Source organism: Rattus norvegicus, chromosome 4, assembly GCF_036323735.1.
Source record: "Rattus norvegicus strain BN/NHsdMcwi chromosome 4, GRCr8, whole genome shotgun sequence".
NCBI lineage: Eukaryota > Metazoa > Chordata > Mammalia > Rodentia > Muridae > Rattus > Rattus norvegicus.
The window spans coordinates 167,993,018-168,137,196 of record NC_086022.1 but is presented as its reverse complement, the minus strand read 5'-3'; the positions used below and the strand labels follow the sequence as shown (position 1 = coordinate 168,137,196).

At 37.3% G+C, this 144,179-nt stretch overlaps 5 protein-coding genes and 1 pseudogene across 12 annotated transcripts; 5 read left to right on the top strand and 1 right to left on the bottom strand.

The window, feature by feature from the left end:
• The first annotated feature begins 27,387 nt into the window (after positions 1-27,387).
• On the top strand, positions 27,388-104,610 carry Tas2r103 (taste receptor, type 2, member 103). 8 transcript variants are annotated; one of them, XM_063285335.1, is made up of 6 exons: positions 27,388-32,644; positions 44,479-44,625; positions 44,742-44,863; positions 72,555-72,591; positions 73,855-73,891; positions 79,936-82,704. In XM_063285335.1, the coding sequence occupies exon 6, from the start codon at positions 81,013-81,015 to the stop codon at positions 81,949-81,951; it is 939 nt and encodes a 312-aa protein (XP_063141405.1). In that variant the 5' UTR covers positions 27,388-32,644; positions 44,479-44,625; positions 44,742-44,863; positions 72,555-72,591; positions 73,855-73,891; positions 79,936-81,012; the 3' UTR covers positions 81,952-82,704.
• On the bottom strand, positions 60,906-64,097 carry Smim10l1 (small integral membrane protein 10 like 1). The gene is given in 3 exon segments (XM_017593058.3): positions 60,906-60,983; positions 60,985-60,999; positions 63,201-64,097. Coding segments are annotated over 3 exon segments (270 nt in total). The 5' UTR covers positions 63,393-64,097; the 3' UTR covers positions 60,906-60,920.
• Positions 67,889-74,022, top strand: LOC134486854 (large ribosomal subunit protein uL1-like; annotated as a pseudogene).
• Positions 81,013-81,951, top strand: Tas2r140 (taste receptor, type 2, member 140). The gene is given in 1 exon segment (NM_001085397.1): positions 81,013-81,951. A coding segment is annotated over 1 exon segment (939 nt).
• A 23,258-nt stretch (positions 104,611-127,868) lies between the features above and the next one.
• On the top strand, positions 127,869-128,870 carry Tas2r123 (taste receptor, type 2, member 123). The gene is given in 1 exon segment (NM_173336.1): positions 127,869-128,870. A coding segment is annotated over 1 exon segment (1,002 nt).
• Positions 128,871-137,830: 8,960 nt separating this feature from the next.
• On the top strand, positions 137,831-138,805 carry Tas2r116 (taste receptor, type 2, member 116). The gene has a single exon (NM_001166679.1). It carries the CDS (start codon positions 137,831-137,833, stop codon positions 138,803-138,805), a length of 975 nt encoding a protein of 324 aa, NP_001160151.1.
• Positions 138,806-144,179: the final 5,374 nt, after the last annotated feature.

Genomic DNA, 144,179 nt, shown 5'->3' with positions numbered 1-144,179 from the left:
TGTTTCTGTGTGTCGTCTCATTATTTTTGTCTTAAGAATGAGTAGATGATATTTTCTCTATGAATATAAATAAGTATCTCCCACCCTTGATCCTGAAGACATGATTGAATTTAGTTACCCACATGTAGGAGACAGGAAGCTTCCATAACAGCAGAAGAAATTTGTCTGCTTCTCCTCCAAAATCACCACTGTGAGATAAGGAAGATAACAAAAGTATTTTAATACTGACCCCTCTAATTGTGAAAGAGTTCATGATTTCATTCTTTCTTGGTTTTAACATAAGTAATTATAAAGCTTTGTTGGCAAGTTGTGGAAAGGAAAACTATTAACATCAGGAGGTTTGCCAAGTGGGCTTTAGGGAACTACATAAATCCTCTGCCACTGCATAGGATTTTAGTCAGGGTTTCCATCTATAAAATGGCATATTCTTAAATGCTAAAATTCAGAATAGTGAAAGAAGATAATAATAATAATGTCCAACAGATTCACTAAATGCCTAGAGACAATTTGTCTTCTTCAGTTTAATCAAAGCCAATTACCTTGAAACTAAAAGGCAAAGAGAAAATATGAAAAGCCAATTATTTCCACAACCTGAGAACAAAGCTCTATAATTACTTATGTAATTGTAATGTGATCCATTAGAGGCCAAACCCATCTTGTTCGCCAGATATAGGGACAGACTTGTATCAAGATTACAGATAAAAAAACCTTGTTATTGTTGGTATGTGTAATTAGAAAGACAAGAACACGGATAAGTGGAAGAGGGAGTTAGCAGTTGGCACAGGATCTGAGAGAAAAAAATTGTGTGATAAGTTCAAAGAAAGAAAACAGGAGGAAAATATTTTATCAATGTGCTTGCATTTTCCTGGCCCTTTCTCTACAGATCCTGTGGAACAAAGCCAGAGTACAGACAAGAGTACTTTCCTGCTGAATAAAAAACAGTCAGAATCACTTCCAGGAGATAATCAATTGCCTTCTGACACTGCCAGGAATGCACAGGAAAATCAACAGAAGGTAGAACAATAAATGATTCAAGGGCAACATTCCTTTCCTCCTGGAAACTCTAGAGCAATACAACCAGGAAGACAGCAGCAGGACTACTCTCAGCAAGGACCTAATCTTTATAGAGAAAATAGAGGGCAGCTATTACATTGTCCTGATTATTGAATAGGAAAATTAGAACTCTAATGAACCCAGTAGTTATTCAGGATTGGGTGGAATTGTTTAAGTAAGATGATTTTGAGGCTAATAATTGCCAATCATTTATATGCCAATTATAGGTATGTGTTAAATTAAACAACTATGAAGATCTTGCCACTATATATGTCAAATTACAATGTGAAAATTAGTTAATCCTAAATAAGTGGACATGACATTATCCTCAGAGCCATTACAAATCTTTGAATTCAGATAGTACAGGGTGATGTATTTCTGATGGTATAAGAAAATCTTGAACAAGTTCTCCAGGGTACATATGCCTCTGAGGAACACAGCTCCACAGCTCCCTTTTCTCAATGACTACCCTTTGAACTAATTTGCCTTATAGAATTACAGAGGCACACTCCCATTTATTCCATGTCTTCTGTTTTTATACTGACTGACCTTTCATCTCAAGTGTGTACAATCTACCCAATCACACGAGGATGCTCAGATCCACTTTGTTAGGTTTAATCTATTTTTGTATTGCAATGCTAAATTCTGTACTGAGGGACTGACTAGACCTATAAGTGAATTCTCATGTTCATAAGATTTTGTTGTGAGAAACTTTTCCTTGATTTAAAATGATTGGTTAAATAAAATTGGCTACAATCAATTACTGCAGGAATTAGATATAGGTGGGTTTTGAGTTACCTGGGATGGAGAAGAGAGAGGATAGAGAGAAAGACCAGGAGGAAAATGAGGAGAGGTGAATGGAGGAGGAGGTTACCATGGGTTAGGTGAATCATGAAATAATGGCCATGTACATTTGTTAATTTTGTTAAGAGCAGCCCAGATAAAACATGACAAATTAATTAAAGGAATTGTAGGCAGGAAAATAGACATCAGAGCATGGAAAACAGATATCCACTTAGCTCTTGTACTGTTTAAGTCTTATTGTAAATATAAAGCTTGTTTGTATCCTTTGTCTAGGAATTGAATGATCAATGGTTGTGTAGAGGCTCTGATTTGGAATTAAAAATTTGTACAACAAAGTGGTACCCAACATGGGGGTCCCTGACGAGCTTACAAATAAATGAGACAAAACCATATTTACACAATATTTTCCCACGAATCCATCCCTACAAAGATATTAGATGGAAAATTCCAACACAAAGAGGGACAGTACAGCTTAGAAAAAGAAAGTAAACCTCTTTCACTTTTTCTTTTCCTAAATTTCTTTTTATTGGGTATTTCATTTATTTACATTTCAAATATTTTCCCCTTCCCAGTTTCCTATCCACAAGCCTCCTATTGCCTCCTCCTACTCCATGCCTCTATGAGGGTGCTTCCCCCAACTGCCCACCCACTCCTATCTCAGCAGCATGGCATTCACCTCTCCTGGGTCATAAGCCTCCACAGGACCAAGGGGCCCCCTCCCAGCATTATCAGATAAGGCAACCCTCTGCTACATATCGAGCTGGAGCCATGGGTACCACCTGAATACTATTTGTTTGGTGGTTTAGTCCCTAGGAGCTTTGAGGGATCTGGTTGCTTGATACTGTTTTTCTTCCTATGAGGTTGAAAAACCCCTCTTCTCCTTCAGTCCTTTCTCTACCTCCTCTATTGGGGACCACTTTCTCGGTTCAGTGGTTGGCTGCAAGCATCTACCACTGTATTTTTCAGGCTCTGGCAAAGTGTGAGTGAACACATATACTGTTCTATAGACAGTAAGCAATTCTTGGCATAAGCAATAGTGTCTGGATTTGGTGTCAGCTGATGGGATGGATCCCAAAGTGGGGCAGTGTCTGGGTGGTCTTTCATTCACTTTCTATTCCACTCTTGTTCTTGCATTTCCTTTTGACAGGAGGAATTCTGGTTTAATATTTTTGAGGTGAGTGTGGGTCACCATCCCTCAGCTGGAGCTGTGACTATCCACTAGATATAGTCTCTACATGATATATGTTATATACAATTATTCAGTATTCTATATCCTATTATATCCTAAATCCTAGATATAAAATACCTATATCGAATATATAAAAAAACTCAAGTCTTTAGAATCCAGTGAATCAAATATCCCTATTAAAATGGGATACAGAGCTAAACAAAGAATTCTCAACTGAGGAAAATCAAATGGCTGAGAAGTACCTAAAGAAATATTCAACATATTTAGTCATCAGTACATGCAAATCAAAAGAACACTGTGATTCCACTTCACACCAGTCCGAATGGCTAAGATAAAAACCTCAGGTGACAACAGATGCTGGGGAGGATGTGGAGAATGAGGAATACTTCCATTGTTGGTGGGATTGCAAGCTCGTAAACCACCCTGGAAATCAGTCTGGAGGTTCCTCTGAATTGGACATAGTACTACCTGAGGACCCAGCTATACCATTTCTGGATATATAACCAAAAGATGCTCCAACATATAACACGGACCCATTCTCCAATATGTTCATAGCAACCTTATTTGTAATAGAAGGTGGAAACAATCCAGATGTCCTTCAACAGAGGAATAGATACAGAAAATGTGATACATTTACACAATGGAGTACTACTCAGCTATTAAAAACAATAACTTCATGAAATTTTAGGCCAATAGGTGGAACTTGAAAACATCATCCTGAATGACATAACACAGTTACAAAAGAATACACATGGAATGTACTCACTGATAAGTGGATATTAGCCAGAAAGCTCAGAGTACCACCAATACAATTCACAGAGCATGTGAAGATCAAGAAGAAGGAAGACCAATGGTTGGAGACTCAGTATTTCTAAGAAAGGAGAAAAAGTACAAACAGAAGGTAGAGGGTAGAAGGGACTTGGAAGGAAGAGGGGAGGGGTTATATAAAAGTGGGGTGGGATCAGTTATGAGAGGATAATGGGATGATAGACAGAGGGTCATACATTTGAAGAGGTGTGTAGCAATGTTGGATGTGGAAGTGGGGGTAGCCACCAGAAAGTCTCAGACATTAGGAAGGTAAGAGGACCAAGGGAATGACATTAGCTAAAATACATAATATAATAGGAGAAACTGTAGAGACCATATCCACAGGTTACCCAAGGCCCTTCTGTTTGAGGGATGGGATTACCCACTCATCTCCAAATTTTTAACCTTGTATTGCTCCTGTCCAAAGAAAATAAGGAAACAAAGTGTGGAGCAAAGTTTGCTGACAGGAACCTGATATAGCTGTCTCCTGAGAGGTTCTGTAACAGCCTTACAAATAGAGAAGTAGAGGTTTGCAGCCAACCATTGCACTGAGCATTGGGAGAAGTTAGGGAATGGACTGAAGGAGCTGAAGGGGTTTGCAATCCCATAGAACAACAATAACAACCAACCAGATTCCCCAAAGCTCCTAGAAAATAAACCACCAAATAAAGAGTACACGAGGAGGGACCCAAGTCTCCAGCTGGATATGTAGCAAAGGATTACCTTATCTGGCATCAATGGGAGGAGAGGCCCTTGGTCCTCTGAAGGCTTGATGCCCCAGTGTAGAGAAATGCAAGGTGATGAGGAATTCCTCTCTTAGCAGGGAAAGAAAAAAATTATACTAAGTGAAAAATTCTACTCTTCTTGTTCTTCTTTTTATCCTCAGTACTTATAAATCTTTCAGAATACATGATCATATGTTAAGAGTTTATCTCATGTTCACACAAAAAATCAAACTATAAATTGAAATAGAAGTTTACACCAGAGAATGTTTACATATGTATTCATCAGGAGTAATGAACTGGCTAAACATCCAGCACTTGTCTCACATCCACAGGTTTCCTGAAGGTTTAAAACCATAACTAAATAATATAGTGACATTTTGTGAAAATAAACCTGGTCATTATTTTACCTTTGGTCCTAACACTTATAATAAATCATTAGCTCCATGGGTTGATTCTTGATCTTAGTGCATAAGCCATTAGTGTTCTGTTCAGGAAAAATTTCCCAGGGTCCATGTGTTCAAGGTCCTTTCCAACTTTCCTTTTCTATTAGTTTGACTGTATCTGGTTTCGTGTGGAGATCCTTGATCCACTTGGACTTGAGTTTTGTTTAGGGCAATAAGAGTGGATCAATTTGCATTCTTTACTTGCTGACTTCCAGTTGAACCAGCACTGTTGGAGAAAATGCTATCTTTTCCCCAGTAGATGGTATTAAATAATTTGTCAAAGATCAAGTGATCATAGGTGTGTGGGTCCATTTATGTGTCTTCATTCCTATTCCATTTACCTATCTCCTTGTCTCTGTACCAATGCCATCCAGTTTTTTAATCACTATTGCTCTGTAGAACAGCTTGAGGTCAGGGATGGTGATTTCCCCCAGAAGTTCTTTCACTGGTGAGCAGAGTTTTTGCTATTATGGGTTTTTTGCTATTCCAAATGAATGTGCAAATTGTTATTTTCTAACTCTATGAAGAATTGAGCTGGAATTTTGATGGGGATTGCATTGAATCTATAGATTTCTTTTGGAAAAATGGACATTTTTACTATATTAGTCCTACCCATTCATGAGCATGGGGGATCTTTTTATCTTCTGAGATCTTCAATTTCTTTCTTCAGAGACTTGAAGTTCTTTCATATAGATCTTTCACTTGCTTGGTTACAGTCACACCGAGCTATTTTATGTTATTTGTGACTATTTTAAAGGGTGTCATTTCCCTAAGTTCTTTCTTGGCCTGTTTATGCTTTGAGTAAAGGAAGCTTACTGATTTGGTTGCATTAATCTTTTAGCAAGCCACTTTGCTGAAGTTGTTTAGTAGTTCTCTGGTGGAATTTTTGGGGTTACTTAAGTATAACTAGCATATCATCTGCTAGTAATATTTTGACTTCTTCCTTTCCAATTCATATCCCTTTGACCTCCTTTTGTTGTCTGATTTCTCTAGCTAGGACTTCAAGTACTATATTGAATAGGTAAGCAGAGAGTGGGGAGCCTTGTCTAATCCCCGATTTTAGAGGGATTGCTTCAAGTTTCTCTTCCTTTAGTTTGATGTTGGCTATTGGTTTGCTGTATATAGCTTTTTACTATGTTTAGGTATGGGCCTTGAATTCCTGGTCTTTCCAAAACTTTTAACATGAAGAGGTATTGAATTTTGTCAAATGCTTTCTCAGCATCTAAGGAGATGATCCTATGTTTTTTTCTTTGAGTTTGTTTACATTGTGGATTAGGTTAATGGGTTTCCATATATGAAGCCATCTTTGCATCCCTGGGATGAAGCCTACTTGATCAGGATGGATGATTGTTTTGATGTGTTCTTGAACTCAGTTTTGCAAGAATTTTATTATTTTTTAATCGATATTCATAAGGAAATTGGTTTGAAACTTTCTTTGTTGTGTCCTTGATTGCTTTAGCTATAAGCGTAATTATGGTTTCATAGAAAGAATTGGATAGTGTCTCTTCTGCTTCTATGTCATGGAGTATTTTGGAGAGTATTGGTATGAAGGTCTGATAGAAGAATTATGCACTAAATCCACCTGGTCCCGGGCTGCTTTTGGTTGGGAGACTTTTAATGACTGCTTTTATTTCTTTAGGAGTTATGGGACTGTTTAGATGTTTTATCTGATCCTAACTTAACTTAGTAAGCTTCTGTAAGGCAAAGGGCACTACCATTAGAACAAAACAGAAACCAACACATTGTAAAAAATTCTTTACCAATCCTATGTCTGATAGAGGGCTAATATCCAATATATTTAAAGAACTCAAGAATGTAGACTCCTTTAGGTTCTTTTCAGCCATTCAATATTCCTCAGCTGAGAATTCTTTGTTTATCTCAGTGCCCCATTTTTAATAGAGTTATTTGGCTCTCTGGAGTCTACCTTTGTGACTTCTTTGTATATTTTGAATATTAGTCCTCTATCAGATGCAGGATTGATAAAGATCTTTTCCCAATCCGTTGGTTGCCAATTTGTCCTAACGACAGTGTCCTTTCCCTGACAGAAGCTTTGTGGTTTTATTCCATTTGTTGATTCTTGATCTTAGAGCATAAGCCATTGGTGTTTTCTTCAGGAAAATTTCTCCAGTGCCCATGTGATTGAGACTCTTCCCCATTTTTTTTCTATTAGTTTGAGTGTATCTGGTTTGATGTGGAGGTCCTTGATCCACTTGGACTTAAGTTTTGTACAGGGCCATAAGAAAGGGTCAATTTGCATTCATCTATATGCTGACCTCCAGTTGAACCAGCACCATTTGCTGAAAATTCTATCTTTTTTCCATTGGATGGTTTTGGCTCCTTTGTCAAATATCAAGTGACCATAGGTGTATGGCATCATTTCTGGGTCTTCAATTCTATTCCACTAATCTACTTGACTGTTTCTGTTCCAACACAATACAGATATTTACCACTATGGTTCTCTAATACTTCTTGAGGTAAGGGATGGTGATTCTTCCAGAAGTTCTTCTGTTATTGCATATAGTTTTTGCTATCCTGGTTTTGTTGTTGTTATTCCAAATAAATTTGCAAATTGCTCTTTCTAACTCTATGAAGAATTGAGTTGGAATTATGATGGGGATTGCATTGAATCTTTAGATTGTTTTTGGCAAAATTGCCATTTTTATTATATTAATCCTGTCAATCCATGAGCATGAGAGGTCTTTCCATCTTCTGAGATCTTCTTAAATTTCTTTCTTCAGAGACTTGAAGTTCTTATCATACAGATCTTTCACTTGTTGGTTAGAATCACACAGAGGTATTTCTTATTATTTAGAATTATTGTGAAAGGTGTCATTTTGCTAATTTCCTTCTCAGCCTGTTTATCCTTTGAATAGAGGAAGGCTACTGATTTGCTTGAGTTAATTTTATACCCAGCCAATTTGTTAAAATTTTTTATCAGCTGTAGGAGTTCCCTGCCGGAACTTTTGGGGTCACTTAAATATACTATCATATCATCTGCAAGTAGTGATATTTTGACTTCTTTGCTTCCAATTTGTATTCCTTTGTTCTCCTTTTGCTGTCTGATTGCTCTGGCTAGGACTTCGAGAACTATATTGAATAAGTAGGGAGAGAGTGGGCAGCCTTGTCTAGTCCCTGATTTTAGTGGGATTGCTTCAAGTTTCTCTCCATTTAGTTTAATATTAGCTACTGGTTTGCTGTATATGGCTTTTCCTATGTTTAGGTATGGGCCTTGATTTCCTGATCTTTCTAGAACTTTTACCATGAAGGGGTGCAGAATTTTGTCAAATGCTTTCTCTGCATCTAATGAAATGTCCATATGATTTTTTTCTTTGAGTTTGTTTATACAGTGGATTATGTTGATTGTATTCTGTATATTGAACCATCCCTGCATCCCTGGGATGAAGCCTACTTCATCATGGTGGATGACCATTTTGATGTGTTCTTTGCCAGGAGTCAAGCCTGTTTACACCATCTCTGACTCAGGAATATTTCAGGGATGTCAAGCCCACTTACACCCTCTGGGTCACCTAGACAGTTGTTCATTCTTATCACCTTTTCAGCTTATGTCTCCAGTTGTCTGTTCTTATCAGTCTATACATACATTTTACGGTTTAGGGGTATAGGGAGGGTGGTGGCAGTGATGATCGGTCCTGGGTCTTGGGTGACCTTTCCACCTCCTTGTCTTTATAAGCCGCTGTTTTTAATTAAAGTTTGAGAGCTTGATCAGAACATAGACTTGCTGTCCTTCTTTGCACCTCCTGTTGACCATTCTTTTGCTGCTCTCAGGTCTCCCCTGAAACCCTGCAGGCAGGGGCAGTTCTTGGATTTGGTTTGCAGGAATTTGACGGAGTGTTTTTGCATTGATATTTATGAGGGAAATGGGCCTGATGTTCTTTTCTTTGTTAAGTCTTTATGTGGTTTAGGAATAAATGTAATTTGTGGTTTCACAGAAGGAATTTGGTGGTGCTCCATCTCTTTCTAATTTGTGGAATAGTTTGGACAGTACTGGTATGAGGTTTTCTATGAAGGTCTGATAGAATTCTGCACTTAACCCATCTGGTCCTGAGCTGGTTTTGGTTGGGAGAATTTTAATAACTGCTTATAATTATTTAGGAATTATCGGGTTGTTTAGCTGTTTTATCTGATCCTGATTTAACTTTGGTACCTGGTATTTGTCTAGAAGATTGTCCATTTCCTCCAGATTTTCCAGTTTTGTTGAATATAGGTTTTTGTAGTAGGATCTGATGGCTTTCTGAATTTCCTCAGAATCTGTTGTTATGTCTCCCCTTTCCTTTCTGAGTTTGTTAATTCGGCTACACTTTCTGTTCCCTCTGTTTAGTCTGTCTAAGGGTTTATCTATCTTGTTGATTTTTTTTTCCAGGAACCAGCTCCTGGTTTTGTTTATTCTTTGTATAGTCCTTTTTGATTCTACTTGGTTAATTTTAGCCTGGAGTTTGATTATTTCCTGCCTTTTAGTCCTTTTGAGTGTATTTTCTTCTTTTTGTTCTAGAGCTTTTAGGTGTGCTGTCAAGGTGCTAATGAATGCTCTCTCCTGTTTCTTTTTGGAGACACTCAGAGTTTCCTCTTAGCACTGTCTTCATTCTATCCCATAAGTTGGAGTATGTTGTACCTTCATTTTCATTAAATTCTAAAAAGTCTTTAATCCCTTTCTTTATTTCTTCCTTGACCAAGTTATCACTGAGTAAAATATTGTTCAACTTCCATGTATACATGAGCTTTCTGTCATTTTTGTTGTTATTGAAGACCAGTCTTATTCCGTGATGATTCAATAGAATGCATGGTATTATTTCAATCTTCTTGTACCTGTTGAGGAATGTTGAAGAAAGTACCATGAGGTGCAGAGAAGAAGGTGTATTCTTTTCTTTTAGGATGAAATGTTCCATAAATATTTGTTAAGTCCATTTGGTTCATAAATTCTGTTACTTTCTCTATGTCTTTGTTTAATATCTGTATTCATGATATGTCCATTGGAGAGAGTGGGGTGTTAAAATCTCCTACTATTATTGTGTGAGGTGCAATGTGTGCTTTGAGATTTAAAAAGATTTCTTTTATGAATATAGGTGCCCTTGTATCAACATTCTTAGTCATCAGGGAAATGCAAATCCAAACAACCTTGAGATTCTACCTCACACCACTCAGAATGGCTAAGATCAAAAACTCAGGTGACAACAGATGCTGGCGAGGATGTGGAGAAAGAGGGATACTCTTCCATTGTTGGTGGAATAGCAAACTGTTACAACCCCTCCAGAAATCAGTCTGGAGGTTCCTCAGAAAATTGGACATTGTACTACCTGAGGACCCAGCTATACCTCTCCTGGGCATATACCCAAAAGATGCTCCAACCTACGACAAAGACACCTGATCCATTATGTTTATAGCAGTTTAATTTATACTAGCTAGAAGCTGGAAAGAACCCATATGCCCTTCAACAGAGGAATGGATACAGAAAATGTGGTACATCTATATAATGGAGTACTATTCAGCTATCAAAAATGACTTCATGAAATTCATAGGCAACTGGATGGAAGTACAAAATATCATCCTGAATGAGGTAACCCAATCACAGAAAAATACACATGGTATGCATCCACTGATAAGTGAATGTTAGCCCAAAATTCCAAATTACCCAAGCTACAATCCACGGACCTCATGAAGCTCAAGAAGAAATATGACCAAAGTGTAGATGCTTTACTTCTTCTTAAAGGGGGAAATAAAAATAATCATAGGAGGGGATATGGAGGCAAAGTTTGGAGCAGAGACTGAAGGAATGGCCATTCAGAGCCTGCCCCACCTGTGGACCATCTATATACAGCCTCCAAAACTAGATAAGATTGATGAAACTAAGAAGTGCATGCTGACAGGAACTGGATATAGATGTCTCCTGAGAGACACAGCCAGTGCATGTCAAATACAGAGGCCAATGCTAGCAGCTAATCTTTGAACTGAGAATGAGACCCCATTGGAGGAACTAGAGAACATATTGAAAGAGCTGAAGGGATTTGCAATCCAATAAGAACAATGCCAACCAACCAGAGCTCCCAGGGACTAAACCACTACCCAAAGACTATACATGGATTGACCCATGGCTCCAGCTGCATATGTAGCAGAAGATGGCCTTCTTTGGCACCAAAGGAAGGAAAAATCCTTTGGTTCTTCCTAGGTTGGACCCCCAGTGTAGGGAAATGTTGGGTAGGAATGGAAGGTCGCTGGAGAAAGAAACACCTTTATAGAAAGGAAGTGGGAGGGCATAAATGTTTTATGGACAGGAAACCAGGAAAAGGAATAACATTTGAAATGTAAATAAAACATATATCCAATAACATTAAAAATAAAAACCTAGAATATTCATGCATTTTCACAACTCTGATTGACTGTTTTATTAATTCTTTGAAACTGACATGTTAACTGTTTTGGAGAATGAACTCATGTCTAAGTGGGGGATAACAATACAAGAAAGAAAAAAAGAGAAGTTATACTCCACAGAATCAAATAACCCTATGAAAAATTGGTCCAAGGCTAAACAAAGAATTCTCAACTGAGGAATATTGAATGTCTGAAAAGCATCAAAGAAATGTTCAACATCCTTAGTCATCAGGGAAATGCAAATCAAAACAACCCTGAGATTCTACCTCACACCAGTCAGAATGCCTATGATAAAAACCTCAAGTGACAACAGATGCTGTGGAGGCTGTAGAGAAAGAGGAACACTCTTCCATTGTTGGTGTGATGGTAAGCTGGTACAACCACTCTGGAAATCTGTCTGGGGGTTCCTCTGAAAATTGGACAGAGTTCTACACAAAGACCCAGCCATACCAATCCTGGGCATATACCCAAAAGATACACCAATATATAACAAGGAAAAATGCACCACTATGTTCATAGCAACCTCACTTATAATAGCCAGAAGCTGGAAAGAACCCAGATTTCCTTTGACAGAGGAATGCATACAGAAAATATGGTATACTTCCACAATGGAGTACTACTTAGCTATTAAAAACAATGCCTTCATGAAATTCTTAGGCAAATGGATGGACCTCAAAAATATCATCTTGAGTGAGGTAATCCAATCACAAAAACACACACGGTGTGTATTCATTGATAAGTCAATATTAGCCCAAAAGCTTGGATTATAAAAGATACAATCCACAGACATGTAGCTCATGATGAAAGCCAACCAAAGTGAGGATGCTTCAGTCCTTATTAGAATGGGGAACAAAAATATTTAAAGGAAGAAATAAAGAGACAAAGTGTGGAGCAGAGACTGAAGGAAAGGTCATCCAGTTTCTTCCGCACCTGGTGATCCAGCCCATAGAAATACAGCCACCAAACACAAACAATATTGCTGATTCCAGAAAGTGCACATTGATAGGAGCCTTGTATGGCTGTCTCCTAAGAGAATGTGCCAGAGTATGACAAATACAGAGGTGGTTGCTCACAGCCAACCATTGAACTGAAAACAGAGACCCTAATTGAGGAGTTGGAATGAGGATTGGGGGAACTGAAGGGGTTTAAAACCCCATAAGAACAACAATAGTGACCAATAAGAGCTCCTGGGCACTAGAACACCATCCGAAGAGTGCACATGGACAGATCCATCCCTCCAGCTGCATATGTGGCAGAAGATGGGCCTTGTTAGGCATTGATCAGAGAAGTGGTATTAGGTCTTGTGAATGCTTGATACTCTAGTGTAGGGTTCTTAGCAATTTAAAAAGACATACACATCAATCTTAAATTTATATAAAAAGAAAGGGGAATATGAGTGTATTCAGAAGGAATGTTTATAATTTCTATAATATAATTTCAAACTGAAGTGTAATGCTTTACTTTTGCCAAACACCATGTTGCCATAGGAAAGGTATATTCTGCTAGTCAATGTGGGGTCACAGACTTGTTTTTGGGGCCACATTGCTTTGATTTTATCCAACAGAGAAGAAAAGCTGTGCTCATGAGGAGTAACATATGGTAGAGTTTCATGGTACTCTGAGCAGTTAGCCTGTTTTCCTGGACTGTGAGTGTCATGCTGGTATGAACAACTAGCTCTGTATAATCCCTAAAAATGTGTGAATTATTGGGAGAACTGGGACTGCTTGGCTAGCCATAAACATGGCACATGACTCAAGCCATAAAAATTCAGCAAAGATATGGTAATTTGGAATATACTTATATAGTATATAGAAAAGAATTCCAATGAAAGTGAATATAGAGAAGGATATTAGTTTGATTTATATGGAGTGAAGAGGCATATGGGTATGATTATCTACAGAGATATTGGTCTCCAAATAAGGGAAAATAAATATTTATATAAATGCTTTTAAGGATGCACAGATGAATGAATAAATCCAGGCCTTTGATATCAGTGCTTAGGACAGAAAAGCAAGTACAATTTGGTTTCATGTGAGTTTGTGGCCAACTTAATCTACAAACAAATTCAGGTGATCCCAGGTTTTACAACAGCCCCTATCTCAATAAATAAAAACAGTAGTTTTAATTCTTCTAATTATCTAAAGAAAGGTGGTTAGAAGTTCAGTGGTAATAATGGTATTACAAATTGTCTATGAGCTGGTGAAATTACAACAAACATAAACAGAAAAGAGGTTGCTAAATTGAATCAATCTATACGTTTGATGACTTCAGGTTGCTGAACCAAGGACATGCTATTTTGAGAGAGAGACTTTATATTTGTGATAATAAGAAAGAAAAACTGCCTTTGGACTTCTTCCAAAGAACTAAGGATCCAACTTGATAAAGTCATTCTGTATATATAGGCTGCAAACAGAAAGAAAACATCAAAAAGACCAAACAGGTTAATTAACATGATTTGCTGATCAGTCTACATGGGAATAGCTCAGAAACTGGCTGAGACATAAACATATTTTTAGCCAGAACTTCAGCTATACATAGCCAATGACTCTTGTTGGCTACAAAATCTTCAAAATTCATCATATCATGTTTTCATATGGCATGAATGAAGACTTACATTACAATCTAGTTTTTTAATCAAACTAACTGTAAACAAAAACAGGTTTTTTTTTTTGCCTTTTCAAACAAGGAGCAAAAATTTATTCTTTATTCTAACTTCATTGTATCTTTCTGGCAAAACAACTAAAACTATCTCCTTAAACCTTCTTCCTAAAATTATTTGAGTAAAATCAGGAATTCTACAAAGATATTAATTTATTAAACAGAATTAATTCATGAAAGTTCATCTTCATGTTGATCAGCAGGAAATTTGCCCATTAGTGTAGGCAATCTCCAAAGGTGTTATAACTCCAGGCTGTAGGTACTGAGATTCTCTCAGTGTGCAGTCACACTAAGCCAAATAAAGGAGGAATATGGCAATGATAAACTTGAGAGAGCACATTGGTGACAGGAAGAGTAATTCTGGGAGGAAGTCTGAGGCAATGCCTCTCCAGACTGCTCCTATTCTAGCTGAGCAAGACAGGAGGGCTTTGCCAGTAAGCTCACTTGGTACTGCAGTTCTTCCTGCTTGGTGTCCGCCAAGAAACAGAGGAAGGGATCCCTTTTGCTAATAACAATTTAAGTAACCTCTAAGAAGATTGGTGTGTTTCTTCATCAAGGGCACATAATATGTGTTCAATTCCTTCACCTGTTTGGTTGTGCTTTCCTGTAATTCCTTAAGGGAGTTTTGTGCTTCCTCTTTAAGGGCTTCTACTTGTTTACATGTGTTGTCCTGTATTTCTTTAAGGGAGATATTTATGTCCTTCTTAAAGTCCTCTATTATCATCATAAAATGTGATTTTAATATCTTGCTTTTCCGTGTGTGTGGATATCCAGTATTTGCTTTGGTGGGAGAACTGGGCTTGGGTGATGCCAAGTAATCTTGGTTTCTATTGCTTTGGTTCCTGCATGTGCCTCTTGCCATCAGGTTGTCTCTGGTGTTAGTTTGTCTTGCTGTCTCTGACAGTGGCTTGACCCTCCTTTAGGCCTGTGTCAGCACTCCTGTAGACCTGCTTTTTCTTTTTTTTCAGCTGCACCTGGGAACAATGACCCACTTCTGTTTGTCTAACCTGAAGCCTCCAGGCAGGTTTCTTGACACACAAGAGTGGTTCTTACCTCTGTTCTCAGGTGTGTAGGCACTCCTGTTGACTGATTTTCAGCTCTTGATACTGGCAGAAACCCAAATAGTCCTGCAGCTGACGGCTCCTAGGTCCCTGTGATCAGAGGGCACAGATGGCACTAGGCAATTTCGTCTTGGTTCAGGAATATGGGCAGAAAGTAGTTGTCTCAGAATTCTCAGGGTTGTCTGCATTTCTGAGGGTCCAGCTCTCTCCCCCACAGGATTTGGGTGCACTGACCTGTGGGACTGGTTCAGTTCAGTTCCAGGTGCAGGCAGAAACCAGCAGGTTCCTGCATTCCTCTATCCAGAGGCCATTATGCAGGATCCTTTTGGGCCAGGAATATGAGCAGAAATGGGCAGAAATGGCAGTCTCAGCTGAAGTCTCAGCTGCACTTGTCTGCACTTTTGGGAGTCCAGCTCTCTCCCCCACTGGATTGGGGTATAGGGAGCTATGAGACTGGTTCAGTTCAGTTTCTGGGCACAGGCCAAAACCAGGAGGTTCCTGCTGCTGACTGCTCCCTTATTCCTATATACAGAGGCCACCATGCAGGTTCCTCTTGGGACATTTTTGTATTTCATGATAGATGTCTTCACTCTTTGTTGACAGTGGAGAAATCTGAAAAGGACTAGAGCTTAGTGACATTTTGCAGACTCACAGCGACACCAAGGGAAAATGGACTCTGATGATTTCCCACAAAACACAAGGACCTCTTCCCCTCTTCTTCCCTCAGGCTTCTCTCTATCTCTAGATTCCTTCCCAAAATAGCATTTTGAACTAAGTGCTCTTATTCTGTCTCCTGAAATTCTCAGGATCATGGGTAGAAAGAAGAAAGCATAATTATCCTCATAATCAGGACAGAATTGTCATTTGCATAAAATGTCTCTTTAGAGTACAACTATGTTTATGCCAAACAAAACGCCACCATCCTGTCCTTAAAGGGCCAAATCATAATTAAACAACACAACAGCTAAAACTGTGTCCCAGTAATAATCTCTGCATGCTTTAAGGAGGGTACAGAGCTAACCCTTAAAGGCAGAGCCTAGGACCCAATCATTCACAGTGAAACAACACACACACACACAGATACACACACACACACACACACACACACACACACACGTATGTATGTATATAAGGTGTCCTTTTCACCTACCTGTATCCAAGTATCCAAGCCATACACATATCTGGTAGCCCAGCACTAATATAAATGCCTCTGTATCTTTACTAAGATATGAAATAGGAGGAATTTAAAGTAACTAATTTGCATCTTCCAGGGTAAAGAGAAGCAAGAATAAAATAAGTAAAACAGAGTCCATCATCATTTAAAGAGAAAAGAGCAGTTCATAAGGTCATGATATGATGTCAAACTGTAGAGATTTGGTTTAGAAAACTAAAAGAAAGTTTGGAGAGAAGGCTTAGTGCTTAAAAACACTTGCTACTCTTATAGAAAATCTGGGATGGGAGGTGGGACAGGGACCCAAAAAGAAAAAAAAGAGAACCAGGGATCAATGGTCATTTCCCCAGAGGTAGCTAAGTCTGTAACTTCAGTTGCAGGGCATCTTGTGTACTCTCTGGTATCTTGCATACCACCAGTCATGCATGCAGTATACATCCATGCCTACATACATACATACACAATACATACATGCAAATAAACCATATAGAAGACAAATACAATTAAAAATTGTAAGACCGAGTAAAAAGATTTGTCCAAAACAAATGAAAATAAAGGCCATTAAGCAAACAAAGGAATATAATTTAAGAACAGAGAATATTAAACACAACAAATTTCATAAAGTGAGAATGAATCTGATTACATAAGAAAATTGTCATACAAGAAATCAGTATGAGAGGAAAGTGTAGAACATGTTTCCAAAGTACAAGAACTATATAGAATAGTTCCAACAAAGACTGTATGAGAGCAAGCTCATCTAGTACTTAATTTTGGTCAGTAATTATGGTAAAAATGGTGAAAAACTGTTTCCTAGGAGAATTGAGGTCTATAGACAATCCAAGGGAACAAACAGATATAGTGGAATCATAACCAAGCATTAAAGACATGTAACACAGTAAATCATTCAAGGAAACTTATATTCATGTTGCTCCACACTGGAAATTCCACAGTGATTTCATTTGTTACTTCCATGGTAATAACATTAATAATATTAATAAGAACAAAGGATTTTAGGCCATCTAATTAAAGTCTCCATGGAATATCTATTTAAAGAGTGGGTAGCTGGTATTCTCTAGGAGGACTATTGATAGTTTTATTCCTTAGAAGCATTAGCAGAACCTATGGAATGTTATGAGGGCTAGTTCATAGGCCGAAGGTTCCCAGGCTTGCTTCAAACTTGTTTCCTCCAAGGCCTATTTCCAAATTATGTAGTGTCATTTAACAAGGTCCTACATTCAAGTTGTACATAATGACTAATGACAATGACAGTAGCTGATATTGTTTTGGAGGTTTTATTTTCTCAAAATTCTGAGGGAAGTTTCGCATACCTGTTGCTGTGACTTTTCATTAGATAGTATGTGCGTCTGGTGGGGAGTACTAGAAATCAAGTGGAATAGTTCATGTAAAGCATACTTGTACTTGTGTATTTTAATTGTATTAAGTAAAATATCCATTTGTCTATCACTTTTTAAAACATATTTACCATTATTTATCATTCTTTCCTGTACCTATGTATTGCATTCTTTTCTGTTTATGTTTGCTATTTTTTTTCTTATTTTCCTGATAGTAACTTTAAGCTACCATTTTCCTCTCTAGAGCTCATTCTTCTCTACCACATGGTGGATCCTCTCATCTTTCTCTGTTACAAAGGTTATTCCAAGTTACATATTCAAATGTAAAGACTCAAAGCTGTGATCCATAGACAAAATAGTTCATGTAGAATGTGCTTTTCTAGGTCTGGGTTACTTCATTCAACATAAATTCTTCTAGGCCCATTCATTTACTTGCTAAAACTCTGAAAAATCATCAACACGTTCTTCAAAGTAGCAAGATACCAACTTATGACAGAATCAATTGCTTTTCCATACACTAATAAAAATATTACTTTTTTCAGATTTAGACTTTTAGTAGCTGCCAGGTCACAGTGGACTGTTTTGAAGATGGAAATATTTATTTTGAGTGAGGGTTACAAGTGAATACAAGTGTTCAAAGTCACAGTATGAAACATTCCAAAGCTGTGCATTTTATCATTTCATCTCACCTAACCAATATCTTGATATTTATTTCTTTTCCTTTTTTTTATTAATCATTCCATTTGTTTGCATCTCAAATGATATTCCACTTCCTGGTTACCCCTCCCAAAGTTCCCCATAACACAACCTTCATCTCCTCCCTCTTCTTTGCCTCAATGAGGGTGCTCCCCTATCCCCCACCCTCTTTCACCCCATCTCTGCAGCATTCACCTACTCTGGGATGTAAAACCTCCATAGGATCAAGGGCCCCTTATCCCGATGCTGTCAGACAAGGCCATCCTCTGCAATCTGGAGGCAGAGGTACCTCCATGTATACTACTTGGTCGGTGTTTGGTGGTCTAGTCAGTGGGGGCAGAGGGTGAACCAGTCAGGTGATGTTCTTCTGATGGGGTTGCCATACCCCCTCAGCTCCTACAGTCCTTCCACCAGCTCCTGCTCCAGAATCCCTGTTAGTTGGCTCCAAGCATCGACATCTGTATTGGTCAGTTGTTGGGTGATTACTCCCAAGGAGCAATCAGGTCAGGTAGTTTTAGTGCACAATTCTATCAGATCTTCATAGAAGGTCTCACACCAATACTCTTCAAACTACTTCACAAAATAGAGTACTACCCAATTCTTTCTAATAAGGCACAGGTACATTGATACCTAAGGCACAAAAAGATCCAACAATGAAAGAGAACTTCAGAACAATTTGCCTTATTAATATTGATGCAAAAATACTAAATAAAATTCTTGCAAACCAAATCCAAGAACACATCAAAACAATCATTTACCATGATCAAGAAGGCTTCATCGCAGGAATGCAGGGATGGTTCAATATATGGAAATCCATCATTGTCATCCTCTATAAACACAAACTCAAAGAAATAAAAAAAAAACACATGATCATTTCATTTGATGCTGGAATGCCTTTGACAAAATGGAATATACTTTCATGTTAAATGTATTGGAAAGATCAGGAAAACAAGATCTGAACATAAATATAATAAAAGCAATATTTAGAAAGGTAATAGCCAATATCAAACTAAATGGAGAAACACAAGGCAATCCCATTAAAATCAGGGACAAGTCAAGGCTGCCCACTCTCTCACTAGCTATTCAATCTAGTTCTTGAAGTTCCAGCCAGAGCAGTCAGACAACAAAAGATCAAAATGATACAATTTGAGAAGAAGGAAGTCAAGATATCACTATTTGCAGATGACATGATAGTATACATAAGCAACCACAAAAATTCTACCAGATAACTCCTACATGTGATAAACAACTTCAGCAATGTGGCTAGATATAATATGAACTCTAACAAATCAGTAGCTTTCCTCTACTCAAAGGATAAATGGCCTGAGAAAGAAATTAGGGCAACAACACCCTTTTCAATAGTCACTAATAATATAAAATATCTTGAGGTGACTCTTACCAAGCAAGTAAAAGATCTATATGATGAAAACTTCAAGTCTCTGAAGAAAGAAATTGAAGACCTCAGAAGATGGAAGGAACTTTCATGGATTGACAGGATTTATATAATAGAAATGGCCATTTTGTCAAAAGCAATCTACATATTCAATGCAATCCCCATCAAAATTCCAACTCAATTTTTCATAGAATTAGAAAAAACAATTTGCAAATTCATTTGGAATAAAACAATCCCATAGTAGTGAAAAATATTCTCAACAATAAAAGAACTTCTGAGGGAATCACCATCCCTGACCACAAGCGGTACTATAGAGCAATGGTGATAAAAACTGCATGGTATTGGTACAGAGACAGGCAGATTATATCATATAATAAAATATCTATAGTAACAAAATTTCACCCTAAAGTAAGAGCATATACCTTCTTATCAGTACCTCATGGTACTTTTCCAAAAATTAACCAGATAATCAGACACAAAACAAAACTTAACAGATACAGTAAGATAGAAATAACCCCATGCATCATATCAGTTCACTATAGACTAAGACTAGACTTCAATAACATCAAAATAACAGAAAATCCTCATACCCATGGAAAATGAACAGCTCTTTACTCTTGATATCTTAGTCAGGGAAGAAATAAAGAAAAAATTAAAGACTTTCTGGAATTTAATGAAAATGATGAGACATCATACCCAAACTTATGGGACACCATGAAAGTGGTGCTAAAAGAAAAATTCATAGTACTTAAATGCCCCCATAAAGAGATGTAATATAATACCAACCAAAGTACCTATGAGATTCTTCTAAGAAAGAGTAGAAAAACCTAAAACTAATTTGGGGACTTAAAACAGCCTGGCTATTCAAAGCAATTCTGAGAAAAAATAACAATGTTTTATGACATCACATTTTCAGTCATGTCACATAGCTATTTACATATTATTCATATAAAAATTGGGTTTTTGTGATTATATTCATGCATAGATATTACTGTACTTTTCTCACAAGCATTTCTGACAATTCTAAGCATTTTGGAGAAAATAGTAGAAAGACCAAATATCCCTTTAAATTAAACTATAATCTTAGCAGTTGGGATGAGTTGGAATAAAGGAAAAAGTCCAAGGTAAAACTTGGATACAGAGTGTGTCTAAGGAAAACCTACAATATATAAAACCTTTTATCAGTAAAGAAAGGAATCAATCAAGAAACTAAAAATCAAGCGCTTGCCTAGCAAGCGCAAGGCCAGGGGGTTCAGTCCCCAGCTCCGAAAAAAAAAAAAAGAAAAAAAAAAAGAAACTAAAAATCAAAATAAACAGAAAGTCATGAGTTAATAAAAATTAATAAAGAGGGCACTATATCATGTTCCATTGAAAATCATGGGTTTAATGAATGATACCACAACATGGTAAGTGGGCATTAAATTTTATCTCTATCTGTAGAGCTATTGGAAAATTTTAACTTCTACTAGGGGAATTATTAGTTTTCTCTAATGTTTCAACTCCTGGAATCTTTTTGAAGATTACATATATGGAAACATTTAGGCAGCACAAATCTGGCTTGATCACTCACACACACACACACACACACACACACACACACACACACACACACACATGTATGCACACAAACACACACGCACACACATACACAGAGACACACACAGAGAGATAGAGAGACAGAAACAAAGAGAGAGTTATTCAAGTATCAGTAATGGATGGCTGGTATTAGAAAGCATGAAGGGAAATAATGACAGAGGTATTTATGAGAAAAGTACAGTAATATGTATGTATGACTATATCACAAGAAAAGCCTACTCTTTTGTATGAATAAAATAGTCCTACATAAAATGCTTAAGAAAAGAGAATAAAATTATATTACATTCATTACAATGGTTGGTAAGTTTAAAAAATTTAACTCTACACCAGTGTACATGCAGGTGCATTCAGTGAAATTCAAAGAAATAACATATAAAATTTAGAAAATAGTACCAGTTGGATGCATAGTAAGGAAGTTGGAGGAAGGAACTGAGGATAATTTGATCAAATTTTATTATACACAGGTATAGAATTCTTGAAAAATATAATGAACATTCTATAAATAAATAATTTTATTAACTATTCTAAAATTAAAGCATAAAACAGTATTTATGATGTTGAATGTCAAGTTGATACGTGTTCATTCTTCATCCCCATGTACTTCCCTAATACGTTTGCCTGTCAACACTTTTATAATCTGACTTATCTGTTTCCATTGAGATCAGAGGTGATATTTTTTCTTTCATGATACATTACACCTTTTACTCAGTCTTTGTTGATACTGGAGGTAATCAGGAAATGGATCTGAACTGAATGACATTTTGCAGAAGCTACCACTATGTTGCAAGACATGTAGTCAAAGTGAAGACTGGCTTCCTCCCAGGTCTTCTGCTTCCAGAAGAACACATTATGATACTTCCAGCCTCCTTCTTTGTTACATTGTTTCTCTCTAGCTTTCCCCTTGAAGCTATCAAAACTATCCATTCAAAACTATTCTTAGGTCATTATTTCTCTCCATTTACTCTCTGGAGAAATGAGACATTTCCCTTCCATCAAATAGGAGAGACTACCGGAATAAGCACCTTCTCTATCTCCCTTCAAGTCCTTAAGTGGAGGGAGAACTATAAAGTTATACTTGGAGTAGATAGGCCAAGTCCTAATATCTTTGCTTCAGAATACACACTCATTATAGCATATGGAAACAAAAGGTGTTTAGAATGTAGTTATAGATCATACTGGTTTAAGATAGTTGAAGTAGGTTTTTTATAGAGACTTTTGATTTTTTTCTTCCTTAAACATTCTCAGAATCTTTGGGATGCTGTGGGAGCTAACTTTCAGGCATGAGTTTTTCATAGCAATTCCAGCTTAATTTTTTCAAATCCTATGCCTCAAGTATGTAATGCCATTGTAATAATGTCTTACACTGCAGTTCTTTATCAGAAACAAAGCCAATACCAATAGGTGATACAGTTTTTGGTGTCTCTTTTTTTTTTTCAGAGCTGGGGACCGAACCCAGGGCCTTGCGGTTGCTAGGCAAGCGCTCTACCACTGAGCTAAATCCCCAACCCTTGGTGTCTCTTATAACACCAACTTTAAGGGATGTTGTCCATAACTGGCAATATGTGACTTTTTGTTGTTGTTGTTGTTGTTTTGTTTTAAGTGTCTATATCTCATAGAGAAAGTGATATACTATATTTAATGTATACTTGTAGCAATTTTGACAATACACATTTTGGTATTCTGTACATGTCTTAAAGAAGTGAATAGTGTATATTTCTTTATTGTTTTACAAACATAGTTAGTGCTATTTATCCTTTCTTTCCTCTGCCTATTATGGCACTCCTTACCAGTTAATTTCTTCTCATTTTATTTCAATTTTTCATAGCACCTTTATTATATCATTACCTTTCCTAGATATTCTTTTTCTCCAACACACAGTTAGTATCTGTTACTTTCCTGGTTACTTTTGTTTCTCAAGACTTTGTATTCAAATCTAAAGATTCATAGATATGATACACATACAAAGAGTACATGTAACAATTGCCTCTGTGGATCTCAGTTACATCATTTAGTTTAATACTTTCTAGGTCCATTAGTTTATCCGCTAATAATTTGAGAAATTATCTACAATTTCATCATGGTGGCAGAAACAACTGCAACTTGGGAAAAAATCAGTACCCTTTCTACATAAAAATAAAGACTACATTGAAAAAGTAAATATAGGAACAATCTCAGTTACAGCAGCCTCAAAATCTATCTCTGAGGAAACATCACTATAGATATGAAAACTTTCTACAAACCTGTAAAGGGAATAACACTTGAAATGTATATAAGAAATACTCAAGTTAATTAAAAAAAGAAAATATCGGATCACTTGAGATAAAATATTTCAGAAGGCAATATAAGGAACTATCTCATCTGATCATGCTTTGGTATAATTAAATTTATACAAATGCCTCCTGTTCTCACAAGATTTAGAGATTCAATATAAGCCTAACTAAAATACCCATGAGCTCCTCCAGAATATTGTCTAAAATCATCAGTTTCATATAGAGTCACAAAACACTCTAAATCATCAAAACTATTCAAAGAGGAAAAATACTGCTGAGGAGATTATAAAATTAAATATGAAGCAATATTACAGTTATAGTATTATATTTTATAGTATTAGCATGAATCAAAATACTGATTAATGGAACAGGGGGCCCAAAATAAATGTACATAACTAGAGTTCATTTAATAATTGATTAAGATTCCAAAAATATAGAATGAAAGGAAGACAGCACCTTCACAAATGGTCCTGAAAAGTGTGAATGTGCACATGTAAAGGAATGATGTTACCTGAAAATTCACCACACTGCACAGAATACCAAATCCAAGTGGTTCAAAGATCTTAATGAGAAATCTGAAGTTATGAAACTAATAGAAGAAAAAAATATGCAGTACAGATTAAGATACATAGTCAAGGACTTTCTGAATAACATGTCATTCACACAGAATTTAAAGCTGATAACTGACCTAAAAATGATCACATAAAACTAAAAATCTGTACAGCAAATGAAATAGATCAAGAAAAGTAAAGCTCACAGGGTGGGAGAGAAGCATTGATAGCTATACTTCTGATAATAGATTAATGTATAGAATAAGTAGAGAACTCAAAATAGAAGCAACAAAGGGGACAAATGTCTCAAATGAAAACTGGAAAAGGATGTTTAGAGAATGTTGAAAATAAAAATGTCTAACAAATATTGAGGTAAGTATTCAAAATTGTTAGAGGTTAGAAAATTTCAAATTAAAAGTTCTTGGAGATTTCATGTTACTGCAGTCAGAAAGGGAAAGATGAAGAAAAGAGCTCACAACACATGCTGCAGAAGATGCACTTTTGGTAGGCATAGAAGTTAGAGCAATCTGTATGGAAATAGGGGTAGATAATTCTGAAAAACTAAAGGGAAATTTACCATATGACCCAGCTATCACAGTCCTTAGCATATGACCAAAAGACTCAACAGCCCACTCTTTAGATACTTGCTCATGTTCACTATCATTCTAGTCACAATAGCGAGAATAGGAAGCAACCTACATCCTACATCTACTGAGTAGATGGAAAATATGGTACATACAGACAATGTAATACTACTTGGTTGTAAAGAGATAATTTACCTTCTATAACATTGCTAACTTCCATGTTGTTCCGTGTACATAAAGCATGTAGAGGATAGAGTGTAACAATCTCTTCACTCCACCTCGTCGGGCTACAGTCCCATAGAGAAATACTGAAGCATGGTCATCCTACTGACATTTGGTGATGCCATTTTTGTCTCCCTTTTATAAAGGGAATAGTTATTCCTGTCTATGCACACAGTTGTGAGAAACTGCAGAGCCTCTGTCAAGATGCTGGTAGTTCTACTTACAGCTACCTTGCTGACTTTAGCTTAGGGCAGAGCACAGATGCACATACAAAGAAATACATGGTAAGGTCTGGAGAGATTCATGAAAAAAGTGGAGAAAGGACAGAAATTTTTGAGAAGAAAGACAGGTCCATGGAATTTCCGTCATAAGGGCTACAATTGTTATGTTCTTAGAACACTTAATATTTTGAAATAGAATAAAAAATACTAGAACAGAGGAATAGATGGGCCGTTTTTTGTTTAAAATATGCTTTTAACCCTGTAAGGAAACAAAGTAAATAGGAATGATTTGTGAGCACATTCCCATAGTCAGAACAAAATTTGGAACACAGTATTGCTGCATAGTGGGTGCAAGAAACATAATACAGACAAACACAGATGGATTAATTCAAAGGCATTGAAATACAGAATAATTTTAGAGCTCTAGACATTGACTTACAAGTATCAGTGCCAAATCTATATATTTTACTCAGCCCACATTCAGAATGTCAAGCTGAACATGTAAGATGTTTACTCTGACTTTGTCTCTTGAGTGTACAAAGGATTAAAGAAGAAAAGAAAGAGTGGAACATAATCTCAGGTTGATTTATGAAGTATTATTTTGAAAAATGTAGCATGATCACAAATGGGGAGTACTTTGATTGAAATTATGCAAGGAAAATAAAACAGATGTTTATGTTTTGAGCTGAGAGGTAAGCGCACAGGGAAATCCCACATACACTTGCATCTCAGTACTTTTAGAAAAGCAACTTAGACACTAGCTGTTGAGTTCAGTCATGCATAGAAATTTTACTCTTAATAAAATAGTTTTGTAGGAGCTCTGTGAGCTCTGAATGACCATTATCTGAACTTTCTCTTTATCCTATGCTTTATTTCAGGATGTCAATAATGGTAAGCCTTCTGCTGTCAAAGCAGGTAAAGCCCAATCTATTACCCTCGCTTGTTCTATAATTGTCCATGTTATAGTATGTTGTTGCAACATTATTTTTGTCATTAGAATGAATAAATATTACTTTCTGTATGAAGATAAATAAATCTTTCCCAACCTTGATGCTGAGAACATGATTGAGTTTATCCAACTAAATAAAGAAGAACAAGCTTCCATAATAGCAAATTTGTCTATTCTCTTCCAAAATCGCCACTTGGAGATGAAGAAGGACAATATGCTTTAATACTGACTCCTCTGTTTGTGAGAGAGTTCATAGTTTCATTCATCCTTGGTGTTCCAGTATATAATTATAGAGCTTTGTTAGGAAGATGGGGAAATACTTGGATTTTCCAGTTTTCTCTTTGCCTGTCTAGTTACAAAGTAATTGTCTTTGATTTAAAAAATGATGAATTGTCCCTAAAAATTTAGTTAATTTGTTGGACACCATTATTGTTATTCTCTTTCAGTATTTAAGTATGTTAATATAAAGTATTAAATGGGTAACATATATTTCATTCTAGAGATTCAAAACCCTGACTAAAACCCCCTATGCACCTATGAACCCTATGTTCATTTAGTGCCAGAACTCCAGGTAACAACACTCCTGATGAGAATATCATCTTTCTTTCTATTATTTCTCTTCTGTTTTTGGATATATCTTGCATAAATTAGAGGGCAAACCATATTTGTCTGACAAATGAAGGGGCATAGTGTGCCAGGATTACAAATAAAAAAACCTCTGTTTTCTTGGAATATATAATTGGAAAGACAATTGTGAGGATTTATTAAAGAGGGAGTTAGCACATGGCAGACAGTGCCTGAGAGGAAGGACCGTGTGATCAATTTAGGGAAAGAAAATAAGAGGAAAGTCTATCAATGTGCTCATATCTTCTTCCCCTTTCTATGCAGATCATGTGGAACACGGTCAGAGCTCAGATAGTGAGTCTTCTCCTGACATGAATGAACAAAATGATACACAGCCTACATCACCACCAGAAGCTAATCATGAGCCTTCTGACACTGCTCTGAATATACAAAGAAATGAACAAAAAGAAGAAGTAAAAAGGGTTCAAAGGCAACATTCCTTTCCTCCTGAAAACTCTGGAGCAGCCCAACAAGGAAGCCAGCAGCAGCACTCTTCTCAGGAAAGAGTTGATTTTTATAGAGACAACAAAGGGCAAATAGTACATTATCCTTTCTTTGGATTAGGAAAATTAGGAATTCTATGAATCTTGTACTCTGTATTTATTCAGGACTGTGTTGAATTATTTAGGTAAGCTGATTTTAAATCTAAGCATCCCAACTATTTATATGTCAATGGCTTTTGAGTCAAATGCAATAAATATAAAGATCTTCCCTCTGCCTTGGTCAGACCATAGAGTAAAAATTAGTAAACAGGCAGCATATTGACATAATATTATCCTCAGCTCTATTTCAAACCTTTGAATCCAGATGGTAACGGATGATATAACTTTGATGTTATAAGACAACCTTGAACAACATCTCCAAGGTACTGGGCCACTGAGGAATATAGTACCACAGATCCTTTTTAAAAAGCCAATGGTTAGCCTTTAGATTGAATTTGTCTGCAGAAGTATCCTCCCTTTGGTGTGATGTCTACTCTGTTCTCTCACTGACCTCTTATATCAAGTGTGTACAAGCTGCCAAACTCCCACTAAGAACACTCAGATCCACTTGATCTTAGCCAAAAGGCCGAGAAGCGATGAACACTCAGATCCATTGTCTCTAAGTGAAACCTTAGAGACACCTCCAACTGTTGAAGGTATTGTTTCTTGTTATGCTATAATGTTAAATTCTGTACCCAAGAATCTAAACCTATGAATTTTTCTTATGCTTATATGCTTTTGTTGTGAAACCTGTTTCTTGATTTAAAATGATTGGTTAAATAAAATTGGCTACAGCCAATTAGAGGGATTAGAGGCTGGTGGGATTTTAGTCGTATTGGGACAAAGAGAGAGGGTAGAGGGAGACAAGGAGAAGAAAGTGAGTAGAAGAGGAAGCCACCAGAGGTTAGGTCTGTCATGAAATATGGCCAAGTGGGTTGACTAATTGGAGTGAAGTACAGCCCAGATAAAACAGGGCAATTTAATTATTGAGATTATTGCTTGGTAAATAGACATTATAGCATGGAGGATAGATATTTGCCCAGCTCTTGTGTTGTTTGATGCTTATCGTAAACATAAAGTGTGTGTGTGTGTGTGTGTGTGTGTGTGTGTGTGTGTGTGTGTTTTATCTGGGGACGGAATGATCAATGGTGGGGGTAGAAATCCCAATCAATAATCCTCCTGCCATCAAACTTCCATAAGAGTTTTTGACACCTATCCAATGTTGGGCTGTGATTTCTGCATCTGTTTCATTAAGAAGTATGGTACATCCTGTGAGAGGACAATTATTTACAGTGTCAGAGATTGGTGCTTGCCAATGGGATCAGCCTCAAGTTAGCCCAGATATTGGTTGGACATTCCTTCAGCACTCTGACCCAGAATCTGACTTGACCCTATGTGAAGCAAATATTCATATAGCAGAACTTAGCTCTCAACTATCCTGTGTTTCCATTTTATTTTTGGACAGCATTTTGTCTGCAGATAAACTTAGGGAATTTCTTGACAAGTGGCTTACTTGCTACAGTTGAAACAACTCTACATGGAGATTATCAATACTCATTATCATCTTTGAAGTAGAATAGAGGTACTGTCAGGGACAGACATGTCTCTTAGTTAAAAGACCTTTTAATATTGAAATAACTGGAAGTGCCATATTCTGTGAATCGCTGACTCTTTTAAAGACCATATGTCTCTTCACAGCATCTCAGAACAAGCAAAGACTATCTACAGCTACTTATTATCTATATAACCTAGAGTGCGTATTTTCTGATGATACAGACTAGTATCTAACATAATTATGAGTTTGATTGATTGTTATTTACATTGCTTAATTATCCTAATCAGATTATATTATCTGTTATTAGAAGAACTTATAGACTAGTATCTAATATGATTATGAGCTTGATTAACTGTTACATGCATTGTTTAATTATCCTACACAGATTGTAATGGCAGGTCTTAAAAGGACTGAGATTAAACCTTGTATTTTTAAATAAGTTGCATAGTCATGATGCCTATCTAAATGTAACAAAATTAATTTTAAATTTTTCATCAATGTGTGAAAATTTATACTGATTAAACCATAAACCTGTAATTCTGTATCAAGGTAACAAAATATAACTTCAATTTTGCATCAAAATATAAAGACTTCTCACAATGTAAAAATGTGGCCATGAACTCAATAAGTTACTCCTATTTCTCTAATCTTTTATACTATTACTCTAAACCACTTTTTTTTCTTTTAAACCTCTTTTCTTTGCCTGAGAAAGAGAGACGGTATAGAAGAGGAACAGAAAAATAGAAATCCCAGAGTCTAAGCTTCATATTAGGTTACTTCTCTGTTCAAGACCATAGTATTTGTAAATTATCCCTTAAGATGACATCATGTCTATAATTTATAAAAACAAATAAAACTGTTTATCAAAATTTAAGGGATTGGAAAAATGTTCTACTTTTAGTTGCTTACTGCTGAAAACAAAATTGGCCCTTAAATAAAACGTTACAAAAGAAGGGACTTACTAAAGCTTGTTGATCGTAAGTTCAAAGCAATGTTTCATTCCATCAACTCATTATAAACTCAAAGCAACAGTTTCACATGGTCTTGCTTCTTCATAGTGCACACCTGTGGCTTCACCCTTGGCCCTGTCCTAGAATTCATCATTTCTCTTGATCACAAATCTGTTCAAAGTCTATTTTTCTTCTCAGTGCAACTTATGAAAACTCACTGTATTTGTTATTATGCATCCTTAACTTACTATTCTATGAGGAGGGAGAACATTCTTGATCCCAACTTCATTACATCTTTCTTACAAAATGACTAAAATAATCTCCTTAAAATTTCTATCTGAAATCATATGAGTAAAATCAGGAATTCTACAAATTCATTAATTTCTCTAAATAGAATTAATTCATGAAAGTTCATCTTCATGTTGATTTTCAGGAAATTTGCCTAATAGGGTAGGTCATAATCCCAGGATTCATCACACCAGGCTATAGAAAGTGAGGTTCTCCCAGTGTGCAATCACACCAAGCCAAATAAAAGGGGGAGTATGGGAATGATAAACACGAGAAAGCACATTGGTAACAAAAAGTAATTCTGGGATGAGGTCTCAGAGTCAATGCCTAACCAGAGTACACCTATTGTAGCTGAGCAAGACAGGAGGGCTTCTCCAATGACCTCACTTGCAGACTGCCGATCTTCATGACTGGCATCTGCCAAGAAAAAGAGGAAGGGATTTATTTTGCCAATGATAATTGCAGTCAGCTCTAAGGAGAGTGGTGTGTTTAATGCTGATATATACTCATCAAGCGATCATGACATTAGACCATAATTATGATTGAAAGGTTACAGCACTGATAATAATCACTTCTCAAAGAAAAGAGGACACCTGTTCCCCAGTCTTATGTATTTTGGAGGATGGACCTGCTAATGTCATCAAATTAAACTGTGGAACATTGACTATCCTGGGCTTCCCCTGAAAACTAGAACCAAATTTTCACTAAACATCTTGTTTGTACCTATGGCCTCCACTGTAGTTAAGAACTTTTCTTCTTTCTTTCTCTTTTTCACCTGTGATCCATTGTGACAACTTAAAGAGAAGTTTTGCTTTACTGTGATGACTTAGGACTTTCCTCTCACGGTTTCATGTGCCAGAGGCCTTACCTCAAACTCTGTGCTAAGTATATGAAGTGAGAAAAATTCTGTGAGGTGTGTTCTCGGCTATCATTGTTGCTCTACTTGTTGTGAAGAGAAGTTATTGGCCCCTGTTTGCAGAATAGAGTAATTCATTACACTCCATTGCTCCCACTTCTTATGTGCACAGCTGAGAACAAAGTCATTGATTTGGGGAATGATAAGCAGTCAGTTCTGAGAATTATTCTGTTCAGAAGAGTGCTTTTTTCCCCTTAACTGAATTAGGCATGAGGTGGGAAGGAGGGCAAGCAAAGGATAATAGAGGAAGAGAGGGAGAATAACAGAGAATGAGATGAAAAAATATAACAGGTTTAATAGTATATGCCTTTTATCCAAATTATCAGCACAATAGTATCTTGATCTATATGTAGGGGGTTCCTGAAATGGAATGGAAATTTGTTAGAGGTACTAAATTCCTGGGTCCCCATGCTAATTTGCAAAATTGGGAGAAAATGCCCACTTGTTCTGATGACTACAAATTATGGGACATGTTAATCGAGCTCTGGGAATGATGACAAATTATCTCTACTCCTGTAATGCTGCTATGTATTGAATTAGCATTGTCATATGAATCTACCCAGAATCAAGTTTCACAGTGAAATCTTAACCCTTTAATTATTTGCACAGATACTTTTCAATTTGTGCTTAAATTATTTCATGCAAGGGCTTAATTTTCTGGCTGCTTTGTAAAGACACCCTTTCCTAGCTGCACCCAATTATAGTGAGACAACCCTATTATTTTTATATAAAAATTGTAATTGTATATTTTATCTATTTACATTTAAAATGTTATCCCCTTTCCCTCCTCTCCCATGGCCCCTTCTCCCTTACCCTTCTACTATAAAGATGCTCTCACTCCCACCCACTCACTACGACCTCAACACCCTGACATTCCCCTACACTGGAGAAACCAGCCTTCACAGGACCAAGGACTTCTCCTCCTATTGATGCCAGATAATGCTGTATGATAATACATATGCAGCTGGAGCTATGGAACCCCACGTGTGTATTCATTGGTTGGTGGTTTCATTCCTGAGAGCTCTGGAGCATCTGGTTAGTTGATATGTTGTTATTCCTACAGGGTTGCAAAACCTTTCAGCTCCTTCTGTCCTTTCTCTAACTCCTCCATTGGGGTCCCCATTTTCAGCCAGATGGTTAGCTGCAACCATCCTATCATCTGTATCAGTAAGGCTCTTGCAGAGCTTCTCAGGAGACATCCATATCAGGTTCTAGTCAGCAAGCATTTCTAGGCATCAGCAATAGTGACTGGGTGTGGTGACTGAATATGGGATGGATCCCCAGATGGAGAAGTCTCTGAATGGCCTTTCCTTCAGTCCCTGCTCCACTGTTTTGCCTGTATTTCCTCCCATGAATATTTTGCTTCCCCCTCTAAGAAGGACTGAGGCATCCACATTTTTGTCTTCCTTCTTCTTAAACTTCATATGGTCTTTGATATGTGAGGGGAGCAGGTGTAGCGGCAATCCCAAGATGGCCCCCGGGACTGCTGCCCAGTCTTACGAATAGCACCTGAAAGTAAGCCACGCCCCATCGTGAGAGCTGCGCAGGCGCACTATGACGATAGATCAGACCATGTGACGTGGACCTATGGACGGATGTTATGCAGACTGGATGGCTGAGGCTATACCCCCTCTGTTGGTAGTTACTGCTGTGGATTATCCTGTTCATTCCTCTCTGAAATTTTGGAGAGGATGGTACCTGTATGTTGCCTGGCATGAAATTTCCTTTGAACCAAATAGTTGTGGTGAAATGTGTCTCTGGGAATTGGGAGCTGACATTAAAATCGTTATAGGCTATGGGTCTAAGGGAATACACGGGAGGAGGAGAGTAGAGTAGGGTTTCAACAAGGCTATGATTAATTGTTCTTCATGGAATGGAGGAAGACAGTGAAGTGAGTTCTCCAAAGGGCATCTGCTAGAGCAAGGAGTATGGGATTGGAGGTTGGACCTAGAGAAGAGAAAGAAAAGGAATGATCTATAGACAGCCAGCTTGCCTTCTTGGCATAAGTGGTCTGTGGATTGTTGGGGAATACTTGAAGGAGTTGTAGGTTAGTATAAAGAAGCAATGGGGAAAAGGGTAAGAGGAGGATATCCATGAGATTTCACAAAAATTGTGGGCAGAGGGGAAGGCTACAGAATGTATTGTATTACAGCGCTGTGGGTGAGACTGGGTTGTTGTACTTGGAAGGGAAGAGGGAGAGATATAGATATTTGGTTGGCTCACGTTTCTCTGGCCCTGATCAACTGATGTGTTCTCAATCTTGATAAAAGGTTTTGTGTCTAGTTTTATTATAACTTGTTATGCTATGCTAGTTTGATATCCCTAGTAAGTCTGCTCTTTTTGGAAGAGAAACAGAGGGGTAGAACTCAAATATGGAGAAATCTCTCTCTTTCCCTTTCTCTCCCTCTCTCTCCCTCTCCCTTTCTACCTCCCTCCCTCTCCCTGTCCCTCCCTCTCTCTCACTGTACACTCCCCCTCTGCCCACCCCTCTCTCTGTCTCTCTCCATCTCTCTCCCTCTTCTTCTTCCCCTCCCTCTTCCTCTCCCTCTCCTTCACCCTACCCTCTTCCTCTGCCCACCCCTCTCTCTGTTACTCTCACTGTCTCTATCTGTCTCCGTCTGTCTCTGTCTTTGTCTCTGTTTCTCTCTGTTTCTCTCTCTCTCTCTCTCTCTCTCTCTCTCTCTGTGTGTGTGTGTGTGTGTGTGTGTGTGTGTGTGTGTGCGTGTGTGTGTGTTTGTATAGAAAATGGGAGAAGAAAAGAGGAAATTTGGTCAGGAAGTAATATATGAGAGAAAATAAATAATACTAATAGTAATATTTCAGTTGTTAATCCCTTTCCCCACTCAACCATCCGCCCCTTCCTACTCACTACCCAGACATTCCCCTACACGGGGTTGGGGGATCCAGCCTGGGCAGGACCAAGGGCTTCCCCTCCCTCTGATGCCTAACAAGGCCATCCTCTGCTATATATGCAGCTGGAGTCGTGGACCTGTCCGTGTGTACTCTTTGGATGGTGGATTAGTTCCTGGGAGCTCTGGTTGGTTGTTATTGTTGTCCTTATGGAGTTGCAAGTCCCTTCAGCTCCTTCAATACTTTCTCTTTCTCTGCGTCCTCCAATGGAAACTCCTTCTCGGCTCAATGGTTGACTGCAAGCATTTGCCTCTGTATTTGTCATGCTCTGGCAAAGTCTCTCAGGAGACATCCATATCAGGCTCCTGTCAGCAGGCACTTCTTAGCATCAGCAATATTGCCTGGGTTTGGTGGCTGTATGTATATGGGCTGGATCCCCAGGTGAGGCAGCTCTGAATGGTCAATCCTTCAGTTTCTGCTCCAAACTTTGTCCATGTATCTCTTCCTAAGAATATTTTTGTTCTACCTTCTAAGAAGGACTGAAGCATCTGCACTTTAGTCATCCTTCTTCTTGAGCTACATTTGGTCTGTAGATTGTATCATGGGTTATCAGAGCTTTGGGGCTAATATCCACTTATCAGTGAGTGTATGCCATATGTCTTTTTTTTGTGATTGTGCTACCTCACACAGGATGATATATTCTAGTTCCAACCATTTGCCTATTAATTTCATGAAGTCATTGTTTTTAATAGATGTACCATATTTTCTATATCCATTCCTCTGTTGAAATACATCTTGGTTCTTTGCAGTTTCTGGCTATTATAAATAAGGCTTCTATGAACATAGTGGAGAATGTGTCCTTGTTATATGTTGGAGCATCTTTTGGGTATATGAGCATGAGTGGTATAGCTAGGTCCTCAGGTAGTATTATGTCCAGTTTTCTGAGGAACCTTCAGACTGATTTCCAGAGTGGTTGTACCACCTTGCAATCCTACCAACAATGGAGGAGTCTTCCCCTTTCTCCACATCCTCACTGGCATCTATGGTATGCGTTTTTTATCTTAGCCATTCTGACTAGTGTGAGGTGGAATCTCAGGGCTGTTTCGATCTGCATTTCCCTGATGCCTATGGATGTTGAATATTTTTTAGGTACTTCTCAGAAATTCGATATTCCACAGCTGAAAATTCTTTGTTTACATCTATACCCCATGTTTTAGGAGGGTTATTAGATTCTCTGGAGACTAACTTCTTGAGTTCTTTGTATATATTATATATTAACCCTCTATTGGATGTAGGTTTGCTAAAAGTCTTTTCTCAATTTGTCAGTTGCCATTTTGTATTAATGACAGTGTCCTTTGGCTTACAGAAGCTTTGCAATTTAATGAGGTTCCATTTGTAGAGCACAAGCGATTTGTGTTTTGTTCAGGAAATTTTCCCCAGTGCTCATGTGTTCAAGGCTCTTCCCCATTTTTTCTTCATTAATTTGAGTATATCTGTTTTATGATACAAGGATCAGTCCTTGTTTCCACTTAGACTTGAGCTTTGTACAGGCTGATAAGAATAGATTTACTTGTATTCTTCTACATGCTTCCCTCCAGATGAACCAGCACCATTTTTTGAAAATGCTATCTTTTTACCACTGGATAGTTTTAGCTCCTTTGTCAAAGATAAAGTGACCATAGGTGTGTGGTTTCATTTCTAGGTCTTTAATTCTATTCCATTGATCTACCTGCCAGTCTCTGTACCAATACCATACAGTTTTTATCACTATTGCTCTGTAATATATCTTTATGTCAGGGACGGTGATTTCTCACAGAAGTCCTTTTATTGTTGAGGATAGTTTTCCCTATCCTCCCTTTTTTGTAATCCAAATGAATTTACAAATTGCTCTTTCTAATTCTCTGAAGAATTGAGTTAGAATTTTGATCGAGATTGCATTCAATCTGTCAGTTGCTTTTGTCAACATGTCCTTTTGACAATATGCCAATTCATTAGCATGGTAGATATTTCCATTTTCTGAGATCTTCTACAATTTCTTTCTTCAGAGACTGAAGTTCTTGTCATACAGATCTTTCACTTGTTTGCTCAGAGACCCACCAAGTTATTTTATATTATTTTTAACTATTATGAAGGGTAAAGATTCCCTAATTTCTTTCTCATCCTGTTGGTCCTTTGAGTAGAGGAAGGCTACTGATTTGTCTGAGTTAATTTTAAATCCAGCCACTTTGCTGAAGTTGGTTATCAGGCTTAATATATCTCTAGTGGATTATTTGAGTCACTTAAATATACCATGATATCATCTACAAATAGTAGTAATTTGACTTCTTCCTTTCAAATTTTCATTCCTTTGACCTCCTTTTGTTTTCTGATTGCTCTGGCTAGGACTTCGAGTACTATGTTGAATAAGTAGGGAGAGTGGGCAGCCTTGTCTAGTCCCAGATTTTAGTGGGATTGCTTCAAGTTTCCCTCCATTTAGTTTGATGTTGGTTATTTGTTTGCTGTATATTCCTTTTACTGTGTTTAGGTATGGGCTTGAATTCCTGATCTTTGCAAGACTTTTAACATGAAAGGGCATTGAATTTTGTCAAATTGATCTGAGGTTTTTTCTTTGTTGGGTCTTTGTGTAGTTTATGTTTAAGTGTCATTATGATTTCATAAAAGAAATTGGGTAGTGTTCCTTCTGTTTCTATTTTATGGAGTAGTTTGGACTGTATTGGTATTAGATATTCTATGAAGATCTGATAGAATTCTGCACTAAACCCCTCTGGTCCTGAGCTTTTTTTGGTTGGGAGACTTTTTATATGTGCTTCTATTATTTTAGGAGTTTTGGACTGTTTAGATTGTTTATCTTGTCCTGATTTAACTTTGGTACCTGGTATCTGTCTAGAAAATTGCCCATTTCATCCAAATTTTCCAGTTTTGTTGAACATAGGCTTTTGATGATTTTTTTAATTTTCCCAGATTTGCCTCTTATGTCTCCCTTTTCATTTCTTATTTTGTTCATTTGGATATACTTTCTGTGCCCTCTGGTTAGTCTGGCTAAGGGTTTATTTATCTTGTTGATTTTCTCAAAAAAAAAAAAAAACTCCTGGTTTTGTTGATTCTTTGTATAGTTCTTGTTTCTATTTGGTTGATTTCAGCCCTGAATTTGATTATTTCCTTCTGTCTACTCTTCTTGGGTATATTTGCTTCTTTTTGTTCTAGAGATTTTAGGTGTGCTGTCAAGCTGCTAGTATATGCTGTCTCCCATTTTGTTTTGGAGGCACTCAGAGCTGTGAGTTGTCCTCTTAGCAGTGCTTTCAATGTGTCCCATAAGTTTGGGTATATTTGCCTTCATTTTCATTAAATTATAAAATGTCTTTAATTTCTTTCTTTATTTCTTCCTTGACGAAGTTATCATTGAGTAGAGCATTGTCCAACTTCCATGTGCATGTGGCCTTTCATTTATTTTTTGGTTATTAAATACCAGTCTTAGTCCATGGTGATCTGTTAGAATGCATGGGATTATTTCAATCTTCTTGTATCTGTTTAGGCCTGTTTTATGACTGATTATATAGTCAATTTTGGGGAGAGTACTATGATGTGCTGAGAAGGTACATTCTTTTTTTAAGGATGAAATGTTTTAAGGATATCTCTTAAATTGATTTGGTTCATACTTTCTGTTAGTTTCACTGTGTCTTTGTTTAGTTTCTGTTTCCATCTGTCTATTGATGAGAGTGGGGTCTTGAATTTCCTTCTAATACTATGTGTCACATAGTCTGTGAGCTTTAGTAAAGTTTCTTTTATGAATGTGGGAGCCTTTGCATTTGGAGAATATATGTCTGGAATTGAGAGTTCATCTTGGTAGTTTTTTCTGTGGTATGTACGAAATGTCCTTCCTTAACTTTTTTGATAACTTTTGGTTGAAAGTTGATATTATTCTGTATTAGAATGGCTACTACAGCTGGTTTGATGCTGAGAAAGAATTTGACAAAATTCAGCAGCCCTTCATTTTAAAAATCTTAGAAATATCAGTAATTCAAGCCCGTATTTACACATAGTAAAAGCAATATACAGCAAACCAGTAGCTAACATCAAACTAAATGGAGAGAAACGTGAAGCAATCCAACTAAAATTAGGTACTAAACAAAGTTGCCCACTCTCTCCCTACCTACTCAATATAGTACTTGAAGTCCAAGCTGGAACAATTAGACAACAAAAGGAGGTCAAAAATACAAATTGGAAAGAATGAAGTCAAAATATCCCTATTTGCAGATGATATGATAGTCTAGTTAAATGAAAATTCCACCAGCAAGCTCCTACAGCTGATAAACAACTTCAGCAAGCTGACTGGATATAAAATTAACTTAAACAAGTAAGTAGCCTTCCTCTACTCAAAGGATAAGCAGACTAAGAAAGAAATTAAGGAAATGTCATCCTTCACAATAGCCACAAATAATGTAAAATACCTTGGTGAAATATAGTATGGAAAACACTTCAAGTATCTTAAGAAAGAAATTGAAGAAGATCTCAGAAAATGGAAAGACCTTCCATGCTCATGGATTAGCAGCATTATTATAGGAAAAATGGCCATCTTGCTGAAAGCAATCAATCTACAGATTCCATGCAATGCCCATCAATATTCCAACTCAATTTTTCAGAGTTCAAAAAAGCAATTTGCAAATTTATTTGGAAAAGCATAAAGCCCAGGATAGAGAAGCCTATTGGCAACAATAAAAGAAGCTATGTGGGAATTCTTATCACCATATACAAAACTTAATCCGAATGGAACAAGGACCTCAACATCAGACTGTAATGGCTTATTCTCTAAGATAAAGAATAGACAAATGGGGCCTCATAAAATTGCAAAGCTTCTGTAAGGCAAAGGACACTATTGTTAGGACAAAACGGCAATCATCAGATTGGGAAAAGATCTTAACCAATGTTACATCTGATAGAAGGCTAATATCCAATATATACAAAGAACTCAAGAAGTTAGACTCCACAGAGTCAATCAACCCTATGAAAAAATGGGGTTCAGAATTAAACAATTAATTCTCAGCTGAGGAATATTGAATGGCTGAGAAGTACTAAAGAAATCTTCAACATCCTTAGTCATCAGGGAAATGCAAATCCAAACAACCCTGAGATTGTTCCAGAACATTCAGAATGGCTAAGATAAAAAATTCAGGTGATAACAGATGTTGGCAAGGATGTGGAGAAAGAGGAATGCTCCTCCATTCTTGGTGGGATTACAAACTGGTACAACCACTCTGGAAATCAGTTTGCAGATTCCTCATAAAATCGTATATACTACTACCTGAGGATCCAGCTATACCACTTCTGGGCATACACCCAAATGATGTTCCAACATTTAACAAGAACACATGCTCCACTATGCTCACAGCATCCTGATTTATAGTAGCCAGAAGCTAGAAACAACCTAAATGCCCTTCAACAGAGGAATGGATACAGAAAAGATGGTACAGCTATACAATGTAGTACCACTCAACTATTAAAAACAATGACTTCATGAAATTCATAGGCAAATGCATGGAACTAGAAAAGTCATCCTGAGTGAGGTAACATAACAAAAACACACACATGGTATGCACTCATTGATAAGTGGATATTAGCTCAAAAGCTCAAATTATCCAAGATGCAATCCACAGACCACATGAAGCTCATGAAGAAGGAAGACAAAAACATGAATGCTTCAGTCGTTCTTAAATTGGGGAATAAAAATATTCATAGCATGCGATGTGGAGACAAAGTTTGGAGCAGAACTGAAGGAATGGTTATTCAGAGTCACCCCACTGGGGATCCAGCCGATATATATGCAGACACGAAAACTAGACAATATTGATGAAGCCAACAATTCCCTGCTGACAGGAGCCTGACTCCTGAGAGGCTCAACCAGAACATGACAAATACAGAGGCAAATGGTAGCAGCAAACCATTGTACTGAGAGCAGGGTCCCAATTGGAAGAAATAGAGAAAGGTTTTAAAGGGTTGAAGGGGCTTGCAATCCCATAAGAACAACAATACTAACCAACCAGAGCTCACAGTGACTAAACCACTACCCAAAATGTATGCATGGACAGAAAAATGGCTCCAGCTTAATATGGCTTTGTTGGGTACCAATAGGAGGAGAAGCCTTTGGTCCTGCTAAGGCTGGACACCCCAGTAGAGGGGAATGTTAGGGCTGGAGTGGTTGCAGAGAAGGAACACCTTCATAGAAGAGGGGGGAGGGGGAGGGTAGAGGGGACTTATGGACAGGAAACCAGGAAGGGGAATAACATTTGAAGTGTAAGTAAAAAATATCTAATAAAAATTAATGAAAAAGTAAGAAAGATACTGAGAGATAAAAGAAAAAAATGTAAAGCTGTTTGGTAGAAAACCAACTTTAACTTATCCTGTTCATGTAGAACAAGTGCCACCAGACAGTAACCACTCTCAGAAAGAATTGAGATGGTGTGTCCAATAGAAAGGCTAGATTATAAAATTATAAGAATGCTACTTTTATAGGAAAAATAATTCCCTTTGTCAAAAAGGTTTGACAAAAACCAAACTGTCAAAAATTTAAATCATGCTAAGCATGGTCATTTAAAGAGGGTTTGTAAACAAGTCCTTCCTTAAATCAATGTTTTTCTTTCTTGAAATAATTAAAAAAGAAGGCCAGCCTTCTGGAATATACAAAAGGCAGAGCAAAGGCTGCCAGTGGACTAATGCATGTAAACTAACAACAATGGACAAACAAGGTAACACTTTGTCAAGAAATGCCCCCTAGAAGCCTTAATATCAAATTCAAATTTGCCATCTCAATTCAAGGTCAGAAAAACTTATCTCCTATACAATTAAACAACTCTACTCTGGATATAACCTTAATAACTCAGATACCAATACCTGGAAGCTTCAATAAATAACTCAGCAGACACAAAAGGCTTGATAGATATAAGAGTAGATGTAAGAAAGAGATGCTAAATAAACAAAAAGGGATAAGAAATCTCCCAGATACAAATGAAAACTATTGCATTGTGGGAGAGAATATGTGTTTATTTCCACAGAAAAAGAACAATTATGGATTCTATCCAAAATAATAAAAATCATGTATGACAGGGGAAAACCCTTTAAAGTTCTCTGCTGCAGAAAGGAATAAATAAAGGAAAAATTAGGCAAAAGAAGTTATATACTGATCTCCATACACAAGAATAGTTTTGAGACTTGTTGAGATATAAAAATGTCTCCAGACCAATACTTCAGGTAAGCAGAGCAAATAAATCTTCTTAGCTATAGAATCCTCAAGACTTTTCATGCCATCATTTCAAATGGCAGAGCTAGAAATTTAAATTACAATTTGATTATACTAAATTATATTTAGCTAAATAAGTAACATAAAAATAACTTATATAAAAGACAGATAACTTTCCTACTCAGAGAACAAAAATTCATCTATTGCTAAAATGTGAACATTGCGTATTCCATGCATACGTTAATGAAGAAATGTGTATTAACTCTAAAAGCTTATATGTTGACAGAAAATAAAATATCAACAACAAAAACAAAAGCATCCCTGACAAGATCCTCTCTTAGTGATGTTGAAATGCTAAGACACATATTATTCCAGCACCATGCCTGATCCTACCTCTGACTGCCTTAATTACTGTTTCGTTAGAACTTGTTTCTAGGATATCTTCAAAGACAGTTATTGACCACACTTATGCAGTATATCTAGTCTTTCATACTGATCCAGTCAGCACTTTACTTAAGCCTGAACTTTCTTAGTAGGCAGAGACTGAACAATAACTGCTACAGGTATCCCAATTTTCTAGCCCTCAAAATCAACAGAAAGCAACTAACTATAAGTAAACTCTGCCCCTTTCTGAAGTGATAGGATGATGAGGTGTTTGTCATCATTTGGGGGGGGGTGGAAAAAGAATGTAGTGGGCTTGGATCAGGGAGGAAACAAAATTATAGAAGCTAGAATCAGAAATTTCTCCCTTTTCCTTCCCAATATTCTTTCTCTGCTATCTAGTAATAGGGAGAAAATGGAGAGAAGAGATGAAAAGAAAATCGGTGGTGGATAAAGCAATAATAGGAAAAAGAACATTATTGGATCTGCTCTTAGAACAGAGTATTAACAAGGCAAAAAATATTACATTGGTATAGATCTTTATATATTGATGTGAAATCAAGGTTATATTTGGTTAAAATGTACTAATTATCAACTCTGTTTAAGGCATTATACCTACATAATTCTTAAAAAGCAACGTTAAATTCTAGTCCATTTGAAATCTGCTATTATAAACGTTTTAGGAGAAGAAATGCAAGTTAATAGTCAAACTCGTGTTCATGTTAGTTAGATATTAGTCTAGTTTACTACAGAAATACTTTTTTTAAAAAAATGAATATTAAAGAGATTGCTAGTTTTCAAAGCTCTCAGAGATAAGCAGAATAAAGTATATAAAATGTTTTATTATTAAAAGAACTTTTTTGTCATGGTGACAAGTCTGCTCTTGGCAGTACCCTTATTCCACTTCAAGGAAGACGATGAGCATCAGAGAACTTCCTCGTGGCGTTTGTTTCATATAAGGTGAAATAGCCACTGGACAAGAAAAGGCCCTTACTGTAATGGCAGATAATGCTATCCAACTGGACAAACAAGATGCAGGGCAGCCAATTGCTGAGCTTTGCAGCAGCAGAGTAGGCAATGTTAGTTCGGTAAAATTATGGGCAGGCACTGGCAACTGAATCTTCTTTCTTGAGTATTTAAATTTTTCACTTAAAACTAACTGAACAGCCAGACAGAAAACCTAGAAATACTTCAGAATATTGTCCATGAACTTACATATTTAAATTTCCCTTAATCTAAAGAACAATTTTCAAGTGCTGGGATTCAGAAAACTAGTGTTCCAAACTGTACACAAATCAATTGGGGCAACATTAAGGTTACATCTGAGGTCCTTTTGGCAGTACACAGTTGCCTTGATCACATACAAACATACACGCACAGTCACACCCCCACACTCACATACCCCTACACACACACACACACACACACACACACACACACACACACACACACAGAGAGAGAGAGAGAGAGAGAGAGAGAGAGAGAGAGAGAGAGAGAGAGAGAATTGTGTAATGCAAACATAGGAAAGGGATGGTTGGTATTAGAAAAAATAGAAGAAAGTAGTTCCAGGGGTGCTTATGAGAAATAATAGTAATATGTATGCATGAAGGTATCACAAGAATATATTTGGTATGAATAAATACTAATAAGTAAAGAGCATAATGAAGGAGAATAAAATTTTGTTGTATTCAGGAATAGAAATGGGACATCACCAATCTAAGCTAAATTATCTAGCTTTACAGCAGTGCGCATGCAGGGGGACCCAGTGATTTTCAAAGAAAGAACCCTCAAAATTAAGAAAATGTTCTCCAGTTGGGTGGATAGTATGGTAATGGAGGAGGGATAAAAGGTAGACTTAACCAAGCTTTATTATGCACATGTGCGGACTTCTTGAACAATAAAAATAAACACCCTATAAACAAACAATTGCATTAAATGCTATAATATTAAAGAAACAAAATATTTAAGATGTTTAAAACCTCAAACTGATACTTGCCCATTCTTCATCCCCATTTTTCTCCCTAATACCTTTGCTTATCAACTCTTCCGTAATTTGATTTCTGTTTCCATTGAGATCAGAGTTGATATTTTTCTTTCATGATACATAGCATCCTTCACTCATTGTTGACACTAAAGGAAGTCAGAAAACAGATCTGAATTGAATGACATTTAGCAGAAGCTTCCACTGTGTTATAGGACACATAGTCAAGGTCAAGACTGGTTTTCTACAGGACTTCTGCCTCCAGGAGTATGAGACACACAGCCTGATTCATCTTATGTTGTTTTGCTCTACCTTCCCTTTTAAGACAACATTTATGTATTCTATCTGTTTTTAAGTAAAATTAAAATATACGTTTCCTTACTGTTTTTAAGCATAGTGTTATTTACCCTTCATTTTTTCCTCTACCACTGAATGGTCCTTCTTACCAGCTAATATTTTTCTCGTTTTTCTCCATCTTTTCTCATAATCTCTATTTCACCATGGTCTTCTCGAGAGCTTCTATCCCTTCACCAAATGCTTGGTTCTTTTTACTTCCACTTTTTACTCCATGTTCTATACCAAAATCTAAAGATTCACAGTCGTGATCCACAGACAAAAGAGAACACAGAACATTTGGCTTTGTGTGTGTGGATAATTTCACTCATAATAACGTTTTCCAGGTCCGTTTATTTACCTACTAAATCTTTGACAAGGGAGCTACAGAGAGGATTCAAAAGGAAGAAGTAAAAATGGGAAACAGACATTGAAGAATGTTTTCGAAATTCTTAGAAGTTAGAGAATTTCTTATTAAAAGTCTTTTGAGATTTCATGTTATACCAGTCAGATTTGTGAGGATAAAGAAAAGAGCTGATGATATATTCTGCACGAGATGTTGAAAAGGTGAACCCCCATTCAGTTTTGGTGGGAGTAAAAGTAGGACAATTAGCACGGAAATAATGGTGTTAATTCTGAAAATCTGAACTAAATTTACCACAGGACCCTGCTTCACCACTTATTGGCATATTCAAAAGGACTCAAAATCCCACTCTTCTGATACTTGCTCATGCACACTGTCATTCTATTCATAATAGGTAGGAAGAGGAAACAACATACATTTCCTACATCTGCTGAGTGGATTGAGATTGTGGTACATATAAAAAGTGTAATAATACCTGGCTGTGAAGAGAAAGTTGTCCTTCAATACCATCGCTGCATTAGATGTTGCTCTTCTAGATAAGGTAAGTTGACAATCTCCCACCCTCCACCCTGCTGGGCTACAGTCCCAAAGAGAAATAATGGAGCAAGTTCACCTAATTGATTCTCAGAGACACCATTGTTTGTCTTCCTTTTATAGAGTATGGGCATGCATGTGTCAGCACACTATTGGGAGAAAGTCCAGAGCCTACATTAAGATGCTTGTGGTCCTGTTCACAGCAGCCTCGCTAGCCCTGAGCTCCGCTCAGAGCACAGATGAAGGTACCAAGAAATAGAGGATGGGATCTGGAGATATTCAAGGAAAAGAGATGAAAAAAGGAGGGGGAAAAGGAGAGGGAAGGGAGAGGTAAAAAGGAAGGGACAAGTGATAGACATGGGTGAGAGGAAAGACAAATCCATAGAGTTTCTGTCATAAAGGTTGGAATAGTTATGTCTTTACCATGTAACATGAATTTTTTTCCATAATATTCTATCTGAAATCCATGAAATACTCGAAGAGAGGAACAAGATGGCCTGTTTTGTTTTTAGGAAAATTATCTTTACACTGTAATGAAACATGGCAAAAAGGACAGATTTGAGAATATTTTCTCATAATCAACGCAAATAAAGCAATTGGGAGCAGCCAGCTTTACTACATAGTGGGTACCAGAACCATCATGCAGAACAACACGTCCGAATTAATTTAAAGCACAGAAATGTAGAATAAATTTAATGCTCTAGACACTGACATACAATTATCAGACCAGCTCTCTATATTTTACTCAGTCTCCATATATAATGTTCAGCAGATCATGTAATATTTTAAGATATGTACTCTTGGATTTTTCTGTTGACTGTATTAAAGATTAGCGAAGAAATAATTCATTGGACATATTCTCCATCTGAATTAAGTAGCATAATTTTGAAAAGTGCAATGTACATACAAACAGGGAACAGTTTGATAGTAGTTATTCTGGAAGAATAAAAATTAACTTCACATTTTGTTCCAAAAGGCAAGAACACAGGGAAATCACATACGCCCTTGCATACCTGTATTTTTCCAGAAGCATCTCAGACAATATCTGTTTTTGAGTTTTGTTGTGCTTAGAATCTGAAAGTCACTTTTTTGTAGGATTTCTGTAAGCTCTGAAAAATTGTGCTCTTAAGTTTCTCTTTAGCCTAACCTTTATTTCTAGAGGTCAACAATGCTTATCAGACTGTTGCATAAATGATAAATGTGTTATTTGAAACTTAGTTCTATTGATTCGAATCTGAATAAATAATCATTGAATTACATTATTTAATTAATAGGACTCCTTTGGTGTCTCTCTCTTACTTGAAATAAAGCCATTTAAAAGAGAGAAAAAGTCCTATTTTCCTGAAAGCTTTCCTATAGCTAACTTTTTTCTGATGTCATCCTGTGGGATGGATATTTTTCTGTGATGATATCATTCTTTTTAGATTTATTTATTTTCTGTATATGAGTACACTGTCTTCAGATACACCAGAAGAGTACATCATCTCCCATTACAGATGGTTCACAAGCAGCATGTGGTTGCTGGAATTCGAACTTAGGACCTCTGGAAGAACAGTCACTGCTCTTAACTGCTGAGTCATCTCTTCAGGAAGATGATATGATTTTTATTACTTGCATTTTGACAGGGTCTTAGGGAGATCAGGCTGGACTTAATCTCAAGTTCTAAGTGTAAGCAACCTTCAACTTCTTTTATCTATTCACTTTTCTTTTTCTTTAGTTTTTCTCTCATAAAATACATCTAGACCACAGGCTCCACTCTGCATACTTCTCCCAGTTTTCCACAACCCCTGTTCCGCTTTACTCTAGGATCACTGCTTCCTCTTTTCTCTTTTATTCAGAAAAGAACACAGAACACAATGATATCACCCAAACACAGAATAACAAGTTGCAATACGACTAGGAACAAACTCTCATATAAAGGCTGGATGGGGCAATCCAGTTGGAAGAAACAATAGTGTCAGCAAATATTTCCATTATATTATTAGGAGTCCCACAAAACCTAGAAGCTAAACAACCTAAGTCTGTATACAGAAGGCTTAGTGAAGTCCCATGCAGGGTCCGTGATTATTGTGTCTGTCTCTGTGAGCCTCTACGAGCCCTAGTTAGTTGATTCTTTGACCCATTTCCTAGTGGTGTGTTTGAATTTCTTTGCCTCCTTCAATCCTTCCTTTGCATCTTCTTCAGGATTTCCTGAGCCCCAACTAATGTTTGGTTGTGGGTATCTACATCTGTTCCAATCTTTTGCTAGATGAAACTTCTCTGATGGCTATTATGCTAATATGTTGTCTATGAGTACAGCAGAATATTTTTAGGAATGAATTCATTACCTCATTTTCCCCAGTAGCACTTTGATCTATCATAGGTCTGTTGGCTACCTAGAGTCTGGTTCCTGGCCCACCAAACATTGTTAGCCATAGGGTCTCCATATTGGTATCGGTCTTATTTTGTATCAGTAATTGGTTAAGGCCAATCCAACAAGTTCTGTGCTACCCTTAACCCAGTATATATTATAAACAGGGCAAATTTTCGGGTTTAAGTTGATATTCACTGGGGGTTTTGCATTATCACAGAAGATGAACAATCCAAGCCCTGTATTCCTGTTACTGGGAGTCTTTGCTAGGGTCACCTTTGTAGATTCCAGGGGGTTTTCATTGCACTAGGTCTCTACCTAATCCCTTAGAAGTCTCTCAGTTCCAGTCTTTTCTCCCAGGACTATCTCCCTTCATCATTTTTTTCCTCCCTGATACCCCATATTCCCATTCTCACCTGCTCCCAGGAAGCATGCATATTCATTTTATTTTCCCTTCCCAGTTAGATCCATATATCCCCCTTGACCCTCCCTTATTACTTAGCCTCTCTGAGCTCTGTGTCTCTATTTCATCCGGTTCTGGATCTTTGGATACAATTCTACCAAGGATAACAGTACGTTTTTTTTCCCATAAGTTTTTATTTTTTTGTGGGGGGAGAGAGGGTTGATTTTGTGTTCTTACTACTTCTCTGGAATATTCAAAATGCAAAATATTGGGGCATCTTTTGACCTTTTGAAAACAATGCTTTTGTGAAAAGTGACCCAAGCATAACTGTGGACATCAGCAGCAGGTAGGCTTTCTGGAAGCAGCAACAAACAGATTAAGTCCTGGTGGGAAAATTTTTTGAACAGGAATTGAAAGTGCCCATGCAATTAAATTTCACTTTGATTTTTTATTCTGGTTAGAGAAGTGATATCTACACATAAATCAGTGCTAACACAGTACATTTCGATCTTACATCATAAGGGGTCACTTGTCATCATTTCCCAAGTTCCAAATACCAGATATACTACAATTTGGACTCTTCAAACCAAAAATACATACTCCCACAACTACACAAACTAACACAAAGGCCAATGCAATTAGCTCCCCCAACTAGTTTCAGATCTTATCAGTACTAAAGTATATCTCCGTTGGTATCTTATTTTATTTTTGTTTGTTGTTGCTGTTGGTCTTGTTGTTGTCTTTGTTTTTGTGGTTGTTTGAGTAATGGTCTCACTATATAGTCCTGGTTGAACCATTTTACTTGAATTACCTTTTTGATTGAATGATAATATTTTATTATTTCCAAATAACATTTTGTCCTAGGAAAGATATAACCAAAAAAGGATCCCCCCCCCCCCTAAAAAAAAAAAGTTAGGGTTAGGCAGAATTTTGTTTTTAAATTCCAGAATAGCAAAACCATCCATCTAAGGAATCTGGAGACCACTGGTCAAATGAAATATCTGAAGAAAAATGAAGAATTATCAAGAGAAAATATCCCAAAATAAAGAGTAAATTGTCCAAATGGTGCCACATACCTCAGCCTTGTGTCTGCTGCCCTCTACCGACCTAAGTGGCAAATAAAATTCAATTAAAAAATTAAAGCTGGTTTTATGTTTGGAAAAACACCTCTAAACCCACTCCGAATTATTGAAGTAAAATCCAAATTATCTGTCTCATATCAGGAGAGCCTCCTGTTATGTGATAGGGGAAACAAAAATAAGGGTCTATTCTACTATCACTAATCTCATAGCTCTTTGGTTTTCATTTGATTCTCTAAAATTTTTCTTACGGTATAAAACTTAACTTAAAAAGCAAGAAAAAACCAGACATAAAGAGTAGGAGGAAGTCAAGAGATGGGTAGAGAGAAACAGAAAAAGTAGAAGAGTGAAACATTGAGTTTTAGTGTTTTATTGAGTTGTCATAGAGAGGGAAAAGAACTGTTTTTATTGAGTCAGTGAGGGAAGAAAGTCAGTTGGGTGCCTTCTCTGCCTCTTTGAGGTAGCAGACTTTCACCCTACAATGTAGCTCCCAGGTCATTATTGGTAAAAATCAAACATTTGATGTTTTCAGAATATTAATTTTAGCTCTCCATTGTTGTTGTACGTATCTTCTTTCTAGGTTTATGGTAATGTCTGCCACATAAGACTTTCATTTTCCTATTTGTCCTTGTAGTCCCACACATTTAATTTATCTTATACTTTGTTTTACTTGGGATAATATTCCAATTACAACAAACTGTGTAAATACCATCTGAAGGGACCTGCCAAGGATCAACCTTGGCTTGGAGTAGGGTTCTGAGAAAGGGTTGCTTGGCAGCAACCAAAGAACAACTCAAAGTCAATTGTGGGTATAAGTTGACAGTCTTGTGCAATGTTTGCGACAGCTTTCTGAAGATCTTCAAATAGACATAAAGATCTCTTGCAGGTCAAAGCCCAGTTTTTTATTTACATATGAATTCAGTCATTCATACCATGTCCATTTTGATTATTCCACAAATCAGTATTTTATGAACTTAGCTCCTTGATTCTTAGGAAAAATAGTAAGTACAATTTTTAACAATTAAATGTATATATCTTCTTGTCTTTTTAAAGAACAGACGATAAGCTTGCTGCTGGGATCCTACCCTGAGATTAACATTCCTACCATTGCTATGTTCCAGGCTGAACTTAAACTCGGGAATTTACCTTCCTTTGTATCTTTCTGACAAGCTGGCTTATTAGTGCAGGTTTTTATTTTTAGGTCCCTCAAGTGACTCATGTAATTCATACCGATTCCTTATATTTTGTATAGTTGAGAAGTCCTATTTATATACATTTGAGCTCATGTTTTCAGAGTTCTTTCTCACAGTCTTAATGATTGTCCTGAAGGTCACACATTTACCATTTTTACTGAGAAATATGACTCCTGGACTCATTCTGTTTCAAATTATTAATGCAATTATGATCAAATTACCTTGTTGAAATTCTCAAAGAATTACTAAACATACTATATTATTTTCCCCTAGAAAAAAAAAGAACTGTCAGCCTTCATCCTTCTATGCTAGTATGTTATATAGCTTATTCTTGTGCAGGTGTTATGCAAGCCGCCACAGCTATTGTGAGTCAAGAGCCCAGACGTCCTGTTTTTCAGAAGACAGTCAGGTGCTTCCCAACTTCTGAGATTTACAGTCTTTCTTCTTCAGCTACTGCAATGATTTCAGTTGTGGGGAGAAAGTGATATTAATGGCCCATTTGTGGCTAAGCAGTCAATTTGACTTTTAAATACATTTTCATTCAATTTTACTTGGAATTACAAGAGTTCCCTGAATTAACACTGTACCAGATATGTTACCAGTTGAGTACTATGGTTACCCTACTGTATTTATTGTACCACATGGAGCCCATTCCAGTTGTCTATTTTTATTCCTTATTATTTACTTATATTCTATTATTTCTTTCTAATTATTAACTTTTGTCATCCCCAGTGACTTTAATCCCATTTTCTCTCCTCTGTAAACCTTTAAAAGCATTCACAAATTGGTAAAGGATATTTTGTATTTGACTTTTTTGTATGTGTGATTTAGTTTGCAATAGTATCTTCCAGTGCAATCTACATTGTTACAAGTATACAAATGTACAGCTCAGGATTTCTAAAATCAACTTATGACTTCAATAACTTACCATAATCAATTAGCATGTTTTCATTTCTTCTCTGTTGATGAACATCTCAGTTAATTTCATAGCTTGGGTGTTTTGAATAGTGCTACAGTCAACATATATGAGCAAGTATCACTTTGATAGTCTAATTACATTTACTTTGCAAGGTATTTAACCAAAGGAATGAAGGATTACAGTAGTACTATTTTCAGTTTTCTAATGTATTTTCATAACTGCACTAATAATGAACAATCACCAAAAATGTAAAAGGACCACCATTTTACCACAACTTTGCCATATATCCATAGCCAGTCTAAGAGATATAAGGAGAAATCTCACTGTGGTTCTTGAGTTTCATTTCCCTTATAACTACTGATGTTGCAGTTTATGTACACAATGATCTTTTCTTGGTCAGTTGATTTAGAGATCAAGGTGAAGTAAAATCAACTGTCGACAATAGTCAACCCACACCATAAGTGGCACGGGCCAGGTAACTTATTTGCACTTTCTCCCTTCTGTTTGGTCTTCATTCAGTTCTATAAGGACCCTGGCTATTTGCTAGAAACTGGCATTTCTTCACGGCTTGTCTTCCTCCCTGTGATGCTTCTTGATATTAACTGTTCTCCACTAGGACTCTCAAGCCACTACATATGACTCAGAGCACAAATTCATTGCCAGCTACCTGACTGGGACCTTCTGGTTTCCCTATCTGGCTTTGAGACATGTGATCAATATGTACTTTATAAAGAAACTTGTTTGGTGATTGTTGGCAAAACTAGTGAAGTCACCAGAATATAGTAGACAAGCAAAAGACATGGCATAAAGGCTGTTATCTCCAAGCACCAGACAAACAAAGGAAATCTAGATTCATACACTATTATGATTAGCCCTCCCCTGAATATTGTAAATACTTCTATGGAAAGAAGACACATGACTTGAACTCTAACCACAAAGAAGACAATGTTTACCAACAAATTCCAGATGTCCAAATTTAAGTGATGAAAAACTAACAACAATGACAATCAATGGTAACAAATCAAAGTAACATCTGCTTCAAGATATATAAACCTCATAGTAATGCCACTTGGTGAAAATGACCTGGAATTACTTCTAGAGTAAGATTTTAAATGATATATTAAAAATATGGTAGGAAAAGTAGAAGGAGACAATGAGATAAATAGAATAAGGAAGTCCATCTACCACATAATACAAACTTGAATTTTTGAAGGAAACAGATTTCAATAATGCTAGAAATAAAAAACTCTATAACTCAGTTGAAACTGTGTTATATGTGCATGGGAGAGTTGTCCCTGCTCCTCACTGTTGGGAAAGCTAGTTTGCACCTTGCATGGGTGGCACAGCTCTGATGGTAAGGCATGGGTAAGTCAGCCCTGAGGGTGTGTGAACAGGCGAACTGGACCAGGTCCTCCCCAGATGTAATATGAGGACAATGGGGCCAGAGCCTCATCTTGGAAGCAAAATGAAGCTGATTCTAGAGACATGGGTGCAGGTGAGCCAGTCCTGTGTAAGCATAAGGGATAGCTGGTGGGCTCAGCAGTCAGCTACCATGTGGACTAGAGCTTTGAATTGGCCTACCCCAAAAAGTTCTTTCTTTCAAATATAATTTGAATTCAACTAAGAGTAGTTAATGGATAGAAGTCCAGATTAATTTACATATATATTGTTTACAAAAATGTCAGAAATCCACAAACTGTGACATTTAATGTTATTTATTCTTTTGTTATTGGGTCACATTTGCTCCTAGCAGCTCCCCTTTTGTAGATTCAAAGAAGAAATTGAGCATCTCTATCTCTGGGTAAGGTAATACAAATTGATCCATTCTTATCTCCTTGTAAAAAGCTCAAGTACAAGTGGATCAACAACCTCCACATAAAACTAGATACACTGAATCTCACAGAAGAGAAAATGGGGAAGAGACTCAGATACATGGGTATAGGAGAAATTTTCATGAACAGAACACTAATGACTTATGCTATAAGACCAACAATCAACAAATGGACCTCAAAAAGTTGAAAAGCTTCTGTAAGGCAAAGGACATCGTCAACAGGACAAAATCGCAATCTGCAGATTAGGAAAAGATCTTCACGAATCCTACATCTCATAGAGTGCTAATATCCAATATATACAAATAACTCAAGAAGTTAGACTCCAGAGAATCAAATAATCCAGTTAAAAAATGGGGTACAGAGCTAAATAAAGAATTCTCAGCTGAAGAATATCTCAGCTGAATGGCTAAGAAGTACCTAAAGAAATGCTTAACTTTCTTAATTATCAGGGAAATGAAAATCAAAATATCCTGAGAGTCTACATCATAGGAGTCAGAATGGCTAGGGTCAAAATCTCAGGTGACAACAGATGCTGGCAAGGATGTGGAGAAAGAGGAACACTCACTCCTCCATTGTTGGTGGGATTTCAAGGTGGTACAACCACTCTGGAAATCAATCTGGAGGTTCCTCAGAAAATTGGACATAGTATTACCTGAGGACCCAGCTATACCACTCCTGGGCATATACCCAAAAGATGCTCCAACATATAGCAAGGGCACATGTTTCACTATGTTTATAGAAGCCTTATTTATAATAGCCAGGAGCTGGAAAGAACCCAGATGTCCTTCAACAGAAGAATGGATACAGAAAATGTGGTACATCTTCACAATGGAGTACTACTCAGCTGTTAAAAACAATGACTTTTTGAAATTCATAGGCAAATGGATGGAACTAGAAAATATCATCCTGAGTGAAGTAATCCAATCACAAAAATACAAACCTGGTATGCACTCGCTGATAAGTGGATATTAGCCAAAACACTCAGATTACCCAAGATACAATCCACAGACCACATGAAGCTCAAGAAGGGCAACCAAGTGCAGATGCTTCAGTCCTTAAAAGGGGCACAAAAATATTCCTAGGAGGAGATATGGAGACAAAATTTGGAGCAGATACTGAAGGAATGGCCATTCAGAGCCTGCCCCACCTGGGGATCCAACCCATATACATACAGCCTCCAAACCCAGACAATATTGCTGATGTCTACAAGTGCATGCTGACAGGAGCCTGATATAGCTGTTTCCTGAGAGGCTTTGCCAGAGCATGACAAATATAGAGGTGTGTGCTCACTGCCAAGCATTGAACTGAGAATGGGGCCTCCAGTGGGGGAGTTCCAGAAAGTATTGAAGGAGCTGAAGATGTCTGCAACCCCATATGAACAACAATACCAACCAAACAGAGCTCCCAGGGACTAAAGGAGCATCTAAAGAGTACACATGGACAGACCTATGCATCCAGCTGCATATGTAGTAGACTATGGCCTTGTTGGGCACCAATGGGAGAAGCCCTCAGTCCTGCCAAGGCTGGACACGTCAGTGTGGGGTAATCAGGGTAGGAAGTGGTGGGTAGTTGGAGAGAGGAAACACCCTCATAGAAGAAGGGGGACAGGAGATAGGATAGGGGGTTTTTGGACAGGAAACCAGGTAAGGTGATAACATTTGAAATGTAAATTAAAAAAATAAAAAAAAAATGAAAAGGTGGGCACAGAGCTAAATAGAGAATTCTCAATTGAGTAATCTCAAATGGCTGGGAAGAATCTAAAGAAATGTTTAACATCCTTAGTCATCAGGAAATGTAAATCAAAAGGACCCTGAGATTCCACCTCATACCACTCAGAATGGCTAAGTTCAAAAACTCAGGTGACAGCAAATGCTGGCAAGGATATGGCGAAAGAGGAACATTCTTTCATTGCTGCTGGGATTGCAAGATGCTACAACCACTCTGAAAATCAGTCTGGCTGATCCTCAGAAATCTGACATAGTACCACCTGAGGACCCAGCTATACCACTCCTTGGCATCTACCAAAAAGATTCTTTAACATAAAACAAGGACACATGCTTCACTATGTTCAGAGTAGCCTTATTTATAATACCCAGAAACAACCTATATTTCCTTTAATTTAAGAATGGATACAGAAAATGTGGTACATTTAGCCAATGGGGTACTATACAGCTGTTAAAAGCAATGACTTCATGAAATTTTCAGGCAAATGGATGGAACTACAACATATCATCCTGAGTGATGTAATCCAGTCACAGAAGAACACACATGGTTATGTACTCACTGATGAGTATATATTAGACAAATATAACACAATACAATTCACAGACCGTATGTAGCTCAAGAAGTAGGAAGACCAAAGTGTGGATGCTTCAGTACTATTTAGAATCAGGAACAAAATTATCGTGGGAGGTAGAGGGAAGGAGGGACTATGGAGGAAGAGGGGACAGGGAGGGGCTAAAGAGCAGGATCAGGTATGGGAACAAATAATGGAGGTGTACAGAAGGTCAGAAAATTGAACAGAGTTGTTTAGCAAGGGGGTATGGAGAGCTGGGGGTAGCCACCAGAAAGTCCCAGTCACCAGAAAACAAGAGACTCCCAGGAAACAACAGCGATGACATTACCTGAAATAACCAACAAAGGGGAGAGTGAACCTGTAGAAACCATATCCAGAGGTTAGGAATTGTCCCCTGTTGAGATGGGACCACCCACCCATCTCCAAAATTTTAACCCAGAATTGCTCCTGCCTAAAGAAAATACAGGGACAAAGAGTGAAGCAGAGACTGAAGGAAGGGCCATCTAGAGACTGCCCCATCCGGGGATCCATCCTACATGCAGACACCAAACCCATACACTATTGCTGATGCCAAGAAGTGCTTGAGGACCGGAGCCTGATATAGCTGTCTCTTGAGTAGCTCTGCCAGAACCTAATAGTGATGGGGATGCTTGCAGGTAACCATCAGTTTGAGCATAGGTATTCCAATAGAGGAGTTAGAGAAGGGACTGAAGAAACTGAAGGGGTTTGCAACCCCATAGGAAGAACAACAATATCAACCAACCAGATGCCCCAGGTCTCTCAGAGCCTAAACCACCAACCAGAGAGTACACATGGAGGGACACATGGCTCCAGCTGCATATGTAGCAGAGGATGGCCTTATCTGGTATCAATGGGAGGGGAGGTCTTTGGTTCTGTGAAAGTTCGATGCCCCAGTGTAGGGAATGGAGAGCAGTTAGGTGGGAGAGGGCATGTTGGTAGGGGGGCACCTTTATGGAAGCAGGTGGACGGGGATGGAATAAGGAGTTTCCAAAGGGAAAACTGAGAAAGGGGATAATATTTGAAATGTAAATGAATGAAATTTTTAATAAAAAATTGTACTTCTCAAAAAAAAATAGTAATCTCAGAATAACACTTACGTTGCTGCACCAGGTAACAGGTCCTAAGAGTGAAAGTGTTTGTATTTGTGTACATGTTTCATTGCAATCCTATCACTACAGTTGTTAGCACAAGACACGAATATTAGATAAAGAGGGAAGACACAGAGGGTAAAGTTTATAATAGAGTGGCAAGTTTAATAGAGATGGTGGATGTGTAGATGTATTTATAATAATATAATTTAAGGGTAGATACACTAATTGTATCTTACAAATAAGAGTGGGGGATGTTCACTGTAACATTTTTACTGTGAGAGTGAAACTATAATAAACAGACATTAGATATCACACACAGTATACTAGGCATTCTATTCATTTAGTCTCTGTAGCTGTAAGGTAAAATGACAATCTGCAATGAAATGATGATAAAGACTTGTCGGTTTGGCTCCATGGAGTTATAAGTAAGGTAATGGCAGAGTATTCATATTTTCTGTCCAACAATGTCTGAGCTGTGTCTCTTCTACATATAGATGATGAGACTGAGGCCAAAGAAGGATTTAACAATAATGTAAGACATCTTGATTAGCAATCTGTATAAGACAAAATACGTTATTTCAGGAATTACATTTTAATTATCTTGTCATGGGAAATGTAATGTACAAATTAAACTGCATGCACATTAGCCTTAGATGTTGACCTCGCTTTTATTTTGAAGTTTTAATATTTAGTGTCACTAAAATTCTGTAATTAACTAAGTAAACTTGCGAGCAACTTTTGACTCTAATAAAATGGTTGTTGGGGTAAATGAGTTAACATCTAGCTAAGAGTAATTACACATAAGCAGCAAATTTTAGGGGAGATAATTATAATGAGCAGGGTGTTGTCCTTGACAGTAGAATGGCAAAATACAAGTATAGGAAGCCTAGGCCTTAGGCTAAGATATTGTAATGAATGGTTTCTAATCTGTGTTTTAGTGGCTAGTGACTTCAAGCCCTGAATCTCCACTGTCTCCATCTGCCACCTTCCCGTAGGACTCAGCAGCATCAGACCCTCTCCCAACCCATGCATCCCCAGACCAGATCATGCAACCTAGAATGGTCGACCAAATCTTGTGGAAAGAGAAAAATCATGATTGCTTCTTTTTTTACTACTGACCACTTACCTGCCAAATAATGTTCGATTTGAGAAACTGTATATGATGATTTCTTCTTTCTGTCCAGAGGAAGGTGATTGACAGGAGAAGAACATTCTGAGTCTGTTGATGAAACTATCTAAACTCGGATGCCAAGTTCCAAAGGCACCGGTGTACCCAGGTATGCTTTCTTGAGGACTTCTGTACCCATATATCAGCTAAAAACATGTATCTGTACTGGATTCTAACAATGCTTTACAGATTTGTATCAAGTGGGCCATGTGCTACTGTTTTCGGTGGATTCTCCTAGCAGAACCTCACTATACCCCTTTTACAGTTGTTCATATCATGGCAAAACCCTTCCAAATTCTCTCATTTTAGACAAGAGGTAAGATTCTGTCTATCTGCATCCTTTTGAGAACCCTAAGTTTGATCTTGAAAGAATAAATCATCTGAAATTTTGTTACTTGCATTTGAGAAACATAATCAGGCAACTCTTTTGAGTCCCCCTATACCAAATGCCTTTTGACAGCTTTTCTAGTTACTCTTTGATTTGTTTTTATGTTTGTTACATTGAAGGCATTACATTCTCTGAAACTAAAGAACCCTAATCACTCTCACTCTAACCCGAATTTTACTCGGTGTCGTTGTAGAGCCTGCCTATCTAGGTTAGGCTTGCTCCATTTTAAGCTTATTTTAAGGAAGGGCTGTGATGAAATATTCTGACAGAACACGTTAAAGGAGACACGCTTTATTTTAGATCACAGTCCTAGGCATAGCCCATCATGGCAGGAAAAAAATAAAAGTGTGGCAGGAGTTTGTAGCAGGTGGTGCCATCAGAGCCACACCTGTGAAAAAAAAGCTAACTTTAATTGCTGTTCAACTTTCTCTGTGCACACAGTCACAGTCTAGGGTTCCCTGTCCAGGAAATGGTCCTACCCACAATTAGGAAAGTTCATCACACATCAACTGATATCAACCTAAGCCCCACAGTCATACACAGAGGCTTGACTGCCAGGTGATACCAGATCTGTCAAACAGACCATTAATACCAACCTTCCTACGCATTGAGAATTGTGAAAAACAAAAACTCTGTAGCCCTCTGTTTTCAAAATGAAGGGGATATTGAAAATGAAGAAAAGTATAGAATGAAGCACAAAAAGTGTATTTGTAAATGGCAGTGCTTATGCTGGGTAAATATCCCCCAAACATGGGAGATGAGTTTGACACTTCACATTGCAGTCTTGATCTCTGGCATTACTCCTTGGGTTAGGATTTACCCTCAAACATTAAGATCTCTTATAACAAGAGAGCTCCTAAAGGCCCACTACTTTAATAGAATGTCAAAGAAAAGGTTGCTAAGGTCAGTATCTAAGAGCAAAAACAAGATGGGGTATATTTGTTTACTCATTAACCTCTTGCTATTAATGGGACATGACAGGGTCATGGGTCAGGAGCACCTCTGTTGGCCACCATTGGCCACTGGGGTCTTAAAGATGTGTGCAGAGATCATGAGGAGATAGAAGTAAGACAAACATGAAGGTCAAGGAATCATTTGACTGGAATATCTCCCACACAACACACACACACACACACACACACACACACACACGAACAGGAGTGATTCACAAGGCTATCCAATTTAAATAGAAGAATGAGATGGGTTAGTGAGAAGAGGTGATAAGATCACAGATGCAGTAATTATCTGTTAATCACTCTTTATTTTCCATTTCATATGAGTTAGATCATAGTGGATTTCTACAAGGGCTTTCTCACTACTCTTTGGTGCTACATAGTATGTTTTAGCTTAGCACAACATGAAATCAATGATCTTCTGTTTTCTGATTTTTAAATTTTATTTTTACCTGTATGAGTATTTGCTTGCAAGTGTGTATGTGTGCTATGCCTACTCCTGGTGCCTGTGGAGGCCAAAAGGGGTTATCAGATGCCAGTGGCTCTGGACAGTTGTGAGCTACTATGTCTGCTGAGATTAGAACCTGGGTCCTCTGCAAGAGTAGCAAATGCTCAACAGCTGAGCCATCTCTACAGCCAGGTTTTCTGATTTAACTGTACCTATCATTACATGTTTAGACTATTTTGGATGGCAGCCATAACATAAATATTAATCACCTGCACAAACAATTTATAATACATGCATTATTTTATATACACAATAAAAACTTCCCCATCATATATAGCCCAAGCATTTGATTTTGTGTTTTAAAAGTGTAACAGATAGTTGATATAGAATTATAAATAATATCTGTAGTTATCTGGGCTTTTAAAAATGTAAATATAATTTTGAGTATTTACTCATAGTACATGATAGATGTAATTTTATATGCTTTATAGAAAGTTTCATCTTTAATATAACTATGAACATAAATGTCCTTCCATATCATTAGATATGTTTTCTCACTTAAACATTTTTTTTTATTTCATGATTTGGTCACTTTTAAATCATGCTGACCAATGGTGCCTCTTTTTTTGGTGGCCTTTATACTACCTTTAGAGTATTTCTTTTCTTAAATTTAAAAATTTAAATTTAAATTTTTAATTAGATATTATATTTACATTTCAAATGTTATCCCCTTTCCCCTTTGGAAACCCCTTATTCCATTTTCCCTCCCCCTGCTTCAATGAGTGTAATCCCCCACCCACCCACCCTCTCCAGTCTCCCCGCCCTGGCATTCCCCTATACTGGGGCATCGAGCGTTTCCAAGAAAAATATGGAACACTTCTTCATGAATTCATGTGTCATCCCTGCACAGGGGCCATGCTAACTTCATCAGTAACTTCTAGGGCTCTTGATTTCCATACCATGAAACCTAGGATTATCTAGTCGCTTTCAAATCCTGGGACTAGAAGTAATTCCTTTGCATTCAAGGCTGGCTGGTGCTGTGAGGAAGACATAACGAACTCTTAGAATATTGTATACTCCCCGCATAATAAAAAAGTTTTGGGGACACTCATAGGAAATATATACTGAGATGGGTTCTCATGCAGCTGAAGTTCGGCTGGGTTTATTACAGGTCTGTAATAGAATGCCCAGTGTTATTCCTAGAGCTCTCAGGTTAATTACAGCAGTTAAGATAGAGGTGGATTATATTACAACCATAAAATAAAACAATCTATTTTATAGTGAATTAACTTTTATGATACAGTCTAGATATTAAGGAAAAGAATATCACTGTTATTCTCCACCCCAACTGGACATAGAAGTTTAAGATTTCACCATGGAAGATAAAGAGTATAAAAGACAGGAAGACAGGATGAGGGTGTTATGAAATGCACTATATATATATATATATATATATATATATATATATATATATATACACACACACACACATATATATATATGGCTGTTGCACACCAGAGACAGTTCAACGACTCCATCATGGAATAAGGAGGGGGGCCCTAAGGGGTCCTAGGTCCCTGAGCTGAGGAGCTATAAGCAGATGGCTATTGTCCCTATTTTTAGATGTGGACTGGACTCAGTGGATTAAAAAAAATACAGAATTAAAGTAGGATATCAATAGGAAGATAATGTGGGAGGTATCTATAGGTTCGACACTGAATGTGTCCTCAGGCAGTGTTCATATTATTGTTTAAACACTGTCTTTCAATGTTCTGGAACTTTGCCAAGGATGCTAGACCAGAGAACCCCAGGGACCTGTCTCTGCCTCTCCTTAGCACTGGGGTTGCAATCACGCTACCAAGCCTGGCTAACTAGGCTCTGGGGACCAAACTTGGTTCTTCAGGCTTTTATAGAACAGTCTTTACTGACTGAAGTATGTTTCCAGCTCTTTCTCTTTATGGTCATTCTTTCTGCTCTATTACAGTTGGAATTTTCTCATGCTTTAAAACATCAGGTGTATTTCTTCATTAATAAAGCATTGACTATTTTTTTTTCCTTCAGAGTACTTCTTTAGCCTGTAAATTTTAGTAATGGGGACCTGGGGACTTCAGTGACATTTAAAATGTCACTTGGCAAATATGAAGCCTATTGTGGGCATAGCTCAGTTATCAAAAGACAATGGCAGGGGGATCATGAGTTTTGGGCTAGCCTGGAATACACAGCAAATTCTAGAGGAAACCCTATTGAGAGAGAAAGAGGCGGGGAGGGTGCAAACAAAATACCACAAAAGACAGAAGTGAGACATTCGGTTCAGTCTTTTCCGGAATTAAGTTAATAAGGAGACACTCATTTTTTTTTTCCTTCTAAAATTTTTATTCTTAACCACTGGATTCTTTTGCTTTCGTTTCTTTGGGACAGTGTTTTTATCACATGGCGCAGGCTGTCCTTGAACATGACAGTTCCAATGCAACTTCCAGAGTGGAGTAACATCTGTGTGCTACTATGTCTGGCTCTGATTGGATCCTTCAGCTATCTTTGAGTATCAGGAAATTTTTCTGCAAAGAGCTTGGAAACAAGCAATTTTCAAACAAAGCCAGCAGAGGGGGTTTCAAAACAGCATGCACTGTCTTAAAATGTGCTCGCAGGGACAGAATAACAGATACGATTCCATGTGAAGCCTCTAACAGTATATGTTCATCTTACACGTGTTCGGAAAGAATACAGTTACATGAATCTGTAAGAAAAATCACAAGTGGAAATGAAAATCATTTCCAAGCTATATTAGGCAGAATACTTCCACATTAATATATATTGATATTATCAAACAGTAGCAGCTCATTGTATGATTTATATTTCAATCCCACAATACTTTTGGTCATTTGACCTGTGGTATACTTGCCTGGGGAGCTTTTAAAATCAAAATATTTTAATTAGATCTTAATGGAAGAAAACCATATACATGATTTAAAAGAAATCACCTTAGAGTAGTAACAAAAATCAACAAAGCCTTGCTTTTCCTTTACCTATCCCCATACATTTTCTCTAGAAATAACCACTTTTAGCTCCTAGATGGTTTTGCATTAATTTTCCTAATCATAGTTTATGTTGCTTCTTTATGTATTTGACCTTTATTTATGTTTTTGTAGCGCTGCGTATCATACCTAGAGCCTCATGAAGGGTAGGTCCACAACTTAAGTCTACATGGTAAGTCTACAACTTAATCAAATCTTCAGTCTAGATCTTGATGCACTTTGTGTCATTACACATACATCTTTTTCAGTTTCCATCCTCCCAATGTTACATAACTATTTCCTGTTAAGTGAGAACTTATATTACAGGTACAGTATTATTCACATGAGGTAGGGCAGCATAATGTTTTATTATTTTATTTTTCTTGGGGTTTCTAATTACCTGTTTAACTTTCAAAATAAAATACAATTACTAATTCACCACAGGCTTGTAAAAAATCTCTAGCATACATTCACATACACCAGATATCTGCTCCTTTTCAGACATTGAGAACATTCCATCTCTGGATGTTTACTCTTTAGGTCATGTTGTTACTGCCTCCATTTAGCAGTTAGAATCATGGCTGACCATAACAAGGAAATCTTTTTGTTCACAAATGTACAGCTTTTACCCTCCCAGTCCACAATGGCACCATCAGTCCATTTACTTTCTTGTCCCTCCACTTGTCACGGTTTGTAACATCAGCATTTTACTCTGTAGCTAAAATTAGGTATTCTCTTTAAAGAAGAAAGCCATATGTGGTCCATTTGCATTACTACCAGGGAATACACAATTCCTGTGAGGCGACTGGACTTTCTTTCCTTTGGAAACAATGTCTCTTTGACTGGAACATCTTCACATACTCCCACTATATTTTCAAAATCCTGCTGTCTGTCACATTTGGCATATTTGAGGGCTCTCCTGTAGTCTGACTTTGACCCACAGTTTCAAAATATCCTCTTGTGGGAGGAAGAGATGAATGTTTTTTTTAGATCACATTCTTGATATAACAAACCTCTTACTCAATGTCTAGCTCACAGTCCAGTATTCTCAAAGATTAATTCAGAACGCAAGTTTGATGTAAATCTGTGTTCTTGAAAACCTTAGCCTTCCTTTCTCATAATGCATCCTGTGCCCTTTGTCATATCCTAAGACTTGCCAGGAGTTTACTGAGGTGCAGTTCCTTTGGATACTTCCTTGGACAGCTGCTCTGCTGCTGGAACAATTTTTTGCTCTTAATCGAATCAGCTAGCTTTCCCTCCTCCAACTCCTAGGAAGGGTAGGCTGCGAGCAGACTGCCCGCGAGCGAGCCTGATCTCGCGAGATTGCACGTTCTTCTCGCGCATCTTGAAGATGCCGCGGAGCGGTCTGGGAAGCGGCCATCTTGCGGTCCCGGGTGGCGCGCAACGCAGACAGGGCTCTAAATGTGTACCTGCAAGCGGATGTTGAGGATCACTGAGCCCGCGATGTAGAAGTACGGGAAGTTCATTCGCAGCTGCCAGGCCAGCTCGAAGAAGGCGAGCAGGGTGCGGGAGAGCCCCTTGCAGAAGACACCGTACGGGGTGGCGGCCGCAGGGCCCACAACCCTGAGCGCCAGGGCGGACGGGGCCTCGGCGGGGGTCATGGCGTTGTCAGACCAGGCCGAGGGTCCCCGAAGATCCGCGCAGTCCCGAGCCAGACCGAGCAGTGGCCGGGATGAAGCGGCCACCGCTTTAGCCTTCACCGGCAGCGGCCGCCGCTCCCTCCCTGGTGGCGCTGGGCGGCGTGGGCTCCGCCTCTTCCTGTCAGCTTCCTGGGGAAGGTTGGCTGCAGGCAATTATGTAACTGCTAGGGACAGCAGCACAGAGATCCGCTGTCCCTTTAAAGGGCAGAGCTCAGTGAGCTGATGTAACTTAACCAACATTTAGTACACATTTTGCAAAGATCAAAGGTAGATGAAAATAAGAGTGTCTGCTATTTAATCCCATAACATTTACTGAAACACTGACAAGGTGATCAGTCACCTTACATAAACGTATATAGGCTTAGGGTCTGCATTTGTAACACCGTAAGTGAAAAGTCATCATATTAGGTTAGGGATCCACCTGTATATTAGGACTATGTAGGTTGCAAGTGATAAATTAAGCAAATATACACGATCTTTTTTTTTTCCTTTTATTGGATATCTCTTTATTTACATTTCAAATGTTACTCCGTTTCCCGGTTTCCCTGACATAAGTCCCTATCCCATTGTATAGGATGTGTGTTAGCACATGTATATATGGTTGTGTTTCCAATTAATATAAACCCATAAAAAGTTCAGATTAGGTATGGAATCCAGCTTTTTGCACTAGTGAAAAACCTAAGTTAGACTCGAAAGACCAGAATATTATTTATTTTCATATTCTTAGTATACTATAGAAATACAAGTATTCATTATTCAAACTTTATTTCTGGCATTTATGTAATGCACTTCCATTAACTTTATTTGTTTCACTAATGCCCCAGTTTAGCCTCATTTATGTACTATGGATATGCATTAATTTCTGAGCATAACTTTCAGAATATAGTATACTTCTAAACGTCGTTATTAAAATTTTCCAGATCTGACTTAACTTGCATATATGCGTTATATATCCCAAGCATCCCCGTGCTCTGAGAGTGTCAGCTCAAAAGGACACTCCAATTTCCAAAACATCGAAGGACAGTCTATGCAAAAACGAGCTAACTCCTTGGACTGCAGGAGGATTTCTGGTTAGATAAAAGGCAGGCTCTTTTCAGGAACTTGTGAAGTGTTTTCCTACCTGCCAAAGGGAACATTTATTTCTCTTACCTCTGGCAAAAGAGACTTGTCATTCTCTGTTAATATATGTCTTTGGGCGCTATCTAGTCTATCAAGGTCCTTGCCTCAACGTTTCTTCAGTCCTCACTCAGTTATGCATTTCCAAGACCCGATGCCCATTTCTGCTGGCCCTCCCTCAGTCCAGCTACTCTTTTGTAACCACCATTATTCGCACTATGCCTTCTCTATTCTCTATCCTTGATATTCTTCTCTCTGACAGACAGTCCTGGCTGTATCCAGTCTGCTGCCGTGTGCAATCTACTTTTTCTCTTGTCTTGACACTTCCAGTTCACCCTGGCTATTCCCTTACATCTAAAATAAAAATCTTCCTATACCATGGAGTAGTCCTGTCATCTGTCTATACACAGAGCACTTCTGTTTCTCAGTAAACTACCTATAGGTCTGGTGCAAATAACATGATTTTGTGAGAGCTGGAAAACTTAAAGAGGGGTCTCATTTATGCTTCTTTTCTGCTATTGTATCAATGCTAAACCAGTAGAGAAACTGGTCCCCAAACTAAGGACTAGAGAATAAAGAGTAGTTAAGGATGAATGACCAACTCAGAATGTACATGCTTTTAGTACACAGGTGTAGTTTATTCTGAAATCAGAATCCATGAAGCTATAAACATTGACTTAAGTCAGTCCGAGCCTGGATCTTCCACTTTCTAATGACAGAAGTATTCCCTCATTCACATACTTACATCACCTGACCCATCCCTAGCCTGCCCTGGCTCTTGCCCTTGTTAACTCCATGAAAATAGCTGTCTTTTACTTTTGGAGAGTGGAGAATATAGCAGCCATGCACTAGGTAAGTGGCCACAATGAAGACTTATTCCTGTAGGACATGCTAATGATTCTTTAAAAAGCTCTCAATCCTGCTTAATGCTCAAGAGTGTTTGGAATCTGATATTTTAGAGGGTTGTGGTTTACTTCTGTCCCTTGAACTGAAAAGACTATTTCACATCTCTTAGCAGGTGTTTTTTAAAAATAAAACTAAAAATGTTGAGTCTTTCATTGCCTGGGAGGAAAAATTCAATACCAAATTCGATGCCTTGGGAATTATTTTCCTGAGAGGATACTTAATGAGAAAGTATCAAACAACATTCAGAAGACTGCTTATAGTAGTCCACACACTAACTGACAAACAAACAGTGCAAACGCCCTTACGTGCAGACAGATCATCAGTTACACCACAGCCTCACCACGGAACCGTATGGGGAAATGCAAGACAAAAAGTCAAGAATTCTTAAGACCTGGCACTGCTTAGCAATATCTTGACTTTTAGCACAGCTAATGGGGAGGGGGAAATTAATAAACTCACTGAGAAAAGAAAAATTACAATAGACATCAAAGAAAATGACAACATAAGAGAATATTTTAAATGCCTAAACTCCACTGAGTTAGAAATCTAAAAGAAATTAAAGAATTTCTAGATTTATATAACAAGTTGAATCAAGAAAAAGCCATCAGTATAAATAGGCTAATAATGAACAAGGAGATTGAACCAATAATTTTCTGACTAAAACATGCCCAATCCAGATGGTTTCAGATAAAAATTGAACTGTAAATTGTATCCTGAGTATTCCAAGATATTTTACTAATATCCACTTATCAGTGAGTACATATCATGTGTATTCTTTTGTGATTGGGTTACCTCACTCAACATAATATTTTCTAGTTTCATCCATTTACCTATGAATTTCATGAAGTCATTGCTTTTAATAGCTGAGTAGTATTCCATTGTGTAAATGTACCACATTTTCTGTATCCATTCCTCGAAGGACATCTGGGCTCTTCCCAGCTTCTTGCTGTAATAAATAAGGCTGCTATGGACACAGTGGAGCATGTGTCCTTGTTATATGTTGGAGCATCTTTTGAGTATATGCCCAGGAATGGTAGAGCTGGGTCCTCAGGGAGTACTATGTCCAATTTTCTGAGGAACTGCCAGACTGATTTCCAGAGTTCTTGTACCAGCTTGCAATCCCACCAACAAACTCAGAATGCTCAAGATACAATTTACAGACCACATGAAGCTCAAGAAGAAGAAAGATCAAAGTGTGGATGCTTCAGTACTTTTTAGAAGGGGAACAAAATACAGACGGAAATACAGAGACAAAGTGTGGAGCAGAGACTGAAGAAAAGGCCATCCAGAAACTGCCACACATCGGAACTATCCCACATACAGTCACTACTGCAGATGCCAAGAGGTGCATGTTGACAGGAGCCTGATATAGCTGTCTCCTGAGAGGTTCCACCAGAGCCTGACAAATAGAAGCAGATGCTTGCAGCCAACTATTAGATTGAGAATAGGGTCCCCAATGTAGGAGTTAAAGAAAAGACTGAGGTAATCGAGGGGTTTGCAACCCCAGAGGAAGAACAACAATATCAACCCACCAGACACCCCTCAACTCCCAGGGACGAAACCCCCAACCAAAGAATACACATGGAGGGACCCATGGCTCCAGCAGCATATGTAGCAGAGGATAGGCTCTGTCAATGGGAGGAGAGGCCTTTGGTCCTGTGAAGGCTCAATGTTCCAGTGTAAGGGAATGCCAGGGCAGGAAGGTAGGAGGGAATGGGTGGGTGGATGGTGGAGCACTCTCATGGAGGCAGGTGGTGGGGTGATGGCATGGGGAATTTTCAGAGGGGGAACCAGGAAAGGGGATAACATTCGAAATGTAAATAATGAAAATATCCAATAAAGGAAAAGAAAAATAAAAAAGGAAAAGATGCATTGGAATTAAACTATAACAAAATTGAACTGGATATTCAAAGAGGTATTACAACGAACATCTCTTGAATTGTTTTTAAAAATGAACAAAAAAAGGGTGGGGGAGAAAAAAGAAACAGAAGGAAGAATTTCAAACTTGTATGTAACAAGTCAGTATTGCTCAAATACCAAACCAGATAAAAACATATCAAATAAAATGAATGACCAATAACTGTGATAAACATAGGGGCTAAAATATTTGCAAATGGGATTTGATATGGCAAAAAGATCACCCACCACTACCAAATTGAGTTTATCCTGGAAATGTAGAGATGGCTTATGTTGATAAGTAAGTATAATAAATAATATCAGTGGATATAAAGCCAATCAAAACATCATCCATTACCTGTGGAAAGTCCTTAAACAAAACCCAATATACTTTAATAATCAAGGTTCTGGAGATTAACAGCCTAGAAAAAAAAATCCAAAGGAAGAAAGAACAGGTTCATGCAGTAGTGTGGATACATTCTGTCAAATAGATCAAGAAACTCACCAAGGGTTCTTTTCCGGTTCCCGTAGCCGCAGCCATGAGCAGCAAAGTTTCACGCGACACCCTCTACGAGGCGGTGCGGGAAGTCCTGCACGGGAACTAGCAGCGCCGCAAGTTTCTGGAAACAGTGGAGCTGCAGATTAGCCTGAAGAACCACGACCCTCAGAAGGACAAACGCTTCTCGGGCACCGTCAGGCTTAAGTCCACCCCTCGCCCCAAGTTCTCCGTGTGCGTCCTGGGGGACCAGCAGCACTGTGAGGAAGCCAAGGCCGTGGATATACCCCACATGGACATCGAGGCGCTCAAGAAGCTTAACAAGAACAAGAAGTTGGTCAAAAAGCAGGCCAAGAAGTATGATGCCTTTTGGCCTCCGAGTCTCTGATCAAGCAAATCCCACGTATCCTGGGCCCAGGCCTAAACAAGGCAGGCAAGTTCCCCTTCCTGCTGACACACAGTGAAAACATGGTGGCCAAAGTGGATGAGGTGAAATCCACAATCAAGTTCCAGATGAAGAAGGTGTTGTGTCTGGCTGTTGCCGTCGGCCACGTGAAGATGACTGACGACGAGCTAGTCTACAACATCCAACTGGCTGTCAACTTCTTGGTGTCCTTACTCAAGAAAAACTGGCAGAACGTCTGAGCTCTATATATCAAGAGCACCATGGACAAGCCCCAGCGTCTGTATTGGGATGCTCCAATAAACCTCGGTGCTGCCAAAAAAAAAAAAAAAAAAAAAAAAAAAAAAAAAAAAAAAAAAAGAAACTCAACAAAGAAGACCAGAAATGTATTATAGAAGCTTTGCAGAGTGGCCTACACCTGTGAGTATAATACTTGGAGGATGAGGCAGTAGGATTACCACATATTTGCCTTAGAAATATCTGTTTATTAGAAGGGTATAAAAGTTATATAAGAATATTTTCTCACTTGAATAGAATTATTATTACTTTTTTGTATGTAGGTGGGTGACTAATTCAATTAGCATTATTCTGGTGTGAAATTTAAGTTGACCTTTTTTTTCCATATTATCATTCAGTGTTTCAGGGTAATTTATTGAAAAAAATCTTTGCAATTTAGCAGGTTGTTTTCCTTGAAAGTGTATTATCTGCATAAACTAGTCTATCACTAGAAACATTGCTGTGTTTCTTGTTCCATTTGTACTGTGAACCAGCAGTGTTAAAATCAAAGGAAAAGATTAAATATTTATGCTCTTATTTGGAGGTTATTTAAATAATAATTCTCTTCCCTACAAGTTGTGCAGAGGTAAAGATGGAGCCGAGACCGAGGGAACAGCCAACCAGTGACTGCTCCAGCTTGAGATTTACCCAGACAGCAGAGTCCCACTCTTGACACTATTAGTGATACTCTGTTATATGTTACATCATATAGTATGTAATGATACTATATATAATGATACTATGTTATAATTAGCATAATCATCTCCTTGGAGTCTTTATCCAACAGTGGATGAAAGCAGATGCAGGGCCCCATAACCCAACACCAGGTGGGGCTTGGAGAGTCTTATGGACCAGTGGGGAATAGAGTTAAGCCAGCCAGAGGAGCCAAGTTCACCACAAGAAGACCTACAGCATCAACTAACCTGGGCTCACAGGACTTGCAGAGACTGGACCATCAAACAAAGAGCATGTAGGCACTGACTTAGCCCCACCCTCCACATTTGTAGCAGATGTGCAGCTTTGTCTTCATGTGGGACACCTAACAAATGGAGTGGGGGCTGACCCTGTCTCTGTTCTGTGCCATTGGCTACCCTTCTCCGTACTTAAACTAGGTTAGCCCTCAATGGGAGAGTATGTGCCTAGCCTCTGCTGGAACTAGAAGTCCCAGGGTGGGGTGGTATCCAATAAGGGATCCTCTTCTCTGAGGAAAAGGGGAGGGGGAAATGGTGGGACTTGTAAGGGTGGGACTGGGAGGAGAAGAAGGGATCTGTGATCTGGAAGTAAAGTGGATAAACAAATTATTGGAGAAATTAATTATTTTAAAATTGAATGGACAAAAATAGTAACCTTTTTAAAGCTCTACACATGAGGAATATTTTGCCAAACATCATTAATGGGCTGAAAAGACTGAACAGCATGAAAGATGTTTTGAATCTTCATTATCTACAAGAGACATACATTTGAGATAACATAGTAATAATTCTATCATGAAGCATGCACGTGGCTATATATACTACAGGATTACACACTTTCAAACACAGTTACACATGCTTATTAGCTGTTGAAGGAGCATTGGCTTCCCTGGGTTTCCAAGAAAACACTGTGAAAAAACTACGTATTGAATCGATCATTTTATTAACAGAAAACTAAAGTTGTTTAACACAAATAATGAAGATATTCAAGCAATGTGATTGCAACTGTCAAAGCAGAATATAGCCATATTTTCATGCTAACAAATAAGAATTCATCTTTGACTCAATATCAAATGAGAAGTCCATTGGTCTATAGGAGGAACACAGGAACAAGAATTAATCTGAGCAGTTATGATAGTGTACTCTTTGTAGGAAGAAGGGTTTAGTTCACGTAATAACACACTGTGGTGATGTTTGCTTAAAATTCGACACACAGTTATAAAAAAATCACTATATATCCACAGTTCAGATGCACATATAAAGTTGATATACTACAAGAGGGGGCAGGGAAGATAACTTAGCTGGTAACAGCACCTGCACAGCTATGGGGATCTAAGAATCCACAGAATCCATAAAGAGCAAGCCATGACTATGTGCATCTTCTATACCAGTGCTGGACTGAGGGAATGGGGAGAAGAGAAAGAAGGATCACTGGAGCTTTGATCCAGCTCAGAGAGGAAACTGGACAAAGTGATAGATAAGGACACCACAAATTCTTCTCCAGTGTTTGCTCCATGGGGCATCGGCACCCTTACATGTGAGTGTGCATATGACACACACATACAACCTTACACACAAGTGTTACTAGTTTTGACTTTTATTGGGTGAATTTTATCACTGCTCAGGTGAGTGAGTATGAAAGTGATATAACTGGAAATGTGAAAATGAAGAACGTGACAGCTTTACATGTATGACTGTCCTCCCTGTAGACACTTTATCCTCTGAACTGCATCCCTGCATTGTGCCCTTCAGTTAATCTACCTCCTGTGAAAGAGGCACAGCAAGATGTGGCTGCACATAAATGATGACATCATCAATGATCATCATTGGATCCCACAACCAAAGGCTGCAAACTGTAGCTCCTGTCTCTTTAAATTTGGATGCAGTAAATTATTATTATTATCATTATTATTGTTGTTGTTGTTGTTGTTGTTGTTGTTGCTGCTGCTGCTGCTGCTGCTGCTGCTGCTGCTGCTGCTGCTGTTGTTAAAAATGAAGACTCACCATTTCAATGGTTATTCATGCTTGCCAATCATCTCCAATCCATGAGAAGAATCTCGGGAGGAGGAAATAATGTCATTTCCGTTTGCTGATTATTTGTGGCACCTACAATTGAAAACAAAATAGTTTTCAAAATATTTCTACTGAACTAATGAATGGATAAATAAATGAATGATTGTATTAGGGCTGGCAAAATGACAATAAACAAAACCCAGTATGATAGCTGCATAAAAGCATGAATGTTGTGTTTCACTTTTAATTTTTAGGTTACAAGTTTATAAAGTAGATGGCATTTGCCACAAAATGTCAGTTTTGAAGAAGTATGCAAAGGAGTTCAATAAAATTTCACATATTTTCAACTGTGAATTTCGATACTATCATTTCATCTTATTATTTACTTTATATGCAAAATGCCATTTAGCATTATAAAATCTAGGTAGCAAACAGATTCCTTTCATTACTTATATTTCTTTTTTCTGTTTTTTAATGGCTGTGAGATTAAACCTAGGGTCTCTTACATGACTGACAAGTATTCTTCATCTCAGCTACACCTGAGGCCTACCAGCATCCTTTCTTAATTATAACGTTTGTGCATTTTCTCCCATAACACTTCTAAACACTCTTCAAGTGAGCGTATTGTAAGGTCATAGAAGCCAACAAAGAAAATCTAAAATTCAACAAATATTTTCTCTGCATCATTCAGAGGCATTTACAAAACCAGATCCCATGCTCACAGTGTTTCATTATAGTTAAAATTGGAAGGATAATATTGGCGATACAAAATATTCCCTCAGAAAATAGATATGTGAGGACTCACACAGATCCATGCCCAAAGTAGTCGATGGAAAGTGTCACTCAAAGAGTGACTCCATGTATAAATGCTTGCTTTTTGTGTTGGGGACTGGAACCTTTGCTGTATAGCTCTTTTTGGTCAATTGTCTCTTAGATATGGTTGCTCCTTTTTTGTGACAGAGCACCTTGCATTGATTCTGTAAGAGTTTGGGCTCTTCTTTTACTATAACTGTGCCAGAGACATGCATAGTAATCTTGACACTATTAATAGAGTAGCAGGTTTGTTCTGAGCAAAGCCACTTGGACAACAGAGTGCGGCAGTTACAGCTGCTAAGGTAGAACCTCAAAGGCTTCCTATCTAGAGTGAAAAGTCAAATAGAGAAGTTCAGGGATCCTCCCAGGGTGGTGTTACTCACTCCCATGTATACAAGCTCTGCCGCTTTTCCTTAAGGTCTTACCGCTCTTGTAGTAGCACATGCTCCGTACAGCCCCACCTCCATTGTGTTTTGCATTTTTATTCGCTGACTTCCTCTTTTTTGTTATAGAAAAGGAACCACTCGAAGAGCTCCTTTCTGTGTCCAGGTATGCTCGTTCTTCTGTTCTAGAAATTTCTCCTAAAATGTTTCATATGCTAGCTTAATTTACCTTCCTAGTAATTTCCGCCCCGAAATGTTGGGCATTCATGAAAAATTTCAGGATATTTTTGTCTTATTTTCTTTGCTCAGTGTTGCTCCAAAGGGAAGTGGTAGTTGTTTTTCTTTCACATGCAGTAGCCTGTGACTTTCTCTTCAATCTAAACACTTTGGTTGCCGTTACTGTGATATAGAGTCTTATCAAAGAGCCCAGTTTTCTTCAGTACTGAGCCATGTATAGCAGTGTGGTAAGTATACCAGGTTTCCTAAAGTTTTTGATGATTTTCTGGTTGCTCATTCTGATATATATATATATTTTTACATGTGTGTGTGTTTGCTCCTTTGGCTGTCATCATTTAGCTCTTGAAGAACGCTATGACCTGTTGCTGCAGTCCCTGGCTTGCCTTGGGTGTGTATTGTGTTGTATATATCTTGGTGCCTACAGTAATTTTAAATGGACAGATGTTGACGCAAAGTGGAGGAAAACAAATAGTATTTGCAGCTTGTACTGGTGAAGGAATCTCGTGCATGAACACAGAGAGGAGACCCAGAGAATGAAGAGGATTTGTTTTATGCAGATGAATTTACGTAAGCTTGTTGTCTGCTTTGTAACAATAGGAGTATTTCCAAATTATTTGCATGTATGGAAAAGATAGTCACAGGTCTTTAGAATATTCTAGTACATTACCACTGCATCAATTACACATGAAAGCAATTTTATACCATCTCCTAACAAACTATCATGTTACTAAATCTTAAGTGAAATATTCATTAAGTTTTAAGTAAATGATAAACCTGAGTTTTAGAAGTCAGAAACAAAAATGATTATCATTGAAATAAATACACATTTACGAACTAGTACATGCCTGTGTACATATGCATATACAACATTATAAAAAGTAAATTATCAATCTAGTCATTCTCAGTTATTTGAGGAATAACTAACTATGGATGATTATTAGATAGCTGTGTGTTTCTAGAAAAAGCTTTGGAAAACAAGAATAAGAGCCTGTATCAGCACCCTTTTGAAATATTAAATGAAATTCTTATGTTAGATAACAATTTAGGTACTATTGACTTTTATGTGAGTTATAACCTTATAAATTTGCTTGTCATAAATTAAGTGATTGAGCGTTAATATGTAGATAGTGGAAGCCATGTAAATAAATACATTCATTCTGACGACAGCATATGGCAATTTTGTTTCCCTCAGCATCAATTACAGAAGACTTCAACACATCTTCTGTAAGGTACAGAGCATCTGGATGAAGCTGAGATGGGTTTGTTTGAAAAATCTTATCTTTTGTGAAGAAAACTGTAAACCAGCCCACGAGTGATTCTTTGTGTTTATGTGACACAGCATGTAAGAGTTCATTAAATTAGAATGCTGTGAATTCTTAGGAGTCATCTAGGCATGGTTTAGAAGACTGTCATTAAAATATTTAGCACTGTAGTAGAAATTGGAGCCTCCTCTTGGAGACGATGAGTGGTGTCTTACATTACATATTATTAACTACTCTATGTGTGGAATTCATAGTGGGAAGTTTAGGCAATGCATTCACAGTTCTCGTGAACATCGCGGACTGGGCCAAGAGGAGAAAGATATCTTTTATAGATCAGATCTTCACTGCTCTGGCAATTTCCAGAATTGGTTTCCTCTGCTCAATAATCACAAGTATACTGGTATATGAACTGCACCCAACCTTAATAATGACTAAAAGACTTGTGAGAGAAATTAATATTTCCTGGACAGTGACCAATCATTTCAGCGTCTGGCTTGCAACAAGTCTCAGCATTTTTTATTTTCTCAAAATAGGCACTTTTTCAAACTCTCTTTTTCACCTAAAATGGAGAGTAAAACAAGTGGTTATAGTGACATTGCTGGCATCATTGCTCATCTTCTTTTCAAATTTCTTAATCATAAACAGATGCGCTGATCTCTGGATAGATGGGCATGGAGCTACTGTGTCCTACAGTGCTGTCTTAACCACTGCTCTGCAAATTTCTAGGCTTATTATAGTCATCAACACTATGTTCACGCTTATACCGTTCGCTCTAGCTCTGACAATGTTTCTCCTTCTCATTTTCTCTCTGTGGAGACACCTGAGGAACATGCCGGGCAATGCCGCAGGCTTCAGAGACATCAGCACTGCAGCCCACATAAAGGCCCTGCAAATGACAAAATGCATAGAGTGAGAGAACTTGGAACACTGAGCCCTAAATGTCTCCATGAAATACCCCTGAGGGCGTAGGGAAATCTAGAGGGGAGGAAGAGGAAAGGAGTAAGAGCCAGATCAGTTTGAGGAACAATCAATAAAAAGTCTTTTTAAATCAACAGGATAAACACACATATGAACAGGCACAGGACTGAAGGAGTGTGCAGCAGGTAGGGTCTTACAGCTATAAGAATAAGGGAATTCATGTCCCCGTCCCTTACACTGAAGCGATCTTCAATAGATATCCACTTGCCATTTTGCCATTAAAACCTTAGTTTCCCTCATGAGGGTCTCCTGTGGAAATAAACTACTCATAAGGTTGAGTTTCATGACCAACGGTAGATAGCAAACAAAAAACAAACTCAATGATATTTTTTGAGGCTCTATTTTGCAGTAAAAGGAAAAGAAATAAAAAGACATGCCTATACAGATAAGGAAGCATAGAGAACTTAAAATAAACAGATTTAAAAAACTGCCCATATTATGTGACAATTAAAACACTAAATATACAAAATAAAAGAGTATTTGTAGCTTCTAAGAAAATGTCAGAAGTCGTATATGAAGGAAAAACCATCAAAATAACAGCTGACTACTCAATGGAAGCTTCACACACCAGGAGATCATGGGATTACATGCCCCACATTCCAAAGAAAAACTAATTATGCTAATTCAGATTGTTTTACACAGAGAAGGTATCTACCACAGATGAAGGGGGAAAGGTTTTCCATATTAACAGAATCAGAGAATTTATTTCCACCACACCAGCCCTACAGAGGTTGCCGGATGCCATACATCAGACTGAAGAAAGCAGTCTATCTACATAAAGTCAAGAAGCTGCAGAAAGAAACAAATCTGCAGTTACTGACCACAACATGGGACTGCTAACCCAGGCAGAGCTAATAGCTATCAGGACAGCCCTTCCAAATTAACCACAATAAAGTTATCCACTTATCGAAAAGCACAAGTTAAATGAATGGATTTAGAAACGAAACCCATTGTCTCTGAGTATGTGTATGTTTGTAAGTATGCATGTGGAGACTGCGTTTTTGTGTATGTATGTATAGGGATTGTGTGTTTTTGTGTATGTGGTATGTGCATGTGTTTGTGTATTTGTGTATTTGTATGTATTACTTGTGTACTTAGTATACATATTTGAATGCATGTTTGTGTATTTGTGTGCTTTTTGTATGTGTGTCTGCTTTGTATATATGTGTGTGTGTTCATATGTGTATTATGGATTGTATGTGTTTACATGTGTATATTATTTGTATGTATATGTGTGTGTGCATATATGTGTACTTGAGTATGTGGGTATAGGTTTATGATATATGTTTGTGTGTGCTTGTGTATATATGTGTGTTTGTTTATGCATATGTGTTTTTGTTTTTGTGTATTTTTTATGTTTTTATGTGTTCATATATGTATACATCAGAGTGTATGTGTGTTTTTTGTGCATATGTGTGCAAGTGTATATGCATTTTTGTATATGTATGTGTATGTATATTTGCTTGTATATATATGTGTGCATGTATGTGTGTAAGTGTGCATGTATATATGTAAGTGTGCTGGTTTATGTGAATATGCGTGTATGTTGTGTGTATATATTTGAATATGAAAGTATGTCTCTAAGTGTATATACATGTGAATGTATGTATTTGTATATATGTATGTGTGTGTTTCTGCAGAGAAGTATAAAGTAAGAAATGAGGTTAGATTATGGAAGTTTTATTTAGGTTTTCTACTGCCAAGATGAAACACTAATACCAAAAGAAACTTGTGGAGAAAACAGGTTTTTGCTCAGACTTCACAGAATTGTCTATCACTGAAGAAGGCAGGAGAAGAACTAAAGCAGGACAGTAATCAGGAGGCAGGAGCTGATGCGAAAGCCATGGGGTGATGTTGCTTACCGCATCGATCAGCCTATTTTCTTACAGAACGCAGGACCACTAAGCTGAGTAGTGGTACCATGCACTATGAACTGGGCCCTCCACCATCAATCACCAACTAAGAAAATGTTCCACAGGCTTGCCTATAACCCTATATTATGGGACTATTTTCACAGTAGATGTTCGCTTTTCCACGATGATTCTAGCTTGGCTCGAGTTGACATAAAATTAACCAGCACAATAGATTAGAGCAAGGGAGAAATTGGTAGACTTGGAGGAATTGGAAAGAGGCAGGGTCAATATAGAACCAGTACTCAAGTAGGAAATTCTCAAATGAATGCTTTAAAAATGCAATAGAGAGAAACTTGCACTCAATTAAGTTAGTAAATTTTAAAGACATGAGTTAATTTGCAGGCACATTTGGATCACCGATGTTAAACAATGAGGAAATTAACTACTGAAACAAACTTAAACCAAATAAGGAAGTGTGAAATGCTAACTAACAGGCTTCTGACTGGAAAAGCTCAGACTCAGACGGGTTCACAGCCGAATTATTCAATCCCTTCAATGTTGTACAACCTATATTTTTCAAATTACCAAAACAATAGAAAAAACTGTCAACTCCTTCAACAAATCTAGTACTACTAAAGCCCGGTAAAGACACAGCAACAAAAGAAAACAGGTCAGTATCTCTAATAAACACAAACACAAACATTCTCAAGTATTTACAAACAGGACACACATATATCGAAAAGATCACCTACTCTGCCTAATTTGGCTTCTTCCTAGCAATGTAATAATGATTCTACGTACAAAGATCAATTAATGTAATAAAATACATAAGTTTAGTAAAAAACAAAACACACGATCATCTCAAGGGATGGCAAGAATGCTTGTGGTTAATCCATCATGGCTGCAGCATGAAAATTTTAGAACAAATAAAATAATAAGGAATGTTCATCGATATAATAAGGACAAAATATGAGAAACCAAGCCGGTACTATCAGAAAGAGAAAAACTTGTAAAGACTCTAATATCAGGAATAAGGCAGACTGTTCTCTATCCCCATTCATTTGGAATACTATGTTTGATTCCATACCTATAGATATAAAAAAGAGAAGGAAATCAAAGAGATATAAATAGAAGAATATTAAAGTTGTCTCTACTTTCTGTAATGTTACACTATTCGGATTCAAAATTTCCATCAGAAAAATGTCTAGAAATATTCAATACTTTCACCAAACTGGAAAGATATCAACTCAACATGCATTAGCATTTTTACCAGTAAACCACAGACATGCTGAGAGGAGAACCTTCTACTGCTATTTTTTAAAACCAATGCATTTTAAAGTTTTATTTTAAATACTTATTCTTACACCCATAAATGCAAGTAGCTCTAATTTCATCAGGAGCTTCTTTTTTGGAAAAGGTGGACATGATTTTAGAAATCCAAAGCTGGTCTAAATGCAGAGAAAAGAGGTGGTCTGTGGATTGTTCAAACCACTAAGGCTCTGGGAAATCACAGAAGAGAAGACAGAAAAATTGTAAGAACAAGAACACCTGGGTGTCTGCTTTGAAGTAGTGTCTTTGTCCTATGACAGGAAGCTGCAATCATGAGTACCCATCAATAGCATTGCCTGAACAAGACGGACATAATAATGACAGCAATTAGTTGATATGGCAACATGAACAGATGATTCCATATGTTATCACCCACTAAATGAAAGAGCTGTGGGAGGTAAATGTCTGAGGAGAGAGGAGAATCAGTTTCTTCCAGGAACAAGCTTGTTCAGAGGTTGCTATCTCAAGTGTTCAATCTTAATGCATATGCATACAAGCAAATCTAAATGTAAAAACAAATTATAAGCAGTTATAGTGACATTGCTGTACATGTAGCACTTTATGTACTGAGAACATAGTTCTGTATAGATACACAAGACTGACTCTTCCAGTCTATGTGTCTTATATCTCTGTATGACCTATTTATTCATATCTATCAACTCTCTATCATATATCTATATATTATCAGTAATCAATCATGTGCCATCATCTATTAATGTATTACACATATCTACATAGTTCTGTTGCACTGGAAATCACAGTTATCTTTCTTAAAGATGTTTTGTATAATAAACATTAATTTTACATTAGTGAAAATGATTCTGAATATATTGTCTTAAATTTGTGGTAAATTTTAATGTTGTAATTGAGAATCTAATCTATTGTAAGAAATATATAGACACTGAAGATAGGTAAGTGTTATAACAATAGTGATCTAAAATAAGGGATACATAGGGTGAATTTATGTTTACTAAACTCTTTTCAATTGTGTGTGTTTATGAAGACAATAAAACTTACACCTATTGAATTATGAAGTACAGAGATTTGTAGATGCACAATATAATATTTGTAAATATAAAAATTGCAGGAACATTCATGCTCCTGAGGATCTGTTATTTGTTTTATGAATGAATTATATGGAAACTGTTCTTGGTGTTGCTGTCTTGTTGGACAACTATGTTTCCTATCTCCTGCTGCTCAGGTAGAACTTTCTCTATTTCCTATTCAGAGAGGAAGGTGCAGAGAAGAGTTTTGAAGGAGCTCCCCTGAGGATCTGCCACTCTTCCATTGATATAAACTCTGTCACTTTCCTAAAAGTCAATGCAGTTCCAGCAACAGCACCCACTCCACACCCCTCCAGGGTGTTTTGCATTTGTCTGTCCTCTTTTCTTTGCTGTGTGGAAGGGACCATGCCAGGAGAACTGACTATGTTTCTCTGCAGTGATGGTATGCTTATTTCTAAATTTTCAATGGTTGTGCTGGTTTTCTTTCTCACTATGCCTGTTCCTTAAACATTGAGTAATAATAAGAAATATCTTTTCTTTTTATAGAGAAGTTTTTCAGGAGGCTAAGTTTATAGTCCATCTTTGACACACAACATTCCATGTCTTTCTTAAGAATTTCTATAGATGTCTTCTGTTCTTGTCCTGAGATAGGCTTTCAGCTAGAATGGCTTCACACATGGTAGCCCCCTTGCATTAGCATCTTACTTGCAGAGCAATGTTTACCAGTAGTAGCACAGATATCTATTGATACATGCTTCTCTCCTGTCTTTGTTCTATTTATGCCATTGCTTCTTTGACTCTCCCTTAGCTATGAAATAATGCTCTCATGCAATGTTTCATTTTCCAGCTTGCCCAGGTGTTGAACCATCTCACCTACCTTGATGACTACAGTGATCTTATAAGACAAGACTGTGAAGCCAAATGAAGGGGATTGGATACTATCTGAAACTCCTTCGTGCTGATGGGGGAACAGGCTATTCCACAAAGGGAGACACAAAGAGTGAGGAGAAGTTTTGTGGTGTAGATTAATTTGAATTAACGCACTGTCTGCGCTTAAGCACAAGAGGAAAATTTCTAAATTTGTTTTCATGAATGTATAAAATATACACACTTACAGAAGGTTTGGTACATCAATTATACTGTCAAGCACATTTACACAAGTTTGAAATGGCTATTTCAATGTGAAGTGTGAGTTGGATGGATAGAAATTGATTGTTAATGGGCAGCATGAATTACAGAAATGAGAAATGAAGGAGTTATGTTCTAACTTTATGTTTATACATTAGTATACACCTGTGTGTTCATGTAGAAGAGTACATGTGTGATGTTGAAGAAAGACTATCAGTATCTGCAGTAAGAGGTATTTATTAGGTTAATTTTTTGATAACTTTAGGGAAGAACATTGAAAATAAGATAATGTAACATAACAGAAATTTTACTTATGCATTTAATATCATACTTATTCTATTTGACAGCTTATTGTCTGCTATACCTTTTATAGTTTTAAAACGCAGTTTGCCTGGAAATTAATTAGCTATATTTTAATAAGCAGACATATAAAACTGAAATTAGAATATCTTTGTTTTGATGATACATATGAAAATCTAACGTTTCCCTTAGAATCAGCTACATAGAACTTCTGACTATCGTGTGCAAGGTACTTAGTACATAGTGCGTAGATGCAATTAATCTGGTCTGTCTTGGATAATATATGGGATTTTTTTTGTGTATGTATGTATGTATGTATGTATGTATGTATGTATGTGTATGTGTGTAGAAAAACTATAAACCAAATCATTAGTGTATTTTGATAATTGATATTGTTGATGAAAGTTCATAATAATTATGTTTTGAAATTTAAGAATCACATAGATATAGCCTTTTAGAAGATTACATTAAGATCGTGGAGCATCTCCTGGTGACAATGAAGGTTACTGTGGAGTGTGCATTATTAATCACTTTAATTGTGGAAATCATTATAGGGTGTTTAGGAAATGGATTCATAGCTGTGGTGAACATCATGGACTGGACCAAGAGAAGACGGTTCTCCTTAGTGGATCAGATCCTCACTGCTCTGGCCATCTCCAGACTTGCTTTTGTGTGGTCACTACTCACAGTTTTAGTGATATCTGAGCTTCACTCATCATTGTTGATAACAAGAAAAATGTTGAGGATAATCAATAATTTCTGGACAGTGACCAATCATTTCAGCATCTGGCTTGCTACATGTCTCAGCATCTTTTATTTTCTCAAGATAGCTAACTTTTCAAATTCTATTTTTCTTTCCCTAAGGTGGAGGGTAAAAACTGTGGTTTCATTAACACTGCTGGTATCTCTTCTCCTCTTGCTTGTAAATGTTATCATCATAAACACATGTATTGTTATCTTGGTTGAAGGATACAAAGTAAATATGTCCTACAGTTCTCATTCAAACAACAATCCACAGATTTCCAGGATTCCTTTATTCACCAACACTATGTTCACATTCATACCCTTCACAGTGACTCTGACAATTTTCCTCCTGCTCATCTTCTCCCTGTGGAGGCATTTGAAGAAGATGCAGCATCATGCCAAGAGCCCCAGAGACCCCAGCACCACAGCCCACATTAAGGCTCTGCAAATGGTCGTCACCTTCCTCTTCCTATACACCATTTTCTTTCTGGCACTTGTCATGCAGGCTTGGAAAAATGAGATTCAGTCAAAGACTGTGTTCAACTTGGTTTTTGAGTCGATAGCACTTGCTTTTCCTTCAGGTCACTCCTGTGTACTAATTCTGGGAAACTCTAAGCTCAGACAGGCTTTTCTGACCATAATATGGTGGCTGAGGTCCAGTTTTAATGCTGCAGAACTCTCAAGTCCTTAGACCATTTAGTGTATTGACTTCACTAATTTAAAGTATGACTTCCATTTGCCCTTTCAGTTTATTGTTTAGTTGTAGCTTTGTGAACCTTACAAAATTCTTTGTGAATCAAGTACAATCCAAAATATTAAGGGATAGATGTTGCTGTATGTGGAATGATGTCAACATGTACCATAAAACTAGAAGAAGTTGTGTTATTAATGTAATATAACTTTCTGTGATACAATAGACTTTAATATCATTAATAAATCCTATGAAATTTGTTTATATGTATATACATATATGTATAAAACTTAGGAAGGACAAAAACAATGGCCTATATCAAAATAATTATATTTACAAAGTTTAGAACATGTTGAGAAATGATATTGAATTAGACATCTAATATTCATTTTATTGTTTCAAATATATTATCTATTCAGAAACTTCTAATGAAAAATTTGAGTTTAATGCAATCTTCCTGTCCATTTTACTCATTTTGGAAATTAGGAATTCTTCAAACTTATTTATCATGGGAAAATTTGTTGTACTTTTTCTATGAAGTATTAACATATGTGATCAATCCAATTTAGTTGTTTTGCCCACAAATGCAAAATCATGCTCATGACAGTACCTATATATTTTAATTTTAAATCTACTTTTGAAATTAAAATATAATTATATCATTTCTCCCCTTACCTTTCCTTTCTCTAACACCCTCCATGTCATATATTGCTTTTACATATTACAAAATTACAAACAAAAATTTAAATAAAACTAAGGCTTTCTTAGTTTATTTGGTGTTACTTCTATGTATATTACAAGGTTGACTACTCATTGTTGAATAGTTAATGTGGTAGTCATTCTCTGCTCATGTGTAAGGTTAGATCATCTCTGAGGAAAGCTAATTCTCCCGCTCTCAGATATTGTTAGCTGCCTGTAATTATGTATTTCACCTCAGTAAATTCATTATTTCACCACACTAGACATGGATCAAATCGTTTCTTTATCATTTCCCTGGAATAATTAGTCATTTGTTCACATTTCCCAAGAAAAGTTAAAGAACACTGTATATTATAAAAAATTTGGGGTCATCAGAATCAAAGTCACATTTAGAAAGTATGTCCAGTACAGTAACAAGTATTATCTGGTGGTAATAAATTTGAGTTGCAGAAAAAATTTGAAAAAAAATGTATATGCTAATATAATTGACCACTGCTTTCTGTATTCATAGCCACATACCAAGTTCTGAGAGGTGGTATTCTTCTGCCCAATGATGACATTATATACTGAGGAGTACATAACAGTGGAAAATGAACAAATATGTGTTCACTTAATGTCCTATCTCATTAAGGTAGTTCAAATAGACTTACCAGTGATATGGAAAGGCATACGATATTTGTATTTTGGAATTAATTTCATTCCTTGAATAATATGGCTATACATTCTTACCTTCTGCCAAGGGCAGAGGGATTTATAAACTTCCAATGGTCTGTCAGTCCTCCTCCTCCTCCTCCCTTCCTCCTCCTCCTTTTATTACTTTAAATTTTTACAGTCCAGTCATTACCCGCCTTCTGGTCGGTCCACCCTCCCAGAGTTTCTCATTCTGTTTCTCTTTTCCCCCTTTTCCAAGAGGATGGACTTACCCCACCCCCACATATGTCAGAACTCCCTACTTCATGGGCCCTCAAGTCTCTCAAGGATTAGGCACAGCTATACTCATGAGACCAGACCAGGCAATCCTTTGCTGTATGTGTCCAGGTCCACATACCAGCTAGTGTATGCTGCCTGGTTGGTGGTTCAGTGTCTCAGAAATCTCAGGGGTCCAGGTTAGTTAAGACTGCTGATCTTTCTATGGAGCTGCCCTCCTCCTCAGCTTCTTCCAGCCATTCCCTAATTCAACCACAGGGGTCTCTGACTCCAGTCCATTGGTGGGTATAATTAGCTGCATCTGTGTCAGTCAGCTCCCTGTTGGACCTTTCTGAGTACAGCCATGCTATGCTTCTGTCTGCAAGCACACCATAGCATCAGTAAGTTTCAGCTCTTGGAGCCTCCCCATGAGATGAATCCCAAGTCAGGCCAGTCACTAGACCTCTTTTCCTTCAGTCTCTTTTCCATTTTTGTCTCTGCAGTTCTTTTAGACAGGAACAGTTGACTGTGGGATAGCAACCTCATCCCTCTACTTTATACCCAGTCTTTCGACTGTAGGTGGACTCTATTCTATAGGTTTCCTTTTCCCATTGTCGGACATTTCATCTAAGGTCCCTCCCTTTGAGTCATCAGATTCTCTCACCTCTCAGGTAACTGGCACTGTTATGCCTTTCCCCTCCACCTTTCCTCTCCCACCCAGGTTTCTCCCTCCCTTTGCCTCCCATGATTGTTTCTTTGTCCCTCCAAAAGTGGGATTGAAGCATCCTCACTTTGGCCTTTCTTCAACTTGTTAACCTTGAATTCTGTGGATCTTAGGTCTGTACATTTTAAGCTAATATCCACTTATTAGTGAGTAGAGACCATGCATGCCATTTTGGGTCTGTTACCTCACTCAGGATGATATTTTCTAGTTCCATCCTTTGCCTGCAAATCTCATGAAGTCCTTGTTCTTAATAGCTGGATAGTATTCCACTGTATAAATAAACCACATTTTCTGTATCCATTCTTCCCTTGTGTGACATTTGGGTTGTTTCCAATTTCTGGCTATCACAAACAAGGCTGCATCTTTTGGGTATATGCCCAAGAGTGGGATACCTGGGTCTTCAGGTAGATCTATTTTCAATGTTCAGAGGAACCCCCAGATTGATTTCCAAAGTAGTTATACCACTTTGCAATCCCACCAGCAATGGAGGAGTGTTCCTCTTTCTCCACATCCTCACCAGCATCTGTTGTCACCTGAGTTTTTGATCTTAGCCATTCTGATTGGTGTAAGGTGGAATCTCAGGGTCATTTTGATTTGCATTTACCTGATCGCTAAGGACTTTGAACATTTCTTTAACTGCTTCTCAGCCATTTGAGACTGCTCTGTTGTGAATTCTATGTTTAGCTCTATACCCAAGATTGGCTTTAGCTTCTTGTATTTTATATATAATTTGTATATATAGAATGTGGGTTCAGCAAAGATATTTTTTTCACAATTTGTAGGTTGATGATTTGTCCTACTGACATGACCTTCGCCTAAGAGAAGGATTTCAGTTTCATAAAGTCCCATTAATCGATTCTTGATCTCGGGGTCTGAGCCATTTAGTTCTGTGTAGGAAATATCCCAGTCCCCCTCTCCTGTGCCAGTGAGTTTGAGTCTCTTTCCCACTTTCTCTTCTATTAGATTCAATACATCTGGTTTTATATTGAAGTCCTTGATCTACTTGGACTTGAGCTTTGTACAAGGTGACAAATATGGGTCTATGTTCATTTTTTACATACTGTTTGGCAGTTAGACCATAACCATTTATTGAAGATGCTTCCTTTTTTCCACTGTATATTTTTGATTTCTTTTTCGAAGATCAAATGTCCATAAGTGTGGTTTTATTTCTGGGTCCTTCATTCTATTCCATTGATCAACTTGTCTGTCCCTGTACCAGTACCATGCAGTTTTTATCATTATTGCTTTGTAGCAGAGCTTGAGGTCAATCTAAATCTGTAGATGTGGCTGTCCTTGAACTCATATAGTGCCCATGACATTAATTTTTCTTTTTTTTTAGAGTCAAAGCCTCTTTGACTATTTGCTCATTGTAGGACAAATTGTTGGCTCTTACTACAGTCATAACTCTGACCTTGCCAGATCCGTCTGTGAGTCTGTAGAGCCTATGCATAGCCTTCATACTGCTTTAGTTGGCTGTACTAAAGGAGAGTATTGAATTGAGAATAGGACCCCTGTTGAAGGAATCAGAGAAAGAACTGGAAGAGCTTGAAGGGGCTCGAGACCCCATAGGTACAACAATGCCAAGCAACCAGAGCTTCCAGGGACTAAGCCACTACCTAAAGACTATACATGGACTGACCCTGGACTCTGACCTCATAGGTAGCATTGAATATCCTAGTAAGAGCACCAGTGGAAGGGGAAGCCCTGGGTCCTGCTAAGACTGAACCCCCAGTGAACTAGATTGTTGGGGGGAGGGCGACAAGGGGGGGAGGATGGGGAGGGGAACAACCATAAAGAAGGGGAGGGGGGAGGGAGATGTTTGCCCGGAAACCGGGAAAGGGAATAACACTCGAAATGTATATAAGAAATACTCAAGTTAATAAAAAAAATAAAATAAAGGATACTCTTTCCTGCTCTGAGTCTTTCTACACTGGGCACAACATTTTTTTTTCTTTCTGGAACTTGTTTTTCTTAAAATGTAAACATAAGGGAGAACAGAAGTTATATTTAGTAAATAGTAAGGAGTTACACTGACTGTAATTGGGGATTTTATAGTCTCATTACGGAGAATATAACTAGCCATTTCTATAGATGAAGAAAGTGACTTCAAATCTTTCAAATTGTTATCTATCTACTACTAACTCTCTCTCATATATATATATATATATATATTATACGTATATAATATATATGTATACATCTATTTCTCTCTATATCTATTTAACTGATGTTTCTATCAGCTGTCACCCATCTGTCTATGATCTATTATCTATCTAGTTTTTATAAATACATTCAAAATATATTTTTATCACCCTATCACCCCCTATTAATCTACCTTTCTCTAATTATATTCAACATAACTCTTTAACTCCTTAATTTATGAATTTTATATGAAAGTATAAACTCATATGGGCTTCATATTGTTGAGCATTCCTTTACTGTATTTCTGGCAGTGAGCTTACTGTAGTTACAGGTCCTCTCACAGTTCAGGGCCTCTACAAGTAAAGTGGCCCTTGCTAACAAATACTGTAGTATGGAAAGAAGCACAGCAGTCTAGTTTAATAGAAAAAATTTAATAAAAGAAACACAGTAGCATGTTATTTGTGGTATTCTTGTTCAGGTAGCCAGATTATTAAGGTATAAGAATAGCTTCCCTCTAATTTCTAGGTAATGTGATCTCACAACACCTTTTCTTCTAGTTTTTAAAATCATTTTGCTCCTTCCATGTTTGTCAACAGACAGAGAGTAGATTTCTAGATTAATAACCCACAGTTAAGTTGTCTTGAATAGTGCTTGTTCTTAGCTTTGGATTGGATTGTGTGTGCGTGTGTGTGTTATGTACACACAGTATTTGTATATAATATAGTACAATACATAAATAATTACCAGCATACAATTGTAGAGAACAAGAAATTTCCATAACAATAGAAAACAGGGAAACCTTAGAAATAAAAATCCTCACAGAATACTTCCTCTAAACTCTTGTGCATGTATTCAATGTGCTTGTTTGCTATTGCTTTTCAAGGACAAATAATGTCATCTCCCTAGAATAGAGGCTTATCCATATCTTTAGTCATTTCCCACATTCCCCGTACATTAGATTTTAAATTTTACTAGCTGGAATGTAAACATGATTAATTCAAATTAGACAAGAGTCTCAAAAGGCAAAATTATACAAAACAGTGGAAAAAGAAGAAACCTGTATTTGCATTTGCGTAAAGGAGAATTCAGCTTTATTTTTTTTTATATTGGATATATTTCTTTATTTACATTTCAAATGCTATTCCCTCTCCCGGTTTCCTATTCTTTTTTTTTCATCTTTATTAACTTGGGTATTTCTTGTTTACATTTCGATTGTTATTCCCTTTCCCAGTTTCCGGGCCAACATCCCCCTAATCCCTCTTCCTCCCCTTCTATTCTTAAGCCTCCTCAGTATATTAACCTAGATGAAGTAGAGATAAACATCAGCATAATAACTCAAAGCAAGGCAATTCAGAAGAGAGTCAAGGCAGTAAGAATTCATGGGAATGGGTACTGTCTACTTGTGACACACTTTTCTTCCCATTGGGTTGCCTTATCCAGCCTTAATGTGACATTATATGCCTTGTCTTATTGCACATTGTTATGTTGCATAGGGTTGTTGTTCCTGACATTCTTTTCTAAGGGAAGGTAAATGATTCTTTTTCACCTGAAGAGGTAAAATAAGGCACTTTCCTGTGGATAAGTTTGGGGAATTTGTATTTTTCTTCATCTCTTGTTATTGTGTGTAGTACATATGATCAGGTACATGCCTGTGCTTGTACCAAGTGCAAACATTGGGTGTCTTCTTACATGGGCCTTCACACTATTTTTTATGGGGTTTATTCCCTGAAACTCAAATTCACTGACTTCTTAAGATGGCAGACTGAAAAAATCCAGGAGTTGACTGTCTTTACCTGTGAGAGAAGGGAAATACTGGTGTGCTATTTTACCTGCTCTTAGCATAGGTGTGGAAGATGCATATTCAATCACTTATTCTTTTTTTTTATTAACTTGAGTATTTCTTATATACATTTCGAGTGTTATTCCCTTTCCCAGTTTCCGGGCAAACATCCCTCTCCCCCCTCCCCTTCCTTATGGGTGTTCCCCTCCCAACCCTCCCCCCATTGCCACCCTCCCCCCATAGTCTAGTTCACTGGGGGTTCAGTCTTAGCAGGACCCAGGGCTTCCCCTTCCACTGGTGCTCTTACTAGGATATTCATTGCTACCTATGAGGTTGGAGTCCAGGGTCAGTCCATGTATAGTCTTTAGGTAGTGGCTTAGTCCCTGGAAGCTCTGGTTGCTTGACATTGTTGTACATATGGGGTCTCGAACCCCTTCAAGCTCTTCCAGTTCTTTCTCTTGAAGAGCAAGTATTTGGCCACTGGATTCATTCTCCTATTCTGACTTTGGTGCTTTCTAATCTTTTCATTGTAAAAATGTATAAAACAATAAATGTAAATGAATATAGGGGAAATATGACATGGAAGAGCTAAATGAAGAACACTGTAAACCTGTCAAATATGATCATCGTATCCTGATCTGTTTCTCACCATTAACCTATTCCAAGTGCAAAAACCTCAATAGGATGAGACATCCAAGCAAATGTCTCCTATTCTCAGCACTGTGGCTCACAGAAGTCCTTGCACATTGTAATCTATTCTTGCTGTTCGTCAGATGGTTACTTGTGAAATCATCTCAGGTCAGAGCTGTGATTTTACCAAAGGAAATGTCCCATTTTTGTTATCAGGATATTGATTCTTTCCATTTTAAAGCTGTTTATTGTTCCAAAAAAAGCTGAGATACCCATGTTTGTTTTCTCAATGACTGGCAAAACTCTCACTGAAAATCGAAACTTTTAAGTGAGTTTACAGGCCAATGTCAGGATCATCAAGACACGGCATGCCTCACCCCATGCTGCTCCAGAAAGCACAGGCAGAGTGATGGCTCAGCATGTAAGGAGCACAGGCTTCTTTTCCAGAGGATTCATACTAATCGCTAGCACCCAGATCATGGCTCATAACCATCTCTAACTCCAGTTCCAGGATATCTGAAGACTTTTTCTGACCTATGTGCATATTCCTCGCATACAGTGCACAGGTGTCTATGCAGGCGAAGCACAGCATTTCACAAATGTAAAGGAATAAACTAAGATTGGAATGACTTGAAAATTAAGTCACACTTGTTCAGCCTCTAATATCTTATGTTACCTACCACGTTTCCCCCAAAATTATTTGAATACGAGTGATTTCTAAGCCTCTAATTTTGCACAAGTTTATTTTATTTTTTCAGAAAATATAAAAGTTTTATTGCATTCCTAGAATCTTCAGAACAAGACAAGTAGTCATTTACAGAATATTCATGTAATTCTATGTTAATCCTGAAGATACAAGAAGACCGCTAACCCAAACCATCTATGGCCTAATTAATTAGAGAGCAATTTATTAAAACAAAGTTTGTTTTTAAATCCATGTATACTGGTTCTCTCTACCTAAACGTGGGGTTCAAGAGATCAGCAATAAACTTGGGTAAGATTTTATAGACTAGAAACAGGGTGTTCCAAATGGAGGATTTGGCAGGCAAATGGGGTAGGGTTACAGAAGCAAAGCATAGCCCATCGGTCATAACAACCTCCTGAAACAAAGACATGGTAGCTAGGTAGTCAGAACATGGTAACCACGATAAGGTAGTCAGAACATGGTAACCACGATAAGGTAGTCAGAACATGGTAACCACGATAACCTTTGAAAAAACTGGTAGGGTTGCAATATGCTTATAACAACTTTAAAACAAAGGCGCGGTTACCATTTCCTGGAACAGGCAGTATAGAACCATTGCTGCACAAGTTTATTAACTAAAATATTAAATTGTCAATTGTCAGTCTGTGCACTTGACGCTGTGAGGAGAAATCTCTGGCCTAGCAGAAGCTTTCAAGCAAGGGAGAGGCATCAGCTGCTCTGGTGCAGAGGAGCTTCCAGCTGCAAAAGCTGTGGGATAGTGCTCTCTTCCCTAGGGAGTGTTACTGCCCTTAGAGGACAGATGCTCTCAGGCAATGAAGTAATTTACACACAGCTTTATTTATTCTAACCAGATTTTATATACATTTTTGGGATGGGTTGTGGTCTGACAGCAGATGCTCTCAATTGGCTTCGTCTAACATGCTAGGGATGCCTCATCTGCATGTGGAGGGGTTTGACGGCACTGGCCATATGTGACTGTGACTGACGGTCATGATCCTCTCCATGGGAGACTGTGCTCACATGGTAGGAGAAGCTCCTACCATCTTCTAAAAGGTTCCTGGCAGGGTTTCCAACCCACTCAGCCTTACTGAGTTTCTTGTCACAGTCTACCACCCCACATTAAATGTGTATGAAGGTTTGTGAATAGTAGCACTGTACATTTGAAACAGCAATTAGTATAAAAATAACATACATTTCTCCAAAACAAACGATCCATCATATAAGTTATGGTAGGTATTTCCGAATCGTAAAGTCAAGTATACTTCATCTCCAAAATGTATATTTTCCTCCTCAGGTTTTATAATTGTATTTTATATTTTGTATCAGTGCTAGCTTATCTTAATAAACTATTGCTGACTTTTATTCTAATTTAAATTCTGTGAATTTGTATGTTGAATACAATTAATTTGGATGGCAACAACAATCAGTTCCACTCCAAATAGCTAAGTTGAATGGTTTAGGAAGATTTGATGTTCTCTTGCATTCTCTTTTCATGTTTAATATGAAGGAACAGAGAGTCTCTAATGAAAGTTTGCACATTATAATATTGAATAGTAAAAATCTCTGGCAAAATTAATTTGTTTCATTGCTATTACAAAGATTATTGAAGAATAATATACACTTTCTTAGGTGAAAGTCTTGGACACCATTCAAGTCTGTATGGGTTTGAGGAAGGATGGATCATATTTGGGTCTTCAGTATTTTCTTGTTATTAAATTTCATGTCTAGCTACAAAAGCCATATTTACCTGTTTTTATATTAAAGTAGGTTTTAAAAATTATTTATTTTATTTATTTACATTTCAAATGTTATCTTTCTTTCTGGTTTTCCCTCCACAATCCCCCTATCCCATTCCATCCCCTGCTTAATTGAGGGTGCTCCTTCACCCACCAACTCAGTGCAGCCTCACTGTCCTAATATTTCCTTATGCTGGGGCATCTAGCCTCAATAGAACCAAGAGCCTCCCCTAACACTGATGCCAGATAAGGCAATCCTCTGCTACATATGCAGTTGGAGCCATGGATCCCTCCAGGTATACTGTTTCATTGGTGGTTTAGTCCCTGGGATCTCTGGAGTATCTTGTTGGTTGATATTGTTGTTCTTCCTATGGGGTTGGAAACCCTTTCAGCTCCTTCAGTTCTTCCCCTAACTCTTCCATTGGGGTCCCCATGCTCAGTCTGATGCTTGGCTGTGAGCATCCACATCTTTATTGTTCAGGCTCTGGCAGAGACTCTCAGGGGATGGCTACATCAGAGTCCTGTCAGGTTGGCATCAAGTATAGTGTCTGGGTTTGGTGTCTGAGGATGGAGTAGATCCCTAATTTGAAAACCACCTTTATATTTTTCAGCTTTCTTCAAAACAATCTTTTAAAATTTAAATAGTGACAATTCTTTTTAATCTTCCACTTCTGGATTCCTACTAAATGATACTAAATTGTTTATGATAGCCATTTTCTATACTTAGGAATAAATCTCTTTAAATAATAGCGTGAAATCATTGTGCATGCTTGAAAAACTCATTCTGGAATTTGAAAATCTCTTTGGTAGTTGAAGATAGTTTTTTTAAACACATATCTATAAGGTTCAGGTATGTTTCTTCTATTCTTACTTCAAGATTTTCATTAGGAGGGGATGATGAATGCCCTTTCTGTATCTCCTGATATGATATGATATGATTGATATTTTAAATTTATTTATGTGTTGTACTATATTTATTATTTCTGTATGTTGAACCAACTTTACATTGTAAGGATGAAACCAATTTGGTCATCTCATACAGTTTAGTGAATGTGTTTTTTGGTAATTTTGTTGTTTGTTTATTTGTTTGTTTACATTTTTGAGACAGTGTCTCATGTATTCTAGACTGACCTCTAATATGAACAGAAGCCATGACTGATTTTAACTCCAATCTCTTATCCTCTACTGTCTCCTGAGATGATTTTGAACATGGCTTAGATGGAATTCATTGATAAGTTTGAATATGTGTTCTTTGAACAAATTGGTCTTCAGTATTCTTTTTTGTTGTATGAATTTCTGATTATGGTATTATACTCACCCTGTCTGAAAGGACATTTTAGTGTTCTCTTTCTTCTTTTCTTTTGTGAAGGGTTCAGACAAGCCATTAAAATTTTGCTACAACTCTGCAGTGATTTGATCTGATAAAGGCACTATTTGTGAAAGAGCTGTTATAATTCAATCCAGACTTATGTTTTGTCATAAATGTAGCTAAATAATTTTTAACACCTTGGTTTTATTTTGGTGAGTCATATACTTTTATGATTTGATCTGCTAAACCAATATCAAACAAAAATAGGTAAAGATTCTTTGTGTCATCCTTCACATGCCATGAATGAAGACCTATGATCGATTATTACTAAAATTTACTGATAAAGACTGTTTTTCACTCGTTCAAACAAAGAACAGGATTTCATTCCTAACTACTCTCTACACACTACACAGACTACCGCCATCCCTACAGATACCTTGATGATACTTAAATTCTGTTTTATTTATTGGTTATTTTTTATTTACATTTCAAGTGCTATCCTTCCTTGAGGTTTTCCCTGTAAAGCCCCACTCCATTCCCCCTTTTCCTGCCTCCATTGGGGTGCTTCCCCAACCACCATTCTTCTCCCGCCCCCACCGCCCTATCTTTCCCGTACATTGGGGTGTCGAGCCTTCACAGTATCCAGGGCTTCTCCTCCAATTGATGCCAGACAAGGCCATCCTCTGCTACATATGCAGCTGGAGCCATGGGTGCCTCCATGCGTACTCTTTAGTTGGTGGTGTAGTCCCTGGGAATTCTGGGCGGTCTGGTTGGTTGATTGTTATTCCTCCTATGAGGTTGCAAACCCCTTCAGCTCCTTCAATCCTTCCCATAACTCCTCCATTGGAGTTCCTCTGCTCAGTCCAATGTTTGGTTACAAGACTCCACATCTGGATCTGTAAGACTGACAGAGACTCTCAGGAGACATGCTCATTAGGTTCCTGTCAGCAAGTACTTCCTGGCATCAGCTACTGTCTGGGTTTGGTGGCTGCACATGGGATGGACCCCCAGGTGGGGCAGTCCTTGGATGGCCCCTCTATCAGTCTCTGCTCCACTCCTTGTCCCTGAATTTCCTTTAAACAGGAGCAATTCTGGGGTAAAATTTTGTGAAGGGTTGGTGGCCCCATCCCTCAACGAGGAGCCTTGCCTAAACTCTGGATATGGTCTCTATAGGTTCTCTCTCCACTTTGTTGAGTATTTCATCTAATGTCATCCTTTGGATCCTGGGAGTCTCTTGCTTTTCTGGCCTTCGGGCCTTTCTGGTGACTGCCCGCAGCTCCCCATCCCCCATTGCTACACCACTCTGTTAAATGTCCTGACATTCTGTACATCTTTCCTGTCTCTTTCCACAAATAATCATGCCCCACTTTTTCCTCTCCCCCTCCTCTATTCTTTTCAAAACCCTCCAGCTCTCAACCTTCTGTGATTATTTTGTTTTGCCTTTCAAGTAGGACTGAGGCAACCACCCTTTGGTCTTTCTTTTTCTTAACCTTTGTATGGTCTGTTAGATGTATCATGGGTATTCCAAGCTATTTGACTAATATCCACTTATCAGCGAGTGCATACCATGTGTGTTCTTTTGAGTCTGTTACCTCCCTGAGGATGATATGTTCTAGTTCTATCCATTTGACTGTGAATTTCATGGCGTCATTGTTTTTAATGGATGAGTAGTACTCCATTGTGTGAATATACCACATTTTCTGTATCCGTTCCTCTGTATGTTGAGGGACATCTGGGTTTGTTTCCAGCTTCTGGTTATTATAAATAAGGATGCTATGAACATAGTGGAGCATGTGTCCTTGTTAAATGTTGGATCATCTTTCAGGTATATGCCCAGAAGTGGTATAGCTGGGTCCTCAGGTAGTACTACGTCCAATTTCTGAGGAACTGCCAGACTGATTTCTGGAGTGGTTGAACCAGCTTGCAAACCACCAGCAAAAGAGCAGTGTTCACATTCCTCCTTCTCTATATCCTTGCCATCATCTGCTGTCACCTTTATTTGCTTTTTTTTTTCTTTCTTTTTTTTACACTCCAGGTTCTATTACCATCCAGGTCCTGGTCCACTCTCTGACTGTTCCACATCACATTCCTCTTCCCCCTGTCCCAGTCTCCACAAGGATGTCCCCCTCCACCAGACATCTTAACTCCCTGGGGCCTACAGTCTCTTGAGGTTTAAGTGTATCTTCTCTGACTGATCCCATACCTGGAAGTCCTCTGCTGTGTATGTGTTGGGGGCTTTATATCAGTTTGTACATCCTACATGATTGGTGATCCATTGTCTGAGAGATCTTGGAGATACTGGTCAAATTGAGACTGCTGGTCCTTCTACAGGGTCACCCTCCTTCTCAGTTTCTTCTAGCTTTTACCTAATTCAACCTCAAGGATCAGCAGCTTCTGTTCATTGGTTGGGTACAATATCTGCATCTGTCCCTTTCGGGTGCTTGTTGGGTCTTTTGGAGGGCAGTCATGATAGGTCATTTTTTTTTTGAGAGTTCTCCATAGCCTCAGTAATGGTGTCAGGCCTTGAGGCCACCTTTTAAGCTGGATCCCATTTTTGGCTTGTCACTGGACATTCTTTTCCTCAGACTCTTCTCCATTTTCATCCGTTCAGTTCTTTCAGACACAAACAATTATGAGTCAGAGTTTTGTCTGTCGGGGAGCACTTGAGTCTTTTTTCTTAGCCATTCTGACTGATGTCAGGAGGAATCTCAGGGTCATTTTGGTTTACATTTCCCTGATGACTAAGGATGTTGAACATTTTATTAACTTCTAGTACTGTATTGAATAGGTTTGGAGAGAGTGGCCAAACTTGTTTCTGATTTTAATGGGATTGCTTTGAGTTTCTTTCCATTTAGTTTGGTGCTGGTTACTCATTTGCTGTAAATTGTCTTTATTATATTTAGGTATGAACCTTGAATTTCTGATCTTTCCGAGACTTTTATCATGAAGGGGAATTGTATTTTGCCAAAGGACTTTTCAGCATCTATTGAAATGTTCATATTTTTTTCTTCTTTGAGTTTGCTTATATAGTGGATTACAGTGATGGACTTCCATACACTGAATCATCCCTGGATCCCTGGAATGAAGTCTCCTTGATCATGATGGATGATCATTTTGATGTGTTCTTGAATTTGTTTTTTGAGAAATTTATTGAGTATTTTTACATCGATATTCAAAAGTGAAATTGGTATGTAGTTCTCTTTCTTTGTTGGGTCCCTTTGTGGTTTAGGTATATGTGTAATTGTGACTTTACAGAAAGAATTGTGTAGTGAGACTTACGTATTGCAGAGTGTAGAGCTGTGCAGAACTGACCTGCTTTATCTACCAATGTCATGGATTCAAGGTCGTCTTGCCTCATTCAAACTTTTAGACATATACAGTCACACTTAAATATCAGAGATTGAATAGCAACTGGTGACTTGTTCTTCTTCAGGCTTGGCCTACTCTTCCACTCTTTTTAAAAGATGTTCTCAACCACGTTCAGCAGTAACAAGTTGTGGAATTTTGTCATCCTGATTTCCAGGTTTCCGGGATCTAGAAGAGGTTATTGTAAAGATTGTCATTCTAGGGAATTCAGAAATTGTCTGAACAGGGTAGAAATGGGTGGAATTGATTGTGTAGCCATAATCTTATTGGTAGAAAAATTTATACTTATTACAAAGTTAACGTTATAATTCCTTACATTGGTACAGAATTTATTTTGATACAGAATTAAAATTTTCAATGGTAAGAATTTCTTCTATTGATACAAAAATTGAAAAATAGCTTAATGCCAGTCTTTTATAACTGCCACTACAAACTGTTTTTAATTGATTTAAGAATATGAATTTTGGGCTAGATAACGAACTCTTGGATAAGAGTTAATAATTAAGGTGTGTTTTTGAGATATTTCAATGAGAAATAGCTGAAAGAGTTAAAGGGCAATCATCCGGGTTACTTTACATAGATAGTTTTCAAAAACCTAAGAGATCTACAGAATATGACATTTAATGTTTTCAAATCAATTGATGTTGAAACATATCTGCTCCTGACAGCACCCCCTTCTCGGTTCAAAGAAGATACTGATCAACTTCACTTCCACTTGAAGCTGTTTATCCTGGCCAGGTAGCCACTGGGCACAAATTGCCTGCTTCATCTGCAGACCAATACTGTCCAGGAAAAGGACACATCATTCAGAAAAGTCAACTGTTGGCTTTGCAGAGACAGGCTGAGCAGTTCTTAAATAATTCTGCTTTGCAAATGTCTGTGAGATAGATCCCGGGCCAAAAAGTCAAAGACAGATGTTGCAAGTACAGGTAGGCTGTTGCCTCTGCAATTTGTTTTAGTTTTGGAAGCTTTGCTAGTGCTTCCTATATTTTCAGGTAATATTTAAATCACTCCCAGATTTCTGTCAGGCTGGAAGAGTGGCCATAGGGACTTAACCAACCCAAGCTGCTTAGCATTGAGAGAGAATATATATATATATATATATCTTTGAGAGGATGGTTTTCAGATAGTACATAGGCTATAACTAGGACATAGCTCAGCTGTAGAATTGTAAGACTTTTAAGTTAGATAGATGGTATATTGCTCTATCTAAATTGACAAATTGATGGACTGGATGTCATTTGTACCTCATACTATGTAATTTTCTTTTCATAATTTCTTTTTTCAATTATACCTTGGAGAAGAGGTTTTCTTTTTTATTGGACAGAAAAAGATGCGGTGTAGGGGAATTTCCCGAAATTATTTGATTGGCTAATAAAGACAAGAAGCCAAGGTAAGGAAGTGGCTTTTTCTGAGTCCAAGAGAGAAAGAGGGGACACCGAAGAAAGGAATGGCCCTTTTTTGGTGAGGGAGAGAGTGAGAGGATGTGCAGGATGTAGGCCAAGGAATTGTCAGACCAGCTGGCGCCATTGCCACCAGAAGAATTTCCAACACAGAATAGATGATGAGTTTAAAAACAATAGATTCTGTGCCTAGCAGCTGTGTCATTCTGATTAATTTTAAAATTAAGACTGCCTGGCATTTTTTATTTGTTACAATTCAGGTGGGTGAGTGAGACTGCAGAGCTGCAAGGCAGCCATGGCATTGGCAGAGCTGAGCCATGAGAGTGAATGGTTGGTTGAACTCAAGTGGTAGCTCCAGGTATTCACACCTATGGGCTGTGCAGCTTGGCAATGACAGAGAAAAAGGTCTCAGGCCATGGCATCAGCTAGGAACAGAGACCACAGATGCTAGCACCTAGCTGGGACACGTGTGGGTTGTTGTTGCTGTTTTGTTTTGTTTTTGTTTGTTTTTTAAATTACAAGATACCTTTTCTAATTTGTAGGATGTAAACTTTTAAAATGTTCCATACTATTGAAAACTATTGTAACCTTCCCTCCCCCCTCCCCATTTTACTCTAATTTTATTGATTTGGGATTTATTTCATTTTGCATTATTTTCTGTTATTTTTGGAAACTTTTTACATTGTAGTCATCGGTGATTATTATGTCATTAACATATTGAATGAGCATGATATTTTACAAAATATTAAGCCAAGAACAATAAATAGATAGATTGGTTAGATAGAGTATGAACTTAGCATATATGAAACTCTGGGTTTAATCACTTTGATAACTAGACTAAACACACACACACACACATAAACACAGACACACACACACACAAACACACAAACACACATACCCACACCAGAAGAAAGAAAGCAAAACAAAATGAAACAAAAAAACAAAAATCTCCAAACACTGTATTATTATTTTATTGTTTTTCTAGAAATTAAATAAACCGTGTGAGATATTTTGAAAATGAATATCCACTAACAGATAGTCATCAGCACAGTAGCCACATGCTGCTGGACCAATTCCTAAAAGTATCAGAGGTGTCAATGTGTGTCCTCTCTTCAGGCAACTGCTTCCTGGTAATGTTTATAGCTCTTTAAGAACAATGAACAAAAACTTTGTAATCCTTGATTCACTATACCTGACACATTCTTAATTTCTGTCTAGAATAAGACTTTGTCTAACTTTTTTTTATCGTGTCAAGCCAGGAGAGGAAGAGAGAGAGAGAGAGAGAGAGAGAGAGAGAGAGAGAGAGAGAGAGAGAGAGAGAGAGAGAGAGAGAGAGAGGAAAAGAGAGAGGAAGAGAGAGGAAGATTAGATTTGTCTAACTTTTGCATCTGGTTCTTTTAATTGGTTCAGTCTTAACTATGGAGTTAGTTAAGCTTTTGGACTTCTTTCCAGTGGAATCTTAAGGCTTAATTTTTCCACCTCTACTCTCCTTTTGTAATAGACTGATTCTTATTGTGTGGATGTCTTTGAACTCACTATAGCTTTTGTCCATCTCATTATTTCTTCTCTTTAAATACTTCAAAGTCTCTTTGACTACATGTTCAAGTAAATGGATCTGACTCCATTTATTACCTACATTCTCCTATTCCCTGACTCCGACCTTGGCAGACTCATCACTGATTCTCTGTTGCTTCATTATGTATTTAACCTGATGGACTCAAAGAACAAGGAGAGGAGACTCATCACTAGAATACTATCTGGTTCACACTTTTGTCTACTGAGGATAACATTCAATTTCTTTTAGAGAAAAGAAGATGGTTCTTCTTTTCTCTAAAAAAGTGAATATCAGGGAGAACAAAAGCTCAATTCAGTAGCTGACCCTGCTGAAGTCTATAGAACATATACATGTATAAGTTTCATAATGAACAAGGCATGGTGTCCAAATTTATTCTATTATTATTATTTCATCTATTTATGTAATATTGTCTGTCTATCTATCTATCTATCTATCTATCTATCTATCTATCTATCTATCTATCTATCATCTATGTATCATTCTATCAATATATCTGTCCTAGTCAGGGTTTTTATTCCTGTCCAAATATCATGACCAAGATACAAGTTGAGGAGAAAAGGGTTTATTCAACTTACACATTAATATTGCTGTTCATCAACAAAGGAACACAGGGCAGGAAACAGGAACTGATGCAGAGGCCATGGAAAGTTACTGGCTTGCTTCTCCTGGTTTGTTCAGCTTGCTCTCTTATAGAACCCAAGACTACCAGCCAAGGGACAGCACTACCCATAATGGGCTGGGACCCCTCCCCTTGATCACTAGTTGAGAAAATGCCCTTTTTCTCAGGATCTCATGGAGGCATTTCCTCAACTGAGGCTCCGTTCTCTGTTATAACTTCAGCTTGTGTCAAGTTGACACATAAAACCAGCCAGTACACCACCCATGATTTTTCTATTTATTTTTCTATCTATATTGATCTATCACTATCTATCCTATGTATATATGAAACATAAATAAATATTAATGCATATCACAATAATCAGTGAAATGGTCATGAATTTGAAAGAGAGCAGAGATGGGTATATAGGAAGATTTGGACTGAAGAATTGGAAAAGAGATGATATAATTATATTATGATATCAAAAATTAATACAAAAATTACGGTAACAATAAAAATGAGAAAGAATGAAGTCTCAGTAATTTACTTACTTAATTTTTAAAAATAAATTGAAGTGGTAGTGATCCAGAATATAATGTAGATTTATCTTTTTATAATATAGACATTGAAAATATAGTTAGTGGGTTATTATTGTGAACAATGATGTAAACACACAGATGCAGTTTTGAAATTAGTTTTGTTAAATCCTTATAAATTGCTTGTGTTTGGTACGGACAGCATATAACATTCAGTAATAAAATAAAAACCATCATAACTGTACTAATTTGCATATATATGTCACATTACAACGACATTCATAGAGGCAGTCCCTGTTGGAATAATGACCGATCATTAATAAGTTAGATTCAGTTAGATGAAATACGTTGGAATTGTGCCACTCTCACCCAGTCTGGAATAACCATCTTCCTAGGATCTCCTGTTTAGGTAGAGTCTCAAGTGTTTCCCATGTATAATGGAACATAAGGGGTGGTGAAGGCTTAGGGAAACACCTGGAGTTTGTGGTGCCTTCTCTCTTTTTTTTTGGAGCTGGGGACTGAACCCAAGGCCTTGCGCTTGCTAGGCAAACGCTCTGCCGCTGAGCTAAATCCCCAATCCCTTGCCTTCTCACAATAGACAAATTTCTGTCCTTTTTTGAAAGCCTGGAAGTTCCAGTAGCAGAACCTACCCACACAGGCCTGATGCCAGGGAGTTTTGCATGGTCTTCTTCCTTGTTTTTTGTTATATGGAAGGAGTCCTACCAATGAGACCTGTTTTTCCTTTATATTGATGGTAAGATTACGTTTCTATTATACTTCATGCTTAGAAATTTCCCTTAATTTGTTTCAGTAACTAGCCTAATTTACCTCCCCAACATGTCCTGTGTAGTTTTTATTTATCATCTATCTATCTATCTATCTATCTATCTATCTATCTATCTATCTATCTATCTATCTATCTATCAATCATCTGTCTGTCTCTCTGTCTGTCTGTCTATCCCTTTTTGAGACAGAGATTGTGGTAATCCTGGAGAAGCGCATCTTTTTTTGCAAACTTCATAACTTCTCTTTGTTGTTGTTGTTGATGATGATGATGGTGGTGGTGATGATGTTATTGTGTTTAGACAGTATCTTGTGTGGCCCAGATTACGTTTGGACTTCATTTCCTATGTTGGCCATTTCAGTGTCAGGTTGGATTTATCCATATGCACCATCCCACCATGTTTACCATGTTTACCATGTTTGATTATTTTGTCATATTTTGAAGCATAGTTAAGCTCTTGAAGAAGGTACGGTGGCTCACCTTATTTTCCAGACTGTCTAAGCTATGTGTCATGCTTCATCTACCTTGATATGTATAGTGATGCTAGTGGCACAGTTCTTGAATCAAAGTAGATGAAATAATGTCTGAACTTCCTTGGTGATGTTGGGGGAATCAGATGCATTAAAAAAGTGAGAGAGAATTATGAAGATCTTTTAAATGGAAGCAAAATCTTTTACTCTTTGTCTATTTTATAGTACTGGGGGGAAAACGCTTATGCTTCCTTTTCTCACAGATTTAAAAGTCACAAATTTACAAATATTTATATTGTCACTGGGTCAACAATAACTGCAAATAATTTTATACAGTGTCCTACTAGCTATCATTGCATCTTGCATGAGGTCAATGTACAATAAGGGTTAAACTTCTCAATTGCTTGAATTGAGAATGGAGATTTTAATAGAAATAAATACATTTGTGTATCTATTAGAGTATATTTATATTACATTCACAACTGTGAATGATGACCTTATAAAATATGCAAACATTAGCATTTTCACTAATAAGTATTTGAAAAATAATGGTTTCTATTATTTATTAAGTAACTGGCAGAATGTAGAAAGAATTTTGGAAAACACAATAAGACTTTGTATATACTGCATTTTGTTGTATTTGATAAGCTTGTATTTTATATGTGAATCCAGATTTATGTTACTTCACGGTGAATTAGAATTCTATAATATTAGTAATCCAGAATAAAGGTATCCAGGCCAAAATCTGTAGATTGAGCAAAACAAACAAAAAATATGCATAATTTTATTTAAATAGCAGCATACAAATTTTAATTTTTTTCTGCAGAAACTACAGAGGGCTTCAGGCTGCTGTACACAGGACATGGAGCATTGGGATGAAGTTCAGCTGGGCTATTTTTGATAACAAAGGCTGTGCGTGTGTGTGTGCGTGTGTGTGTGCGTGCGTGTGTGTGTGTGTGCGTGCGTGCGTGTGTGTGTGTGTGTGTGTGTGTGTGTGTGAACATAAACCATTTCATTAGTGAAATTTGGCTTTTGGTTCACATTTTCCATGAGAGTTCAGAAAGTGATTATGTTTACAATCAGACAGAACATTTTAGAAGACTGTATTAACACATCTTTGTTATTTCAGAGGAATTTGGATCATCATGGTGGTGACAATGAGGGCTGCCCTACGGCTAATGTTGATAAGTACTGTAAGTCTGGAGCTCATCATAGGAATCTTAGCCAATGTATTCATAGCTCTGGTGAACATCATAGACTGGATTAAAAGAGGAAAGATTTCTGCAGTGGATAAGATCTACATGGGCCTGGCCATCTCCAGGACTGCTTTTGTATTGTCACTAATCACAGGGTTCTTGATAGCATTTTTGGACCCAGCTTCATTGGGAATTGGAATAATGATAAGACTCCTTACTATATCCTGGACAGTGACCAATCATTTCAGTGTCTGGTTTGCTACATGCCTCAGCATCTTTTATTTTCTGAAGATAACCAATTTCTCAAACACTGTTTTCCTTGCCCTCAAATGGAAAGTTAAAAAAGTGGTTTCGGTGACATTGGTGGTGTCTCTGATCATCTTGTTTATAAACGTTATAGTCATACACATATACACTGATAGATTTCAAGTGAACATGGTCCAGAAGTGTGGTGCAAATAACACTTTAAGAGCTTACGGGCTCTTTCTATCCATCAGCACGGTGTTTACATTCATCCCATTCACGACATCCCTGACAATGTTTCTTCTGCTCATCTTCTCCCTGTGGAGACACCTGAAGACCATGCACCACAATGCTACAGGCTCCAGAGATGTCAGCACCGTGGCCCACATAAAAGGCTTGCAAACTGTGGTCGCCTTCCTGTTACTATATACTGTTTTTGCTATGTCACTTTTTTCACAGTCTTTGAGTATTGATGCTCAACATACAAATCTTCTTTCTCACTTTTTACGGTGTATAGGAGTGGCTTTCCCCTCAGGCCACTCCTGTGCCCTGATCCTGGGAAACAATAAACTGAGGCAGGCCTCTCTTTCTGTGATATTTTGGCTGAGGTGTAAGTACAAACATACAGAGAATCAGGGTCCCTAAAACATATTAGGGATCCCCTTCTGCATTCTAGAAAAAAAAATCAGTTAATAAGAACTGGAGTTTAGGAAGGAATCATAATCACAGTCTCATAGACTGTGAGCCTTTAGACAAAGGATCCATTGGAGACACACAGAGAGAACTTTGTTTCTGTGACTTACAAGACAGCACTGTAGAGTGTGAAATTAAGCTTCAGTCTGTCACAGAGAACAAACCATGTTTTTAAAGGTCCCGTGTAGGAAGGTACAGAATGTGAAAGGTGTTGTGCCATGAGGACTGGGTGTAAGACTAGCTGATACCATCTAACCAGAGATGAGAACAGAATCGTTCTGGTAGTCTGGCTGTAGTGGGTGTTTCAGTGGGTTCATGGACAGTCCTGGAAAGAGACCTCTGCAAGGACAATGGGACGAATTCATGTACAATACAACAGTGGTTAGTTGTTCTCTATTCATGTCTCTTTTTCGGACCTTGCTGTCTGGAAAGGCCCCAGGAGTTGAGAAGAACTGGGGAATGAAAGAGAGTGATGGATGGAAAGGAGTCACGTCCACAAGGAAACGACACCTGAAGGGAAACAAGACTGAAGGGGTGTGGTTAGATTTAAGGATAATGGATGTTTATACATGTTAATGTATTCTTTGTAAATATCTTTCAGCTGTATGTAACTTTATGAAGTTTAAACAGTTCTATGTAGATTATGTACTACCCAAACACAGTCTAGCATTGTAGCAAATGAGAAATTATGTATATTGCCAGAGAAAGAAGTGCATGAGGATGGTTTAATGTAAAAATGATATCAATATAAGTTTTATATCAATCATTATACTTTTAATGATTGAAAATGGTTAATAATTAATATATGAGACATGTCTACAATACAAATGAACCAAGAAAATGCAAAATCATTTTATTCTATCACATAATAATGATTCATAGCATAGAAAAATGTCAAGAAATTGAGGATAAAATGTAAGTTTGGCTTATATTTTATTGTACATACAGATATGATTATCCAATGTTTCAGGTACAGATTTATTTAGAAAAGTAAAAAAATTGTGCCAAACAGAATGTATCTTTACCTACTGAATTATCTTCTTCCTCCTTAGGTAGTCTAGAAGATGAACTAATGCCAAAGTCTTGTCTCCTTTCTTTCACACTCCGCCATGAAAAATATTCACCAGATACAGATAATAAATATTTTTTTCATAAAATATTTTGGTCTATTTCAGATTCATACTTATATTATTTAACTTGGGAAACAAAAATTATTTAAATGGAACTTATACTCTGTTTTTCTACATACTTTTATCTATATGATCCATTTCATTTTATTCAAGAATAACAAATAATTCCAATGTCTGTGTCTTAATTGAATACCTCAGTGATGAATTTTTGGGTTTGTTTTACTTTATGTCAGTGGTTCTCAACCTTTGTAGTGCTGCTACCATTTAGTATAGTTTTGGATACTCCTATGTATACAGATAGAGGATCAGTTTCTCAGTACATAAGACCACTAGAATTATGTGTTTTGCAATAGTTCGAGGAGATCACTTTGGAGATCACTATCTACTGACTTATTTGATGATAAACCAATTTATCACAGGAATAGAGATTTAAAGTAATTTAGATTTGTTTACATGTAATCTATATGACTATATATATATGTGTGTCTGTGTGTGTGAGTGTGTGTTCATATAGTGTTAGCATTGGCTGTGTGGCTAAATCAATAGTAAATAAAGTGAATAAATGCACTAAAAGGGATAAAAAGTTTAAATTAACTTGAAAAAGGAAGCTTGATATCTGATCACAGTTATGCTGCCACATCCCCTGTGCTCAGTGCTGTTAGACCTGAAATATGTCTCAATCTTGTGAATTATTAGAAATGCAGTCTTTTTTCTGCATTGTTCTTAATCAAAAGTAATGCTTATTTTATTCTTTATTTATTTTTTGGAAATAATTTGTTGACAAACCAACGATTTCAAATAGCATGTAGACTAGTAACTACTACAAGCAGCCAATCATTGTGCTTATTTGAACACTGTGTTTCTTGAAGCATCTTGGTACCCACATATGTGTGATATTATTTTTCATAGCCAGAACAAATCTATCCTTCAGTGCATAAAGATATCAACATAGAGTGAGAACAATGACGACTGTGGTATATAGCAGTCCCCAGATTCAGTGAAACATCTAGAAAGTTACTTCATCCAAATAGTCAACAGTTTTGGAAAATGCCCAAAGAAATATAATTTTTATATTTACGTCAAGTGTACTCATTTTTCTAAGATGCTTATTATAATAAAATTATTGATCCATCATGGTACACTTAGGTGGAACCATTTCTTTTGTTCATTTGTTTGTTTTATGTGTCTTCCCTTAGTCAAAAGGAATTTATTCACACATTCCTAGAAATTTTACAAGTGTATATTATATGAATTTTGTAATCTAGGAATACATAGACTTGGGGAGCACAGCAGAGGGGTCCCTAGTATTTATATGCCTGATGCAAGAGGGAAAGTAATCCAGGAAGAAGTACAGGCAGGCTGATGAAATAGGGGAGACACGGTTTCCCACGTGGTACAGAAGGCAGATCCAGTGCCCACAGCATGCAGGTTTATTCCCAGGGTTCATTGGAAGGCTTCAGCTGGGAAAGTATGATTCAGGAGACTTCCCTACAATGTAGGGCATAACCAGGGGACACAGACTCCAGGAAAATTTGTAGGATTGACTCCTGGGCAAGTTTGCAGACTGGCAATTCTAACATAGAAAAATATGTAGGAGTGAAAGGACACATGAAATCAGTAGGGTGTCTATAGTCACATAAAGCAAGAAGCCAGTTTTGTGTAAGTGGGGTTTTTGTAAAATTAATGATTTCATATGAAGCGAGTAAACAGGCACATAAAGTCTCTTTAATAAAACTCATTGGCTCATTACTGAAACAATTTCTACAGAAGAGCCACAGGAGACATATGTGTGTCTATTATTTGCTGCTTATAAACTAGCTTGCAAATTTCTTAATTCTTCTGGGATAAACCACTAAATAGCAATTTTACCAATTTAGAAAAGACAGACAAAAATTGAGAGATCACGCACACACAAACACACACACACACACACACACACACACACACACACAAAGGGATAGAGAAAGAGAGAGAGAAAGAGGGAGACAGAGACATAGACACAGACAGAGACAGAGACATAGTTGGAGACAGAAATAGAAAGAGACAAAGAATGAGAGATAGAGAGTAAAGGTTTAGAATAATATTTTAGGATTATGATCAATACTCCCAACCAACTTAGGACAGAAAATTCCTAAATAAGATACATTAGTCAGTATAAAACAGTACAATTTTAGACTCATGTAGATTTATTAAATGTACAATCATATGTAATATAACTACATAGTATACCTCTAAATGTTTAGTTTATTTCATATGTTATATCTCATATACAGCTAATACATGGAAAATAAATGAATGGGAGACAGCTGGAAATATGTGGAAAGAGACAAAAGAACATAAGCTGAGCGTGGTGTCTTTAGATCTGTAGTCCCAACTACTCTGGACCTTGAGGTGGGAAGATCAGGATTTGATTTCAGTGCTGTGTATAAAATTGTTCTAAACATGAATTTAAAATTAGTTAACTTTCCTAATTTCAAATTTAAATTAGCGTTTAACTATTAATATAAGTAGAGGCGAGGGCATACTACAGATTCAATCACAAGTCACTTGCTTCATAGAAAATAACACCCACATAGCTCAGCAGATAAAGACACGTGATTCCTACCCTGAGGGCCTGAGTTCTCGCACTGAATACCAAAGATAAGGAAAGAGGCAACTCCTGTAAGTTGTCCTGTAAGTCCATGTGCCTACCATGGTGTTTGCACACACACACACACACACACACACACACACACACACACACACACAAACTACTAAATATAATTTAAATTATTGGTAGGAGAAACTGTCAGCATAGCTGACTGGGCAAAAAGAGTATGTATCGCTTAATACAACTGTCTTCACTTGCAGTTACAGATAATATTGGTGCTGCTGCTGGTGTTGTTTTATTGTTATTTTTGCTGGTGGTGGTGGTAGTGGTGGTAGTAGTAGTAGTGTTTGTGTGTGTGTGTGTGTGTGTTTGTGTGTGTGTGTGTTTACTGCTTATAAATATTCCTACAAAATGGTCTATCTTCAGATAATTGTAGGGAAATAAATTTTCCTGGGAAATCCCCAAAGGAAGCAAGAAATAATTATTAAGGAATCAATCTACACATCTATTATTAATTTTTCTTCGTGGAGCCAATGTATTCATTAAAATAAACTATGAGGAATCCTTATGACACCTTCTGAAGATTGAAGCTCATACACCACTTTAATCTTTCCCTGCATTCCTACAAAAAGGGATTTAAAATTTTACTAGTGTCACCTGTACTTGGGGAATTTAATTTACATAGAGATGAGACAAAAGAAAGCCTTGCAAAACAGTGAAAGAGAATGTGTCTTTATTTGCATGCTTTCAAATGAGAATTTGACTTGCCTTTTAATAATGTTAACTATAAATTTGGGAAAATATAAAACTATAATATACCCCTGATTGAGGTTTCAAGTGGTTGGTGACAGAATTTACATTTGGAAATTTTTGTTAAGGACTCTATAACATTGTGACAATGTTGACTTCATCAGAGAAACAACAATGTCTATATACTACCAGATAATGAAATTCACAATAATTGGTTTGACTCCCAATTGCTTTCTTCATGAATTAGGAGACACAGGTATTCATCTAGTCCACATAGTCCATCCAGGTTGATAACATAGACAAGTAAAAATGGATGGTCATACTGCCCTATATCTGCTTTGCTTTGAGTATCAGCAAGTTTTGTTTTATTAAGAAAACCAAATTATCTAATCTCCCATATTTCTCCAAAAACAAAAAGACAAATGTCATTCCTTTGCTTCTGAGGGAATTCAGTGCTTTTGCTTCCTAAAGTTGCTATGGTAACATTATTAGACAACAAAACTTTCATGAACAAATACAAGTAAATGCATGTAACATGGAGGACCTAACTGGGACACATTTTCAACTTGCCAAGTGTGACTATTATTTTAGGAAACTCTTCAAGACATTACATCCCTGCTTGATTTCCCATTGTTTAGAGCCTATGTGAGCAAACATCCTAGGAAGTTTAGGCAGCAAGGCTCACTGTCCCTAGCTGTCATCAGCACGGTCTACAGGAAGGCTTTAAATACCACTGTCTTCTTTCTTTGCTCTCTGAGATCTACTTTGTGTTTCCTCATAGCAGGCTGACACTCTGACAGAATGTCAAATAATGTAATCCACTTAGGTTACTTAGGTTGCCATAATACTAGTACCATCTTTTTTTTTAAAGGAGCTCTGGCAAAGTTTTCTTAAAGGAAAACTCTCCTGTTTACTTCCTACCAGTCTGTTCTGGCACACTTCTAATAATATCAGAATCACCTCGGTCAATTATAGCCAGTGTGCATACTCTGTAGTATTTTTCACACTCTGTGCCCAATTCGATATTATTGCCACTGTAGTGATGAACATCAGCTTTAACCAACAGAGTATTCTATTTCAGATTTCCTCAAAGCTCATCATCTTCTCTTCAAACCACTCATTTTTCCTGATTTAGGAAAAGAGATGATGACATCCTCCTATTCCTTGACTTTTTGACAGACAAAATACTAGTAGAAAGGACCTATATCCTTGATCAGTAAGAGAAAATGCCCAGAACAAAACAAAACATAACAAAGCAAAGAACTCCGCAAGAGACACATGGAGTTCATTTGACATTTGCCAACTATTCCTGGCCAGGGAGCCTGCTTTAAAACCTGGCTGATATATCCAGTGACTCTATTGCAGAAGACTTATTTTTTTTCTTTTTTAACATACCGTTTATTTATTCTTTTGAGACCTTCATATAGCACAGGGTGCTTTGATTATGCTCACCATCACTCTTCTCCATAAATCCTCCAGACACACAGATGCCCAGATTAATGTCTGCTTATTGTAACTTTTATCACCACCGAGTCTGATCTGTGTTTCTCGAATGCACGTGGGTGTGGGGCCATTCACAGGAACATGGTTGACTTGTCAAGGACCACACCTTTGAAGAAACCTCACGTTCCTCTCCTAGCAGCATCCACTGCCTACAGTTTGTTGGCTGGTCAGCATTGATGCGGAAATGTTGATCAGCTTGGCCTTGTGCATGACTTGTGCAGGGAACCATAGCTGTGACGTTGGGAAGAGTCAGGCTTCCTCTTTTCCCTTTCCTTGTTTCTCAGCATCAGATTCAGGTCACCAGACATTAAGGTGAGTGCATCTATGTGCAGAGGTGTCTTGCCTGCCCCCGCATTTCTTAAATATGGGCGCACAGGAAGAGCAAGAGTCAAAGAGTTTAAAACAAAAAAATCATGTACAGGGAAATACTAACCAGAGAAATCAAGAGCAGCTTCCTATCATCAGACAAAGTAAACTAAGGCAAAAAAACATTACTAGAGTTAAGAATCCAGACATAATGAAAAACAAAACAATCAATTTTCCCAAAATATGTAACAGTTCTAAACTTGACAATATCTAGTATGTAACAGAGTGTCAAAAATAGTTACAAGAACAACTGACCTGACAAGATATGACCACTAATGAAGTAGAGATGTGTTGTAGGAGCAAATGGTTACTTTCTGATTCAACTTAAAGCCTTCTCAGTATGCCTTGTAGTGTTAGCTGGGTCAAAACTGGTGACTGGCTACTACTACACAGGCTTGACTACTAAGAACCTAATATTACTATTCAGTTAAAAAAAACAGTATTGAATTGTCCCCTAAATTCTTATCCTTATATATAATTATATATTCATATATATATATATATATATATATATATAGACTAGTGTATCTCTCAACCTTCATTAGAGAAGTTTCTTTTTCAAATAGAAATTTATATGAAAAGCTAGTCATATTCAGCTCTAATTAGGATGTATATATCCCACCAGGGCTCAGGGATCATCATGGAGTAGGGTGTAGGAAGAGTGTAAGACCCAGAAGCAGTAGACATCTTCAGCAACAGAAAATTTTCTGAACATAATAGGGTCATTGCTAACATTAATCTCCAGTGGCTGGGATTACATACACAAGATTTGCATAAGAACAAGCTAGCCCAAATCCCAGCATGGATATTGAGAGTCATGATATCACATCCCTATCTGAGAAGCTGCTACAAATTGATGGACAATGGGAAAGAGCCATTTTTCATTTTTATCTATCTATCTATCTATCTATCTATCTATCTATCTATCTGTCTGTCTGTCTGTCTGTCTGTCTGTCTGTCTGTCTGTCTGTCTGTCTGTCTCTCTCTCTCTCTCTCTGTCTGTCTGTCTACTTTACATCCCAGTCACAGCCCCCTCACTCTTCTCTTTCCAGTCCCACACTTATACCCCCTTCCCTTTATTCCTCCATCCCCATTTTTAAGGGGTACCCCCATGGTTACAACCACCCTGGCACATCCAGTCACAGTAGATCTAGGCACATCCTCTTCCACAGAGGCCAGACAAGGCAGCCCAACTAAGGGAAAGGGATTCAAAGGTAGGCAACAAAATTAAAGACAGCCTCTGCTTTCCTTGTTAGGGGATACATGAAGACTAATTTGCACATCTGTTATAAGTGTGTAGGAGGCCCAGGTCCAGCCCATGCATCCTCTTTGGCTGGTGGTTCAGTCTCTAGGGGCCACTATGGGCCCAGGTTAGCTTACCCTGTAGGTCTTCTTGTAGCGTCCTTGATCCCTCTGACTTCATTAATTCTTTCACTTTTCCACAAGACTCTCTGAGCTCTGCCTAATGTTTGGCTGTGGGTCTTTGCATCTGTTTCCATAGCTGCTGGGTGAAGCTTCTCAGAAGACAGTTTGCTAGGCTCCTGTCTGCAAATTTCACGTAGTATTCCATTGTGTATATTTTCTTTATCCATTCTTCAGTTGAAGGACATCTAGGTTGTTTCCAGTTTAGGTTCAGAGGGTCAGTCCATTATCATCCAGATGGAAACATGGCAGCATCCAGGCAGGCATGATGCAGGAAAAGCTGAGTTCTACATCTTCACCAGAAGGAAGCCAGGAACAGCAGAAGACTTATTTTTACTTTACCAATGGGCATCAATTACGTAAAGCTTCTCGACTGGCATTGGTTGCCCACATCATTATTTTTAAAGTGATGGGACCCCATCTGGCTTCTAGTTGTGAAAGCCCTGTAAGTGCTGTCAAAGTCTCTGTAAGTGTGCTTAGGCATCCGCTCTGCTGTATCCAAAATACAGGGCCCTTTGGAGTCGTCCATCACCTCTGGCTCTTAGAACGTTCCCACCTCCTCCTCTGTATTGCACTCTTGAGCCCTGAAGGTAGAGGTTGGATGAAGAAATACCATTTAGTGCTGAGTGCTCCAAAAATCTTCTGTGAATGACATTTTTCATGGTGGTATCTTCTAGATGGACATTTAGTACACAAAGTTGTATTTCTCAATCACTTTTAAAATTCATTTAAAACAAATAATGACTTCGCTAGGGCACTATAACAAATGTATGTCACTGTGCGTTGGTAATGTTGATCCCTCTCCTTCATTCTTGTCTTTCTCCCCTTGAAGCTCTTTTGTCAGTCTCCAAACTCGCTTAAATAGCTCTTCTGTTTTCAACTCATGTATCCAATTACATTCTCTTATTTATCTCACATACAAATAAACATAAATCTAGACAAATTCTATTATTGAGGGGAAATATGTGGTAATTGTTTTCCTAGATCTGACTTATTTTGCTCAGCATAATCTCCAGTTGCACTCATTTCCCTGGACTTATGATAATTCTATTACTTTTTCAATGCTTAAAGTGTGTACATTGTCACTTTTTTCCATTCATGCACATAGAAGCCAGCTAGTATTTCAATAATTATGGATATGAGGGTATATTTGTGGCATGTTGACATACAGGCCTTCAGTGTTATACTGTATGGTGGTTTGGCAAGGTTGTAAATTTTCAGTGTTCTGAAGGAACATTTACTCTGGGGCTCCCTACTTTTTTTTTTTTTTATTAACTTGAGTATTTCTTATATACATTTCGAGTGTTATTCCCTTTCCCGGTGTCCGGGCAAACATCCCCCTCCCCCCTCCCCTTCCTTATGGGTGTTCCCCTCCCAACCCTCCCCCCATTGCCGCCCTCCCCCCACCAGTCTAGTTCACTGTTTGTATCAGTTTACACACCGCTGATAGAAAGTAGACTCCGCCTAGCTTTCAGTTTCCAACAGCAAGCATTCTCCTTTGTTTTCTTCCAGACAGGGATGCTAATGGGTAAGAAGGAATGGCAAAGCAGTTTTAATTTGCATTTCATTAATTCTGAGGATGTAAAGTAATTATTTAATTATTTATTGACCATCTGTATTTCGCCCATTTGTCTTGTTTGTTGCATTATTTGTCTGGGGCAACCAAATTCACTTTACAGTTCTTTTTTTTGTTTTTTTTTTGTTTTTTGTTTTTTTTTTTCAAATTTTGACAATTGTAATTACAGATCAATGCATTTTATATATGTGGAATTATGTTTTTTTTTAATTTTTTTATTATTATATTTTTTAACTTGAGTATTTCTTATATACATTTCAAGTGTTATTCCCTTTCCCGGTTTCCAGGCAAACATCCCCCTCCCCCTTCCCCTTCCTTATATGTGTCCCCCTCCCAACCCTCCCCCCATTGCCGCCCTCCCCCCATACTCTAGTTCACTGGGGGATCAGTCTTAGCAGGACCCAGGGCTTCCCCTTCCACTGGTGCTCTTACTAGGATATTCATTGCTACCTATGAGGTCAGAGTCCAGGGTCAGTCCATGTATAGTATTTAGGTAGTGGCTTAGTCCCTGGAAGCTCTGGTTGCTTGACATTGTTGTACTTTTGGGGTCTCGAGCCCCTTCAAGCTCTTCCAGTTCTTTCTCTGATTCCTTCAACGGGGGACCTATTATCAGTTCAGGGGTTTGCTGCTGGCATTCGCCTCTGTATTTGCTGTATTCTGGCTGTGTCTCTCAGGAGCGATCTACATCCGGCTCCTGTCAGTCTGCACTTCTTTGCTTCATCCATCTTGTCCAATTGGGTGGCTGTATATGTATGGGCCACCTGTGGGCAGGCTCTGAATGGGTGTTCCTTCAGTCTCTGTTTTAATCTTTGCCTCTCCCTTCCCAGCCAAGGGTATTCTTTTTCCTCATTTAAAGAAGGAGTGAAGCATTCACATTTTGATCATCCGTCTTGAGTTTCGTTTGTTCTAGGGATCTACGGTAATTCAAGCATTTGGGCTAGTAGCCACTTATCAATGAGTGCATACCATGTATGTCTTTCTGTGATTGGGTTAGCTCACTCAGGATGATATTTTCCAGTTCCAACCATTTGCCTACGAATTTCATAAACTCGTTATTTTTGATAGCTGAGTAATATTCCATTGTGTAGATGTACCACATTTTCTGTATCCATTCCTCTGTTGAAGGGCATCTGGGTTCTTTCCCTTTTCTGGCTATTATAAATAAGGCTGCGATGAACATAGTGGAGCACGTGTCTCTTTTATATGTTGAGGCATCTTTTGGGTATATGCCCAAGAGAGGTATAGCTGGATCCTCAGGCAGTTCAATGTCCAATTTTCTGAGGAACCTCCAGACTGATTTCCAGAATGGTTTTACCAGTCTGCAATCCCACCAACAATGGAGGAGTGTTCCTCTTTCTCCACATCCTCGCCAGCATCTGCTGTCACCTGAGTTTTTGATCTTAGCCATTCTCACTGGTGTGAGGTGAAATCTCAGGGTTGTTTTGATTTGCATTTCCCTTATGACTAAAGATGTTGAACATTTCTTTAGGTGTTTCTCAGCCATTCGGCATTCCTCAGCTGTGAATTCTTTGTTTAGATCTGAACCCCATTTTTTAATAGGGTTATTTGTTTCCCTGCGGTCTAACTTCTTGAATTCTTTGTATATTTTGGATATAAGGCCTCTATCTGTTGTAGGATTGGTAAAGATCTTTTCCCAATCTGTTGGTTGCCGTTTTGTCCTAACCACAGTGTCCTTTGCCTTACAGAAGCTTTGCAGTTTTATGAGATCCCATTTGTCGATTCTTGATCTTAGAGCATAAGCCATTGGTGTTTTGTTCAGGTAATTTTTTCCAGTGACCATGTGTTCCAGATGCTTCCCTAGTTTTTCTTCTATTAGTTTGAGTGTGTCTGGTTTGATGTGGAGGTCCTTGATCCACTTGGACTTAAGCTTTGTACAGGGTGGTAAGCATGGATCGATCTGCATTCTTCTACATGTTGCCCTCCAGTTGAACCAGCACCATTTGCTGAAAATGCTATCTTTTTTCCATTGGATGGTTTTGGCTCCTTTGTCAAAAATCAAGTGACCATAGGTGTGTGGGTTCATTTCTGGGTCTTCAATTCTATTCCATTGTTCTATCTGTCTGTCTCTGTACCAATACCATGCAGTTTTTATCACTATTGCTCTGTAATACTGCTTGAGTTCAGGGATAGTGATTCCCCCTGAAGTCCTTTTATTGTTGAGGATAGCTTTAGCTATCCTGGGTTTTTTGTTATTCCAGATGAATTTGCAAATTGTTCTGTCTAACTCTTTGAAGAATTGGATTGGTATTTTGATGGGGATTGCATTGAATCTGTAGATTGCTTTTGGTAAAATGGCCATTTTTACTAAATTAATCCTGCCAATCCATGAGCATGGGAGATCTTTCCATCTTCTGAGGTCTTCTTCAATTTCTTTCCTCAGTGTCTTGAAGTTCTTATTGTACAGATCTTTTACTTGCTTGGTTAAAGTCACACCGAGGTACTTTATATTATTTGGGTCTATTATGAAGGGTGTCGTTTCCCTAATTTCTTTCTCGGCTTGTTTCTCTTTTGTATAGAGGAAGGCAACTGATTTATTTGAGTTAATTTTATACCCAGCCACTTTGCTGAAGTTGTTTATCAGCTTTAGTAGTTCTCTGGTGGAACTTTTGGGATCACTTAAATATACTATCATGTCATCTGCAAATAGTGATATTTTGACTTCTTCTTTTCCGATCTGTATCCCCTTGACCTCCTTTTGTTGTCTGATTGCTCTGGCTAGAACTTCAAGAACTATATTGAATAAGTAGGGAGAGAGTGGGCAGCCTTGTCTAGTCCCTGATTTTAGTGGGATTGCTTCAAGTTTCTCTCCATTTAGTTTAATGTTAGCAACTGGTTTGCTGTATATGGCTTTTACTATGTTTAGGTATGGGCCTTGAATTCCTATTCTTTCCAGGACTTTTATCATGAAGGGGTGTTGAATTTTGTCAAATGCTTTCTCAGCATCTAATGAAATAATCATGTGGTTTTGTTCTTTCAGTTTGTTTATATAATGGATCACGTTGATGGTTTTCCGTATATTAAACAATCCCTGCATGCCTGGGATGAAGCCTACTTGATCATGGTGGATGATTGTTTTGATGTGCTCTTGAATTCGGTTTGCCAGAATTTTATTGAGTATTTTTGCATCGATATTCATAAGGGAAATTGGTCTGAAGTTCTCTTTCTTTGTTGGGTCTTTGTGTGGTTTAGGTATAAGAGTAATTGTGGCTTCGTAGAAGGAATTCGGTAGTGCTCCATCTGTTTCAATTTTGTGGAATAGTTTGGATAATATTGGTATGAGGTCTTCTATGAAGGTTTGATAGAATTCTGCACTAAACCCGTCTGGACCTGGGCTCTTTTTGGGTGGGAGACCTTTAATGACTGCTTCTATTTCCTTAGGAGTTATGGGGTTGTTTAACTGGTTTATCTGTTCCTGATTTAACTTTGATACCTGGTATCTGTCTAGGAAATTGTCCATTTCCTGAAGATTTTCAAATTTTGTTGAATATAGGTTTTTATAGTAAGATCTGATGATTTTTTGAATTTCCTCTGAATCTGTAGTTATGTCTCCCTTTTCATTTCTGATTTTGTTAATTTGGACGCACTCTCTGTGTCCTCTCGTTAGTCTGGCTAAGGGTTTATCTATCTTGTTGATTTTCTCAAAGAACCAACTTTTGGTTCTGTTGATTCTTTCTATGGTCCTTTTTGTTTCTACTTGGTTGATTTCAGCTCTGAGTTTGATTATTTCCTGCCTTCTACTCCTCCTGGGTGTATTTGCTTCTTTTTGTTCTAGAGCTTTTAGGTGTGCTGTCAAGCTGCTGACATATGCTCTTTCCTGTTTCTTTCTGCAGGCACTCAGCGCTATGAGTTTTCCTCTTAGCACAGCTTTCATTGTGTCCCATAAGTTTGAGTATGTTGTATCTTCATTTTCATTAAATTCTAAAAAGTTTTTAATTTCTTTCCTTATTTCTTCCTTGACCAGGATAGCATTGAGTAGAGCATTGTTCAATTTCCACGTATATTTAGGCATTCTTCCCTTATTGTTATTGAAGACCAGTTTTAGGCCGTGGTGGTCCGATAGCACGCATGGGATTATTTCTATCTTTCTGTACCTGTTGAGGCCCGTTTTTTGACCAATTATATGGTCAATTTTGTAGAAAGTACCATGAGGAGCTGAGAAGAAGGTATATCCTTTTGCTTTAGGATAGAATGTTCTATAAATATCCGTTAAGTCCATTTGGCTCATGACTTCTCTTAGTCTGTCGACATCACTGTTTAATTTCTGTTTCCATGATCTGTCCATTGATGAGAGTGGGGTGTTGAAATCCCCCACTATTATTGTGTGAGGTGCAATGTGTGCTTTGAGCTTTAGTAAGGTTTCTTTTACGTATGTAGGTGCCCTTGTATTTGGGGCATAGATATTTAGGATTGAGAGTTCATCTTGGTGGATTTTTCCTTTGATGAATATGAAGTGTCCTTCCTTATCTTTTTTGATGACTTTTAGTTGGAAATTGATTTTATTTGACATTAGAATGGCTACTCCAGCTTGCTTTTTCTGACCATTTGCTTGGAAAGTTGTTTTCCAGCCTTTCACTCTGAGGTAGTGTCTGTCTTTGTCTCTGAGGTGTGTTTCCTGTAGGCAGCAGAATGCAGGGTCCTCGTTGCGTATCCAGTTTGTTAATCTATGTCTTTTTATTGGGGAGTTGAGGCCATTTATATTGAGAGATATTAAGGAATAGTGATTATTGCTTCCCGTTATATTCATATTTGGATGTGAGGTTATGTTTGTGTGCTTTCATTCTCTTTGTTTTGTTGCCAAGACGATTAGTTTCTTGCTTCTTCTAGGGTATAGCTTGCCTCCTTATGTTGGGCTTTACCATTTATTATCTTTTGTAGTGCTGGATTTGTGGAAAGATATTGTGTAAATTTGGTTTTGTCATGCAATATCTTGGTTTCTCCATCAATGTTAATTGAGAGTTTTGCTGGATACAGTAACCTGGGCTGGCATTTGTGTTCTCTTAGGGTCTGTATAACATCTGTCCAGGATCTTCTGGCCTTCATAGTTTCTGGCGAGAAGTCTGGTGTGATTCTGATAGGTCTCCCTTTATATGTTACTTGATCTTTTTCCCTTACTGCTTTTAATATTCTTTCTTTATTTTGTGCGTTTGGTGTTTTGACAATTATGTGACGGGAGGTGTTTCTTTTCTGGTCCAATCTATTTGGAGTTCTGTAGGCTTCTTGTATGTCTATGGGTATCTCTTTTTTTAGGTTAGGGAAGTTTTCTTCTATGATTTTGTTGAAGATATTTACCGGTCCTTTGAGCTGGGAGTCTTCACTCTCTTCTATACCTATTATCCTTAGGTTTGATCTTCTCATTGAGTCCTGGATTTCCTGTATGTTTTGGACCAGTAGCTTTTTCCGCTTTACATTATCTTTGACAGTTGAGTCAATGATTTCTATGGAATCTTCTGCTCCTGAGATTCTCTCTTCCATCTCTTGTATTCTGTTGGTGAAGCTTGTATCTACAGCTCCTTGTCTCTTCTTTTGGTTTTCTATATCCAGGGTTGTTTCCATGTGTTCTTTCTTGATTGCTTCTATTTCCATTTTTAATTCCTTCAACTGTTTGATTGTGTTTTCCTGGAATTCTTTCAGGGATTTTTGTGTCTCCTCTCTATGGGCTTCTACTTGTTTATTTATGTTTTCCTGGAATTCTTTCAGGGATTTTTGTGTCTCCTCTCTATGGGCTTCTACTTGTTTATTTATGTTTTCCTGGAATTCTTTCAGGCATTTTTGCGATTCTTTCAGGCATTTTTGCGATTCCTCTCTGTAGGCTTCTACTTGTTCTCTAAGGGAGTTCTTCACGTCTTTCTTGAAGTCCTCCAGCATCATGATCAAAAATGATTTTGGAACTAGATCTTGCTTTTCTGGTGTGTTTGGATATTCCATGTTTGTTTTGATGGGAGAATTGGGCTCCGATGGTGCCATGTAGTCTTCGTTTCTGTTGCTTGGGTTCCTGCGCTTGCCTCTCGCCATCAGATTATCTCTAGTGTTACTTTGTTCTGCTATTTCTGACAGTGGTTAGACTGTCCTATAAGCCTATGTGTCAGGAGTGCTGTAGACCTGTTTTCCTCTCTTTCAGTCAGTTATGGGGACAGAGTGTTCTGGTTTCCGGCGTGTGGTTTTTCCTCTCTACAGGTCTTCAGCTGTTCCTGTGGGCCTGTGTCTTGAGTTCACTAGGCAGCTTTCTTGCAGCAGAAAAGTTGGTCTTACCTGTGGTCCCAAGGCTCAAGTTCGCTCGTGGGGTGCTACCCACGGGCTCTCTGCAGTGGCATCAACCAGGAAGACCTGTGCCGCCGTTTCCGGGAGCTTCAGTGCACCAGGGTTCCAGATGGTCTTTGGCTTTTTCCTCTGGCGTCCGAGATTTGTGTGCAGAGAGCAGTCTCTTCTGGTTTCCCAGGCTTGTCTGCCTCTCTGAAGGTTCAGCTCTCCCTCCCATGGGATTTGGGTGCAGAGAACTCCACTTTACAGTTCTTAATGTTTGGTTAATACCCTATATAACACATAGTTGGCAACAACGTCCTCTTTTATGGAAAAGGTGTATGGGCCCTGAAAATTGTTTTCCTTGACATGCAGAAGCTACTGAATTTCTTTTAAACTCATTTGTTATATTTGGAATTATTTCATATGCTATTGGAATTTCTTAAAGAAGACCCTATGCGTCTCTTTAAGTGATTTACCTACTGTTCTCTAGATGTTTGAAGGTATTTAAGGTTTTTGACCTTTTAAGTTGTGGCTAACTAGTTTTATGTATCTGTGTTATCTGTGTCTCACTACTCTTATCACTACATTTATCTTACTAGACTGTGGGTTCATTTCTTGATCTTTTCTTTTCTTTTCTTTTTTTGTCTTGTCTATTGGTCCATATGTCTCTGTTTGTGTCAGTGCTATTCTATCTTTGTTCCATTAAATAATTTTAGGTCATGTGTTCAGATATGTGTGCACTGCTTTCTGTTAATGATTGCTCTATTTTTATTTTTGCTTACAGGTGAATTTTAAAGTTGGTCTTCCAGTTCTATTTAGAATTTAATTTGGCTTTTGAAGAGGATTGTATCACATCTATAACTTGCTTTTGACAGCATAGCTGTTTTCCCAATATTCTTCTACGTATCCCTGAACATGGGAGGCATTTTAATCTTCTAGTGTTTTCTTTAATTACTGTCTTAAAGTATTCCACTGTACAGTGGAATATATCATTGACTGATTTATTTCTAAGTATTTCATTTTTCTTGAAAGTATTTTATATAAATGGAATGAATTTGTGCCACCATTTTTGTGGCTTTACACCAGTCCTTTGATTTATGTGTGCTGATTTTTCTATCTGTTTACTTTGTTAAAATATTTAGAAGATCTAAGAGTTTCTTGGTAGCGTGTATAGTAGATTTTTTTTGCATAGGCTTACACTATCTGGAAATGTAAATAGTTTAGTTCCTTTTTTTCATATTTGAATTTCTTACCCTTGAAATACTATTCTTGTTAAAATTTTATGCACTATACTGAATAAAAAGTGGGAAGAGTATTCTATCCTTGTTGCATTTTATTTTAAAATAACTACAACACTGTTATATCTCTCCATTTTTTAGGTATAGAAATACCTAAAATAACTTTTTATCTATAATTTCTTCAGGACTTTTACCAAGAAATCATGAAAAAGTTTGTCAAGTAAATTTTCGTTATCTTCTAAGACAATGTCATCTATACCTTAAAGTTTGTTCATGGTTTTCATTGCATTTTCATTTGGATATATTGGGACACATCTGTATTTTTTAGCATAAAACTAATTTTGTCGTGGTACACAACCTTCCATATTATGTGTGTATACATACATTTATACACATATATGTGTGCGTGTGTGTGTATAATTTTTTGCATTTTTTGTCACATGCAACACGTTTCATGCCCCCTGGGCTGCCACAAATTTACTGTGTGGTCACAACTGACTTCAAGTGTCAGAAATCCAGCCTTCATTTCCTGCTAAAGTGTTCCTGAGTACTGTTTACAATAATTTTACTGAGAAATTTTGCATCTGTGTCGATTTGTAAAAATTGAGCTTTACTTTTGTCTTGTGTTGGACCCTTATCAAGTTTTGGCATCAGGGAAATTATGTCCTTTCTCTTTCATTTTGTGGAATAGTTTGTGAGTTATTGCTACAAGTTATTGTTTTAAACTTTGATAGAAATCAAGTGAATTAATCAGACCACGTGCTTTATTAGTGGTATATTGTATCAGTGCTCAATGATATTGTTTGTTATGATTCTGTTTATTTTTTATAGCTTAGTTATTTAATTTTGTTAAGTCATATGTTTCTAGGACTTTATTCTCTTCTATTGATCAATCTGTCTCAATCCATGTATTGTTACACATTTTAGGGTCTATCAACTCTTTAACAGCAGTCTCATATCAGATATCTCACATATAAGGTATTTACATTAGCAAACAATAGCCAAATTACAGTTACAAAATACCATTAAAATACATTTAAGATTGGGCATTACCACAAAATGAGGAAATTTATTGAAGTGTTGCAGCACTAGGATGGGCAAAAACCAGTGTTCTAGATTTTATTTTTCATTTTGGTGTTATAAGATTTGGACATATTCCTGTGGATTCCAATAGAATCTATTGTAAATTCCTTCTTGTTAATATTGATTTTATTTTGTAGTTTTTGTTATTTTAGGAATTTTTTATCTTATGTTAATAGTATGCAATTTTATGAACAGTCAAACTTGGTGCAGAATGATGGTGGTGAAATTCTGAGTATATACTTAGCATGCATGAGGATCTGGGTTCAGAATTCGGGGTAAGAATCCCACAAACACAACCAGAAGGCCTGTTAGCTCAGGTGATACAGCCTATATGAAGCTGCGAAGGTTTTTGCTTTTATTAAGCAGCCATTAAGATAGTGCTGAGGTTCTTTGTTTTTTTTTCATTTTTTAATTGAATATTTTATTTATCCACATTTCAAATGTTAGCCTTTTTCCTGGTTTTGCCTCTGAAGACCCCTCACCCCCTGCCTCCATGAGGGTGCTCTCCCAAATACACATTGACCCACTCCCTCCCATCTCTTGCCCTGGCATTACCCTACACAGGGATATCAAGCCATCACAGGGCCAAGGGCCTCTCCTCATTGATGCCCGACAAGGCCATCCTCTGCTACATATGTGTCTGGAGACATTGGTTGCTCAATGTGTACTTTTTGGTTGGTTGTTTAGTCCCTGAAAGCTCTGGAGTATCCGGTTGGTTGATATTGTTGTTCTTCCTATGGGGTTTCAAATTCCCTCTGCTCTTCAATCCTTTATCTACCTCCTCCACTGAGGACCCCATTCTCAGTCCAATGATTGGCTGTGATCATCCGCCTCTGTATTTGTCAGGGTCTTGCTATACTACTCCTGGATATACAGCCAAAAGATGCTCCAATGTATAATAAGGACACATGCTCCAATATGTTCATAGCAGCCTTACTTTAATAGCCAGAAGGTAGAAAGAACACAGATGCCCTTCAACAGAGTAATGGATACAGAGAATGTGGTATATTTATACAATGGAGTACCACTCAGATATTAAAAACAATGACTTCATGAAATTCTTAGGCAAATGGAGGTTCTTGAGAACGAAGATCTACTCAGAGATGTTTATCAGTTCAGAAACCACGTACTTAGCATTAGAGGTGAGGTCGACCCAGTGAATATACCTAGAGAGAAAGCATCAGCCTGAGTAATAAAAGTCTATGTTTATCTGCATTTATCTGCATTTCATCTGGTTATGATAGGGTACAGATAGGTTAACAGAGTATGACAAAGATTTAACACACTTTTCCTGCAATTTCAAGATGGTTATAATAGGCTTATTCTTTGGACACTGTAGTGATTATGTACTACTGAGTCTTGGGACTCTGTTCAGAGCCCTTTGGCCCTGGACCTTATAATAGAAGTAGAACATTTCATAGATATAAAGACCTTTAGTATTGCCTATAATAAGGGTTTTTATTCCACAAATGAGGAGCAATAGGAAACTTAGCTAGCTGCTGAATTGATACATTTCAATTATACATCAAAGATGAAGACAAATACCTAAATACATTAGATATATCTTGGGTTGGACAGGAGGCAAAACTTTTGAAGGAGAGTACCTGACATTGAGAGACCACCAGTCCATTTAGTGGACTACAAAATATCTTGGGTTCAAATATTTAATTCACATAAGACCTCATGCCTCCTAGTCCGAAGATTTGATTAAAAATCTTGTACACTTAGTACTATTATATGCTAAGACATCATGTATCTGTAGATACTTCAGATTAATAAATCTTGGTATTATGTGAAGTACTTTATTTTATTTTATTTTTTTTATTATTAACTTGAGTATTTCTTATATACATTTCAAGTGTTATTCCCTTTCCCAGTTTCCGGGCAAACATCCCCCTCCCCCCTCCCCTTTCTTATCGGTGTTCCCCTCCCCACCCTCCCGCCATTGTCCCCCTCCCCCCAACAGTCTAGTTCACTGGGGGTTCAGTCTTAGCAGGACCCAGGGCTTCCCCTTCCACTGGTGCTCTTACTAGGATATTCATTGCTACCTATGAGGTCAGAGTCCAGGGTCAGTCCATGTATAGTCTTTAGGTAGTGGCTTAGTCCCTGGAAGCTCTGGTTGCTTGGCATTGTTGTACATATGGGGTCTTGAGCCCCTTCAAGCTCTTCCAGTTCTTTCTCTGATTCCTTCAACGGGGGTCCTATTCTCAGTTCAGTGGTTTGCTGCTGGTATTCGCCTCTGTATTTGCTGTATTCTGGCTGTGTCTCTCAGGAGCGATCTACATCCGGCTCCTGTCGGTCTGCACTTCTTTGCTTCATCCATCTTGTCTAATTGGATGTCTGTATATGCATGGGCCACATGTGGGGCAGACTCTGAATGGGTGTTCCTTCAGTCTCTGTTTTAATCTTTGCCTCTCTCTTCCCTGCCAAGGGTATTCTTGTTCCCCTTTTAAAGAAGGAGTGAACCATTCACATTTTGATCATCTGTCTTGAGTTTCATTTGTTCTAGGCATTTAGGGTAATTCAAGCATTTGGGCTAATAGCCACTTATCAGTGAGTGCATACCATGTATGTCTTTCTGTGTTTGGGTTAGCTCACTCAGGATATTTTCCAGTTCCAGCCATTTGCCTATGAATTTCATAAAGTCGTTGTTTTTGATAGCTGAGTAATATTCCATTGTGTAGATGTACCACATTTTCTGTATCCATTCCTCTGTTGAAGGGCATCTGGGTTCTTTCCAGCTTCTGGCTATTATAAATAAGGCTGCAATGAACATAGTGGAGCACGTGTCTTTTTTATATGTTGGGGCATCTTTTGGGTATATGCCCAAGAGAGGTATAGCTGGATCCTCAGGCAGTTCAATGTCCAATTTTCTGAGGATCCTCCAGACTGATTTCCAGAATGGTTGTACCAGTTTGCAATCCCACCAACAATGGAGGAGTGTTCCTCTTTCTCCACATCCTCGCCAGCATCTGTTGTCCCCTGAGTTTTTGATCTTAGCCATTCTCGCTGGTGTGAGGTGAAATCTCAGGGTTGTTTTGATTTGCATTTCCCTTATGACTAAAGATGTTGAACATTTCTTTAGGTGTTTCTCAGCCATTCGGCATTCCTCAGCTGTGAATTCTTTGTTTAGCTCTGAGCCCATTTTTTAATAGGGTTATTTGTTTCCCTGTGGTCTAACTTCTTGAGTTCTTTGTATATTTTGGATATAAGGCCTCTATCTGTTGTAGGATTGGTAAAGATCTTTTCCCAATCTGTTGGTTGCCGTTTTGTCCTAACCACAGTGTCCTTTGCCTTACAGAAGCTTTGCAGTTTTATGAGATCCCATTTGTCAATTCTTGATCTTAGAGCGTAAGCCATTGGTGTTTTGTTCAGGAAATTTTTTCCAGTGCCCATGTGTTCCAGATGCTTCCCTAGTTTTTCTTCTATTAGTTTGAGTGTGTCTGCTTTGATGTGGAGGTCCTTGATGTGTTTATCAGAAGAACATTGACAAAAAGACAGCAATGAATGAAACTTACCATCTTTGTAGGACATTACCATTTTCTGCATTTTTAAGGTTGATCGCTTAAGTGTCCTGATCAAATTCTTCTGTTTTTTTTTTCTGTTCTCCCTAATCATAACAGAGGCTCGTGAGTTCTACTCATCAATATATTTTCAGTTCTGAAGACATTATTGATTAATGTGCTGTCATATGTTTTCTTTACCTGGTGCATAAAACATTAAGGTGATATCCTCATTTGTTTCATTATGGCTCTGTGTATTTAGATATATGTATTTTTATGAATGTTTCACAATGTATTTTTGCCACCAACAGTACAAATTAGAATAAAAAGCAATACTACTAAAAAAACGAACAGAAGAAAAAAATGTTTTTCTTTTTCTTCCATTGTACAGATTTTATATAGAAGATTTTGCAGAGATTATATGTAACAATACATCAATAACAGACTGTTATAATTTTAAAAACAAAGATTAATATATACAGATAAACAGAAAATTATGTATGATTTACAACATTAATTATATTTGCTATAGTTAAAATTCAAGAATGATACAACTGAAATGAAATTCATTGAAGACTTCTGTTTCTTAATAAAATGCTGGTTCTAAAATGAATAATGACACTGATCTCCTCTAATGCTTTCTTGTTGTTTTGAACTTTTGCAAATAATGGAAATTTCCATTGGAGTCATTCTCATTTTGTGTGAAAAAAATGTCCTTACCCAGATGTGGCATTTCAAGTGGCCATCTAAACTGTTGCCATACAGAGTGAAAAGACCATAGTAGTAGGACTTCAGGACAAGCTCCTCAGGAGAGAGTGTAACAAGACTCTAGTTAGTTCAGTCCCTTTTTTTAAAAAAAAGTTCTGCCATCAGCTTCCAGTCCACACAGCTGGCACCTATGATTGTATTTCATTATTCCTCTCAACACATATTCTTAGTCTTGGAGGAAATAAACCATAAAAACCATTGCATATATATATATATATATATATATATATATATATATATATATGTTAAATACCTCTGCAAGTCCATGAGTTACAGCCTAGTTCACTAACCTGTTGTGTTATAGAAAGATACAGAACCTATAAGAAGTAGGAGGAGCTTAGAAGAAGGAAATTACATCATAACAGGCACGCCCTGAAAGGGGATATTAGGTGCATAGCTGTTTTCTGTCCTTCACTTGCTGGCCTCATGGAAGGAAATATTTTGCTCCATTATTTTGCTCTTCTGCAGTAACACAGACCACAAAACAATGGAGCCAATGGGTCAAGAGCTGAAACTTCAGGAAGTGGGAGCCAAATTTTCTTTGTGATAGGTAAGTGAATTCAGATGTTTTACTACAGAGACAGAAAACTAACAACGACCATTCCATCTCTGTGCTAGTGGTATGTTTGTTTCCCTTTATCTTAAACTTTGTGCCAGACTTAAACTGGCTAGACTTAATTCTCAAAATATTTATAGCCTAATTGTAGTGTAGCTGCCAAATTTTAAATTATATAGACTGACAGTCTTTGTATAGTGTGTTTTTAGGGGCTTATAAGGAGTGTAAAGTCACTCTTTCATAGTAAAATTCTCAAGGATCCCCTGCCATATCCAGTAATTAAGATAATTGTTTTTCTGTTTTATGGCAGCATGTAATATTTTATCTTCTTTAGTTTAATAACTCCTTAAATAGGATGGTTTTTACCATGCATTTTACTTGCCATCTTGCCTAGACTGTGTACAATACTTCATCTGTCTTGGTGACTAAACTGATGGTTACAGAGAAGAGGTTAGTAGTAGGCAAGAAATAGTAGATAGAAAGCTTCAGGTCTTTGGTGCTAATAAATGGATCAACCTATGGACAGGAAGAGGTAAGACTGAGGAAGATTCTTTCTGTGCAGAGGAACTCATTTACTTAAAACACAGCTCCAAGGACCATCTAAAATAACTCATCCCTACACATGGAGCAATGTTTCAAAGATTGTTGAATATCTCCACTTAATGGTGTATGGTGTTAATTTGGAATTCTGTTTAGGACACTATCAAAAAAACATGAAGGAAGTGGTACATGGGCAAATAGGTTTGTAATCCCAACTAATCGTAAGTCTGACATGAAAGAATCACAAGTTTACATATACAAGGCTTGTCTGGCCTAGATTGACATTAAGGTAAACTAAGCAATATACTGAGACTTTCTTACAATGTAGAATAGGAAAAAAAAGCTAGAAGTATAATTTTTCAGAAAGCACACTTACATAGGTAAGACTCTAGTTTTAATTATTACTTTGGGAATAGATAAATTATAATATAAGAAAATTTTTATTGCACTAAATAAGATCTCGATATGTGATTTTCATTGGAATAAAAATAAAAGAGAGATGATTTTTCCATAAATGTGTGTTTGTTTCTTTATGTTTTGTGCATATGTAGATTGTTGCCCATATGTGTTTATATAATTACATTGAATAATATAATTTCTGTGACATGAATACAGAAGCAGTTATCTCCAAAGAAATTTTTAGACCATTTGCCTATTATGTACAAAATATTTTGACTAATGTCTACATGGATTTAAATTATGTGCATATGCATAATAAACATGTTTATTCATTTATTTAACAAATATATTTATAACTCATTACCTGAGGGCCTCCACATATATACTTTTTTAACATTGATCAGAACTCATATTGTGTGACTAAAATCTGGAGCAAAAGTGAAAATTATGTAAATAAATGTATCGTATCTTTTTTATGCAGGTTGGCATATGAGAATTCATTATTTGATGCAGCTTCAGAAAACTGAATGTGAAATACTGGATGAAGCAGAGGTGATGACCCCTTTGAAATTAAAAAGCCAAGATGTTCATGGAGAAATTATAAAACAATATCTGGGAAATTTGATGCTTCCTAATCGGGTGTAAATGGGATTTTAAACGATGAACATTTTGAATTTCCAATGACCATTATGTAAAGTTTTTAAACACAGTAGAGACATCATAAATTGAAGCATGTTCTCACAGAAAACAAATTACAGCCATTTGTTTACTTTTTCAATTATTTTTTATGTGGAAATAGTAACAGGAATCTTAGGAAATGGATTCATAGCACTAGTGAATATCATGGACTGGCTCAAGAGGAGGAGGATCTCTACTGCAGATCAGATTCTCACTGCTTTGGCCCTTACCAGACTCATTTATGTGTGGTCTGTACTCATTTGTATATTGTTACTATTTCTGTGCCCACATTTGTCTATGAGACCAGAAATGTTTACAGCGATAGGTGTTATCTGGGTAGTGGATAACCACTTCAGCATCTGGCTTGCTACATGTCTTGGTGTCTTTTATTTCCTCAAAATAGCCAGTTTTTCTAACTCTTTGTTTCTTTACCTAAAGTGGAGAGTTAAAAAAGTGGTTTTAATGATAATACTGATATCACTGATTTTCTTGATGTTAAACATTTCATCATTAGGGATGTATGATCATTTCTCAATTGATGTTTATGAAGGTAATATGTCTTATAATTTGGTGGATTCAACACATTTTCCCAGAATTTTCTTATTCACAAACTCATCTAAGGTCTTCTTAATCGCCAATTCATCCCATGTTTTCTTACCCATCAACTCACTCTTCATGCTCATACCCTTCACAGTTTCCCTGGTAGCTTTTTTCGTGCTCTTTCTCTCACTGTGGAAGCATCACAAGAAGATGCAGGTCAATGCCAAAGGACCCAGAGATGCCAGCACCATGGCCCACACAAAAGCCTTACAAATTGGGTTCTCCTTCCTCCTGCTGTATGCAATATACTTACTTTTCATTATCACAGGAATTTTGAACCTTGACTTGATGAGATATATAGTAATACTTTTATTTGACCACATATCTGGAGCAGTTTTTTCTATAAGCCACTCATTTGTGCTGATTCTGGGAAACAGTAAGCTGAGACAAGCCACTCTTTCTGTGCTGCCTTGTCTTAGGTGCCGGTCCAAAGATATGGACACTGTAGTTTTCTAATAAATTCCAGAGTACATTATGCAAAATCTTGAGGGTGATCAGTTCATAGAAAAAGTAATCTTAGAGGGGAAAATAAAATATTGGGGCTTCAAATGTTGGATGGGTAATACATAGGAAGGCAGGACAAGGATGAAGGAGACTAGCATTATATAAGTGATTTCACAGGGGAAATGGGAAAGAGGGCTTTTATATAATGAAGAAGAAGATAAATGATGAAGGATGAGGAAGAGTTAAATATGTAAAATGACAATAGAGATGGCATCATGCCGTTTTAAGAAATTTGGAATGCATATGTATGTTTATATATTTTTTAATTTTTATTGAATATATTTATTTACATTTTAAATGTTATCCTGTTTCCCCCACCCAACCTCCCACCTCTTCCCACCTCCTTGCCCTGACATTCCCCTGCACTGGGGAATCCAGCCTTGACAGGACCAAGGGCTTCTCCTCCCTTTGTTGCCAACAAGGCCATTCTTTGCTACATGTGCAGCAGGAGCCATGGATCTGTCTATGTGTACTCTTTGGATGGTGGTTTAGTCCCTGGGAGCTCTTGTTGGTTGGTATTGTTGTTCTTATGGTGTTGCAACTCCCTTCAGCTCCTTCAATCCTTCCTGTAACTCCTCCAATGTGGATCCTGTTCTCAGTCCAATGGTTGACTATGAGCATTCACCTCTGTGATTGTCATGCTCTGGCACAGCTTCTCAGAAGACAGCTACATCAGTTTCCTATAAGAGTGCACTTCATGGCATCAGCAATGTTGTCTTGATTTGGTGTCTGTATGTATATGGGCTGGATCCCAGGTGGGGCAGGCGCTGAATGGTCATTCCTTCAGTCTTTGCTCCAAACTTTGTCTTTATATCTCCTCCTATGAATATTTTTGTTCCCCCTTATAAGAATGACTGAAGTATCCACACTTTGGCCATCCTTCTTCATGAGCTTCATGTGGTCTGTGAATTGTACATTGTGTAATCCAAGCTTTTGGGCTAATATCCAATTATAGTGAGTGCATACCATGTCTGTTTTATTTTTGTGATTGGGTATCTCTCTCAGGATGACATTTTATAGTTCCATCCATTTGCCTATGAATTTCATGAACTCATTGTTTTTAATAGCTGACTAAATTGTATACATATTTTAAATGAACTTTCCTTATATGGCCTAGTAGTATTCCCTCCAATAGTCAATGACTATAAGACAAAAACTCTAATACCAATCAGGACAAGTCTTTTGAGTTGTTGGCAGAGCTCTCCAAGAGTCTCCTGAAACAACAGCCTATTTCTGTTACCTCTGTTTATTTGTAGAGGTGAAATGTAAGACCCAATTTCTTTTTATACTATGTACTTTAGAAATAGGAACTTCAGAGTTAGAACTGACATGTCTGTTTCTCCCTAAGGACAAGATTTCATGGTATCAGAATTTGCTATGCAAGATTACAAAAGAGGGAGCCAAGTAATAATCCTAGCCTACAATGGCACTTACAAACCACATCAATGACAAGGGACCACCACTGCACAATAATTCTATTGGGTGCAATTGTGGCACATATATCTTGTGGTAACCAATTTCTCTGTAAATAGAGTTGAAAGCCATTCACCAAGAGGAATCTCATTGTCTAGTACAGAAAATGTAGCTAACTACTCATGAGCTAACTAAGTAAAATCATGGTTATTGGAGGAGAATCTACAACAACTGATTTACTAAATTAGCATAACATGTGACAGCAATATGTGATCATTTACCAATATACTCTCAAATAAATGTAACCTTCATCTGTCATCAAGAAAAGTTATCTTAAAAACAGATGAGGATGACTACACAAAATCACAACCAAACAAATGCAGGGTACCAGTACCAATAAGTATATTTATAAAGCAGTCAACATTTAAGACCCAGAAAAGATTTGGAAGATGGACAGAAATATTGTAAGAATTAGAGGATCAAGAAATTTGCTTTGATGTCAAGTCGTTTAATAACACTGAAGCTATATACTTAAAAACTCCTGAATATGACCACTCAAATATCAACTGAAAAGGGAGAACACCAACAAACATGTCAAATTGGACAAGGAAAAGACTATGAAGTATCTAGTGTTTAGAGAGATCTACAGGCCTGAGCATACATGGGAGCAAGAGAGGCAGTCCTCCCCAGGGAAGAGCACACCAATTGGCTTTCTAGTACTGAATGATCATTTCTGAAAAAACACAAACAAATATTAAATGACCATGTATATGTATATGATGGCTGTATATTTATGTATATTATATGGATATATATACATATATATACATATACACACATATATATACATACACACCCACACATATATATACATACACACACATACACACACACACACACACATATATATATATATATATATATATATATATATATATATATATATATATATTGCATGTTTGTCATAACAACCCATGACAAACAGAGGCACCAAATTTAAAGGGAGTGGGAAGGGATGTTTGTAAGGTCTTGGAAGAAGGAAAGGGAATAGAAAAAGTGTTGTGATTAATATACAATCTGAAAACAAAAACAAATCAACCAAATAGAATACATTAGAAACATACTGTGAATAATCATACAATCTGAATCTGTCACATCCAATAATAGTTTCATGGGGGAAAATTAGCTAAAATTAATATTGTGCATAAATGTAACACATAGTAATAAAATATTTTTATTTAAATATTATCTGATAAAGGTAGTCTTCTAACATTTTTGTACTATGGCTTTTATGCATAACTAAAATTTACACATTAATATTTGGAGTAACTGCTAACTAAATGAATTCTACCCTTAGCATATGCATTTATGTGTACTTTTATATGGGGATATTCAATACGGATTAATTTTCCATTCTCTTAAATATTTTGAATTTTGTGTGCTTCTTAACATTTTGAAATTTAATATGTGAGAAATATGTATTCATTTGTGTCTAGGAGACAGGTACTTGTTTGTGTACGTTTTGAATAATGCTGTCATAGAAGTGAATGAACAATTTCTTATTGGAGGGAGGAGAGATTCTTATCTAAACTGGGGAAAGAAAGAGAACTTTTAAGTCTTTTGCTATTTCTGATACTTATGAACCCCATGATGCTCCTTTCCAAGGTTGCATAAACCTAAGATTTGCTGGATGAAGGAGACACTGAACTACAGAACTGCTTCCAAGTCAGGCAGAGAGCTACAGGAATGCAGCTTTCAGAAGTCATTGCATGTGGGGTAGCATTTTGGTATGCACTTGCCTTTGAGTTGCCCATGTTCCTGTAAATCAACCTACACTCATCTTCACATAAGTAACCCCAGTAAGTTCACTAGTTCACTAAGCTTAAGTGGAGTTGATTCATTCTCTGGCCCACAATGTCTGGCATAGACAGTTACTTATGTCTCTCCAGTAAAAATCACAACAGTACTTAATGGTACATTTTTCTAAGAATTTGAACAAATTTCTGTTCACCACAGACAGGACCTTAATAATGGGCCAAAGAACTGAATTCACCAAAGTCCACCTGAACCATTAAGTTTACTACAGGTTTGTTGTTTGTTTGTTTGTTTGTTTTATTTTAGCAAATTGCTCTGAATTGAAACATTCTTTCCAGGAGTGGGACTATCTTGAAAAACTAAAACTTTTTATTGTTGGTGGTTGTGTCAGTGTTGTTGTTAGTGGTGGTGGTGGCAATGGTGGTGGTGGTGGTAGTGGTGTTTGTGTGTGTGTGTGTGTTTGTGTGTGTGTGTGTTTGTGTGTGTGTTTGTGTATGTTCATGTTTGTTTTATAACATACTCAATCTATATTGTTACCTATATATACATTTTCAGGCCTGATCATTTAATACTGGATAACAAATAGGTGTGTTTGTCTATGGAGAAGACTATTATTTCCACTTATAGCATTTCTAGTTGCATGTATTTCTTTGGGATGAACCTTGTCCAACTTTTACCTATCCATGATTATTGTTGTTCTTATTCATTTATAGGCATCAATTTATAGACGTTCAATTCATTTATAGGTAATGTTTATGGGTGTAGTTTCTGAAATTCATAGAGTACACAAGCTCATGGCAAACTTTCTGTTCCCCTAGTTCTTGTCTTTCCAGCCCTTCTTTTTGTAATAGTTTTTGAACATCAGGTGCTGAAATAAATTTTATATGTATGGGCTCTACAACTCTGCCTTTTCATTGGTTGTGCTTTTCTATCCCTTGACTGTTACAAAGATAATTTTACTTGATGAGGGGTGAGGACTTACCTTGTTATTTGTTTGAAATAAGAGGTAATATCATTAAATTAGTTAAAATTGTTACCACAGTAAATTCAAATGTTGAGACACAGAAAAGAGAAATGATCATAAATTCTATATGCAAAGTCAAATCTTCAGTAAAAAAGAATTCTATTTATTTCAAAATATTTATTGTTTATTTACATTAAAACATCCTTCAAACAGTAGAGTGGGCCAATAGAATAGATGTTCTTACTTTCCTAGCATCATTAACTTATTCAACTGATACATACAAGTGCATGTTGAACATGTTATATGTGCTTTTGGTGATATTTTCATAAAATTTGGAATTTATGAAATTAAAACTGTATGTATAGGATGATGTCATTATGCAGGTGAAGGCAGGTACGAGATAGAATGAGGCCTGTCATTGGACAAGAAGGAAGGATGAGCAGGAGAAAAATTGGAGAGAGGAGGAGACAAGGGAGAGGAGCAGCCAAGAGAACATGGAGGCAGATGTTAAGATTCCTCTCTGCACATTTACAGGTTGTTATGAATACTCTTAAGGGATGGATGTATACAGGGATTCTTTGTATGTCTAGATGAACAAACTGTATGTTATCTAGGTGGGTAAATATATCTTATCAATTGGATCCAAGGATATTGTGTTATGTGTTCTTTCATGTGGCAATTAAATTGACTTCAAGAGAGTGTGTGGTAGCTGGTCAGACTGGGCTGCCATGGAATTGGGATGTGTATGTCTGACATGGTGACTATGTGCCTTCAGAACTAGATGAGTAGAGAAATTTTTGCCAGGTTGAGAGAGCAGCCATCGGCAGTGTGATATGTGTTAGTGCTAAGCGGGTGAGATGCTTTGTTGACTGAGATAAAAATATCTAACATATGTCATGGGGCACCACTGTGCAAACATTAGTGCAGGATAAAAGAAAACATATTTTAATATTACTGCAACAAGTATGTAATATAAGATATATATGTAATTATAAATCTATTCTTCACAACTTTATAGTGTCCTTATAGACATAAAGTAGGGCTTCTTTTTCATGTAATGAAACCTAAATAAATCTTCTGGAGTTATTAATATTTAGTTGCTTTACAAGTTACTAATTGTGAGGTCTTATAAAGATAGCAGTGGAAAGAAAAAAGGTCAACCATAGGTACATAAAAGGTTTCGCCACTCCCTGATGAGGTAGAATCATTGAAGTACATGGGATAGCCATTCCCTTGTCAACAAAATCTTGTTCAGTCTGCATTCTCTTTAGTCAGTGGTTCTTTCTCTCCATATATGCCATTAGGTTACCCTGAGGTTGACAAGGGCACCATGCAAAGGCTTGATATTTTTTGTGGATCATAGCTGACTAGGACTATTAATTGCTTCCAACTCTTGGGAACTTGCAATATACTACTGCTAAAGAAGAGATGAAGGAAACTTTCATGTTCAATCTAGCTCAAATAGTCTGAATCCTGTGTCTTAAATGTGCATATTTCAATGGTATAGGTAGATAATGTGGTAGACTTATTTGTGTGTGTGTGTGTGTGTGTGTGTGTGTGTGTGTGTGTGTTAGATTTTCTGAATTCTCCACAATGGTTTCCAGAGTGGCTGCATCCATTATAATTTTTCTAACTTTAAATAAGCATCCTCTTCTACCACACTTGCCTACCATTTTTGTTAGTTATAAGAAGTACAGTGAGTACCTAGCAAAATGCAGTAGATTCTGTCTCCAGCACTAGTACTAAAATAATTCAATAACAGTGTTTTTTTAGTCAGGGTTTCTATTCCTGCATAAACATTATGACCAAGAATCAAGTTGGGAGGAAAGGGTTTATTCAGCTTACTTCCATATTGCTATTTCATCAGCAAAGGAAGTCAGGACTGGAACTCAAGTGGGTCAGGAAGCAGGAGCTGATGCAGAGGCCATGGAGGGATGTTTCTTACTGGCTTGCTTCCCCTGGCTTACTCAGCTTGCTCTCATATAGAACCCAAGACCACACAGCCCAGGAATGGCACCACCCACAATAGGCTGGGTCTTCCCACCTTGACCACTAGTTGAGAAAATGTCTCACAGCTGGGTCTCATGGAGGCATTTCCCCAACTGAGGCTCCTTTTCTGTGATAACTCCAGCTTGTGTCAACTTGACACAAAAACAGCCAGTAAAAACAGGAAGACACATTCGTTTCAGTAAATCTGAGAAAAGGTATGACATAAAGTTGTGGATAGTTATATAAACACAAGCTAAATGCTTTCGAATTTTCCATTATATTGAGCATCCACTACTATATCTACGTACCTATCTTATCAGATTGGAAAGTTTACTTTGTCCCAAAATTTAAGCGCATATTCACATGTAAATATCCTAAGTATCCAGAAACAAAAGGGAATGCTCAATAATTTTCATAATACTTTTTAAAGATTTTTTCTTAAATCACAGTTTCAATGACCTAGATACTAATTTCTTTCACTTAAAATAGTAAACTACATTTTGATGATTAGAGAGTGGATGATTTATTATAGATAGTTAGATTTAAATAAAGAACATTTTAAAGAGAACTATGACTGGCTTAATGCATTTGATTATTAAATTAAGGTATAGTCAGTATATGAAACTTATGATGAATGAATAATTGAATAAGACATGCAGGTACCTCATAAACACACATAAACACAACATTTGGTTTTTTGACTCAGAACATGTCTCTCTGAGGAAATGTAATTTTTAACTCTCTCACATAATCATAAAGGAAATTACCATGCTACAGGGATGTTTGTTTTAGGCACCTAAATATATTTTAGAATCAAAAGTACAGTGATGACCTCAGGGAAGTCCTTTCCTGCTCAGTGTGCCCTCAAGGCATCCTCGTGGTGAGAAGTCCAGGCATATGCCATGTCGACATGTACACTACAGTAGGATTGTTTATATATATATTTTTTTATTTCCACAGTTCTATTTTGGTACACGGAAGGAACAAAGTTGGAGCCAGCCTCTTGCATTTACATAGATGGAATGTTCATATATTTAATTTTTAGTAATTTTGTGAATATTTGCCTATTGCTACCCTGCTATACTCTCTCCATGTTTCTTACTCTTGAATGAAGGGAAGATAATCTCATATATTTCCTTTATAATCTCTTACCTAGGCATAGATATAGTGATAAGTATAGCTAATTATTTAGCCCTCATAGTTTCCCTGTGTTTCTTATTATTTTTAAAAATTGATATTGCTTCAAGGAACTGAGTATAGGGTAGGTCATATACACTGAAATAAATATAAAGTTTCAAAAGTCTTATGGCACTAAGGAATTGCTTGGTACATATTTTCCACTTATTTGCAATTTATATTATACTATTGGCCCTTTTCTTACATTACATCTATCAAAGAAAAAGGAAGGCGTATCTGATGTTAGTTTCCCCAAATTTTTGTAAGGTTATCTGTCTTCATTCCTGCAATAAAAGTAAGTGCAGAATGATACACTCACTCTCTTGAAAATATCTGTGAAAAATCCTTCCCTTAAGCATTTTGATGTCATGTTTTAGTCTGTGAGATCTGCTGTTCAGACATCTTCCAAATTAAATTTATTAAATTTGCAGACTGTACACTGCTTATTTTACCAATAAAAATATCAAATTAAAAAAAGGTGAGTGAACTGATGTTGGGATAGTAAAGGGAAAGTAAATAAATCTATACATCCTTAGTGACTGTATATAAATGTATACTATGGTGCAAGGGTCAGACAGAAAAGAAAAAGGTCTCCTGGTGTGTATATATCTCATTCTCCTTAATGGATGATTCCTGAGATTGAAAAGATTTTCATACATATGTTCACACATATTCATAAACAAGTACAATTTTACACAATGTTTGCAGTCAGTGTTTATATATATATATGTATATATATATGTGTGTGTGTATGTATGTGTGTGTGTGTATGTATGTGTGGTAATATTTTTAAGATGGCAGTACCTTAAAAAGGATCCGTGTGCTATGCATGAACTACATGATTCAGACATGCAGAATGGCAGAAAAAATTTATTTTGAGAGAATGAGTTTTGTATTCAAATAATAAGTGCATGGATATTGGCATGAGCATTCCTTTGCAGAAAAATCAAATCATGAATACAGATTTTGTCAGTACTGAACTTTTGAAAAGTAATAATTTTCATTATATTACTGGTTTGTTGAGAGCTTGCAGTAAGTGATTCACTCCCTATACATAGGCTGGAACCTAGCTAATTCAAAAGTTTCAAAAGTCTTATGGTACTAAGAAATTGCTCGGTACAAATTCAGATTTTTGTTGTCTTATATAAAGAATGGACACTTTATGTAATTCACCTAATACCTATTATCAGATTAACATATGCATACAAGAAGAAAATGAACAAACCTATAAATGATGCAAATAAATACATCTACATTTGCTTCTCAGCACAAAGGATCAACATTTCCTTCATCAAAATTTGCAATGTCTCTAGATTGTTGTGTGTAATGCAAACCACATCTAGATGGAGGTCAGTTCTCTCTAGGTAAATACAAGACTTTTATGATGGAAAGAAAGAAAGAAATCATTAGCAAAGCTAGTAGCTTGTTTGGTATTAGACCTGCACATTGTTTAAAGGAACAGGATATGGAGTTTTGTTTATTGAATATGTGCGTTTTAGCAGCATGTGTTAATGAATCTTAATGTGACAATAGAAATTGAATCATCCAAGCAAACATGAATGGTGTCCTATACATCACATTTACAGTCATTCTGAGTGTGGAAGTTATAATTGGCAACTTTGGCAATGGAATCATAGCACTGGTGAACATCATGGACTTGGCTAAGAGAAGAAAAATCTCTTCAGTGGATCAGATCCTTACTGCCCTGGCCATTTCTAGAATTGTGCTTCTGTGGTTAGTATTAGTGAGTTGGTGGCTATCTATGTTCTACCCAGGACAATGGATGACTGAAGGAATAGATGTCATAGTACATAATGTATGGACAACATTGAACCAGATTAGTCTCTGGCTTGCTACAAGTTTCAGCGTCTTTTGTTTCCTCAAGGTAGCAAATTTTTCCAACACTATTTTCTTTTATTTAAAGATCAGAGTTAAAAAAGTAATGACAGGGACATTGATAATGTTTTTGCTTCTCTTGGGCTTAAATATTATAGTTATTAATGCATCTAAGACCATTCTAATCCCTGAATACAAAGTAAATATGTCAAACAGTTTGAATTTGAAGAACACACAGATTTCTATGCTGTTTCCATTTGCCAACACCTTGTTTGGGTTCATACCTTTTGCTGTGTCTCTGGTCACCTTCCTCCTGCTATTCTTCTCCCTGTGGAAGCATCAGAGGAAGATGCACCACGGTGCCCAAGGATGCAGAGATTCTAGCACCAAGGCCCACATCAGAGTCTTGCAGACACTGATTGCCTCCATCCTCCTGTATTTCGTTTTCTTTCTGTCTCTTGTTGTCAAGGTTTGGATTTCTCTTTTTTTGGAGAGAATGCTTTTGCTTTTGATTACACAGGCTGCAAAAATTGCGTTTCCCTCACTGCACCCCTGGGTCCTGATCCTGGGCAATGCTAAACTCAGAAAGGCTTCTCTCTCTGCACTCCAGTGGCTGAGGTGCAGGCACAAGGATGAACACCGTAGAGTGCAGAGACCTGAGGTTCATTCATGTGGATCATCTTGCATGCCTTAGAGGAAAAAGGATTACCAGAAATTGTTGTATTTGCAAATTTGTATAGTTCTGAAGTACATACAAGATAGTGGTTTATAAAAGTGGTTTCTACTTACAAGATAAGAGCTCTCTAAGCTTCTTCAAGTTTTTGTAAACATGTAAAATGTGTTTGTTAATATCTAGATTCAAAATTGTGTACATGCAGAATATATTAATGTAAAAATGATTATAACAAACATTAATTTTATGACAGTTTACTTCTTTTTAATATCTCAGAATAAGTAATCTAAATACAGAATATATATTCACACATATTCCTTAAAGCAGAAAAGTTTATATACTGTATTGGTAGGTGGGTTTTGTTTTGTTTTGTTTTGTTTTTTTAGGCGTGGTTCATCTTAAAAGGAGAAATTTCAGTTGAGAAAACATGTCTATCTAACTGGGCAGTCAGCAAGTCTATACAAATTTTTTTGATTTATGATTGATTTTGTTAGGCACAACTCACTTTTGATAGTGGTACCTCTGAGATGTTTGTTCAGGCTTGTATAATAGAGCAGTCTGAACAATCCATGAAAAGCAAGTCAACAATCAGCATCCCTTCATGGCCTTTTCACCAGTTTCTCCCTCCAGACTCTTATCTTGAGTTTCTTCCCTTGACTTGCTTTTAAGGTTGACTGAATTATGAGTTGAAATAGACACTTCCCTCTCCAACTTGCTTTTATAGTCATAATGTTTGTCACAACAGTAGAGAGCAAATTGGGACATATACTTAAAATATATTTATGTGAGAAGCTTAAATACTATATGAGAAATTACACAAACCATTTAGATTATGGGAAATAACATATGACATTTGCCATCTAAAATGTAAGATTCAACTTCCAAGTTTTAAAAACATTTTTTGACATCATGTATCTGCATTGTACTAAGTTGGATAACAACCAGTTTGTCATAGGAACAAAAATCTACAATAAGTTGTAACTAACCAACAGGAAATAAATGTGTATTTTTATATGGTTCCATGCTGTAAGGACACAAATGAGAGGTTAAAAAAGATAAATTCATTCTGCTGGTACTCAGGGCTTGGCCGGAAGAGTCAATGGAAATAGGCAATCTTGGGAGTTGGTAGGAAGAGGGACTTTCTAGAATGTACCAGAGACCTGGGAGGTGAGACTTTCAGGACTCAGAAGGAGGGACTTTAGATGAAATGCCCCAACAGTGGGGAGAGGGAACTTTTAGAGTCCACCTCTTGTAGAAAGACAAGATATTGAGTGGAGGAATGGGGCTGCCATCCCATAGTCAAGAACTCTGACCCAGAACTATTACTGTCTGAAAGAATTTCAGCGACAAGAACTGAGAAGGGCCTGAGAGAAAAGAGGTTCAGTGACAGGCCCAGGTTGGGATCCAGCTCAAAGGGAACTTCCAACACCTGACACTATTACTGATGCTATGGTGTGCTTACAGACAGGAGGCTCACATGGCAGCCCTTGTAGAGGCCCACAAAATAGCTGACTGAGTCAGATGCAGATACTTACACCTAACCAATGGATAGAAGCTAAGGAGCCCAGTGGTTGAATTAGGGAAAAGCTGGAAGAAGATGGGGATGAAGGTGACCCCATAGGAAGACTAGCTATCTCAACTAGCTGGTCCAAGACGCCTGACACATATACAGCAAAGGATAGCCTAGTACGGCCTCATTGAGAGGAGATTCACCTAAACCTCCAGAAACTTGAGGCCCTATAGAGTGGGGGAGGCTTGGTGTGATATGGGGAGCTGAATACATGCACTTGGATATGGGGGAAGAGGAATGGGGTGAGGAATTGTGCTAGGTCCAACCAGAAGAATAATAACAACTGGACTGTAAAAAAATATTAAAGATAATTTTTAAAGTAAACTCCAAAAGAATTTTAAAATTAAGATAGTTACAAGATGGGTAAGAAGAGGGAAATATTGTACAGACACTTTTTATAGAGTGAAGTGGTTTATATGTATAGAAATATAGGAATTATAGGTTTTAAAACTTTTATATATTCAGAAATTAAAAAAATTATGCTTCATTTAATAATGAAAAATTCCAAGTTGCTGTTTGCATTGTTGTTGTTTTGCTATGATCCTTCTTAGTTTTCCTTATATGACACATGTGTTTATTTATTTGTCTAAAAATAAAACATTTCATGAACATCTTTTCTGCCCTTGATCTGAACTAAAAGCTCAAAATAATGGCTATATTTTTGGTTCACATATTTGGAGCTATTACCTGGAGAATCAGATAACATTAAATAAAATGTGGTTGTGTTCAATACAAAAACAGATGCTTTGATATTTATGCAGCAGATAAGCTATACATTTCATACACTTTCTTCTCACATGTAAGTTCAGTGGGTATATTACTTCTGTATGTATGCTTTCAGGAAGCAGTTCATATTAGATAACTTATTCAGGGGTTACCCTCTTGGGAAGATTGTTCTCATTCACTTGGAGTATTCTCTAGTTCCCTGCAGTTTTTTGTTTGGGGTTGTGCCCCTTGAGAGTTCCCATCTCCATGTTAGCTTGTCTATTGGTGTTTCCCAATTCAGGTTTGTTTTTTTTTTCTTTTTTTTTGTTTTTGTTTTTTGTTTAGGGAAGCCCGGTTGAGGTTGAGACTTCTCAAGAGTAGCTTCCCTGACATTTCTAGGAGGTTCTGTTTCACAGTAGAGTTCCTGTTTGTATTGTTTTCCTGACAGCTCTTTCACAGTGCTCTAGGAGCTTTAGGTACAGGAATTCTTTCATAGATAGATCAATTAGGACTGAGAATCATCAGTCACTCGTTCTATGCATTTTTATCTGTTGTAACTATCTTCCATATTTTTCTCTATGGCAAATAGAAGTTGCTTTGTTGAGGAATGAAGCTACACTTTTTTTTCTTTTTTTTTTTTCTGACTCTTTTTTTTTTTATTAACTTGAGTATTTCTTATTTACATTTCGAATGTTATTCCCTTTCCCGGTTTCCAGGCCAACATCCCCCTAACCCCTCCCCCTCCCCTTCTTTATGGGTGTTCCCCTCCCCATCCTCCCCCCATTGCCGCCCTCTCCCCAACAATCTAGTTCACTGGGGATTCAGTCTTAGCAGGACCCAGGGCTTCCCCTTCCACTGGTGCTCTTACTAGGATATTCATTGCTCCCTATGGGGTCAGAGTCCAGGGTCAGTCCATGTATAGTCTTTACACTTTTCTGTGTGTATAAGAATATATACTTAGAATGCGGGCAGGAATTATCTTAGTTTAGTAAAGTGGTGATATAGACTTTTCCATAAGATCTATGATCCCAGGATATCTAGACAATTATATTTAAAATTCATTCTCTGAGAATTTTATACATGTTCAAAATATATAATTATAATATCTATAGCTTATTTTCCCTTCAGTTAACCCAGATGGCCCTCATCAACACATGTATCTTCCACCTTCAACTCTTTTTCTTACATTCATCCTGTCCAACAAGTAATGTCTATATCTTTATTGAAGATAGCTTTAATAACACATATGCATAAATTTCTTTTAAATCTGATTAATCATACCCTAGATACTAAACTTGGTTTATTCGCAATAAAAATATAGTTATGTCCATATGTACAGGGAGACAGAGACAAAGAGACAGATTCATAGAGAGATCCTGTCTATATGAGAGAAAGAAAGAAAGTGAGAGAATACATAAAATAAGAAATATGATCAACTAAGCAAAAAATATAGGATGGAAATATATAAAATATAGAACAAAATATGTATAAAAGTCCTAAAAAAGATATATTAGTATAAAACAGAAAAATTATAGACCAGTATATATTTTTTAAATATACATATGTAATATTTACATTTTTATATATTTTATTTTATATGTTTCATCTCATATACATCTATCACATGGAAGAGAAATAAATGAAAATTATTTGAAGATATGTGGAAAAACATGTAAGAGCATACGCTGAGCTTGGTGGTTAAAGTCCTGTAGTCCCACCTACTCTGGAGGCTAAAGCAGGAAGATCAGGAATGGATTTAAGTGCTGTGTATAAAATTCCTCTTAACATTCATTTAAAATTAATTATTTAAGTAATTTAAAATTTGAATTAACATTTAACTATTAAATATATTTAGGAGCGAGGCCATCCTACAGGTTCAATCACAAGTCACATGGTTCATAGAAAGTTTTAGCAATAAAGCTCAGCAGATAAAGACACTTGATTCCTATCCTGAGTTTTAACACTGGGTACCAAGGAGTAGGAGAGAGCCAAGTCATGTAAGTTGCCATCTGAACTTTCAAAGCTTACCGCACAGACACACATCCACATAGACACAGGCATATACATATACAACACACACATAAAACATATACAAGACAGACACAAAGATACATGTATATATACATCCATACATATACACAGAAACATACACACACACAATAATATATACATATATATCTTAAATTATTTGAAAAATTAACTATCATCATATTTAATTGTGAAAGTAGGGTATGTATAGCTTAAAATAATTGTTTACTTCCAGTTACAGATAAAAACTCATATCTTATCAAACCCTAGTATTATTTTACAGAATCCAGATGAAGTATGTGCGGTGGTACTGCTACTGGTGCTTTTTTCTTTTCTTTTCTTTTCCTTTTGTTTTGTTTTGTTTTGTTTTGGTTTGGTTTGGTTTGGTTTGGTTTTGGTGGTAGTGGTGGTTATGCATGTGTATTTGTGTTTCGTGCTTGTAAATAATATAAATACAACACAACCTATCTTTAGATAGTTATACAGAAATAAATTTTCCTGGGGGATCCAAAACAAAAAAGAAATAATTACTAAGGAAGCAACCTGCATGTCTATTCCTAATTTTTCTTCATGGAGCCAATGTATTTATTGAAATAAACTGTGGATTTTGAGGAACACTTACGGCGTCTTCTGAACAGTGAGACTCATACGCCAGTTTAGTCTTTCCCTGAATTCCCCACACAGTGGGTTTTAAAATTTTACTAGTGCCATATGAACTTGGCGAATTCAATTTACATAGATACTAGACAAGGCAAAACCTTGCAAAACAGTAAAGAAGTGTGTATTTATTTGCCTGCTCCCAAATTAGAATTCGGCTTGTGTTTGAACACCAGTGACTATAAATTAGGGAAAATATGAAGGAAATAGTATACCCCTAGTAGAGGCTTCACCTGGTTAGTGATACAATTTGCATTTGTAAATTTTGTCACTCTCTCTAAAGCATTGTAAACGTTCTTACTTTGTCAGGGAAAAAAGATGTCTATATTCTACTGGATATGAAATTCAAGTTAATCAGGCTGCCTTCCAGTTGTTTTCTTCATAAAATAGAGGACATGTGTTCATCGAGTCCACGTAGTCTCCATCCAGTTTGAT

What these genes read in the sequence shown, in the direction of transcription:
- Tas2r103 (XM_039106893.2), top strand. Translation starts at nt 102,465, where the DNA reads ATGGTGGTGACAATGAGGGCTGCCCTACGGCTAATGTTGATAAGTACT.
- Tas2r116 (NM_001166679.1), top strand. Translation starts at nt 137,831, where the DNA reads ATGAATGGTGTCCTATACATCACATTTACAGTCATTCTGAGTGTGGAA.